The 144179-nt window shown below is 40.8% G+C and overlaps 5 protein-coding genes and 1 pseudogene across 6 annotated transcripts in view; 1 reads left to right on the top strand and 5 right to left on the bottom strand.

The window, feature by feature from the left end:
- Positions 1-24337: 24337 nt before the first annotated feature.
- daam2 (dishevelled associated activator of morphogenesis 2) lies at positions 24338-114489 on the top strand. The gene is made up of 27 exons (XM_059352732.1): positions 24338-24569; positions 40487-40773; positions 53393-53482; positions 68054-68128; positions 72908-73002; positions 80491-80824; positions 81487-81597; positions 82837-82940; positions 83076-83142; positions 83259-83376; positions 83652-83784; positions 86493-86510; positions 87403-87461; positions 87641-87825; positions 88024-88323; positions 89594-89701; positions 91163-91192; positions 93980-94086; positions 96036-96120; positions 96555-96661; positions 98691-98779; positions 101283-101451; positions 102820-102927; positions 103983-104043; positions 104426-104557; positions 109802-109972; positions 110068-114489. Exons 2-27 carry the CDS (start codon positions 40606-40608, stop codon positions 110278-110280), a joined length of 3237 nt encoding a protein of 1078 aa, XP_059208715.1. The 5' UTR covers positions 24338-24569; positions 40487-40605; the 3' UTR covers positions 110281-114489.
- Positions 114490-117900: 3411 nt separating this feature from the next.
- Positions 117901-119525, bottom strand: LOC131987850 (interferon-inducible GTPase 5-like). The gene is made up of 2 exons (XM_059352734.1): positions 118970-119525; positions 117901-118724 (listed from the first exon to the last, which is right to left on the bottom strand). The coding sequence occupies exons 1-2, from the start codon at positions 119523-119525 to the stop codon at positions 118096-118098; spliced, it is 1185 nt and encodes a 394-aa protein (XP_059208717.1). The 3' UTR covers positions 117901-118095.
- A 2102-nt stretch (positions 119526-121627) lies between these two features.
- On the bottom strand, positions 121628-123176 carry LOC131988711 (interferon-inducible GTPase 5-like; annotated as a pseudogene).
- Positions 123177-129730: 6554 nt separating this feature from the next.
- Positions 129731-130765, bottom strand: LOC131988447 (interferon-inducible GTPase 5-like). Its single transcript, XM_059353558.1, has 2 exons — positions 130753-130765; positions 129731-130623 (listed from the first exon to the last, which is right to left on the bottom strand). Exons 1-2 carry the CDS (start codon positions 130763-130765, stop codon positions 129986-129988), a joined length of 651 nt encoding a protein of 216 aa, XP_059209541.1. The 3' UTR covers positions 129731-129985.
- Positions 130766-138783: 8018 nt separating this feature from the next.
- On the bottom strand, positions 138784-142556 carry LOC131988179 (interferon-inducible GTPase 5-like). Its single transcript, XM_059353236.1, has 3 exons — positions 142483-142556; positions 140570-141132; positions 138784-139664 (listed from the first exon to the last, which is right to left on the bottom strand). Exons 2-3 carry the CDS (start codon positions 141123-141125, stop codon positions 139027-139029), a joined length of 1194 nt encoding a protein of 397 aa, XP_059209219.1. The 5' UTR covers positions 141126-141132; positions 142483-142556; the 3' UTR covers positions 138784-139026.
- Positions 142557-142940: 384 nt separating this feature from the next.
- mocs1 (molybdenum cofactor synthesis 1) overlaps positions 142941-144179 on the bottom strand; it is a 13342-nt gene continuing 12103 nt past the window's right edge. For both annotated transcript variants that reach the window (XM_059353232.1, XM_059353234.1), the window contains one exon: positions 142941-144179. This exon is cut by the window's right edge and continues 2947 nt beyond it. The gene's annotated coding sequence lies outside the window, so the exon portion shown is untranslated.

Below are 144179 nucleotides of genomic sequence, written 5' to 3'. Positions count from 1 at the left end.
AAAGGTGAAACATCCAAGGGGTTATAGCTTGCTGTTAATAAAAGTTATTAGAATGAAAGGGAAGACCTTAAGCGTCTCTTTAATATAGGAATGACTATTGTAAAATGTGTCAACGATGAGAAATTTACTGGTGTCCCTTATTTATTGGTCACAAAGGAACCAAGACATTTTGAATCTTTTTTTTAAATGAAATGGGCCTTGAATGTCTGTTCATTAATAGTTTTACTAGTGCTCGTCCTCACCTTCAACACAACACACACACACACACACACACACACACACACACACACACACACACACACAGAACGACAGACAGACAGACAGACAGACAGTGCGGTAGCTTTAAGAGGGGAGGCGTGGTGCTGCTGTTTTGACCGACTTGTCAGTTCCTTCACTCTCCACTATCATTCAGCTGAATGAACAGCCTCGTACAGTCAACTCAGGGCATCGGCTCTCTCTTTCTCACCAACACGACACTGAATTTGGTCATAATTGTGCCGTGACAGCGACAAGGGATTATTATTACCGAGCAGTCATTGTTTCTCCGCAACGAAGCCGGGAGGTAAGTTTACAATTTATCTGAAAAAGCGGTCGGAAAGAGCGGTACCTTGTGATGGTGTTTCTCCCTTCAACAAGCAAATGGAGCCATCGGCTGAGACAGATACATGTGCACGGTGCAGGGGCTGTTGACTGTTAGCTGCAGTGGCTGATTTAGCATTTTAAAATAAGATTGAAACAACACTCACATGGTGTAATATCGCCTGGCTGCTTTTTTTTCTGCTCATCATGCCAATTAAGATCCAGCACCTGATGTGAAGCCATTCAGCCCGCTGGATATTAATATTAAAGGGGAACATGATTAATGGGTTAATATCACCTGCTCTTTATCAAATATAGCACGTTATTGCCCACCATTAGATGCATATTGGTTACTTTATATGCGCATGACAGGCTGCCTCTGCCGATTCGTTTTTACTAGATTTGACGTTTGATGACATCACCATCATTTTCTGTTATTTATTCCGATATGTATTATAATGATGGACTGCATCGAGCCTTCACATGATGCTTAATGCATTTGACCTCGATATTAGGCGGCAGTGCGTTCACTGGGCTACACCGACATGCAGTTCCCGTCCCCGTCCATAGAGGGCGCTACGCCACCTCAGCTGCCCAGTCATACTGCAAAACATGGTTATTCATAACAAGGCATGATCTGTAGGTTTTTCAGATAAAGTGAAAGATTTGGCTGTTTTTTTTCTTTCCTTTTATTGCTAATCTTCAGAAACAGTAAATGTATGGAAATTTTCAAGGGTATGTAATGATATTACCTTTTTAAAAGATAGTTTCTTGTTTGAAAATATGACTTTGAGCAATGTTAGAATACATTTCTGATAATGGGTCTTCTTTCAGTGAGCAACAGTTCCTATTGAGCTAAGTGTGGCAAAAAATCCTTAAATACTAAAGGCTTATAAAGGCTGAAATAGGGTTTCTCTGGGGTATAATGATCTGTATCGATCTGGATCTATATATTTATTCACCATTGTTATCATAGATGCAAAGTGACAGTATTGATATGTATCATCATCGTAGATACACCTTTATTTTGACATTTCCACTCAATAATTTAATTAAAAAGAATACATTTATAAAAAGTAAAATTGTCTAACAATATTTTAGTTGAATCCAATCGAATAGAAATGGTATCGATATGAGAGGATTTTGTGATATCAAAAATATCGTATTGTTCTCCAAAGAATCGATATCATAGGGTACTGTGATGAAACCTCTCCTCATAACTGTCAAAATTTCACAAACGAGTCTGGTTGGTATAGGCTGAGATTCCTCGTCTTTCACGCTCGTTTTTGTTTGATTCCATATAAAAATATACTTCATTTGTAATCGGGGAAAATGAAGGTAAATGGTAAACACTTGGGGAGAATCCATACCTCTTAAAGCCCACACCACTAGTCAATTTATAGGATGGGAAAGCATCAAGAGCTATTTAATCTAACTGAACATCTGGCAGTGATGCAGCATTGGCTCCTCGTGGTCAGTTGTTGAGGCTTTACAAGCACAGCATCATGCTAAGCTCAGAATCATCCCCTCCTCCTCACACACACACACACACACACACACACACACACACACAGCTTTGCCTAAGGAGTACTTAGCATCTGCTACATTCCTCCTACTGGATCACGATCTCGCTGCTTAGGGAGCGTCGAGCAAGCCACAGTGATCATTACCTGTTTGTGCGTTCACAGTTCAGCAAATTAAGAATACAAAATAAAATGTCATGATTATGAGTGAAAGGATTGGAATGGATTATGACATAGAAATTACATTTTAATCATGCTAACCCACTGGGAGTAAGTGGCTTGCAGGATTTGTCCATGTAAGGCTGCTGAAGGAATTTGTGTAACAATGTGTAAAGCACATACTTTACAGGCATCAATAGGCTGCCCACTGAACCCCACAGACTTGTGTTAATGGACATCAGCATTGGATGGATTTAGTGAAAAGCCCTGCACTATAGCCAGCTGTATATCTCTAAGTAGAGCTGCAATCCACTGAGCTTTTAATACACTTTAAGCTTTTTCACAGTTTCAGCTTCAAGCATGTAAAATATATTATATATATATATATATATATATATATGTATATAATAGGAATATTTGTGTATTTACTCTCAGTTCAGACTGGAGCAGCTGTTGCAGCAATTTGGCTGGAGTATTTTTAGGTCCACTGTTTTGATTATAGCACATAATCCTTGTCCAGCTACCTGTGTGTTTTCAGAAGGGAGGGAGGGAAGAAAAATAGGTCTGACATCCAAAAGCAACAAGGCCACTGGGCTGAGGTGTTCTGCCTCTGGCTGTGCCCCTGCTGACTGAGCGGACAGTGTATAACTTTTGTGTGTGTGTGTATATCTGCGGCGGAAGGATGACTTGAAGCCTTGCTTAGCTCAGGGTGGCAGTGTGTGTGTGTGTTACCAGGTAGTGGCCGGCTACACGTGGCTACAGTGGGTGCCCAGTCAAAGCTCCTCTGCCACGGTAAAGGGTGGCCAGCAGGGGAAAGACAGGACCATTGTTCCCAACCAGCCACCGAAGCAAAGGTTGACTCACTTCAACCGGCGGCAGATGTTTTGGTTGGCAATTGCTTTTGCCCGTTGGGGCCGTAAGGTGAGAATCTGGTGTGGCGGGCAGGATGGGGCAGGAGCTGAGGCAGGGCAGAGGCATGTGTGCTGCTTTAGGGTTTTGCTGCTCAAATCTTCTGCATCTTTTTTGCAGCCAGACAGTTCACTGGTTCCATGCACAATTTGTCAGTCAGGCATTGTTTGTGGGCCAAATATGACTTTTAATAAATCAGTATGCAGCAGATACAGATCATCACATCATATAGAAAGCACTGACACTCCCATGTACCGCACTTACAGTTCATCAACAAGCATTCCAAGTCGGTGGCTTAGTCCCAGTCTTACCTCGTAAAACTTGTTCCCTAAAAGTTTGCCAGCAGTTGGCCCTTCTTTTTCTTCCTTGCCCTTAACTCATCACTAACACACTGAGCGACCACAATGCATGTATAAGGCCTCGTGCCAATCACTGCTCCAGCTTCTTTCTGTGCAGTGGACAGGCAGGCAGCATGCTGGCTTACTGTATCTGAGTTTTTGCCGCAGAACGAAGGAGTCTGGGAGTAATTAGCAGTGAGGGTATAATCCTATACCAGACACAGCATTGCGTCCCCCCCCCTTTTCTCCTCCTAAACCTCAGTCACAAGTGGTTATGTCCCCCTTCCACATCTCCTACTTTACTAGCAACTTAATTTATGAGTGCATGCAAAAAAAGTAAAACCAGTTTGTTTCACAGATTTGTTTTCACAGCAGGGGGCAACCACATTTTGCACCGTGAGCGACACTAACATAGCCTGAAAGGAAAGTAGAGAAACGGGCACATCCAATACCTGCACACCAATGTTCAGTGATTGTGAAAGAACTGATCCAAAGTTGATGGTAATCTATTCGGTGCAGTGCCTTTGGTTTTAGTCTGAAGAAGGGGTCTTTCTCTAACACTAACCAAGTGCTATTTGTGCCTTAACCTAACCATTCCTTAACCACGGTTTTGGGAACGGTATTTTTTAAGAAGCTCATTGCCAGTCACTGCAGTCCAGTATGCATTTTCAGACCCGTTTCTATGTGCTGGACCAATGTTGTCAAAACAATGAGCTGTTTTTCATTTGGGATGCCGGATTCAATTCAGACTTGAACAAGTTTGTTTGAGCTTGAAACATCGCTCTACAAATAAAAAAAGTAAGAGGATGACAGATTCTTTAGCTTCTTCAGCCTGATCTCATCTTTTAGAGAACAGGTCCTGGCCACAGGGGCTCAGTGTGCAGGGGTTGCTGATAGGTGGCTGCAACAGGCTCTGGTCTGTTTCTCCCATACAGTAGTGAGGCTGTTATGCTCTGTGAAGAACCTGAGTTGCAGAGGAACTTCAGCATGTCAGGCCTGCCTCAATATGCCAGAGGCCCTTGGCATCAGATCAGCATGGAAGTTATCTGACTGTGAAGCAGTGTTGATATGATCTTAATGTACATTTGCTGGCACCTCACCTCAATAATCTGCATATCTCTCAAGATTTACTTTCTTTTTCTGTTCTTCGCGTCAATCTTTAAGTCTAGTCTTTGTGGTGTGCATATATAAATGTATGCAACTAAAAATCTATTCAACCTAATTGCCTGGAAAAACCAACATCTGTGGTTCATGTGACATACTTCTATGTTGAAGGAGGAAACCTTTTGTCCAATGGGATCTATTAAACAAAACAGTGCAAGACACTTTGCATTCTTCCGCCACCCCTCCTTCTCCCTTTTCCTTTTTCTCAATCTGTCCCCATAGTCTAATTTCCTGTCAGTCTTACCACTCACACCCACTCGCTCAAAACGTTAAAAAAAGAAGTTACGTAATTATGTGGTTAATTAAAATCTCATAAACCCGAGATACTTTATCATAGGATAGACACCTCAAGTTCTGTACTCACAGTTCTGCACAATGTGTCATTGTTAGCAAGGCTTTGTGCTCCTGCGCCGCTGTAGTGTTTTTGGAAACAGTAGCTTGCTGCCTTGACTACCTGATTAGACTTGCATGTTTCCACCACTGGTATAAATTAGAGGCAATTTAAGTCTCGGTTTCACCGTGCATTGTTCTGATTCTATGGAGGGGAGCTTGTGGCCACAGTAAAGGTGGTATTTTGCATTAAGTGTGCATGATGGCTGGATGATTGGTTCTTCAATCATATCAGCGCTATACACACAGGGAGCAGGTGCTCGTGTAAGATTGCCTCTTTAATGTCTTGAGGAATTATTTCCTCATCACTGGGAATGATTTAGTACTGGGGGTAATGGAGGTTGAGAATATCCTAATATGTCTTCACTTCCTGACAGCTCCCTGCCCCCTACCTCCTCCTCCTTGTTCCCAACCATGGTCCCCTTTACCCTCTACCCTCCTTCACCCCAGACAGCTAACTCAATGCAATGGTTGTTTCGGTCCCCTGTCTCCATGTAGTCACAGGCAATTAGCTCCCGTCAAAATACACTGCTGGGCTAAGGGTTGAGATTCGGGCATCCAAACCCCTTGCTCCTGCCCCTTCGCTTGGCTAATATTACCCCGAGCTACCGGGAAAGGGCCAGATAGGTTTTGTCAGTAGATGGAAGGGAAATAAAAAGAGGGGGGGTCCCATTTGGGACCTGTGCGCGTGCTACCTTGCTGAGCACAAAGCAGCTCTTTCACTGGGGATCTGGAGCACATATGGAAGCGTTTATCAAACCTCCAGTGCGTCAGTCCCCCGTATTCTCTCGGCTGCAGGTTCCCCCTCACCTCTGCATCTCACATTTACTTTGCCTCTGAAATCTGCTTGACAGGCTGCACCTGGATATATTCCTTCATCTGCCCTTGCTCCTTGGTAGTCCTCAAAACCTGAATCCACCATTACCCAACCACCTTGAGGTTTACTTGTTTAATTACCCTTAAACTTGATTTCAGTTTCTCAGATGTACTGTTTTGACCTTGTGGTGTGTACACTCCATCCAGTGGACATAACTAACCACTGGCTTTTGAACCACTAATGACCACCTGCACCCATCCACGTAGGATAGACTTGGTCATCATGGTGATGCCTGCATCACATTCCAGTTGATATTACAATCCACTGATATTTTCCCAATGGGGCATTTGGTCATAATTGTAGTTGCTGCTTTTTGAGTAATTTCAGTTAAGCTTATATGACCTTAATTCAAGGTCCTGCATTTGGTAGAGTTTGCCTTCCTTCCCTTGAATGAATTAGTGTCCACACAAAATTACAGGAACACTATTCTAACAGTAACACAATGCCAGCGTGACATCATCTCCAAGGATTGGCCTCTAAACTGCACAGCTGGGTGTAGATAACGGAGCAGCTTGGATGTTTATTTTTTTCCCTTCTGCATTCCAGCTTCTTATTTATAATGGCTATGATATCCAGCTCGGGGGGTTACTTCTATAAAAGGAAGTTTGAAGACTTTTGCCGACCCACTCAAAAGGAGGCTTGCATGCCACATTTTCTCAAGATGTAACCTTTAGATTTCCAGGAGAAGGACATCAATCACAGGGAAAAATAATGGCGAGTTTGGCTTGGGCCAAAGATGGTGGGATGCATGACGGAAGACATGACTGCAAGGAATCAACACACAAAGCTATCAGCTGCCTCAGTAGAGTACTGCGTTTGTATCATCCAGGTGTATCCTCAAATGATTTAAAACCAGACATATGAAGGTTTTCGTGTTCTGCACTAAGGGATTATGAAAATAAGTTTTGTAACATGATCATAACAGAAGCTCTTTGTATCAGAGGTCAAACCTTTGTTTTGTTGAGAATAGACTCTACATATAGTGGTGAAAGGCGACCTTTGACCTGTGACCTGGTCTGACTGCCTTGCTGGCCCGCTAGGAAATAGATTGTGTTTACAAAGGGCTTATCATTATGTGCTTTAGATTCAATTATCTTGACATGTTCGGTTGGGTAGCTAATGGCATTCAAAATCTATCTGGAGTCATGAGGCTTTGTTTTGCCTAACACAACAGTTCATCCAGTTCCTCCTTAACCTGAAAATTTTCCCTGCTTTCAAACTGAGTAGGTTCCCATTGCCAAACTGAGGATAAATCATTTGGTGCAGATTGTCTGCCCTTAAGTTCTTATCTTGCATTGTTTGTTTCCCAACATCAAATCCTCCCTAAATTAGCCTAAACTCCTCAACACTAACAATCCAGATGTCCTCAGTGGCCTGACACCCCATTTAATGCCTAGCAGATGGTATTTGTAGCGGTGGATTGTGCCGAAAACAGATTACCTTAATGAGGTCATTTACCAATGAACTGTGTGGGTTTGGCCAGATCATCTGGTAGAGGCCCATACAATCCCTCTAAAATTTACTTAGGTTACTTACAGGTTAAACATTCCTGAACCAATGTTGAGTCCGTTGAGCATCTTTTGCAGAACAGTGTTTGTATATAGAGTGCATTCACCGTGAGGGGCTTTTTTGACAAGAAATACGGCATAGCATGTACTTCTTTGGGCTATGTTATTGTAACTATCAGATCTTCCTCCTCTTTCCCTCCCTCCCTCTGTCTCCATGGTGGACAAGGGTCCTTTTTGCTGCCCTGTGCAGCTCTGTTTGTGTGTTTGATTGTGGGAAAATCTCTCGACTATCCGTGAGAGTCCCCCGCTCTCTGGACTGGCTTTTCCCTTGGGGTCCACCAGGCTCGGAGAAGCTGAGCCCCACCATTGCAATGAGGCCCCTTCCTCTCCCAGCAACCCCTAGTGGTAGCAGTGGAAGCAGAAGCCCCCTGGCCTGTCTGCTGTTTCCCAAATTACTTGTTTAAGCAGATTGTATGACCCCCCCCTCCTTATAGTCAAGCTCAACAAAACAGTTTATCTTTTCAGAAGGGGTAGATCCTTCAGGCTTTTCAGCACAGCGATAAAGAAGCCTGGCAAAAAGCACTCCCTCCCAATGAATCACTTGAGACAGAGGGCTGAGAGCGAGACGTAGATGTTGATGTGACACAGAGTTTTGAGATTGGGCCAGACTGTGGTGGGTTTACTTTGGCTTCCCTTGCAGAATATGTCCTGGCTCCAAAGCTGGATATTGAACCTGAGATAGGTAAAGTTTATAGCTTTCAGTTTGCAGTTTTGTTAATGAGACTGAATGTTCTGGTTCATGTACAGTATATGTCATTTGACTGGGGGGAATTACCTCATTAAACTACGTCTGTGGCTTTTTATATTTAGATTGTGAATTCCAATTTTCCTTTTAATGCATCCAGTTGCCACTGGCATTGATTTGCTTCCATTTTCACATTGGGATACTGGCACCGTTTCATTTTCACATGTGATTCATTGGATTCCCCCTGAAATACAGGTTTTGTCTAATTCTCATGTACTTCAGGAGTGTCACTGCTAGTTCTCAGACTTTAAATTCCACAAAGACTTGCTTATGTTTGACTCTATAGTGACCTATAAATAAACAGCCTGTAATTCCTTACTAAAGATAAGACAGGCTGTCGGATAACCAAGCCTCCCACCTCCATCCACAATTCAATTAACTGTAATTCACTTTACTTGTGTGACAAATGTGTTTTATTGAAGTGATCTAAGGCTGGTGCATCTTAACAAGATTTACGATATAAATGCATCTCATCCACCCTTCTTTAATTCATCATAATATTCTTAACATAACCTCATATGCAGGGTTTGGAAGCCATACAAGCATAAATTGTTTGACCTGAGGAAGACATAATGGTTTTAAACATACAGTATCAGAAACATCCTCCCCAATGATCTCACTTTGTTTAACACCAAAGACCATTACTAAACACTAAAACATTTTTTAAGCTCAACACCGTCATAATTCTTGCTAAGACTTTCGGATTACTAGATCTGGCTTCTACATCTTCCCATGCATTTCTTTCCAATCATGTAATGACTTTGTGATGCAGTTCAAAGCTCTTAAGTAGAATAGAAAGCTGTGACAGGCACTTTAACTGTTGTACGGGATCTCTCCCAGCCTCTAATGCATCATCTGAGCTCACTGTCATCTTATTGTGTTTGAGCTCTGGGATGGATGGCTGAATGCAGTTGCGGATCCAGGAGCGATTACAAACGGTTCTGTCTTTTTTTTGCTATTGAGTAGCTAAACAGACAAACACCATCTGAACAGTGGACCTGAGCCACAGATCCTTCATTCCCCTGCAAGTTCTTTTTAAAAACTCCTTTTCGCCAAGTGACAAACCGCGTGGTTGGTAACAACTAAAGCATTCAGAAGCTGTATGAATAGGGGTCTGTCTCAGGAGAGGCTTGTTGAAATGGGGCCTTTTGCTTTTATCCCTCCAGAGAGGCAGATTGATCTCGTGCAGGTTTTGTGCTGGCAGTGCACTTCAAATGGACTGTTGAAAGGCAAGGCGTTTATTTGTGCTGTGTGATAAACTGTGTCCTTTTCCCAGATTTAGCATCTGTGGGTGTTCTTCATCATCTGTAAGCACTACTAGGCCATTGCATCTACCCTCCTTCTTCAATGCTAGATACATATACGGACAGAGTTTTCTGTCCGTAGTCTGCCTTCATTATCAACTACCTCTGTATTTGTGTGCGTTTTTCAGAAAGCTTACGGACACGAAATACAGCAGTACCAAGGGTTGCAAAGGGGTGGAAACTGTCCCGGTAAATTTCCAGAAACTTTACATGGGAAGTTAAGCTGGGGAATTTTGGAAATAAACATGACATTTCAACATATTTATTTGTAAGTAGAACATTATCAACTTTTAATTATTTTATGAATGCACAGTGCATGTAGGGGGCGTGGCCTCCGTAGGGGGCGTGGTCTCAGCAGCCCTGCAGTAAGCAGAGTGCTATATGCATGTGATTGAGGAATAGCAGATATTCAAGTGCGCTTGCATGAAATCTGGTTGTTTTAGTAAAGATTATGCTAAAATATATTTTCCTCAACTATACTGAAGTTCCCTGTTAAGGGCCAACCTTCTATTATGTAAATTCCGTGTTTATTCCTGTTAATTCCCATGGAAAGTTTCCAACTTTAAAAATGGCAACCCTTGTAGTAGCACCAGATATTGTGGGGGCACTGTATGGAATAGTTCAAGTGAGACATGACCATACGACACGAGGTAGAAAAGTAAAAAAATGGCGGAATCATTTGCGTTGTCTCTACTTTCGCCACAAGAGGAACATCCTCCTGTGGATCTCGCTCAACATCTATGTACATGGATCCTGTGGGCAGTGAGAGTTACATCGTTTCAAATGGATCTGTTTTTGAGCATAAATCAGGCTTAACTCTCCCACTGAACATGCTGTCGATGCTTTCCTTGTATTCTCAAAAAGCTCCTCTCCTCTGGTCTACCTGATCAATGTAATCAAGGACATTTACTCATGTACTGCACTTAAGTACAAGTTTGAGGTGCTTTTTCTTTACTTGAGCATTTCCATTTTTGTAACTTTATACTTTTACTCCACTATATTTAACTGCCAGATTTAGTAACTAGTATATTCAGGTTAGGATTTAACATGAGTAATGTATTCACATTGTGGCATTGGTGTTTTTACTAATTCTTCTTCCACCACTGAGTATAAACGTTTCCCATTTTGAGCATTAGCGATTTTGTGATATCTTGAATGTGGATCACTTAGGATTTGCAAATCATTTTCTTATGTTTTCAACAGCATCCCAACTTTTTAAAAAAAATGAGGTTGTAAAACACAGGTTCTTATGGGTCTTCTTTCCATTTTTAAAGTTTTGCAGATGGAGCGGAAGCCTGTTAAAACAGTTGAATCCTCCACTGATACACTCCATCACTCGCCTATCACATGTGGACATCAGGTGACCCCCTCAGTGCTGTTTCCTTGGTTACTGGGATACTGATCCCTCCCTCCCCCCTCATCTCTTTCTCCCTCCTTTTTCATCAGCCTCTCGGAGCAGTGTGCTGTTTTTCTTCTCCTTCCACTTGTATAAACCAGGAGCCTATCTGCCATCAGCATTCAGGAAGTGTGGGGGTAAACAAACGACAGGATCCAGCAGGGGAAACTCAAATGACCCAGCCATGTCCTAGCAACCATGGAGAGCGAGCTATTTTTGGTACTTTGGGTATCTACGTGCATTGTGATTATATGGGGTTGTTGATATTTGTTTGTGTCAGGGCAAACTCGTTCGTACACTTGTGTGATAACGTGGGCTCGGAAAAATGAAGCAGGTTTCAGGTTCCTTTCACTTGAAGTATCATCACTGACTGTGCCAGATGGTGTGATGCAAGTTTCCAGTCCTGCCATTGACTAATTAGTCATGTAGAGTGTGTTCACTACCATGCATGCAGTCCTCTTCCATAGTGGTTCTGCAGCTCTCTTCTGACTCCACTAATGTGCTGCTGGCACTGGTTGCTGTGACCATTTTTGCCATCACTGGTGTGCAGTTAAAGGATCAGGGTTTGCTTTTTCTACTGTCAATATGAGAAAAATACAGATCTAGAAAGCTAAAAGCTCTGCAAAAATGTGTGCATGTATGTTGAAAGGTCCATCCTGTCAGCAATGGAGTGATGGAGAGATAACCCATAAGCCATTGTTGCATGTGCCAAACCATCTGACTGTTTGAGCCACACAGGAATTGGCATGCATTAAAGTTACTGGAGGCCTGATATATTTTTCTCCCTGCCTCTGTCTCTATCTGAACGGCTTGGCTGGACTGACCATTTTCATGAAGAATCAGAGCCTGCAATATTTTTTCAGGCACTGATCCATCTAGAAAATGGCTTTTTAAAGTCCACCTCCACTCCCCGTCATCACATTTCCCCCTCTTTACCCCCCTACCTTCACATTGTCCAGCAGCTGCAGGGATAAGCTGTGCCGTGTAGCGTGAGGAGACCCAAAGATTTGTGATCATTGGAGAGGGAGAAAGAGGGGAATTGGGGGAGGTCAGCGATGTGGCACTGAAGCTGCCGGACTGTAACCATGCCCTTGACCACATCTACTGGGATTGACGCTGGTGGTAGGGGGCGGATTAGAGGCATTAGTGCAGACAGATTGGACCCTTGGTGCAGACATTTAGTGCTGCTATATCAACCTATACACACGTCCACTATCCTGCTGTGCTGACAAACAAAATCCCTTTTAATGCACAATTTATTCGCAGAGTGATCAGGCCTATAACAACAGCACATAATTCTGCTTTTATATGCAAGGTATATCAATTTGATTATTATTATTTTTTAATACTGCTGAAAGTAAAGTGGTTTCGGGATACCAAGAGCCAGAGGGGAGTGACATCTTGGCCAGAAGCTGAGCTGTGTTTATCAACTTAAAGGCCTTCTTGATGAAATATTGCTGGAATAATGACTCAAATCCAATTAGTCAATGAGAATTAAATGAGATTTTCCAGTGGACTCCAGTGAGCACATGTGCTCCGGACCTCCTGTTAAGTCTATTTAAAGGCAAAGCACTTTTTGTTTGTAAACAGTGCAGTGCAGGAAAAACATTACATTCCAAGCACAAAGATGAACCCTCTGAACCCAACCAACCCGCCAGATTTAAAAAACATGTTTTCTTTTTAATAAATAATGATCATTTTATTCTACATGTCTCATTTAAAACATTGCCAAAAATCAACTGTTTGGAACTGTAACTAAATCCTGTTTTAAAACATTAAAATTCTGCACTCTTCGATGCAACTGGGAAGCCATGGTTGATTCTGCTGAGAGGAACGGTCATGTGACAAATGTTCACTGAGAACCTGTTCACACTAAGCAGAGAGGAGTGGACAGGACAGTAGAGGTTATAAAGTAGAGGTTGTAAAAATGCAAAAAGTTAAATATTTATAGCATGTGTAGACCCAATTTATTTTTTGCTATATATAAATTCCATTCTTTTAAATTAAATTTAACTTGTTATTGGTGTTTCTGCAAAAAAGACATAATTGAGATCTCATTTCTAGTCATGACTGTGCTGATTACATAGAGCTGCAGGACTTATATTGCAGTGAAATACAAGGCCACAGTGTGTAAAATGTAAAAAGAGCAAAAAACTGCTTGGCGTTCAGAGGGTTAAAAAGGGAGGATATTTAATATGATCCACAGTATCTTATCTGGAAAATCTTGCTTTAAAAAAACAAACTCATTTTCGAGAATTGCTCTTCAAATTCGGGCTTGCTTCTCTTCCCTTCCCCTTCCTCGGATCACCATCACTCTTGTGCTGGGCCCTGATTCGCTGCCAGGTTGCCTTGACGACAGGCCGCAGTACATAAACCCAGGCGATGTTTGGGGAACGCAGCGCCGCGAGGCAGGAAATCTTGTGCATTCTTTATCTCTCACCCCTCGGATGGCGTTCCCGCAGCCCTCATAGGGAGAGGGAGCCACATGAGCAAATGGAAGCCTTATTTTTCTATCCGGTCCTTTTCCACCTTTCAAGCCAGAGATAAACAAAATCTTTGAGGTCTGGACATCCTACGCTTGTTTTGCATGTAACGGAAAGAAAATGAAAGGAAACAAGGGAAGAAGTGGTTTGTGAAGACTGTTAATGTCATGCAACAAACTACACACATCCTCCACTTCCACCACATACATGCACACAATCACACTCACACACACCCTAGCCGTCATTACCTTGCCTTCCTGACATTCCATCCAAGAGCTTGAGGAAGAGGAAAGGGATCTGCTGATCAGAGACCTGCTGGCCTGGCCCATGAAACAGAATGGAGGGAAGAAGCCCTGCTGTGATTCATTTGTCGCGTATATTCGAGCGCACACACAAACTCACTAGGAACACAGTTGACAAAGTATTAAAACAGACGCTGATCATAAATCTGTCTCATGCTTTTGGCTACTGGTCAATGGTGTGCAATACATTTCCCAGACTTATCTTCTCTTCCTTTTTTTTTCTTCTTCATTAGAATCCACTTAAAAGCTTCAAATGTAACGGTAGATCAACTGTCAGTGCTTTTACTGTAGCATATTTTTAGCTGTGGTATGCCACTTTGGACCGACAGTTGCAGACACCTCTCCAGCTTGGCTCGGCTTCCATTTTTTTTAACGGTTTTCTCTGGTAAAACTAGAACAGTAGGCCAAAGCTGAGTAAGCCACATTGGCTCCGATGAGGAACAGTGGCACTTAAAAAGGCTGTTGGCAGTTGAAGAGCATTAAGTTGGTGATGAGCCCTTTTTCTCTGTCCTCTCATCGATCGGCTCCCTTCTTCTTTTCATCCCCATCTCAACAATCAATGCTCATGATTATTGAAATGGCTGGTGAAGTTGTGAAGCAAGGTCACTGAGTTCTAGCTCATATCACGCCCTGCATCAGAGGGCTAACCGTCTGTGTGCACCACAGTGACTGTTGCGGTCATTATAATGCCAATTCTCACTACAGGCCTACTGTCTCGGGAGGAGAAAAAAAAAAGGCAGACTCATTGTTCTGCGAAGGAAACTAAGATGCAGGGAGAGGAAAAGCTGCGGGGGAAAAAATGCTGACCCACATTTTTGTTGCTGCGTGCAATGGGACAACGACTCGAGGCCCAACCTGACCATTTAACTTAAATAGCATGTAATCGGAACAATGTGTGTTGATTGTATGCCGCCAGAGCAGATGTGATTAACCCAGATTTGTACTACGGAGGACAAGGTTGTTTCTTTTGCTTGCTTTTTTTCTGCAGCAGGTTTTCATCCTTTGGAGGCCAGCTAATGGGACTCATGCTCATTGTGCGACAGCTTTTTTATTCACTTATAACCTGCACACATATTTCTGCAGCGCTATGCATTTGTGGAGCATGGCTTAGGAAACATCTGCGCTGCATTAAAATAAATATAGCATGTGTGACAAAGTGATGCCTATAATTTTGGCTTCGATCTCGCTTATTGGATGCTACACATGACCACAGTTATGTCCTCTTTTTTTTTTTTTTTTTTCAAAGAGCAGCCGGGATCAGCTTCAGGCATGAGTGCAAACAATTGAAAGTCCTCATCAGTGTAGCAAAACAAACCAGTGCATGTGTTTGTCAGTTTCCAGCTGATGAACACTGGCTCACCAAGAGTCACAAGAGTCTTGTTTGTTAGCTTGATTCCACAAGCATTGTGTGTGTGTGTGTGTGTGTGTGTTTGTGTACACTTTTAGCAGCAGAAAATGAACAAGCGTGCAGGACTGGCTTGACAGTGTGTGTCATTGAGAAGCCAGATGGATTTCAGGGGCACGTGGTGCTGGATGGGTGTGTGTGTGTGCGTGTGTGTGCCGCTCCAGGAGCCTGCCCTGGGCTCAGCTGGCTTTAATCAACACCATCATTTACTCCTCTTGCGGGTAATCGGCGCACAATGGGCCCCCTCAACAACACTTCCCTCCACCTCTGCTCCCCCAGCACCCCTCCACACAGCGTGGTGCTATATGTATTTACATTGTCTCTCTGGCATACGCAGCAGTGAAAAGATACATATGTGCGCTCTATCGTTCATCCTCTCACACATGCAGTAGCTTAAAGTACAATTTTTAACAGGTTTATTACATCTTGGGTTTATTTCATGGTTTTGGCTAGGGCTGGAAGATATAGACAAAATCTTCTACCCTGATATAGGTTATTTAATATCTCTCTCTATATATCATGTTTTGTGGTAATTCAATAAATAAATGGTCTATATAACATAACCACATGGTAAAGCTTATTTTGCATACTCATGTGAAATAAATACTTGAGAAAAGAAAAAGACTGCAGTCTGCAATTTCTCATTTAATTAAGATTTTTAGTACAAAATGAATAGTTTCAAGTAGAAATATAGAGAAAAATAATATTTCCAGCTATGCATGGACTTTGTTTACGTGTGTGCACACAAATACAGAGTTATCAGATTAGAGGAATAGCTACATTTAACAACACTTATTCCTATAAGCAGAGTTATTGGTTGTAGGCATGCAGGAATTGAACAATAAAGCTGAATGAATGAAGAAAATCCTGCCCACTGCAACTGTGGATGCATATCATCCACATTTTTATTTGAAACAACATTTTGGTTCCAAGTGGATCTTTACAGATTATTCTTCACCATTATTATGCAGAGAGAACCCTGTCCCGAGCTATATGCACTGTTGTATTCTGAGTAATGGAGCTTAAAGGTTGGAGAAGCTTGTGTGGAGTCCAATTTGTTAATCACATTGAACTGAGTGGAAACGTAAAGCATGATGTAAAAACAAATTGGGAAATTTGAGTTAATTTGTCATTTGTGCTTGTTATTAATTTAGACAAGGTAATGATGTATTAGACTCTAAATTGTCCGTGTATGAGAGCGTGATTGTCTGTCTCTATGTCCTGTGATAGTCTGGAGACCTGTCCAGGGTGTACCCAGCCTCTCGCCCAATGTCAGCTGGGATCAGCTCCATTATCCTTAAGGATAATGAATGAATAATGATGTATTACAACATCTATGATTTCACCACAATACGATTCCATAGAAAGACATTAAAAGATCATATTGAATTATCACCCAGCCCTAGTTTTAACCATAATTTCTTCAAAAAATTGCTATGATGTGAAAGCCATCAGTGGCCCAATGACCAAAACTACTCAAATATGATCCGATTTACACTGAGCAGGAATAATCCTGCCATTGTTCTTTAAATGTTCTATCTTCATACAAGCAGCGCAGCACAGTGGCAGTTGTGGTTGATGACACAGACAGGAGATAGACAAATTGAGATTAGGTTCTTGGCTTGGGTATATTTGATATCTTCTTGCAGTCAGAGTTCTGCTTATCAACTAAAGCAGCAGGGTAGTCCTGACCCCGCCCTTAAACTATGCATTTCCAGGACCTTTTGCCTCAGTTTGTTCCCCTCAGCCACTGGAAGAACATGTTGACCCAGGGGACAACAGCAGCATCCATGTGACAATCCACCATAAAGCCACTGGCGACACTGCTGAGTGACTTTTTTAGGGAGCCCCTTCTCAGCTGGGGAGCAGGATGTGGCAGAGGGCTCCTTAAGGGGATAGTAAATCATTATAATAACATGTCTGACCCTTCCCACCATTTAAGAGGCAGCTGGACAGACGATCTCTCTGTGTGGTTGGATGGAACACGAGGCACGTGTGCTTGAGTGATGCTGACGGGTCAAAGGTCGACTGTTATTTGGCAGGTTTTCTACCCACATGTTGCATGACTGGAGGGAAGATCCTTTGAATTTGCTACATTCTGAATCTTATAGATCCACGGATCTAAGGGTTGTGGCTGTGGTGGGATTTTGTGGTTTCATTCATGAAGGTTTCCCCTTCATAATACTTGTTTCCGTCACCATTAAGTCGTGATAGCCACTGGATTAATGTTGGAATGGACAGCGCCACAGAACAGGCTGCTCTGACCTACTGTTGAGATAAACAGGAAGTGTTTGTTATTATTCCGTTATCTCCGGAGAGCTCAGAAGATAGTTCCAGTGCAGTTCAATGCAGCACCCAGTAAAGTCACCATTCTAAGCATTATATCTACAGAGAAAGAGAGGGATTAAGAAAAAAATGGTCAGTGTCGTTTATTTTCAGCAGCGTTGCTCAGAGTAAACTGTGGGTTTAGCCCGGTTGGTAGGACCCATTATGGTCAAGCCAGACCAAAGGGTTTGAGAATAAAATTGGTTGACTATTTATAGGCAATCCACTTCCTTTGGTTTGTGATAAAATCTTAAGAGAGAATAGAATGATTTTTTGTTTTAGTGGCTTCAAAGGTTTGGTCAGTTGTTGCTTTTGCTGTTACAGCGTTATGCAAATGTATAATTACAACTGTTGACTTTGCTTATTTCTGTGCATTATGACGTTAGTTAATCAGCAAAAGTCCCTGGGCACAGTCTGTTTATTTGAACAGCAATTTTGGCAGTGGTGAGCAAAAAATATTCTCCAATCACTGGTGCCCTCAGTCTAAGGTAATGTGACCTTGGATGTTCAGACAGCACCGTCTGTGTCCAATGGTGCCACCGGGTTCAAAGAGTTCCCCACCCATTACAAAAGGTCAAAGGTCAAGAACAAGGGCGTAAGGTCATGGATGCAGACACACACCTGTTCACAGGGGGTCTCCTTTAGCAGAACAGATGACTCCCAGATGTTTTTATGGAGATACTGTGACAGCCATGACCATGTGTGTGTTGCACTGTTTAGATTGGTCTAAACTTATCATTCACGCGTCCCAGACATACTCCACCCTACATGGAAATATGCCATCTTTCTGGGGGATGTAAAAGCCTTGATTTACATTGTTTTGAATCGATTTTAAGAAGGGCCATTCTTACACCTGGAAATGCTCAGATGGAGGACTTAATCTTGGGTTCAGTCTGTGGTCAGCAAAGAAGGAAGTAATTCTGCAAAGTCTCTCCTGAAAACATCGGTACTTTTGAGAGTTTTCTTTGAATGGCGGGATAAGAAATAGCGATAAATTGTAATGTCAGTCGTACAGCTGAAGTTGCACTCTGTGGAGAGAAGTCCCCATATTGCCAATATAATAGGAACTGGAATACATAAACTTTGCTTTTGAATGGAAGCATCTGGAAAAGGAACAAGGCCCTTTGCTTTCATTTTTACCATCAGGGTTTTTTCCCATCACTACTCGCCTCTATTCTGCCATTTACAGGTCACACACCTGGATTCATGGAGGTCAAAATGAACTAAAATAAGTGTTGTAGAAAGTATGGTTTTCATACTTGGCACCCCATGTTTCTTAAACCTGAAATTGTCTACTATCAAGAACAAATGTGCATCACAGCATGCAAAAATGGTTGCACTATAAGATTAAATGATTCTGACATTATTCACAGTCTAATAATGATGGCCTTCATGCCCAAAGATCAAGACATTACATCATGGTTAACATGATGAAGCTGTCATGAGTCAGTCAGCTGAAAGCTGGACCATTGTCCAAACATGACAGCATTTAGCTGGCACATATCCCTGCAGACAGCAGAGGTTCTGTGGGAGCAGGCAGTTGGGTGACCTCTGACCCTGCCCAGTCTGCCTCCTGGACAAAAGAGCCATTCAGATGCCCAGTACTTTTTGCAAAACACCCAAAAAGCACTCTGCTCTCAATACAAATGACTGGTAATCCTGTTGAAATACTTGTTTACTCTCAATTAGGATTGGTAAAATCAGGTGGATTACCACATATTTGTAACATAAAAGAAGAAAGAGTGAACCACATTCTAGCAGTAGAAAGTAAGAGTTTACACAGGAAGGGTGTAAATAATAAAGACAGGAAAGAATGTCATACCATAAGAACACAGTGACTACAATTAGATTTATGGTTTATTGCTTTACTGTCATTAGGCTACTTTTCTGCGGAGGCTTTTGAAAGATGGATAGTATAGTGTTCCCACTATCGTGATTTATAGCTAACATACAATTACACCATGTATAAAAATGTGCCCTCATGTTTATGCTGTCAAGAGTTCAGGCTTTGTGCAGTGGCGGTATTTTTCTCACTGGCAATTTATCTCTGTGCGGGCGTGAAAGAAATGGCTGTGTGCAAAGTGCTGTCACAAGGAATTCCTCGCTTAAACAAAACAAACTTAAATGAGAGCTGCCTGGTCGAAAGAAACCCTAAATAATACATTAAGGAACAACACGTCGTAAAACATGACTGTTTGCCATGTTAGCTCTGGCAGCTGCTGGTTTGGAGGAGGACTCTCGGCCCTTTTCTTCAGTGACAACCGTGGAAAGAGTGCTCCAGATGCCAATATCTGCACTTTGAAACACTTCTTTACAGCCTGTCCTCGAGCCGTTTCTTCGCCCGTTATCGAGTTTGACTGCATATGAGAGGTCTGAAGGGTGGTTTATGGGCTTGGAGGAGACCACCTTGGGTGACCCACTTCTTGTCCAATATTCCATTCACCTTTTGTCCAACTCTCCACCCAGTGCCAAGTTCCATTTTACTGCTCCATGTGACTAAAGTTAGCACTTTGTTATCCCGACTGTGATTGTTCACGCACTGTGGCAGTGACTTTTTGTTTGTCAAAGATTGCTGCCTGGAATGCTCAGTAGCGGAGTCCTCTATCCGCTTAATCAATGGGTCCAGGAGGGTTTAGACAGCAGCTCAGCAGGCTTCACCCGGCTGACCGACAAGTGACTGGCAGGTTGTCTGGAGCAGCGTGTCATTTCACCGCACACAGATCTCACGGAGAGGGAAGCACCCTACCTGAGTTGTCAGTCTCGCTCAACACACTCTGCAGCTAGTTTATCAGTCATGACATTTGCCTTCCAGTGTGATTTACTCTGGGTAAACACCAACCTCACTCGCGTTTAAAGGAATTACCCAGGGGGCAGTGCAAGTTCACTGAAACCAAGTTTGTGGAGGCCACAATCTGCGGTCATCTCCCTGGCACACAGAGTGACAATGTGGAGTCGCAGATGAGCGTGTAACCTCTTATTTTCTTTCTTTCTGCAAAATGCATGCTCTCGAAGACAAGTGAAAACAAACATACCCTGAAAAAGAAAGGGAGAGCAGATGGACCTACAAGCTCATTGCATCCCCACTGTTTTTTGAACAAGGCGTAATGTTTATCACAAGCAAACCAAGCCCACTCCATTTGCGTCAATTAGTCAATGTAGTTTACCAGGCTGTGATGGATGATACAGGGGTAGCTGAAGTGCACTTAGCTAGACTGGAGTCTATTCCTCAGGGTTTCTTCCCTTGCTTTGGGAATGGAGATATTACCCTGGAGAGAAGGCAGAAGTGATGCGAACCTCACGATGATGCTGCACAGAAAGAGGAAGTAAGGAAAGTGGGCACCATGGAGATAAGCTGGATCTGTCTCAGAGCCGGGGTTAATGGATGCGTCCCCAGGGTTTGCTCAGGAATGCACCCAGGCATTACCACCAGCAGCTTGGTGTCATCTGTCTTCTGTCCCTAGAGAAAGATGACAAACGCTTTTATGACTCCCCCCTTTCCTCCACTCTTTGGCATATTAATGGCACCAGTTTGTGTGCGAGACGAGAGCGTAAATGCCACAGTTTCACGAAGAATGGATGGTGGTTAATGCATGCATTTGGATCCTGCTTTAAAGGCTATGTGACACATTTTTCTTTTTTATTAATATGCACTGCTAATGTTATAGCACTGTTGTGTAGCCAACTGTAAACTGCATAATGTTTTCTTTGTGTCATCGGGGCTAAATGTATCAGTCTTTCCCCAAAAGAAGGAACACCTCTACAATAACTGTCAGCTGTACCAAAGGATTAAGGTTGCAAAATTCCAGGAATTTTCAAAGTTGGAAACTCCATGGGAATTGACAGGAATTTATGGGAATAAACTGGAAAAAAAGTAATTTACCTTTAACATTTATATAACAGGACATTTAAATATAGTGATAATTGAGCAGAAGCTTGACTTAAACAACAAGATTTCATGCATATTTGAATATCTGCTATTCCTCAATCACATGCACATAGCACACTGCTTTCTTCAGGACTGCTGAGGTCACGCCCTCTACATGCACAGTGCATTCCTCCATCACATGTTCAATTTACTTAATTTTTGAATGGGTGGGGTCCCACAGGATTTTATAAGACTTTGGGGGAGAGAAATATTTTAAAGTAAAATGCATCAATCTCATGCACTATGAGAGCTAAATGAGAGCAAACACCTCACACATTTTTCACAGATGGGAGAAACCTTATTATAGAATCTTTGTTATCCTTCTGTGACATTTTTAATTGCTGTCAACATGCTTTCCACAAGGACATGGAGCAGCCAGCTAGTGTGGAAAAATAGCTGGCTAGGGGGGTCCATAAAAGCCCAAATTTGGTGGCCTCTCACACATTCTAATGCCACTATTCCATCATATACACTAATCTTAATGATTGCATATTTTAAGAATTATTTTAAAGGAGAATAAGGGTTCTTGTGTATTTTATTTAACACATCTTATTTGCGTGCGTGTAAGTGTGTGAATGCGCACACATGTCTCGGAGGAAGACGGAGAGGTGGTGGGCAGGTTTTAACTCACGGGTGACGGACATTCTGCTGAGCAACAGTAACACAATGCAAAATAACTTTATATAATGAATCGTGTAAAAATACTTACAGTAGCTTGAAATGTGACGCACAGCACATGAGACTCTGGTGGGACAGATTAGAGGCTGTCGGGCTGCCAGAGTCTAGGGTGTTAATGGGAAACCCTGCAACAGTCATGTTTTTGTTGTTCAGTGAAATAATTGATTTTTCAATAAAATAATAAAAAATTGATTGAAGTTTTACTTACAAATAAATCTGTTGAAATATCATGCTTTTTTATTTTTAATATTTTTTTACATTATTATTTATATTGCCCCCTTTACAACACTTTCCCAAAATCTGGGCTCTTTATCTATATGCACATTAGGCTGGAATCGGTCTAGTATTGATCAGAAATCACTAACAGACGAGCCATTGCCTTGCCCAACCTGTAAACAGACAAGCAGTCTGGAGGAAGATAAGGTCACTGAGTATGAAATCAATTCACATTTGACCCTTGTCTTTAAACTGTTGGACAGAAAAGGTAAAAAAAGAAGTGCGGCATCTAGAAATGCCTGAGGATTTCTATTGATCCGTCAGTTTAGAGTCAAGAGGCTGTCAATGATGTCTTAAGGTCTTGCTGATTGATGTGTTGACATTTTTCCAAACACACTGATTTGAGAACAGCTTGTTGGAATCCATAATGGGTTTGTGTGCTATCTCATGCTGGGAATGTAGTGCTTTAAAAGTTGCACTTTCCTTTACGGTCTTTTTTCACTTTGCTGATTTTCTCAGCTGATTGGGACTGGCTTGCGTCAGAGGTGGCATTGCCTACTGACCAATCAGTTCTCTTAAAAAATTAATAATTATATAGAGTCTTGTCAAAGGAACTGGTATTTCTGTGTCAGCTTCCCAAGCCGTATGTTGAAAGACACATCTGAGTGTGCTTATGTCCTGCAGAGTGTCTGCATGTCAAAGCCATTTAATTGTTTTCATACCGATATCATCCTACAGCAGAGATTGAAGACTGAAGCATGAAAGCCTTGCATTTGTTTTACTTATATGATATAAACGTGAGCATCCTTGCCACTTGGAATTACATTTTACAAGCATTTATTTTATTTGCCTTTTGTTTCACAGTAAGTTTAACACCACAGGGGCTTAAAGAATGAGGCTAAAATTGTCATACACTGCATAAAAATACATTGGAAAAAAAACAGTAATTTCACAGAATATACTTGTACCCTAGATGCTCTAATGTATTTAATTTATTTACCACATAGTGACGTTTTGAGGATCAAACTCCTCTTCAGACTTTTTCCCCCCATGTTTTCCTGTCCAGCACCTTTGTCTGGATGTGTGTGCCACTCTTCTTGCATTGATGTATTCCTTTTACCTTCTTCACATTAGTCTGATATTATAGTTTGCTCTTCATTGTAAAATAAAATAGATTTCTCAGAGTTTGCCATCAGCCATATGCTGGAAACACCACACACCACAGTCTTTGGGAATCTTGTGTTTTTTTATGCTATTTGCACACACTGACCTCTTATACAATCACAGTAACATACTTGACCTCCACTGGACAAAACCGTCTGTGGTATGGCCCCCCAGCTGCCCACCCTCCTTCATTACAATTGGCTGAGCTAATGGTGTGAACTCCACTACATCTACACAGCTTTATACAATCAAGCTTCCTGTCTCACCTTCTTCTCAATGAACACTGATTGGATCTCAGGGAAAGCCTTTTCCTGTGCATGTCACAGGGGTAATTCCTAATGGAGAATCCCATATTTGGCATGTCTTTGTGTGTGCGTGTGCTCGTCTGGGCCTGTTCGCTTTTATGCATGTGTTGGTGAATAGAAGACGCGACAGGAAAAGGGGTTTCCTTTGGGCGTTGTGTGTGATATCCCCCCAACCACAATGTGCTTAGTGAGGGAATGCATTGGGTGGAGTTGGGATTGCAGGCGGTGGTGAGAGGAGCAGGCCGCCAAGGGTCATTTCCTTTCATCTCCGCCTCTTCTTCGACCTCACATTGCAGTCGGAGACATATGCACATGCAAACTGTACATAAATGCATTTATATTCACAGAAAATCCATCATCTTCTCGCTGACATCCACATGGGTGCTGTCATGCACTGGAGCTGGAATCCAGAAGAGGAGGGGAAGCGGGGCGAGTGATCTAAAGACAGAGAGCAAGAGAGGGAGAGCGAGCAAGAGAGGGAGGGGGGGAGAGAGAGCGGGGACAATGTCAACAGCTCAGCTCCCAGCACAGTCAGCTGAAATCCAGAGCTCGGCTCAGAAGCTCAGAGAGGGGAAGCAGACACAACGCAGCAGCTTCGGCCGGGAAACATCGTCACACTCATTCCAGCAAAGGCATGGAATTCGGCCACGAAACACAAACTCCAAAGGGCAAAAGGAGAGATTTAAACCCAGAGGCTGAAGGAATGCTTTAAAATTTTCTCGTGACTTTGCTTTGTTGAAAGGGTCTTTATTTTCCATTTCAAGTGACGTGACACAGGGACAATCCATCTCTCAGGGCAGCCCGTCTGAAGCGGGTAAGTAGGAGATACTTGATCTTGATACTGATACCCGTGACCCTTCCTGGTCACTAATAGCTGCACCGTAGTGCTGTTCACTCAGTAGGGGAATGCACACACGACAGGCTACAGATGTTTATGTGTAAACCCAGTTTGTCCATGCACTGCATCCTGCAGCTCAATACATCCAGAAGAAACAGACTACTGCAGCCAATAAAATAAACATTAGTCAGTAGGCTTAGTACAAAGCTGAATGAGAATGAAGCTAGTGGGCAAGAAGGGCTACTAATCCCACTAAGATGATAAAGTTTCCACATTTTTGTGTTGTTGTGATTGGAAGGAAAGGCCATATTTTACAGTACTTCTTTACTACGGTGGCTTTATAGGTCATAAACAGCAGCAAAAACTGGGTTGTGAACTGTGCGTGGTCTTTATGTTTGGACTCTTTCTCCAGTGGTGTTGACAGCACGCCTCGCTTTGCCCCCATGTGTGCTGGTGCATTATATGAGCAAGGTTTTTGGCATATTGGCAGCAGGCTTGAATTCAGTTTGGCTGAGGTTGTTTGGAGTTTGATTTTCTTTGGAAAACATTGATCCATCAAAGATGGATAGGGGGCTAAGGATTATGCAGTGCTGGAGCAGTGAGTTAAATAGATTATCCATGTTTGGTTTGAACCAAAAAGTTGTTTAAAGAATTAGATCAGGAACATGTTTGGCATTCCAAGAATTGAGGGAGGATCGGACAGTGTCATGTAATAGACACAGGACTATTTCGGGTCGTAGACGTGGGCTGATCATACTTGTTCATCAATCACACAGTCAGCCCTTTGGTGTAAGTAGTGGCCTGGCAGCCAGACATTCCATATATGCTGTACATGTCCTCCCAGCAACAACTCAAACCAATATGGAACACGGGGAGCAGACTTCCACTTAGCTCTAAATGCAGCCTGCTTTTGCATGGGATGTTGGTATTTCTTTTTTATAGACTATCCACTATCCACATTTCCCTCAAGGGAAGCTGACACTCCATGGCAGCTCAGACCAACATAAACACACTGCCCTAATCTCTCTGGGTTCCTCATTTGAAGGAATCGTGAAGCCTCCTTTCCCGTGTGGAAGCATTGCCTATCCCAGTTGAGAGGCTGTCATCTTAGCTGTAAATCCTTTGCGTGTGACGAAACCATAGTGATAAAAGTTCATGCATCAGCCCTCCAAATTTCCACCTGTGAAATTGGTTAGGGATGCCTACTTTGGGTTTGCCTGAGTCCAATGGATTTTGGATGGAAAACATTGCATACCTCAGCATTTGTGAACATTTTACTAGAGGCTGGGTTTTTAAAAAGCTGATCTGAGAGATATGAGAAGTCGTAAGTCAAACATTGTTCCTGCAACAATCAAAGTGATTTATTCCTTTTAGTGGCTTGTGTTTAAAGGTTGATGACCCAGAGGCAAAACTCATTTATACAGTCATAAGGCCATGTGTGTTTTTCTTTGATGTCTTTTTGCATTGTGAACAAGATGGTATCCATTTCCACCACATTAAAGGCTTATTCTCCAGTCTGCTGGAAATCCTCCCACACTCACGTGTGCCAGGGGGCAAGCTGAGTGACATCGCTAAAAGATTCAGTGTGTTGGGAGGGCATTAACGAATGCTGGGGGACTCACACGTAGCATACATACACACCCTCTGCTGCCGTCAGCGCTCTCAGGGCTTTTCATATTTTATCGACCATTACGGATGCATGAACTGCTCTCTCAGGATTAGAGGGAGTATGAGGGAGAGTCAGCGGTTGGCCTTTTACCGCTTCAGCCCTGCTGCTGACTGGCAGCTCGTCGGCCTCCTCGTTAGGGAGGGACAGAGAGAAAAAGAGATGAGGGTTTGTAAAGCTGCTTAAAATCAACTATCTGATCTTTTGGGTGGGATTATCATGTTTTATTTACAGTGGAGTGGTTGCAGTGTCTAAGGGACAAAACTCAGGGAGACTTTAGCAGTAACGCTGCTGTTCCTCTTCCTCCCTCACTGGAAGTCCCCACCAGTGTGTGTCCAATGGCACTATTGTATTTGTGCCAGTGACACACTTTCTGGGGCTTATGATGTGTAAGCATATCTCCTCTTTACAGTGCTTCAATTCAGTGCTGTATTACTGCAGGCTATTTTAAAAAATGCTGGTCACTTCAGAGGGCTGTCCCTATATGTGTTGCTATAACTGTTCCAGAAGAGCATTCCAGACATTACCCAGAAGCCCTCTGTCCTCTATGGTGCAGCTGTTGACCTCTCACCCAGGCAAGATTAATAGCTTAACAATGCACAATATAGAGTGCCCCAATCCACTCACTGACATTGATAGACACATAGACACAAACCTGGCTGCACAGGAATAGAAGCCACACAATGGCAAGTTGACAATCATCTCTATTGAGAGCTGCAGCGCTAACCAGTGAATGTAGTCATGTAATTGGTGACTAACTGGAATTCTATGGTTTTGTGAAAGTTCAAAAGTGATCATTTTTACCACCCAGAAGAGCTGGATTCTGCCAGCCCTTGTTAGACCATAATTTACTGTTAACTGCCTAGCGTGTAGAGATGCCTGACAAGCCACCCAGCTGCAGCGATAACCCAATACAAAAGAACATCAACATTAATGCTTGTCCACTTGCCTGGAGGACGTAAACTGATGCCGTTGTCGTGTGAGTAAAAAGAAGTAGCTTTTCTGGGATGTTCCAGCTGAGCTGCATGAATGAGTCAGTCTCACCACCAAGCTTTAAACTGATGAGAAAAATCATACTGGACACTATAAAAATTAACAATATCATAACTGACATACTATGGAAATGGTAAATATCTCTGGACTGCTGAAATACTTACTTTCTTGGCCCAGAAGCTATCCATTGTGTTCCACTGAGCAATACGGTTCAATCGTATCTCAGTCCATAATAGTGCCTTGGGTCCCCTCGTTTGAGTTGCCAATCAGAGGCTGAGTTCTTGACCTGTTGACTTGTCAGAGGCTGAGTTCTTGACTTGTTGACCAATCAAATGTTGAGTTCTTGACCCATTGAACAATCAATTGTTGAGTTCTTGACCCGTTGACCAATCAAATGTTGAGTTCTTGACCCATTGACCAATCAAATGTTGAGTTCTTGACCCGTTGAACAATCAAATGTTGATTTCTTGACCCGTTGAACAATCAAAGGCTGAGTTCTATACTTGTTGACCAATTTAGAGGCTGACATCTAGACCTGTTGACCAATCAGAGGCAGAGTTCTCAACTTGTTGACCAACCACGAGCTGTATTGCTTATTATTCTTTATCATGCAAACAACTTTTTTTCATATAACAATGTTGTTTTTACTTGTAGTATTAATCAATCATACTTATTATTGCCAGTTAATATTTAAACAGTTGTGTGAGAACAGGGTTTTTAATAATCATGTAATCTGAATAAGTGCACTGTAATGATAGAAAGCAGATGAGACTCCTGTTTGACGGACATGGAATCTCTGGGAAGTCCAGCATCCCTTCCCTCTTGAGAGAGGTAAACAGCTCTACATATACAGTATAATAACATATCTTTAGGTGGACTGGGAGCTCGTGACTCTGGCGTTCCTCCCATATGAAATAAGAAAATTATTTGACACGGCAGGGTACCGTTTTGGGGTTTGAGGGAAAGAGATGCCAAGTATTGGATTTCATTCTGAGCCCTGTTAATATGTGGGAATGTTGGGGCCTGTGGAATGTGGCATGGCCGACTTTCTTCTCATTCCCAGTATTAATAGCATAGTTATCCCAGTGATCCGGTCTATTTGATGAGCAGAGATGTGACTCGTGGAGATGTGCCCGTTGGCCAGATGAGAAGTGGGTCAGCAGTGGGTCTGAGCTTCTGAAGCTGGTCCCCCCCTTGATACGACCTTGTTCCTGAGCCAATTTTAACATCTGCATTGTTCGAGTCCCATGCAGCAACTGGTGGACTTTCCTTGTGCAACATGTGGACAACCTTGTGAGTACAGTAACCACTCATAGCCTTGAGAGATGTCCCACAAAAAGAGCTTTTTGTCCCATCAGGCCTCCAAAACGCATGTCTGCAATCTTGGGTTGATTCATTGTAAACTTCAACTAAGTGCTCTGCTTCTGCACAGGTTCTTATTTCAAGGTTTGCTCATGTGACGCGTGTCTGTGGTCCGTGGCTTCTATGAAGGGGTTTAAGATGTTTAGAATAATATGCTTCAAACTGTAGCTGTGCATGGTTGGACACATGGACCCCTCCTATGCTGCATGGAGCTGCTACATTTATTTTGATCAAAGCAAACTTTACAAACTCAATCTAACAACCCTCTGGTACTTCATGTGGCCATTATGAATGTTCCTCATCAGGAAATATCTTTCTTTTTTTATGAATCAAGCCAAATGAAATGGCTATTAATGACATCCCCGGAGGATTGGAAACATCTCCCCCCCCCTCCTATTTTCCAGTGGTTTAGTTGAGGCATTTCCTCTTTATGGGTGAGGTGGGTTACTGTGCATAATGACCCTGTTAAAACCAACAGTGCTTATATGTTTGTTTTGAATAAGGCTAGAAGCCAATAAGACCTCAGAGAATTCTCAAATGTTGGCTGTGAAAGAGAGAGACTTTATGATGTGATGTTGCAAGACTGCCATGTATAGTTAGGGGGTTCTCACGACACAATTAATAGACTGGCAAGAAATAAGACAATATGGACAATTTGAACTGCTTGTCTAGAATTAGTTGGGTTCCCAGTGATGGAATATCAATTGGTAGTAGACACATTTTTCATGAAGGGACGTTCCAGTGCTTCACAAACAAGATCAGTAACCGCTATGCAAACCTGAGGCTACTACATATAATTACACTGTCCTTCTATTGGCTGTCTGACAAGATCTGTTTGTAAACAAAAGAAAATGAAAAATGCCTCGCCGTCCAAATGTGATTGCATTTGCCTCAGAGACAGTCTGGATATATTTAAGCAACAGTAATAACCACAAGCTATTAAAGTAATTAATAATAATTGTGGCTGTGGTCAATTTAAATGGAGGTACTTTGGCTTATTCATTTCTTCCTTATGTTACACACGGTGCTGGTTCTACACTGTGTGACAGTGCCATGGGACTGGCTCAACCACACCTCCTTAACATTGTTCCACCTCTATTGTTAAAGCTTGTTATATACAGTGACGAGAAACATGAGTACGCTTTTGAAACTCTATGTGCTTGAAGTCCATTGTCGCGTTGTTTCAGAAGTATCATTTCACCACGACGTTTCTCCCAGTTCATGTTTTGCCACTGACTCAGACAGTCTTGCTCCAGACTATGTCCTGGAGACACCGTCTGAAGGCACGGCTCCCAGTGCCAACAGCTGAATAGGTCTTCAGCCGTCTCATCCTTACAGCTGCCCCTATCTGATTGCAGGGCAGAGAGGAAGTGATCGAGGGAGGACGTAAGCAAAGGAATGAGGGAGGCATGGAGGAATGGTTAAAAAGAGTGTTTGAGGGGGTGAAGGGAAGGGTGGGTTTCTGATCATCTGATTCTGGGCTGTTTTCCTGGAAGATGCACGTAGGCACAGACTGTCCTTATCAGTAGACACATTAAACCCTTTTAGAGTGTCTGTGCATGGAGCCGAAGCATCAATTTGGTTTTAGAAATGGCAGACATTTGCTTCATATTAGCTTACAGGTAATGACACTGAAATTAATGTTTTATTTTTTTAAAATTCCCTTTAATTTATTTTCCGTGCCAATCAAAGAGGCCAAGGCTGTTTTGGAGAGAGACCATGCTGTCATAGCTAAAAATAACCGCCCCCTTGAATATCAAATACACATGGACTCCAGAGCCAGGGGAGGAAATTTAAAGTTGCACAGACACGCAGAAGAACTATTCCTGCCTGTATAGCCTACCCTGTAAGGCCCCAGCAGAAAGTGTCCAAACCAAATCCTCTGGCCCATTGTCCAGGTCCACATGAGAGAGCCACTCCGTGTACAGACCCTCATGAAAGCGCTGGCCTTCTGTGTGCTTTCAGAATGAGCGCAGGAATGCATCGCATGCAAATGTAGCGTGAAATAATGGCAGGTCCTCCGGTGTCAGCGCTGGTCGTTTTTCAGTCGAGGCTGGAACTCGCTGCTAACCACAGAGACCTGTGTGAAATAGACGGGTGATGTCACATCTCAGGAATGCAAGTCACAGTGTGTGTAGTGTATAGTGCATTTGTTGCGTTTACATCAATTTGATCGTTGATGGATCTTGTCTATTAGTCATGCCAGCTGTTTCAGATCCATTACTATTTCTTTACAGAAATCTTGTAAAGTGACCACCCATGGTGCTAAATCCTGTTAAATTGATGCATAAAATCTCATTAATCTGCGTGATGCATAATAAATGTTGTTTTTATGTGTGTGTGGAGATGCTTGCCTGTACTGTATGTTGCACTAATGTAACTGATTAGCACCGTAGTGTGGCCCCTGACCCTAACAGGCTCCCAAGACCCGGAGCAGCGACTGTGGGTGGGCCGCCGATCCAATGGGGTTCATGGGAGAATGAGTTTTCAGTGTCCCAGGTGATTTGGCTTTTAGCCAGTGGCTGGGGGGGGGGTCGGAGTCGGAGTCGGAAGAATTGAACGGAAGGCCCATTAGTCATTGCAGAGACAGGCAGACAGTAGAAAGGGAGGGCAGGGCATGTTGGAGAGGGCATGTCTAGGGCAACAGCATCCAAAGGGTGGCATGGCTCCAATGTGTCCAATGGCTGGGTTGAATAGCTACTTCATGTCAAATTAATGAGTGTGAATAGTTCACTTCCACATGAAATTTTTACACACCAGTACACAACCATGATTACCCACAAATATGAGGACATGCAGACGTCCCAACACACCAAGGTTACTATAGTTAATGAAAAGTAATGAAACTAAAACTAAGAATTTTAGTAAAATTTTAGTGAAAATGTCCTTCGTTTTCATCTTTGTCAACTTTTCATACATAATCCTTTTTGGTTGATATGAAATTTATTTTTATTTTTAGCTCCGACCAAATAGCTGCTGGTTAGTGAACATGCAGGAACTCCACAAGAGGAGGAAGCATTGGAAAATGTTTATTGAGACTGGGATGTCGATTTGCTTCAAGAAGTTCAGCACTTCACTATAACCAAAGTTCAGAGCACCCGGAGCTGCAAGAGTTAATGACGATGGATAAGGCAAAGGAAATAAAGGCCAAATTTATTTTTGACCTTTCTGAATCTCGCACCCAACAAATACCCCATTACAAAAAAACCCCTAATATAACCTAAACTAAAACTAAGCATTTTCCAAAAAGTAAAAACTAATAAAAACTTTTAGGTGTTTGTTCAAATTAGTATTCCTCCATGTAGGGCTGCCCCATTGAGGGAATTATTGAACTTTAACAGTGGATTTTCATTAACTTTAAATACAATTAGACTGAAAAAACAAAAGGAGCTCACAAACACTAGGGTCAGACAAAGACAAAACAGTTATATATTTGAATCTATAACTGTGTATTTAAACTGAAAGTTAGCACTCTCAACGAGCCTGTTTAATATGTCAATTTTTCACTTTAGTGGATCCGTTACTTGTTATCCACTCTACTGTCACATCTCAAGGTCTCACACTCTTTGAGAGTGCAATGCTGTGGTGTGTAACATTTATGTCGGAGCTGACATGACATAAATAGGCGAATATACCAGACTGTGATCAGGAAATTCAATGATGGTTTTGAATTACATAATGAAAAGTCCTCTATGTCTGAGACCGAGACCTGAGCCAAAAGAGACCAATGTATGTTCTCTGGCGAAAATAATGGATGAACTGCGACTGTGATTCACCAATCATAAATAGGTAATGGACTCCAACAACATGATTTTTATGGACACTTGGTGACAACAGCAGTGTTTTGAGAGCTTTTAGGGACCGAGGAAAAGGCACTTCAGTAAACAAAGAGGTGTACTGACTAAACGAGAGCATTGTTGTAAAACAACATGTGACTCAATAATCACTTTATCTCAATTATCTTGTTGTCACAATGGTTGAAAGCCAAGATCGTAATTTAAAAAAACTTTCCATTTATCGCACAGCTCCTTCATGTGAGCATCCTGTATCAGACCTCAGAAATCTGTTGTGGTTTTATATATATATATATATATATGAGCGAGATATTTTACTCATACATTGTGATTTATTTATCTGCTTCGAGTGCCTGTAACAATATGAGGAAGACAATGATGGATGTTCAAAGGATATATCCATCAAGTTATAATAATTATCTTTATATCAAAGACCATCCTTTTTGTGGCTGGACTTTCTTTGGAGGTAGCCGTTCTTTATATTTCCATAGTGAAATTGCCTTTATGTAATAGTTTTATTGTTACAGGTGGAGTCTGCCTTTGCTGTGCAGGATTTAGTCCCTCAGGCACAAGGGAAACAGCCTTCCATTATGAGCTCTGTATTACTATATTGGAAAACAGTCTGCTTTAATATAACAACGTGCAGTTGAAGTTTATTTTAGGGTGCACACTGCACATTCTTTCAACCAGAGAAGCTGCAGGCATGGTTGCCGCCACCCCGTAGTTAATACATGTGTCATTTGCAGTGGAACTATATAATTAACATGCACTTGCTGTTCTACAGTAACCATCAGTGTCACTGAATCAACCACGACTTAAATCTTGGTGCTAAATCTTTTGACTTCCACTACTGGCTCAGTCAGGTGCATGCTTCCTCTTGCTGGCTGCATGCCAACAGTTTGCCAAAACAATGCCTATCTCTTCATCTGCGCTGCATTTGGTGTCTTGTTCCTGCCTGTGCCAGCGTGGCACTGCTCCCCCATCCCTGCTCCTGGGTGCTTACATAAGCCTGACTGTACAGTACCCTCCTCCGCAGCCAAGCACCCCAGAGGAATGGTCCTCATTTGTGGAACCCAGAAACAATGTGTGTGCTGTAGACTTCCCTCTGATCTTTTATTTAGAGCCTCTTTAAAATAACCCAGCTCTTCCTTCTGTGTCTATGCCGATTTTATCGCTGCTTCTTTCTCTTTCGTCCTTCTTGCTCATTTTTGAAAGTGCATGTCAAGTAGCAGCGCCAGGGTGTGGAGGAGAATGAAGGTGAGCAAGGTGCATTTAAATGCAGGAGCACCACTGCTGTAGTGTGAGGACAAGGGAGGGGAGTGTGCAGAGTAAAAAAGGAAAGGAGACAGAAGGTGAATGATGCAGCTTTTTGGATTTGGTCCAAGTGTTTCTATTCAGGAGGGATGGAAATAACAGGAGCTTAATTCGTATCTGATTTAAAGCAGTGTGTTGTGGGACAGATGTTGGGGAGAGGATGGAAATGATGCAGGCACAGATGTTTGAACGACTCTGCATAGATATACACCTCTTTTTCTGTCTCTCGCCTGCACACACACAATCACACACCAGCAGCAGCAGCAGCAGCCCGTCTCTCCTCACTGCCGCCCCCTCCTCCTCCTCTTCCTCCTCCTCCACTGACCTACTTCTCGGCGCTGGGGATGAGGCGATGAGGTAGTGGGCTGAATGAGAAGTGGCAGCAGTATCTCCCTTTATCCCTGCCTCCCTCCCTCACCTCCTTCATCTCTCTGTCTCTCTCTCTTTCTAGCTCTCTCTCTCTCTCTGCTCGGCTGCTCTCCAGACTCTTCAAACACAGAGCAGCCAGCAGGCTCCTCTCTCTGCTTCAGGGCTCTTGGTGCGTGAGTATGCAAATGCTGCATGTGTGTATGCGCTCACATGTGAATCTCGAGTGGGTGTGTCTGAATTTTGAAACATGTGACTGTACGGCAGTGCACATACGATGCAGTATGGCTGCCGCAGGAGTGTGCACGTCAAAATTATTGTGTTTTCATGCTTTGTTTCAGGCGTGCATGTGCACTGAAATCTAGCCTGTCATGACGAGCATTTAGCAGTGACAAATCTCTACACACACCTTTTCATGCATTTCCAATTTGACACACACAATGCTTTAATTAGCCTGTAGAGATCCACAGGATGTCACTCTGTTAGGCTTCATTTTCCTGCAAATTAGAAAACAACTATCTGTTTCTCAGTGATGTGTGGGGAAATGTAAGGAAGTCTGTGTGTGTCTGATAGTGTAAGCAGTATTCAATGTCACAAGCATCAGATGGAAGGGAATGACAGAAAGAAATGTGAGCAGGAGAAGTGGCACACAAAGAAACACCCGCCCAGTATTTCTGTATTGCATTTTCATTCATCTAGTTATCGAGCTAGATGCCGGATACGGTTGGTGAGAGAAGTTTTTGGTGTTATTCTCTGCATGTGCACGATTTGGAAGCATGATGCATGTCCAGCTATCATTTGCCGAAAGAACGAGCGCAGAGAAGCAAGGAACAGGAGAGTAGAAAATGTGGGGTGAAGCTGGCAAGAGGACATGTAAGAAGGAAAAATGACAGATGTTACTGTCAGAGGGGGGTTGATGGAGGGAAATGTCACTCCATTCACCCTGAAAAGAGAGGAATAATGGGAGATGACAGCGAGTCCGACGGGGGAGGGAGAGAGGGATGAAATGAAAAGCTGGGAGATAAGAGGGGCACATATGGCAGTGGACATGGTCAATTTGGATTGTGTGGTGACTCCACCATACAGACAATGATAAAGGTTACACATGCAGGCTCCAGTGTCCTTATATTTCCCTGCACATACTGTATATACTGTCTGTGTGTATTTGGATTCTTTGGCCTACTTTCCCTGGGCATGGGCTGGAAGACAGCCAACGGGACTGGTGTTGAGTGAGTACTGGCCGCACGTGGGGCTCAGTGGGAGAGTGAAGCTAGAAGCACACATACACACAGAGACACTGGACAGGAGGGTTAGGTTGTGTTTCTGCTGAATGGCTTTAAAACCCCTGTAGAGCGGCCTCTTTTCCATTAAGCCCAGCCAGCTGTCCATAGCAACAATAACTAACTCGCCACCGTAAAGATCTGGCAGCAGCTCATACTTTATCTTATAGTAATAAAACCAATGAGAAGCAGTCCGAGGCAAAGCCTTTTCAAGTGTAAATGTGTGGAAAAAATCTCCATAATTTACCATCCTGAAGTGGGCTTTTACTGTCATCTCACTACTTCCTTTTTCCCACTGGCTCCACACAGTGAATGCTCATCTCTGCCTATACACTACATTCATTTCTGATCTGCACGCCATGCTTAGCCACATCTGGTTTGATACAAGTTAATGAGGCGTCTCTGCAACTTGTTGCGCACAATACCCCATACACATGTGACAGTTGTTTTAAATTATTAGTTTTGTGCCTCTGTTGGGGGAAAAATGAGGATACTGGTTAGGGGAAGGTTTGCACTGAATTTTCAGACTTTGCTGCAGTGTTGGTGTGATGTAAAAACCCTCTAGGATACCACATTATGACACCAAAACCTTGTGGGACACCATAGAAAAATCCATGCCGTGGTTTAATATAAAAAAATTGCAAGAATCACTTATTTTGGCTGCAAGAATTACATATTTTGGAGATTGGATGGAAAGCACTTCTGCTCAGGAACCCTCTATTGTGGCTATAAAGCCAAGGGTCCTCTGAATGCCCTGGTCTGTAGTTTGTATTCATGTGTGATGATGTTAGTCCTCATGGTAGTCATTTCATTGCAGTGAGAGCATTTCTTGAAACTTGACCTCACTGTATAAAATGACCTGCTGTGACCTCTAGGATAATCACAGCCGCATGAAACTTTACAACCACAATATGGGCTCACTGAATCCACAAGAGCGTGTCAGCTTTCCAGTCATACCCAATTTATGCAATACAAAGAGACACAAAGGGGTCCGGCCCCTCCTTCCTCCCCCTAGAATGGCCAGTGCATTGGGCAAGATCTGTTTACTGGGGAAAAATGGACAACTACCCTGGGCTCCAGGCACAATATTAACTTAGGGCTTTTTCACATCAGTCTGAGAACAAACCCTGCAAGAGGGTCACAGGTTCGAATCCTTGTGGCGAGTTTGCATGTTCTCCCCATGTCAGCGTGGGTTCTCTGCGGGTCCTCCAGCTTCCTTCCACAGTCCAAAAACATGCAGCTTTGGTTTAACTGGTGACTCTAAATTGCCCGTAGAAGTGAATGAGAGCGTGAATGGTTGTCTCTCTCTATATGTCTGCTGATAGTCTGATCTGTCCAGTTCATGGCCCCCGTGACCTGAGTTCAGATTAGCGGTTAAGGGTAATGAATGAATGAGTGAGACTGACAACATCACTCTTGTGATCATATGTAAATATTTGGTATGTCCTTTATGTCCAAATTTCAGTATGGCCCTTATGCATGGCCGCCAACTCTTTTCAGATGAAAGAAAGCAGCTCTAGCTCTGAAAGCTGCAGACAGTCTCCAGATTATGTCATACACTCACACATATTGCTGATGTCATTGCACATTCATTGGCGTTCTCTTGCCTGCCCCACACCTACTGACTGCTTACACACAGGCCCAGAGAAGAGGTGGAGCTCCTGCACTGTGTCTGTTAGTCTGTTGAGCATTTATAGGATTAAACTACAATATCATATATTTGATTATATTTCTCACCTTTTCCCCTGTTGGCCTAAAAAAGTTGCTGGTTGCTTTTTCGAATTAAAGTCAAACTAAAAGGCGTTGCTAAATCTAGTGAGAAAGTCACCGAGTTGGCACACTGCCCCTTCCCCTGCCTCCAGCTGGTTATATAAAGAGGGCCATTTCGGGTCTTCCCTTGACCATGTTCTCAGGACAACTACCCTGGTGTTACCCCCCGCCCTATCAGTGCACTTGAATGTAAGAGATGAGGAACAAAATTTACAGTCCCCGTACAGAGAAACAATGCATTCCTATATTCAGCCAAAGCTAACATGAGTGTTTCCAGCAGCCTGAGTCAATCGTGAATCTTCGAGGTTACAGTTCTTTTAGTTACAAATAGGGAAAAACAAAGAGGGAATTTTGTACCAAAAGTATTTAAATGGTGTATGACATTATCCTGACCTCCCCTCATGTTAGCGTTAGCTGAATTTTAAATACATTTTTGAACGCAACAAGCATTTTGGTCTGCAGTCTTTTTCATTTCAGTACCAATATGTACCTATTTCATCAAATGAAGACATACTAACAATTTCTGGGTCCCTGCATGCAACAAGATACATACACTATGCACAGGAAAGGAGCAGGGGATCAATAGGGGTCCACAGGTCGTTTTAGCACTGCAGCCCTGCAGCAGACTAATCCCTCTCTGATGAGGGGTCAGTCAGGGATTGTCACCTCTGCTATCATAACACACATGCTGCTGCAGGATCAAATATACCTCACAAGATGCCACACATGCTATTATTGATAGCCAGCACACTGATGCAATGCCTGTGAAACAGTCCCCATATTTGAAGGTTATTATAAAGAATAATTTAAGATGCAATCCTTGTCAGCCCGGTGATGGCTGCACAGGCATTTCCATTCAACAAGCCAAAGAAAAACTTTGGTTGCTTTTCATTTTAAAAATCGCCTCCGGTTCATTTGTAGCTGTGCAAAGCTCTGCTGCCTCTGCCTTGAGAGGGATGGCAGATTCAAGGAGGCGGAAAAAGCAAATGAGCAAACGACGAAGGGGCAAAATGGAAATGTGGTGTTTTCTCTTTTCATTTTTTCCCCTTTAAGCTCCTGTCGAGGGCCCAGCGCATTCATAAAGAATTTACCATCCGGCTATTTTTAAACACTGCAGTGAGAACTCCTACGCTGAACCAATGTGTGTGTGTGAGAGAGAGAGAGTGATGGCGGAGAGTCGTGCTCAGTCAAGATGTAGTAGATTGTGGAAAGTCATAAACTTTCACTGCCATATTAAACAGATGGTGCAAAGCTCGAAACCATTACTTAATACTTGTTTGGTTATGTACAAATATCAATAAAAGCATAACATTTATGAGAGGCATACTGTAAAATCTGCTTTTGTTGCTCTTGGTTCTGCGCTCTTGATGGCAACTTCATGGATTTTTTAAATTATATTTCACATAAATGGCTCCAGAATTGATTTCTTGGTCAACTATTCCTGATGGATTAGCATGCCCTTGGTATTTGCATAACAGGCTCGAAGTCCATTCATTCACAAATGCAGTAAACTGTTGCATAAAGAAGAGCTTGGGCATCTGTGTGAGCTGCTGTGTGTGCATGCTCACATTGTGTAAGTACGTATTTGGTTGATGGGACTTGATATGGTGTAAAAGAGTGTGTTATTCATACAGTGAAGACCACCCATATCCTATTGGCAGCATTGAGGAAATCCTCCAGAGTGTCTCGGCCTATTCAGCCCCTTTGCTCCTGTTGTAGTGGGTGTCATTCACTACTGTCCACACACACACACACACACACACACACACACACACACACACACACACACAGTGTCCGCTCCATTGAAGGAGTGAGGGCACTGCTGGGGCAGCTCTCGGTGCAAGTCTCCACAAACAACACACACACACACACACACACACACACACACTGCACAGGCACCATTGTACCTCACAGACAAGAGGTTTCTTTGTCAGGGCATAAGAGCAACTGATGTCAAGAGGAGGATATGATTGTGGCCCCTTGCTGACTCCGTGCCCTCTCTCCACCCTGAGACACATGTTCATATGAACACAGTGGAGGGAATAAGGAGCACTGGAAGGAGACTTCCTGGTGGCTTACTTATCAGTGTGTATTCCCGGCAATGTAATGTCATGACAGAGTTGATGGATGTCTTTAGGTGGCAGTTTTTCCTTTGTTTAGTTTTGCTGCTCATGTGTCTTCCTGTATTTATTCCACACAAACTTGTCCTGCTGGAAACATGAATTGCCTCACTTCCTATGCACTACCAATTATATCTTTCCTAGGAAACATTGACCCGATACTGCAGCCACTTGCAAGTTTATTTTTCCTTCTTTGATATCTTCCGTTGCAGATACGCTTGAATTTGAATATAGTCCTTGATAAATGCTTGATTTTCAAAATGTCATGTTCAACATCACACCACACAAGCTAACCTTTCACAAACCTTGTGTAAACGTAAAGTTTTGCATAATATTTACCCATGTAATAAATTAATTTCCAGGTTCGCTGATGTAGGCAAAATGTGCACTTTTTGAGACAACTTTACCTTTATTTTATATTTGCCCATTGTCATCTATATTTTGGAGGGATATGGAAAATTTCATACCCTATGATTGGACAGCCCAACCCTTTTGAACCTCAAGATATTATCTCAAAATTGTAATAACAAAACAGTACACTTTATAAAAAATCTTATGCTTCTGATGGGTAAGTTTCAAATACACAAGATGGAGTTTTCCAAATCATCCAATCAAAGTTAATATGAACAGCAGTGTCAATATACATGGGTATAAATACATTTTGTTAATTTTTTTTTCACAGTTGGAGGTTCCAACTGTGTTTCATGTTCTACAAACTCTTTCAAATATGACCAAAGTAAAATGCAGTTGCAACTATTAAATGCAGCATAATATCAGATTTATCTTCTATATCTCATATAGACCACGTATCAATACTTGTGCAAATTGAATTTAGTTAATAAGTCCGATAATTTTAAAATAAAGAACTTCAAGGAGACTTATGGGCCTTTTAATGATCATTTGATCTGATAAATATTGATGTATGTATATTAAGTGACTCCTGGCTTCCTGTTATTTTTCAAAAGTGGCCCCCGGGCAAAGCAAGTTCAGGAGCCGTGAGATATACTATATGTGAGGTCTGCATGAACTGAAGATAGGCTGAATCTCTGTTGTGCTACATTTTGATTGAAAATAAGATAAATTATTAAGTTGACATGGAAATGTCATGCATTATGACATGAAACATTCTTGTGTAAATGCATTGAATGAGATTGGAAGTACTTCTTAATGACGCTGGGGAAACCAAACATCTCTCTCTAACCTTTTACCTCTCTTCTCTCTCTTCCAGATCATGCCCCCTAGATAGCAGCCTCGTCCTCCTCTCCACTCCCCCTCCCTGCCCCTCGGCCCCTTCCTTCACCTTCCTGGACCAGCACCGTCACTGCCACCTGTGTCACCACAGCCGCCATGCCCCCCAGGAAGAGGACGCGGCCGGGTCTGGGCTTCCTGTGCTGCTTCGGCAGCAGCGAGCCTCCGGAGATCAACCTCAAAGACAGCGTGCCCCTGCAGCTACTGGAGTTCAGCGCTCCCATGCCGCCCGCTGAGGAGCTGCACGCACGTTTCTCCGAACTGGTGGTGAGTAAACATGGAGAGATCTTAATTGCTGAGCAAGTTGGTTGAATGATGCTGGTTGAGAATTTAGCCAGTCAGGCCTGGACTTTGGCCCAAGTCTTAACATAGATGTCTTTGGATTGGGGGCAAGGGAGTGACTTATACATTTCAGGTTTAGATCCATCACCCCTTCAGCTGCATCAATAGTCAGGATCTGTACAAAGTCTTTCTGAAAATATTTTTTGTTTGGAATGTGCTTGAATTTAGATACACTTCTTGAAAAAGTCTTAATTTTCATCATAATTTGTTCTTCTGAATCATTCCTGCCGTCATCTTTGTTTGTCTCCTGACATCTCTGATTTGGAGCAGACCAGAGCTAGATCGACTGATATGAGAAATGAAAAAAATAGCATTGTCTAGAGCTCAGAATTTATTGTTAATCACAGGATGTGGTTCGTGCAAGATTTTGGCAAATCCTTTTGCTCAAGGATCTTCTGTTCTGCCTGTTTTTACAGCTTCTGTCTATGTGTAATGTGGTGAACTTTTAAAAAGCTTTTCAAACCCACCAGCAGCTTCAGGGTTAAATCAAAAGTAAAAATATATGAATTTGGCTAAAAAAAAAAATACTTTGGTACAATCTAAACTCTGGACTTTTCTAATGCTGAGCTGTCCAATTATTTTCCCTTCCCTTCCTTTGCGTGTTGTTCATTAACCCGACCAAACAGGATTAGGGAAAGGAATTGGAAGGGATTGGATCTTATAAAGGATGTCTTGATGGTTGGGTGAGGCCACGCCCAAACCCCATCCACAAATTCAGAGGCTCATCCTTTCCACTACACGCAGCCCACCCCTGTGTGACAGCTCCCATCTCGTGCACAGATCACACTTGTTGGCGGAGGTTGTCTGCTGTGCCGCTGCCAGACTGGCATGGCTGTGTTGGCATGTACCCATGGTGTGGAGAGGGATCAGGGCACAGCTGTCAGAATGAAGAAGTCCGCTCTGGCGTTCAGCTGCCATGCAAGCTGCTCCTGGCTCTGCATGAAGAAAAGAGCTTTGCTGTTTCTCTGTCTCTTTTGTTTGCTCACTTCCTATCTCTTGCTCTGTTTGGGTTGTGTCTGTCTCCATCTCATCGCTTCTGCAATGCTGTCTCAACCAAAGATTTCCTTCGTCCTCTGTCTCCATCTCCCCTCTCTCAACAATTTGTCCAGCAGCATGGCTACAGGACGTCTGACACTTTCAAGTCTGAGTCTCCGGCAGTGCTAAACTTCAGCTGCTGCAGAATATATCACTCCTCTGTCCTCAACTGTCAAAATCAATTCAGGGGATTAAGTGAAATTCCATTTGTGATAGGAAGTGATTCATTATTATCAAGACAGATGTTTTCCCAATGGTAATCCTCTGCTCATTTTTCCAGCTAATTGACCTGATTTGATCCTAAATTTGCTGTCTAGGCTCCTTCATAATCACTGCTAATGCTCCAGCCATTAATCCTCAGTAGCTGCGGTGTATTCATTGGCTTAATTAGAGAAAATTAAAATGTAGGATAGAAGCAATCAAGACATTGATTTCTCAATCCGTATCCTCAGACTGGAATGACCTAATGACCTATGAGATGTGCAATAACTAACTCTTACGTTACAATCACATATAAAGTCTGGTGCAATTCAGTGGTGAAGTTGCAACAATGTTGCATTTTTCATTTGGTTTGGTTTGCCTCCACGCTGAGCTGCACCAAGCACTGCAAAGAAATGTCAAGCTGTTGACGATGTCCTTCGTCTGTTGGACAGAATATATTTTCAGAGCTGCCACCAGCAAGTTGCGGACTCTAATCTATTGTTAGCAGTGTTGTTGTTTTTTAAAACTTTTTTGAGGCATTGATCTAGGGTTGCAGAGGGGTTGGAAATTTTCTGGTAATTTCTGGAATTTTTGGAACTATTAAAAATAAAAAGAACATGACATTTCAACAGATTTACTTATAAGTAGAACTTTATCAAGTTTTGTTGAACAATCAATTCTTTCATTGAGCAACAAAAGCATGAATGTTGATTCCCCCCCCCCGCCCCCACCCCCTCCAAAAATTGAAAAAAAAGAGCTAATTCAAAATGTTAAATGGAAAAAAAAATTAAAAGAGCCCCTCTCCCTGTGATGGAATGCATCAGTAGCCCTGCAGTAAGAAGTGTGCCATGTTATTGAGGTATAGCAGATATTCAGGTGTACTTGCATGAAATATTTTTTTTTTGTCAAGATTATGCTAAAATTATTTAACCAACTATATTTGAGTTCCCTGTGAAGGGTCAACCTTGAATTTAGTAAATTCTTTGTTTATTCCCATAAATTCCTGTTAATTCCCATGGAAAGTTTACAACTTTGAAAATTCCCGGAATTTTGCAACCCTAGTTACAAGCAACTATGTTATGTGATCGTCTGCCCATATTTACATAGGGGCCTTTACTTCATCATTAGAGCATGTCTGTCCATGAGACATTTTTCAAACCTGCTGCCTGGTGTTGATTCTCAAAATTCCACCCAAATTCAACCCAGAATGCACTGTGTTTCGGTTGGCTTCCTTTCTTTTTGTTCGGACTGCGTTCTCACCTGCAGTGAACCAAACTCTGGTGCACCTGAAAGCGAACCTCCATTTTTGAGCAGACTGGAGTTCGGCAACAACCAAACGGATTAGCCAACAAAATAAATTGGTATGGTTATTGCCATATGTGGCCTGCATGAATCAAGTTTTCACATGGAGAAAATTTTTGGTGAAGTGAACAGAGACATGTAGTGCTGGAATCAAATAAAAACATGCCTTTCATATGGGAGCTCTTAGCCAAATTCCAGCAGTTCTCACGACTGAGAGGAGTGAATGACCCACAGCTTAGTTTTGGGGTAAATGTCTGAGCTTGCAGTGAAGCTGACACAGATGCAAGAGCTGAAGAAGAGGCAGAGTAGACAGGTCCACCCCCCGATTTCCAAACCTCTTGACTTGCAGCTTTTGGAACCAAGAGAGAAAGCGGATTTGGCATTTTCTCATTGGATCCGGGCCCTTCCACATGTTGGGAATAGATTATTCTTCAGATGGTTGTTGGATGGCTACATCTGGTAGTGTTAGCCTCTGGTTCATCTTGTCTTTAGAGTTCCAGAATTGAATGTAGCTCTCAATAGTCCAACTCTAATTAAACTGTATTCTTTTGTCTGTTACACTGACACATTTGTCCGGCCGTCAGCACAACAAGACTTCGAGCAGTCGCTCTGTCATGACACAATGCTTCTAACGCCGACATAAAGAGCCAGCGAGCTGTGCTACAGGGGAGGAAATAAAGAAAAATAGAGAATAACATAACGTAGTGTGTTTCCATGGTAACAGTGGACTGGATTATTGTTATGAAAGCCTTTCCTGAGGAGGAGAATGAGACTCAATGGAGCCTCTGGAGTGGGAGCGACAGATCTGGGCCAAACGGAGGAGTAAACCACCTTCACGTGTCTTCACGTCCATAATGGAGTCTTCCACTGTGTCGAGAGACTCAACAGTGCACACTCAGCTTACTCTGATAGTGGGAGAAAAGACTTTAGCTGACTCGTCTCAGAAATATATAAAAAATGATCGGCCTGAAAAAATCCTCAGCTTTTCTATCGTGCCATGACTGTCTTATTGGAATATGAAATGTAATATGTGGTGTGATGTGTGTCCTTTGGACGATCACACGGCTGGTAGTGGACGAAGAATAAAATAAACACATATTACTATGGTGATGAACTGGGTTTCATTGTATGTATTTATATCACACCAGCAAGTTCTGAGGACTGTACAACAAAGCAAGTTCAACAGAGCCAGAGTTTCTTTTCTTTAGCTGGCTCAACAACTACAGCCCCGATTAGAGATTACAGGTGTTATAACGGTTGTTGTCAACCCACTCTGTTCACCTCGGGTTTCTTCTTCATGCTTCATGTGTGCATTGCCATAAAAGGGGGTGTTCGGAGTATAATTTAACTGTACTACTTGAAAAACCGATCACATTCCGCCTACTTCTATGAAGAATATGAAAAGTACTCCAGCAAAAAGCAACACTGTTGCTGCAAGTACAGCAAAAGGGGAATGCTAGCAGGATGTCATAAGTTTGAATTCAGTAGTTATATTTATTTCATCACTTAATGCTTACCATTTTTCTAACATGACAGCTGCACATTTTGCAGCTCTTACACTTTACACGTGATGCAGCAGATTTAAATGTTATATCCAAGAAATACATTTGGTCTGACACTCTCCCTTAATGAAGGATACATGGAAATCACTTTAAACTGAATTTATTGTTTTAATATAGTGTTATTCATCATAAATACCATATAATAAAATATCACGTTTTCTAATTAGTATGCTATTCGCTGTAATACCAGCAGTGTGGAATGGACATCCGCAAATCAGGACCAAGCATAAAAACATAGTCAACAAAGTGGTAACATTGTGGTTTAATGGAATTATATCATATGTAATATGCAAGTAAATGTGATATGATTATTAATATATTATTATTAATGTATGCTACCTTTGATCTCACAGTGCACGAGGCTTTTTTTAAGAGCCAGTGTGGATAAATGTCCAGAAATTGCTACGAACCTAGTCGCTAGTAGCTCAGTGAGGGTGTTAGCATCCTTGCAAATAAAATTGTATTCTTGCTCAAATTTTCTATATCACGCTGTTTCCAAAGGAGGTGATCAATGAAAGAAGTGTTTTGTTGTCAATTTAAAACCAAAACTAGGAACAAAAATTTGGCCTGACCAGGTTAGCTGTGCAGCACAAGTAACGTAGAGATCAAGCCAGGTTAAAAGAGCGACCGTTAGACTCAACATTAATCTTGCTTCCCCGTACAGCCCTCTGCCTAAGCATCAGAAGTGTGCTCAAACGTTTAACCTTTAAGCAACCTCCAACTTCTCTGCTACTTCATGAAAAATGCACGAGCATAGAATAAGTAATGTAGTGAAAGAGATGACTTATTGTCCTTGGTGTGGAGCTGACACAATTTTGCAGAATATGCATGTGTGGCATCAATCTTTGGTCCCCTTGTGCAAACATTCCTTCTCCACAGCCAAATTTGCAACAACTCAAACTGAGAGAAAGTCTGAAGAATAGAAAAACCTGCTTCCAATTCTGCCATAAACCCATAAAATAGCATTGTGTGCCAGTAACAAACTTGACAAACCCATGCAAATGAGCCTGGAAGCAATCGCCACTGATTTGGACACAATGAACAAAGACCACATCAGAGGAACTAATGAATCGCATCAATTACACTACACATTTGCAGCTGGCTGCAGACGTTCCTGATAGCAAAAGTGCCGCACTTCTGGGTTCTGTTTTTTGGATCTATGTGCATTTGAAACGCTTTTGTTTCCACCAGCGTTTCAAGGCTCGCACGCATAGTTGATATGTAGGCCATGTGTGAAGTTTGGCAGCGCTTCAAGAACAATGACAGCTTTATTTTGCTTTGTCAGGGCATTTTCCTGCTAATAGCATTTTAGCATCAAACGTGAAATTGCTCTCATATTTAGTTAATTGAGATTGAGTCCCGCTTGGTCATTTTGGTACTTAGAAACATTTCTCACTCAAAGTGTGAGGTTGTTTGGGGACAACCAGCGTTTATAAGTTTCAGCTGATGGCTATGAACACACAGCCTTCACTGTGGAGAGGTCGGCATATGGTCGCAATGTGTCGACACATCTGCAAGGGCCTGAACCCAACTGTGCAGTGGCACTGAGGCACTGCGGGGTAAAATGTTTAAAAAAGAGAAAAGTAAATACAGAAGACAAAATGCAACAGATCTAGAGGCACTCAAGCTGCTGTAGAATAGAGCTGAAAGAAGTGACTCACTTTAGATTGTAGTTGTAAATAAAATAGACTGACTCAGCATTTCTCTGGCATCTTTCTTTCTGTATAGAGGTTGCAAATGCTCTCCCCAAACTGTCTTCACACATCTAAATAGAGTCATGTGTTGAGACGAGATGGAGCCAATAACGACCAATAACGATATCAATTAGAAGGGGGAAAGTTCATTGATTCAGTCATATGGTGGAATGTAAATGGAACTTTTCAATGTGGATTGTGCACCAATTTTGCACTAATATGAATATGCAAAGGTAAAGTTCATATTCCAGACAAAGCTGGGATGCTTAGTGAAATTGTATAAAAACAAAAATGCATCATAATCCAAATGTATATATTTAGAAAAAACAAAAAAAATCCCAGTTTGAACATGAGATGTCTTGTCTAAGTACTATATTTAATTAAATGTATTTTGTGAAGGATTTATTGTTTTTTTTCAGCGTCCCAATCTTTTTGAAATTAGAAGGCAGCTTTCCTAAACATATTATTTTATTAAAATATTTAAACGTTATAATACATTTTTAATCTTTTATCAACCAATTCTAGAACGAAACACTTCGAAAATACAGAATGACTAAAATAAAAAAAATATCTAAATAAACATTAGTAGTGGATGTTCAGTATTTGTTGATTACTGACTATTTAAATAAATAATAAATAAAATAAATACCTATATGACACCATTTCTAAATCACCCCAAGCATAATTTTCTGCATTATGTTCTGTAGTTGCAGAAGGTTTATAATCATCGATATATATGATAATATCTATATATTGTCCTGGCTGTAGAGGCCATAATGTACATTATACTTCCCAAATTGGTGCAGCTGAATTAGGTCCACTAGGCCAACATCTGGCAAGTACAGTGCTGGCAGACATCAGATTAGTGTGTTCTCTCTGCCCTCTTTTTCTATCTGCTTTGTCTGTCTCTGTCTCTATGTGGGAGCCTCATTCTTTCTTTCCCTGTCTCGTAATTTGGGCCAGTTTTAATCCAACCACTCCGGGCAGCGGTCCAGCTGTCCAGTGTTAGGCATCACATCTGTGCACCACAACCTTTAATAGCGCCCATGTTCCAAACTGGACCCTTTGGAACATAAATCCTGTCCTAACGTTCCCTCCAGTGTGACTTTCGAACCGGGCGCCAATCAAAAAATGCGTTACATAACAGGAGGGAATGGAAATGTTCTCCACCCTTTGAGCCATTGGGAGCAAGTTTCCTCCACAGTGTACGCCCTGGGATGCAACATCTTTCCTTTCTGTTTCCCTCGCTCCTTCCCGTCCATTTGGCTCACTGGCTGTTCTAATGCTTTGCTCCTACCTCTGCTGACTATACTCAGCTAAGTGTCCGGAGCCAGCCCTTATCATGGAAGTGGTCAAGCTTTGTTTGGACGAGGGGAGAGGCAATATAGGCTAGGAACCGCTACTGCCTGACTCATCAAAGAGAGGATACTATGAGTCATCCAAATGCTGCGAAGTGGTGTGTGTGTGTGTGTGTGTGTGTGTGTGTGTGTGTGTGTGTGTGTGTGTGTGTGAGTGTGAGTGTGAGTGTGTGTGTGGTGATTTGTTAATGGACGGCGAAAAACCATTTTCACCATATGTTAAGATAAGAAGTTTCTCTTTGATCCATTTACCACAAGAAAAAGGCAGCTTTTGCCTTGACTAGCTGCACACACACACCCACACACACACTCTCTCTGAAACTCGTTTGGGTCAATAATGGCAGCTACAGCTTCCTGTGGCTTCCCTGGAGGCCTCATATGACTTCCTGCCATCTTGCCTGTCTTTCCTGTGCCTTCCTGTCTCGCCCAGAGACTGCTGCAGGATATATATACAGTGTGTGTGTGTGTGTCAGTGCTACAGCAGACAGGCCCTCTCAGCCCGTACCGTAAGACTTCACATGAGGTAAAGACATTCATGTGCACTCTGGAAATGCCACTTCATAGAGGCACATGCGTGTGAAAGGATGTCATTCTGGGACCACACACATTTCCCGTTTGGGTGGAGACTGACACGTTCTCAATCAGTTGTCACGGTGACACACCCACTCCCACTCCTGTGCCAGTCACTCACACCTACTTACTGGCTGACCTCGCTTTCTTTGCTCTCACATTTCAATGTTAGATTGTCTTGCTTCCGTCTCTATCTCAAATGCAGCCAAACTGTTTTTTTTTTTTTTAACCTCATTTCTGTCTCTGTGCACTTTCAGTGGACATTTAAAGTCTAAATAACAGTAGCAGGTATTCAGGTTTTCCCACACTGCTCTGACTTCACTGCTGTCTATCACTAGGACTCCTCCCTCTCTCTTCCTTTACATGCTTTCCATATGTTGAGGATAAATGCTTCAAATCTCCCACAGACTTGTTGTATCATGAATCCTGTTATGTCATACAAATGAATGAATTTATGTTATCCATATGGGGATATTTTCATCATCATAATCCCTGGGTGGTATTACAGTACATCATGCACTTGCTAACGGGGATCTTTTTACCTCTGAGCTGTGAAGCGTTGGCATTTAGAGGAGTAGAAGAAGCTTATTTTGGGAAGAAAGCTCTCAAGAGTGAGACAGAGAGAAAGATCAGAATGCTAAATGTAGTTGGCATCTATTAGCTTGTTTATGTTGTTTGTTGGCTGGCTAGTGGCTCACACAGCTTTAGTGGTTGTGAAACATGCAGTAATATTTGCTATGATGTGGGGGTGTACATCAATAAAGATCGATAAGAGAACGATCCAACTGCAAGGACGCTTATTGCTGTCTTCAATATACGCTTTTATTTTGACAATGTCCCTGTTTGTTTTTTTCACTCAAGTTTTTTTATTCTGAGAAGTAAACTGAGCACACAGATTATATCTGTGTATAAGGTTATATCTTGGGAATGGCCTGTGTTCATCAGTGAAAGATAATCACAGGCTCTTTAAGTTAAGCCCCCCAAAAAGATTCACTTAAATGCAATGTGGCACTTTATAGCCAACGGAAGGTCCATTTTTATACTTTGTATTAAGAAAAAAATGGCTTGATTCTCATTTTATTATGTGGAAGAGCTCATAAATAAAATGATAAAATCACACACACACACGCATATATATATATATATATATTTTTTTTTTTTTTTATTTTTTTTTTGTATTAATTAATTTTTTTTTAGCTAATATACAGTACTGTGCAAAAGTCTTGGGCAGGTGTGGAAAGACTCTGTTATATAAGAATGCTTTCAAAAATAGAAATGTTAATAGTTCAATTAACAAAATGGAGAGTGAGTGATCAGAAGAAAAATCTAAATCAATATTTGGTGAGACCACCCTTTGCCTTCAAACCAGCATCAATTTTTTTAGCGTTTTTTTTTCTCACACCTGCCATAGACTTTGCACAGTACTGTAAATGTAACGGGCTGTGTTAAATGATATGGTCTCTTATCAATCCCTGGCCCCTGAACCAAACCGAGTCAAAGTCGTACCGCGGCAGCCTTTGTGATATCGGCATATATTGTATCGTCCAATGAATCGATCGAATATCATCTCGTGATGTAACCCACGATTTACACCCCTACCATGACATTACAGTGTGTTTCATATCTCTGTACAGACAATTCCACTCTGTGCTCGAGGTTTCAGCTTTCTTTTAGAGCTGTTGATTGGCTTTTCAAAGAATCTCAGATCTGTAATCTCAAATTTTAGTGAAGTACACAGACATCTCCACCTTTTGTAGAGGAATTTGGAAACGCCTCTCTACTGACAAAATTTGCACAGATACAAGGTGGTATAGTCAAGGACAGACATTTTAGGGGACATAAACATAAAAAACAACATTTTTGAATCGACGGGTACTTTATGTTTTCTCTCTTAGCCCTGTCTTTGTTTACCATATATTCTGTATTATCTCTATTAAACGGGGAAACTGCCAATCATTGGACAAGAGCAGAACAGGATTTTGATTGACAGGGCAGGTCAGTAAAAGCTCACAACACCCTTTTTTAATTTGTAACATTATTCAATCTGCAGTTGTGGAGGAAATATGAAAGAGGTTCATAAGCCTTAGGTGTGTATATTTTCCCCTCTCGGGCAGCAGGTGTAAAAATATTAGTTTTGGTTTATGTGAGTTCTCAACCGGAGCGTGCTGGCAAAACAGGACAGCGGACACATCAAGAGAAGGTTTTACACGGCAAAGTGGAAAGTGGTTCGGGTTTTGTTTTGGAAGATTTTAAAGAGAGACTGGGTGTTACTGTCTTGGGTCATGAGGAGAGGCCATGTGATGCAGATGTAATATTGGGAGTAATATTGTGAAGGCATTTGGGGGGTTGGAAGTGGAAGAAAATGGCGAGATATTGCATAACTGGAAAGAAAAGTCCTCTGGCTGGTGTGACATGGACATTCCTCCACCCACTCCATGTCCTCATCCTCAGTTCCATCGCTCTCTCCTCAGACTGGTACCGCTTCTTCCTGAAAATAACTCAATCAAACATTCAGTGAAATCTCCAGATACATTAGCCCACCCTGCCACTCCTTTCCTGTTTTCCTGTTCTTGCTACTTTGCCATTATCCTATTCATGCACCTTAAATCTTATGTAAAGGCCTTATGTAAGCCTATCAATTTCTAAATGGAATCCTAGAAAAAAACAAACTTCCTCAGCGAGCATACCTGCTCCCTTCAACTGTTGAACCTGCATTTCTCAGACACCTAAATCCTCATTTTCATAGCTGACGTATATCCTGCGCTCATATAACTCTCCTCTGTCTAAGACCTTACTGTACCATGAGAGAGAGAGAGCTCAGCTGCCAGGTTCAGCTCCCATCTGGTTCAAATCCAGGGGTCTCATTCTCACTGATTTCCCCACCAGCTCCATGTATCAGCTCCTCCAAACAGCAGCAGCTTGGACAGCAAGGGCTTTGACCCGGTGACCAGGCGACATGCCAGAGACGAGCTGGCTTCTCAGCCTCGGTTTCTAAGCCTGGGGATGTGGAGAGAGGATCCAACCCAAAGCTGAAATCTGTAAAGACTGAACGATGGAGTGTCAGGGGTTAGATGTTTAGCAGACACATGACGGCTTGTTTTTCACAATCCAGTGTGTGGAGCCACGAGTAACAGCACCGTGTATTTTTTTTTATAGCAGGTAACGTAGACTCTGGATGATGAGCTCTGGCTGTGAGTCACAATTCATCATTGAATTCACGCTGCTGAGATGAAAAAGGCTTTGACCAAAAATTTCTATAGCTCCTTTGTGGTTTCTATCTGTATTAGACCCCCTTGAAGTTCACACCCTTCAGATTTTTCCTCTTTTTTTGCCAAAGCCACAATAATGCTGCTGCTGGTTATCCCATTGAAAAGACTGGGTGAGAGATGATGTCATTCTTCATAGTGTCGGATACTTGGAATGTGGGCCACCTCAGCCTACTCCGTCCAGCTGAATGGATGAAAACAAACCCAGTGAATCTACTGGGCTGGCTTTAAGGGGCCCCACCTCTGGCACTGGTAGCCATCTTCACTTTGGGGGGCCCGGGAGGCCCGGCACTTCTGGCTGACGTCATGGTAGCAAAACCATTATGATGAGATTAGTTTGAGCTTCAGCACAAAGCCCTGGCGCTGTAGCATCTCATCCTCTCCTCTTTTTTTTTTGTGCTTATCCATTTCCAGAACCACACAGCCCCTCTTCTCTTTCTTCCTCTCCTCCCTCCATCTCTCTGCTTCTCCCCTCAACCCAAATGTATCCTTCTCTCTTTTCCAAGACTTTATTTTTCCTCCCTGGCACACAGAGACTCATTTCCTGGTCTCATATGCATTTCAAAAGGTGCAGGAGGCTCCGTGTACCAAACTGAAGAATTGAGCAAAGCAGCAGGGTGAATATTAAAACACTTCTCTGTGGTCTGGAGACCAGTTCTCTGTCAGACAGGGGGAAGGGTGGACAATCAAAAGTCACTGTGTAAACTCAACTCACTCACTGATCTGCAGTCACTGATAAAATGTTTTGCTCTGTATTGTTCCAGGGGTAATAAAACAATGGGGATTGTATCCTGAGGAATGGGTTGGTCATATTCAACCATTCAGTGTCCCAGTTAATGCTTTAAATGGTGTTTGACTCTTGTTTTCATTGTAAGACTTTTTCGTAATGATGGTTCATTCTGCAATTAACTTAATTAAGTATATGTTGTTGCATATTATATGTTGCTATTTTTCTGTGATTGGAAGGAGCACACTTCTGTTCTGCTCAGAAACCCTCTTAGAGTTAATATACCTATGAAAGCCACATATCTTCTGAATGCTCTACGTCTCGTGTTTGTGGTGGCAAAATTTCATGATGCTGTGATTATCTTAGAGGTCACAGCAGGTCTTTTTACAGCAAAGTCGAGTGTAATAAATGTTCCTGTTGCAATAAAATGGGACAATTATTGCTTATTGAATCCAGTCTCAGCTGTCCAATGATACCCAATTTATACAAACTGCATGTGCCCAAAGAACCCAATTTATTCTGATATCTTGAGGTCAGAGGTCAAAGAACCCCTTTGTCAGTTTTTTCCTCTCTAAAATTCACCACAGCATTAATTTCCCTTCTTGACAAAAAAATCATAACATGGTTGGTACCAATGGATTCCTTAGATTTTGTAGTTTCATATGATACTAGTATGTTCACTGAGCCTCTGAGGTCATATGGCGGGACGTTGGAACTCAAAGGGTTTGAGGAAATCTTTCCCATCCTAATGCTTATTCATTTCATGGGTTTGTGTTGTGGTTCTAAAATGAATACTGTGTGAATAAAACATTGGCCCTTGTTGTTTCAGGATGAACTGGACCTGACGGATAAGAACAGGGAGGCCATGTTCGCTCTGCCAGATGAGAAAAAATGGCAGATCTACTGCAGCAAGAAGAAGGTGAGTGGGTCTGTGCTGTGCTTTACTGTACACCAGCTCTAATCTGCGGCTGGCCCTCAGTTGACTGGCTGCCTGAAGCCACAGGTTAGAGCTGAACTGTCAGCAATGAATGTTATTGAAAGGCAGAACTCATTTTGAATCAGTTCAGCCACACAGTCAGCCCCCTTTCCAGCTCCTCATTTCTGCACTGATGTAAACATGTGCACGTATTATTCCTTCTATGTCACAATATTTTCCGTATGTGGAATACTGTACATGCAACATTATGTACATGTAAACAACACAAATGCACTGTTTTAACAGCCTCAATCTCCACTACTCCCTCCCCACGTTGGAGCGAGCAATTTTCTTGCTGTTTAAGAATTGTCAACATACCATGGGAGCACTAGAACATTCTGGTTAGCCCTCTCATTCACCCCTCTCCCCGCGCCAAAACATCCCTCGTTCTCCTCATACCCTTCAGCTTGTCTCTCCACAACAACTCTGCTCTCACTTTGTGGTCAAATATCCAGCAGGAAATGACATTGTGCTCAAAAAAAAAAAGGGGAATTCGGCCCCCCTCTCTCGCTCAATAGCAAATTGAATAAATAGTCATAAACCGTCCCCTGTGTCTCTTTGCTAATTTGTTTTTTGGCTGAGGGTTTTTATGTTGGAAGCGGGACGAGGATCGGGGCCCCTCCTTTTCTCTTTCCATGGCATGCAGGCTCAGCTTAGCTGATATGATAGGCTCTGACAACCTTTTTAAAAAGGAGTAAACACACTCCACTTGGTGTGTGTGTGCATGCGTGTGTATGCACCTGCATGTGTAAAAGTTTGTACTTGTATTCAGGCCAGTATTGAGTTACTTGGAAAAAGAAGAGCAGTGGAATTGTGGTGTGTTTAGAGGGATGTCAAGGCGAGGATGGAAGCTGGAGCACCACACCAGTTTACAATGAAATGCAATATGGGTAAAAATAATACAAGAGGAGGATGTAATCTTTCTTCTAATACATTATGATAACCATCGGGCTTGCTGTGTGCTTTTCCATTTGAATACATTGAATAATATCAAAGGGGATTGAATTGTTGGCAGAATGTGCATTTGCACACGTGAACCCACATAAAAGGCACAAGTTCAATAATACTCCAATATCAGTTATTCAATATCTCACTGAAGCAACCACAGACGTTTATGAGGACCCTTTGTTCTGCAGTAGGAGGCAGTGGAAACCCAATTTGGCACCGGCCCGGGCACATTGGAAGCAAAGTGGTTTGCAGTGCGCGCCTAAGCCGGGTTCAGAGGTAGGATATATTAGTTTGTCGTTGCTGCCCCATCTCTCCAAAGTCAGAAATCATTTCCTCTGTGAGGCTAAAGTGAAAAAAAACAGCCGTGTGTCCAGGCCAGGAAACGGAGAGCAAACCGGGGTAACAGTGCACAGCGGAAAGCCGGAGGAAAAACCAAACAAACCCCTCATTCATGGATAGAGGCGGCGTAATGGAGAATACGAAAAAAAAAACCCACAACAACTGGCGTGCATTATCGGAAAATTACCTGCATGTCTGTGTGTGAATATGCAGGCAGGAAAGCGTGGTCTTCACGTGCACACACCCACACAGACATGCACAAGCATTTATGTAGGAAAAGATGCAGGTTATTCAGACATAACCCACACACACAAAAGTGCCCTGTGTTCCTGAGAATTACAGCATGACAGTGATTCTGAATGGAGAGCGGAGGACGGCAGAATTTCTCTCAGCCGTTCCTGTCAGCGGCAAACACTGGTTCCCTTGTTTCCTCCAGCCAAGCGACGGCTCCAGTTGTTGTGGTTAGATAACTCTTGGAGGGAGCTACTGAGGGCACGACAAGGGGACAAACTAACTTTGTTCACCTGCGGCACAAACCGGCCAACACACCTACCGCAAGCCACTTGAGCTTTTCCAGTTCCACTTCTTCACTGTCCAGTGGAAACCACAAATATAATTATTTTTATGTTTTCACATAACCTGAGGTAGTAAATGTTTGTGGTTACTACTTTTGTGTCTTTATTATGCAATCAAACAGAACACGTTTGAGAATAAAACTTTCCAAATCAGAATAAAAACATTTATTTGCAAGGAAACTATTGACGACAAAATGCATTATTGTGGATCAAAAACTTTTATTTGCAAATCCAAAAATATAACAAATTACATCCACGCTGAATGATGTAAGACACGTCTCTACTAGCCAGTCTCAATCCGAACTTTGCAACATAATTTATTTGTAGCCTCAAGCACAACGTCATGCAGCCTGGTAACATACCTATGATGAGTGAGCGACTAGCTAATTAAGCTAAGCTAGGTGGTTAACACATTACAATATCACCGATTGATCAACAAAAACTCTAAAAGTCAGTGTTACCAAGCTGTCCTTCTGATCAAGTCTGGCCAACAGAGACAAGTCTGACATCTTTCAGCGTAGGTCCAACCTACGAGTTTGAGCTCCACAGCAAGCTGAAGTTATGTATTTGCAAACATAACTTTTTGATCAACCTTTTAATCACAAATTTATTTTACTTGCAATAAAAAACATCTTTTGATAGCAGTGTGGTAGGTTTGCTCTCACATCTATTCTGTTTGATTGACTCAAAATGAACCTTATAAGTACTGAAGAAACAAAATCCACTTATCCACAATTGGTCAAAATTTCCAATACAGACCTTCAATTAGAACTGCAAAGACATGTTTTGTTGATGGCTTCCCTGCATCTTCATCGAAGCGTAGAAAGTGTTAACTCAAAATAAATTAATTTCGAACCACTAGGGGGCAGAGGAACGTGAGCTGACACACCCATTATTCTTATAAAGTTGTTACAGCAAATATGTTTACAAACCATGACCACAGAGTAACGTGTCCAATTGGAGTTGGGTTTTTGGCCACCTGATTAAATTAAGTCCATTATCCACTGCCTTCACACTGGTTTGGTCTCCAGAAGTCCTGAGAAAAACAGCGAGTTATATTGCTTGCTAGTTGTAGACTTTCTTCTCATACAAGTTGCTAATTGTTTCTGTCTACTGTTTGTTGTTATGCAGGTAGCGTGCAGTGGTTTTATTAGGACTTGGTTGGTAAAAGTGCCTGCTCTTGGAAACAGTGTTGATGAGCTGTGAGACAAAATCCTACATTAACTGGTCCTCCTGTGCAAAAAACTATGAGCCTAAAGAGGCTAAAAAAGCTCCACAGAGCTGCAAGAGCTATTCACTGTTAATTTAAAAATACTGATTAAACTTTAACAGTGATTTTCAGAAAATAAGTAGCTTAATGTTCACGAGCTGAGTGAATGAAATGAACAAAAACAGCAACAACTCAAGATCTAAATTAAAAATTATGCAAAAGTAGCTGTTTTTCAGTCCGGAGTGACGTAAGGGAATTAGTGTAAATATGGTCTCTGTGTACCATGACTAACTCGAACATCTTGCCTTCAGGCTTTACATAAGCTAACTGTATCTGCACCTCTGATCTCAGATGCCCAGTCAGCCACAGCCAGCGGTGTGTGTGCATGTGTGTGCATGTGTGTGCATGCATGTGCGTGCGTGATTGTGTGTGGAGATGAAAGGGTGGACTTCATCGTTAACTGGCCTGAGAATGACGGGATGGCTTGTATACAGGTTTAGTGCACAAGAGAAACAGAGATGGCATGAGTAAATGTGTGTATAGCAATTCTGCCTGAGAGTGAGGGTGGTTGCATGTGTGTGTATCCTTGTTTTTCTTCTTTTTTTTTCCAGCATGACTCGCGTCCAGCAGCCTCCAGGTAGAGAACACGATGTTACATCTAATAGCTCCTGATAATCGCTCAGTGCTGGGAGCCAAACAAGGTCTCCTGACTCCCATTAGTAGTGCTGCACTGACACACACACACACTTACACACTGTGTTTTCCACCCATGAACACACAATATGGCCCTTTTATTAGTGTCAAAATACAGACAAAACCTAGCATTGAGCCATTTTCTACTGTCCTAAATTTCCACCCAAAAGAGGATTTCTATAGAGCATCAGCTTTCTAAAATCATCAAACCACGTGTTCTCTTTATCAGATGCTTAACACGCTGATGGTACCGCACGCTACCCTCTCCTAACGTGGCAGCAGCTTATGTCTTCACTTAATATCCACATGCGCTCTATCCCTAAACTAATGTGACCTGAGGCAAATATTTCTGCTCGAGCATGTGCTAAAACGTGTGTGTAATGTTAGCTACCTGTAAGAGGCGGGGAGCGTTACATAATCTTCCAGAATTCAATATCCTGTCCATTTCCTGCCTCGCTAGGTGAGACTTTATATCCCGGCTTCCATAGATAAATATTCCCCGCAGAGAGATTGGCTCTTTGGAATGTTGGACAATCCCCCTCGTTGCGCAGACGGGAATGTATTGTGGGGACAGCTGGAACACAGAGTGCAACAAAAACATTGAATTATATGTACTGAAATGACAGCTAATGTATCCCAGTATCTTGATGCATGCAATAGACAGATTTTAGCTTCATGATTAAGCCGGATAATACTTTGTTTTCCAATTGATCTGCAGCTACTACACCAAATACAAATTCTTATTTCCAGCATGTTTTTTATTTTATTTCTTGTTGTATGCAATATCTGCAAACTGGGCTTTTGTTTTTTCATTTAAATGCAGTCTTTCGCAGTCCCCTCCTTTTATTTATGAAGTGGTCTTTAAATATATAGTAGTCCATTCAATACTGAGCCCCCACGTTACATTCAGGGTCCCCCCGGGCCTCTCTGAGCACATGGGAACAGGAGTGTGAGGCGCCTGACGAGCACTCCCGATTGCCAGAGAAACTGGAGAACACGTGGAAACATGTTAGCATGTCACTGAGAGCCGATGTATAGATTCTGGCCCGTCTGAGACACAGGGAAAGTTGGACTACACTACGAAGGGCCAAATTGTCTGCCAAAGCCATAAGACTGGAAAACATGAAAGATAAAATGTGTTGTTGTCAGATCTATGTTGTACAGATGACAGTAACATGCGTAGGGGTGTATGTATGCAGCAGGGTAGGGCTGCACCATATTGGTAACGAATTACATTTAAAAAAAAAATTCTGCAATATACAGTACTGTGCAAAAGTGTTAGGCAGGTAGGGCTGGGCGATATGGACCAAAAGTATATCATATCCCGATATATTTAGGCTGAACATCGATATACGATATATATCCCGATATTTAAATCGCAAAGTGAGAGCAAATGTTCAGTCAAAGCCAAATATGACATGTCACAAGTAGTTTTATTGAAACTGTTTATTTAAGTGAGCATAAATACTGTACAACAGGAGTACCTTTTTTTTCCTTCTTTTTTTTAAATCAAAGCTCCATAAAGTGCACATTTAGATAAAAAGATATGTTAAAAATAGCCTATGAAATAAAATACGCCAATCTTTTTCTGAAATAAATATATTTATATGAGAAAAGAATAATTATTGAAAGCATTCTTATTTAACATCATTTTTTCACACCTGCCCATGTTGTGATATGATAAACATATGACTTAAATAGAATTAATCTTTTCAGAATTAGTTAGTGAAGTGAATCTGCAAAGAAAAAAATGATAGTAAAGCTGAAAAATTAAGAATGTGAACCATCCTGTTGCATGGACCACATTTAACACAAAAATCACCACGCCAGATGACATTCAGCAGAGGTTTGGGAAAAAATCGATACAGCATAGTATTGCGATATTTTGCAATTATAATATCGATCCATGGCTGTCAAGTACCGATATTTAGCGTACTGACGGCCTGTCAGTATTTTCACCGTTTTTTCCGCAGGCCGTAGTGGGCTCACTTTTAGGAATATACTTGAGATACTGGCATCATATCAAACTAGAAGATCTAAGTAATCTATAGGCACCATATCAGGATATCGTGTCGGGAAGTTGTCGTAATAACGCTGCAAAATTAGGCTTTTTTTTTATGTTCCAAAAAAATTCAGAGCAGTGAAGCTTAACGTTGAGTAAATGCTGCAGTTGATGTCATCCATACATTGATATCAGTTCAGTTTGACTGAATATTTTGTTGGTCAGTTTGTGGGTTTGACTCATTGTGGATAAATAAAAAGACTGAAGTTAGATGAATACACTGAGAATTTTCTCTTATTTGACAAAACAATTCTTGATTGAATTTAATGTTGTGGACACAAAATGCAGTTAAATCGCAATATATTGTATCGCAATACTCACCATATCACAAAATGCTTAAAATCGCAATAATATCGTATCGTGACTCAAGTTTCGGGATAAAAGCGTATCATGGGGCCTCTAATGGTCACTCTCCAGATGTGTGACTATAGACTTATGCGGTAAAAAAAGTGACAGAATTAAATGCACACCTTCAATGTGACCAGTGCACATACACACATGGCAATATCAATGCTTTAAAGATGTATAGCGTGCAGCCTTACAACAGGGTCATGAAGTTAGTAGTGACCTGAAATCAGCACAGCAGCTTGTTTCATGGTGTAATTCCTCTTCACCCTCCTCCCCTGCTCGTCTTGTGAAATTGAGTGAACATTTTAGAGTCAAGCTAACAGCAGAAAGCTCCCATGACACTTCAAAGACTTTTAACTGCGGCCAACTGAGTATTTGGACTTTCTACCTCCCGTCGTTCCTGAAACCTTGACTGGAAATGTATATGCACATAGGTTTCTTACAATCTGTGAGCTCAATCATCATTGTCAGTCAAATCTTTTTAGGAGGTTTGAAATCTTGAAGGCGACTTGTTGCCGGACAGCAGGGGAGCTGAAATATGTAATTTCATCTACTCTTTCAACAGGTGCCTCTGCAAACGCAACAGCCTGCCAAACACAAGGGGAAATATTCTCAAACTCTGGCTTTATTCAATTTTTTGGCTCTTCGGAGAAACAATATACCCCTCAACAGATGGTTGTAACAAGAGGAACACCTTACAGAAATATACCTGATACACTGCTGGGTAGGGTGCATCAAAAAACCCAATTCTTGAATTTTGATATGGCTGGGTGCTAAAAGTGTTCCAATATATGTAGAAACAACACATGCAAAATATTTTCCCAGTACATGATGATTTAGGGGTGCCACCACACATCTGTTTTGGTTGGATAAAGTGGTTAACAGTGCTCAATGGTCGCCATGGAGATCTGAGGTAAACAATACTAGAGCTCAAGAAAACTGAGGTAATCTTTCTGTGTTGGGTATGTATTATTACATATAACCATCATATCTGTAGTTGTGTCTTTGTATACTTATTTATCATAAGTCATTTAAGTCATATTTATAGGTATTTGGTGCTCATTACATCTAGCTAACATTAGCTAGCAACAGTTTGCTAACCACAGTTAGCTATCTATCTACCACAGACCAGTACTCCTATCACATCATCACAGACCAGTACTCCTATCACATGATCACAGACCAGTACTCCTATCACATCATCACAGACCAGTACTCCTATCACATCATCACAGACCAGTACTACCATCACATCACCACAGACCAGTACTCCTATCACATCATCACAGACCAGTACTACCATCACATTACCACAGACCAGTACTACTATCACATGACCACAGACCAGTACTACTATCACATGACCACAGACCAGTACTCCTATCACATTACCACAGACCAGTACTCCTATCACATCATCACAGACCAGTACTACCATCACATCACCACAGACCAGTACTACTATCACATTACCACAGACTAGTACTACTATCACATCACCACAGACCAGTACTACTATCACATGACCACAGACCAGTACTACTATCACATCACCACAGACCAGTACTACTATCACATCACCACAGACCAGTACTACCATCACATCACCACAGACCAGTACTACCATCACATCACCACAGACCAGTACTCCTATCACATCACCACAGACCAGTACTACCATCACATCACCACAGACCAGTACTACTATCACATCACCACAGACCAGTACTACCATCACATCACCACAGACCAGTACTACTATCACATCACCACAGACCAGTACTCCTATCACATTACCACAGACCAGTACTCTTATCACATGATCACAGACCAGTACTCCTATCACATCACCACAGACCAGTACTCCTATCACATTACCACAGACCAGTACTCCTATCACATCACCACAGACCAGTACTACCATCACATCACCACAGACCAGTACTACTATCACATCACCACAGACCAGTACTACCATCACATCACCACAGACCAGTACTACTATCACATCACCACAGACCAGTACTCCTATCACATTACCACAGACCAGTACTCTTATCACATCATCACAGACCAGTACTCCTATCACATCACCACAGACCAGTACTCCTATCACATTACCACAGACCAGTACTCCTATCACATCACCACAGACCAGTACTACCATCACATCACCACAGACCAGTACTACTATCACATCACCACAGACCAGTACTACCATCACATCACCACAGACCAGTACTACTATCACATCACCACAGACCAGTACTCCTATCACATTACCACAGACCAGTACTCCTATCACATCACCACAGACCAGTACTCCTATCACATGATCACAGACCAGTACTCCTATCACATCATCACAGACCAGTACTCCTATCACATTAACACAGACCAGTACTCCTATCACATCACCACAGACCAGTACTCCTATCACATTATCACAGACCAGTACTCCTATCACATCACCACAGACCAGTACTCCTATCACATGATCACAGACCAGTACTCCTATCACATGATCACAGACCAGTACTCCTATCACATGATCACAGACCAGTACTCCTATCACATCACCACAGACCAGTACTCCTATCACATCACCACAGACCAGTACTCCTATCACATCACCACAGACCAGTACTCCTATCACATGATCACAGACCAGTACTCCTATCACATGATCACAGACCAGTACTCCTATCACATGATCACAGACCAGTACTCCTATCACATCACCACAGACCAGTACTCCTATCACATCACCACAGACCAGTACTCCTATCACATCACCACAGACCAGTACTCCTATCACATCACCACAGACCAGTACTCCTATCACATCATAGACTAGAGGCGGCTGTGGCTCAGTTGGTAGTGCAATCGCCCACTGATTGGAATGTTGGTGATTCGATCCCTGACCATGGCAGCCACATGTCAAAGTATCCTTGGGCAAGATACTGAACCCCAAAAGGCCCACGATGCTGCGTTCATCAGTGAATGAACTCCCAATGGTGGCAGGTGGCACTAGTGTGAATGGGTGAATGAATGCGCCATCTGTAGTGCAAAGCACTTTGGATAAAATCTCTATATAAGTGCAGTCCATCCATGTACACTACTACTATCACATGACTATATAGTTCTGCAGGCAGTTGAGCATGACCAACCAACAACAGCCAATTATTGCTATTGCAAATGCAAGCTAATCCCTGAATAGGACGGTTACTCTTGGGTGGCGGGTGGGGAGACATATCTGGGGGGATACGCACTGGCTAGGTTCAGAGGTCAGGTTCCATTTCCTCTCTCTTTCTCCCTGGTGATGTTGTTCAGTGGAGCAGACTCTGGCACAAGTTTAGTTAGTGTCAGCTCTTACCATTAGGCCCTGTTAGTTGCCAATGAGTTAGCCACTAGAGAGGGTGTCTCAGTAACGCCCCTTGTGTTAAGCAATAAAGTCAATTAAACTTTATATGTGTGTCCAACATCCATCACTGCTACACAAAATTCAGGGTAAGGCCATGTGAACATGTCCCATTGACCTCCATTCATTTCATCTATTGGACAAATGAATGGAGAATCTTGAAAGTTGAATTCTGGGAAATGCCCTAGTTGACCAAAGGGCAAACAAACAACTTTTACTTTGATAACCCTATAGAACATGTTACTGTATAAAAGTTCACTGTACTCAACATTTCCAGGTCAACCTTTTGGCAATTAGACCAAAAATTGCACATTTTTTGAAATTTCACCAAAGTTCATGTGTTAGGTGGCACCCCTAAATCTCAATGGAATTCCTCAAAACTTTGCAAAAGCCATTTTTATGTTAAGTGGAACAAAATGCAATGTCAGCCAAATTGATATTTTGAAATTAAAAATTCCCATTCAAATTTGATGCACCCTACTGCTGGGGATTCCTGTCCTCTTTCGCTTGCTGCAACCTGGATTGTAAATCATATTTAATGTCACCAGACGTGAGGAATGCACAGTGTAGTGTAAGTGTGTAATTGCTGTAATGGAACGATGGGGTTGACCTGAAACTGTCGCAGCGGAGCACACGACTTGAATGTGGAGAGAGGACCAGAAGCAGAGGAGCACTAGGTGTATATTTGTTGAATGCTATCATACAAATGTGCAGGCAAACTTTCCCTTGCATGCTGTTTGCACTTTTCATTTATAACAAAAGGCTCCACTCCCTGCAGTCTGGATTCTTATCACGAGGTTTTAATACCAGTCATCAACTGTGATTAACTCCCAAAATGGTTTGATCAAGAAAGCAGCACACATGAACAGACTTACCATCACTTCAGCCTTTAAGAAATCCCATTAAAAGGGTAATTATTCAGGAAGTGTAAGGACGGATATATAGCGAGGACCCCCAAAACAAAGCCTGTGTTGAAATGTGTCCCCAAACAAGCTGGAAATTACAGTATTTACTCCGGCTCGTGAAACTGCCAGAGTAAATGTTGCATTGGACTGGACATGTTTTTGAGGGCGTGTCGGCGGCTGTAAATGTGCCGACGGGCCAGAGAGAGGCAGTTAAGTTGTTAATCTCAGCGTCAGAATCTGTCTGGCATCGCGTCCCGAGCGTGTCAGCAGTATAGTGGAAACGACGGCCAGCTTGAAAACACAAGCTGAGCAGTACAGTGAGTTCTATTGTTTTGTTTTAGCTCTTTAGCTTGAGCTGAAACGCTGGCACAGAGCGCTGTAGATTAGAAACAGTGCAGTGGTCATACCGAAGACTGGAATCCACACTTATGCTCCAACCCAAAATGCTCTGCTTCAGTGTATATGATCCATAAATCAGTGGGTTTGCTGTTTCTGCAGCTCATTGGGTTTCTGAGGGTTTTGTGTCTCAAGACAATCAATACAGTCTTGTCCCAGAATGGAGTTTGTCTGGCTTAATTAACAGAGAAGGTCATTTTCTTGTAACTGTGTGCTGCCACCATGACAATACTGAAGTAATATGGTAGAAATGAAGGGATTAGACAGCATAAAATATTAATTTTCAATATCAAGAAGGAACAAAGAGAGAATGATGAGCCTTTGCTGCAGCATAGATGTCCTTGTAGTACATTAAGTTGTTAAAGTATTTGAGTGAGAGTTATGCAAGCTGTCAGAAAGCTTAGTTTGCCCCTGATAGCTGCAACAAAGTTTAAGCCTTGTTATTATACCATTATCAGACTTTTTTTTTTTTTGAGGGCTTGAATCATCCAGTATCTTTCACTTGAGCCTGATTGAAATGGGATTTTTGAGACAAATACCTATTTTAGAGGGGAAATATTCACTGGTAACTTTTATTTTGTTATATGATTTTTATTTATTTATACAGGCTAAAAAATAATTTTCGACTTATTTTTTCAGTATTTTTTAATATCCTCAAGAATATCGTTATCGCAAAAATACCCTGAAATATCGTGATAATCTTTTAGGGCCATATCGCCCACCCCTAATTATAACAACCAATTCTAGAAATAGTCACTGAGAAAACAAGTTAATAAAATGGCTGAATGAAGAATAACACGAATGGCTAAATAAACATCAGTACTGGACAGGGGAAAAAAAGAATTAAAAAAACTCCTATATAAACATTAGTACTGGATGGAAAAAATGAATGAAAATAAAATAAATAGCTGAATAAACATCAGTACTGGACATAAAAATAAAAATGAATAAATACGCTGATACTGATGTGTGACTGTGATTGGCTTATATCGGCCAATATTAGCCAATCACAGGGTTTAATCTTTCCCTTTCTTTCCGTAGATAGTCATCTTTTCCATCATTATTCATCGTACAACGGGGAAATTTCCAGTATCACAGCAGCAAAGTAAATAGGAAGATAGAGAGGAGCTCCAATAAAAATAACAATAAATAGTAAACAAGAAGTATAAACTAGAAAAATAAGAAAGGTATTAACAATTAATCAAGTAAAAAATATATTAAAAAGCATTAACTATTTACAATTTTAACAAGTAATGAAAAAGAAATATGAAAAGTACAATCAATTTAAACAAAAGGAAAATTACATTTAATGAACATTATATACAAATTACGGCCTGACATTTCAGTTGGTGGATCCAGCTGACTGAATGTTAACTGAATAATAATAAGTGTATCCTAACTCAGACTATCTGCTCCTCTGTGGGGGTGTGAACCTCTAATGACAGGAGTGTTTGTGTTATTGCAGTAGCAGTCAATAAGTAACATACCAAGAGGAATACAAAGTATTTGGAACCCTGCGGTCACTCATGGCCCTGCCTTTACACCACAATTATAGAAAAAAGAGGCATATTTTGAATTCCCTCTTAATTTTTGGATCAAGTAAAATGCTTGACATATGTTGATATTTAAATCCGGCCAAGAATCGCTCTCCTATCGCGCAAAACGATCCAATTTAGCATGAATGTGGCATCCTGTTAGTTTCCAACTCTCGCTGACGTGCACACAGTAACAAGAACAACAACAATGCTGCAGCAGTGCTCTGAGCCCCGGCTAAACAATACCAGATGTGGACAAGGAACATGGTCTCTGTATTCCCCTGTGCCTTGGTTGCTCGTGGCATCACGCTTCCTCGGATTGGCCAGGACAAATTGATCTCAGACAGAGCTATTTGAAAACTATTGTGGAGTGCACTTTGTTCCTCAAGGCAGTTCTATCTCTCTCTCTCTCTCTCTCTCTCTCTCTCTCTCTCTCTCTCTCTCTCTCTCTCTCTCTCTCTCTCTCTCTTCATGCAATAAAAGCTAAGACAAGTGAGATGTTGTGACCCAGTTACTGCAGACTGGAATGCCTGATCCATTTAGTCTTCAGTGGATGTTGAATATGCAGCTGAGCAAAGGTAGAAAGTGGAAGAAAGAAACCAGGAGAGTAGAACTGTCTGAAAATAATGTGCAGAGAGAGAGTGTAGTGCTGACAGTCAGCCTGATTTTGTTCATCACATTTCAGTCAGGTTTTGGACATAATGGATATCACATTGATGATTTTACTAGGTTAAAATGATCGAAATTGGCCTGATGGTGCCTCTAGTGAAAAGGTCAAAGGGTCACCATAAACATAGGATCTATCTTGTGAGGTTTTTTAGCTATCTTGTCATGGAGAAGCCTCAATGAAGGACCACTTTATTTTCCAGGAAAATGCTCCAGGAAATGTGACCATAATCATAAGTACTCATGTGAGTGCTGCAAAGTTACCCACAATGCTCTGTCGGTCTGTCGGTCTCCCCTCACCTTGCACAGCAGTTGGATTCTCGTGACATCACGCCAGAAGCGCTGGATCTCATGTCACGCAAATTCATTTTCTGAGTTCTGTGAGGAGCTACTCGGTGTTTATGGCCACATGTAGAGGTGACTGTTTGTTCATGTTCAAAAAAACAATGCCCGCTTCTAAAGAGCTTAATGCTGTAACAGCATCAGTTATATCTGAACCGGAAAGTATTTCTTCAATAAAAGAAGAGCTGAGAGCAGCCGAGTAGTTTCAGCATGAACGGTGTGTGACAGTGATAGACAGATGGTTGATCCAATCACCTGCTAGATATTTTTTGAAAGTATCTGCCCTTTTCCAAGCAGTTTCTAATGAGGGCTTCTCAACAAACCAGCAACAAACCAGGTTACATTTCCTCTGGTTAGAGAAAGAACCATCATGCTGCCTCGTTAGCCTGCTGCCAGTATTAATTTCATTACATGATGTTCATCAACAAGCCAAGAAGAAGAGAAAGAAGAAGAGGAAGAGGAAGAGGAAGAAGAAGAAGAAGAAGAAGAAATGGAATAAGAATAAGAAGTGGAATAAGAAAAAGGAGAATAGATGACAATGGCGCTATTATGATGCTAACTGCACCAATATAAACATGCAATACCTCTCTCTCTCTCTCTCTCTCTCTCTCTCTCTCTCTCTCTCTCTCTCTCTCTCTCTCTCTCTCTCTCTCTCTCTCTCTCTCTCTCTCTCTCTCTCTCTCTCTCTCTCTCTCTCTCTCCCTCTCTCTCCCTCTCTCTCTCTCTCTCTCACACACACATGCATACACTCTGTTTACACCACTGGCGCCACATAGCGCAGTCCGTCTCTGCTCTTCAGTCCTGACAATTGTGCTACTATAAACTGAGTGGTTAAAGTAAAACGAAATGACGTCTTCTCTCCGAACAACAAACAAAAAAACTCCCCAGAAAACACCTAAACAATGGCAGGCTGAACAAATGGACTGAAAGTCTGGAGCAAGAATGTAAACACATGTTCCAGGGTTGCATCACCATGTTTGTAAAAGTCGTGCAGGTTTCTGTTTCCCTGATTTACTCGCTCTTACCCATGAAGCTGATTTTAAAATGACTCAATGTGTCTTTGTGTCCATGCAGGAACAAGAGGACCCCAACAAGCTGGCCACCAGCTGGCCCGACTACTACATTGACCGCATCAACTCCATGGCTGCTGTAAGTCACACACATCTCCCTCTATTGAAACATCCCAGATACTGCTTCCAAACTTTCATATTACATTATAACTCACTCACTGACTGCTGCTCCTACTGTACGAGGTCACTGTTCACTCAAGCATTCTTTCCTAGACTTCTCTCTCTTGGCTCACTTTTTATCGTCTCCCTGCTGACTGCATGACCCCATTCCTTCGCCGTGACCCCAGCATTCACACACACTGTGATGACAAACAGGCCATTTAGATACTCAGCAGTTCAGTCAGCAGGAGCGTATGTCAAAGACACGGAGCAAAGCCAGGATGACAATATTCATTATTTTCGAGCCAGTATGGCTGCCAGTAAAAACAGCATGATAACATTACAAAAACTGTCTTCTACCATTATCTCAGTATCATTTTAAGCACCACTGCTGGCCTGGGAGTTGTATTATTTGATTGTACAATTGACCACGGACCAGTTTAGGCTGGTGACCTCTGACCCTAATGTGGACAACAAGTTGCCCCCCCGAATGTTTGGAGAGCATAAAACGTGACATTTTAAGAGGGGCTCTTTAAGGATGACATGCAAACATGAAATTTAGAGACTAGCAAGTCATTGGTGGAGACAGTCTCCAGCCTCAGTGGACCTTTCAGCATTCCATTAGGTTTTTTTTATTTCATCCAGCCAAGCAGACCAACACTTAATACATTTACAAGTCTTTCCAGGCCATGGATCAGATAAAGTCTTCAACCATAACTTCAACAGACCACCATAAACACAGGGCCAAAAAGTAATGGCATTTAATATCTGTTTATTGCCATGTTGTTTGTTTTTCTGGCAAACACGCATATAGCAACAAGCCATGTTGCTATTTTTACAGCTGTTTTTGTTTACCGGCTCCACTCAGGGGACCAGAATGAGCTAGTTTTTGAATGGTACCTGAGCTTAGTGTTGAAGTCTGGAGAAACAATTTTACTGTCATACTGCTAAAGGTTCAGACAGCACGCGCACACACGCACACAGACATGCACAGTATTTTAAGTGTAGTCGAGAGAAAGTGCTGATTTGTGAGATGCCAAGAATTTAAAATCCACCAGGGCTGCAGCGGTGCCTCTGTGCTATTAGGTGTCAGACTTATGTTTCAGACTTTCTTTTACTTTTTTACTATATCTACTGCAAAACAACCTGAGTCTGTAAGTCATTTGTAAGTAGTCTGCAGTATATCTCAACAGTTTCATAAAACACATTTGCCAGTGTGATGTCATTTTTGTGTTCACTTGCTTCACACATTTTCTAGAAAGTCAAATAATTGCACTAATACTGGGGGGAAAAAATATTCATATTGTAATCAAAAGGAAATAACATCAACGCCAGAATTGCTTTAAGAAGATTAAAAGTTTATGACTCTATAATAGATGCAATAACTTGTTGAGAAAGGTATTTTACAGTCTACAGTCCCCCTTTTGCATAAGCAATCTCTTGTTCAAACACCACTTTAGCTCAGTCTCCCTTATTCGCCATAACTTGACCAATTTCCTCCCCTTCCTGAATCATTTCTTCACTCCCACTATCAATCTTCTATTTTCTCCTCCACCGTGCCCCAGACAGCCTCTCGACACGAGCATGCTTTAACATTCGGAGGTTTTCTGCTCGTCTGTGACTTCATGTCTTGGCTCCCAGGCGAGCTCACCAGGGGCAGCCCTTCTACAGTAGCTGAGTTACTGGATGAGCTCATTTTCACATTGCCGCCCTGAGAGATTACTGTACAACCAGCATCTTGATGTTCATTCAGAAAACCATGTCAGAGCCCTGAGGTTGTTTGCTGGCTGCAGAATGATAATTCAAGCGTTCACGTGACTCTGGAGCCTTGCTCTATCCAAGATAGCGTGCTGATCTTCAGAGCTCCCGTCTGGACAGGATCTCTGCAGATAAACAGAAAAGGAGATTCAGCACAGAGGCAAGGGGATGGGCCTCTGATATGCCAATGATGTGACTCAAATGACTCAAATCAGCATTACACGCTGCTTTCAAGTCTGACATTAAGAGTTTTTCCTGTAAAGTGATTTCAGTTTTTTTTTGTTTTTTTTTTAACTCTGCAGTTCAATGATTGAAGCTTGTTTTTACTCTTATGCATCTATACAATTGTCCTAAATTGTTACCTTAGTGGACAAAATGTCATAAAACCTGCCATACAAACTTTTTTTTAGGTATTTATTCATTTTTGGAGTAACAACCCTTTAAGTTTGTTTTCAGAATGCAACTTTTGTTTTTTTTATGAAAAAGAAATGAGTATAGTCAAATTTATGATTTGGCCAAATCCTATTTTTGATCAAAAAATTGGAAATCAAATGCTCATTTGATCGATTTTCAATTTTAGAATTATAATTGTGACCTCTAGAAACTAGTACTCACCTGAGTGAAGCCTCAGAAGCCTTGAAGCCTGATTTATTGAGTTTCAATGGGGACATTACTGTTTGTAATGGTCTGAGTTTCGCATGTCTTACTCTACTCCTTTACTTATCATAGAAGCTTGAAGTTTAAACTTCCAAAATAAAAGAAAAACCCTCACACGCTTACCAAATTCAATGCCAAATGCATGAACAAACCATTGTTTGCTGTCCGTCTGTTTTTGTTCACTCACCACTCACTGAACTATGTCTTAGTTTTTGTTGACATTCTATGTTAAAATACCACTTTAAATTTTATCAGTACTTTCGTAAAACTTTAACAAAGTAACAAAGCTTCTGTTTCAGGGAGTTATTTCTAGTTTACAAGCTACATTGCTTAGCTGTGACGTTAACGACATGATTGCTAACAAACTAACTGGCACTTGAACTATAACTCAAACTGTAACTGTTTAAACAAAGCTCCTAATTGTTCCTGTTTCCGATCACATCATTCCAGTCCATTTCAGCTGTTAGTTTCCACCCAGGTAGGAACAATAGGATAATAGCCAGGTTTCAGCTCGCATTTTGTTTCCTTAATTAGGTTTTGTGCCTCAGACTTTGCACGACTGTTAGAATAATGTTGTTAGCCTTCATTCATATTGAACAAATTCTTTTGACTTGGCACATCAGTGACCCACATGGTCCTTATTAAGGTTTTGATGAGCTGCACTCATCACTCACTCAGTTAACGACACGCTGACGGTCAGCTCGAAGGCATAGTTCTGGCTCTGGGGGGCATTTCCCATAATAAGGATTTAGGGAAGTACCTTCAGCTGGTTTACCAACTGCCTATAATCATATCCTTATGTGCATGTTGGCCACAGGTTTGAATGAGCTTACAAATAGCAGATGTAGGAAGGAGCCATTTGGCGAGACTCATTGACACGGTGAACTGGCTCGCAGCACGACCCAATCATCCACTCTCCCCAACACTTGTTGTGTCCAACTTCCCATTGACTATGAGCATATTCGTTTAGAGAAACAGGAGCCAGAGCCTTCACTTCTTGGCACAGAGTCCACGAACCATCTGGACTTGAGGCTAAGTCGACACGATGGATGTTTTGACTGCACTGTTTCTAGATTAAACAGTTTCACACGCTGGACAGACCGGAGCTGTTGTTGGGTAGTCAAACATTAGGGTCAAGCTTCACTTAGCGATGCAGGTACTGTCTGTCCAAAATGTCCCATCTTGCTTTGGAATATTTGCACACAACTGTGACCTGCACGGCTTCTTTTTTTTTAAGGGTTTAAGGACCGGAAAAAAAGGGTCACATTCAAGCTAAAAAAAAATAAATTCAGGCAAATTAATGGGCAGCCACTGTGGCTAGCTTACTCCACTGCTAAACACACACTGTTTGAACCTTAGCACTTGGCAGTGAGCTGCCTTGGATAAAGCCCGGAGAGGCTAAACAGAAGCCCTGTGGCCCTGACTAATGGGAGCACAGCAGCTCTTTGATGTTTCTGAGGAGAGCCTTCAAGTGATGCAGAAATGAATTAACACTACCACTGTGTTTTTTAGTTTTTTAATATCATTTGTTGTAACCTTGATTGGAGCTAATTGACCGCGTGACTTGTTTTGTCATGTTGTGTAACTTCAGCTCTTTAAAAGGAAAACAACATTGGAAGATGGTGCTAATAATGAGACTTTCGGACCAATTGAAACATATTTAAACACATTTATTTTGAAAGAGGAAGTAATATGTCCTGTTGCTGTTTTATGGCTGCCAAATTAAGATAAACATTATGGGGTTGATCCATTAGAAACAATGAGTAAAAGTGAAAAATACTGACGTCTTGTGAGCAGATAGCTTGCCCCATACCACCTGCTTTCAAGCCAAAATTCAGCAACAACACTAAGGGTGTTTCCACTACAGTCCAATACCCAGAATGAGGCGGGTCTCACTCGCTGAAATGCCCCTAATTTCTTAAGGAGCCGCGGGCCGGGTAAGAACAGTCCAGTCTTCAAATTGCTAATAGGCTAACAGTTAGCTCTGTAGCAGTACAGTGTGTATGTGCTGCTGCTACAGGAGGTGTTCACTTAGCGATCTCTGTTTGTTTACAACAAGCACTGGACAGTCTGTGCACAGTAAGCGATGCTGGTTAATTCACAATCTCTATGTTTATGATCAGCGGAGACGCTGTGCATAATTCGCCATGCGGCTTTGTTTATGATCAGCTGCTGACGTTGTGCACGGTCACTAAGCAATTACGGGACAATCGAAAACCATACGTGAGCGGACATTTGAGAGGGCGTGGCCTGAGACTTTCCCGGTGGCCACTCTTCCCCCTAAAGGAAACGCGGCTAATGAGCTATTTTTCTGTCCTCATTTCATTTTTCACGATTCCTGCAGATGCAGACCCTGTTTGCCTTTGATGAGGAGGAAATGGCAATGAGGAACAAGGTGGTGGAAGATCTAAAGACAGCACTCCGGACTCAACCAATGAGGTGAGTAGATCTCTCCGTCCAACTAAACCGTGACCTTTTCCTCTGCTGCAGGCAGCACGGAGCCCAGTTCTCCTTCAAGTCATGCATTACTGCTTTTGGACATGTAGCTGTAATGCCACACATATCAAAACCACTTAATAATGTAACATGAAAAGATTTACTTTCTGAGTTGAATTACAGTTTAAAAAAATGCTTTTTTAATAACCTCCAAGTAAAATACACCCAATGAATAATATTTTAAGAATGACCCTCCCTTCCCCTGACATGCTCATCAGCAGCTGTGAGGCCTCACTCATCACCACAAAGAAACATTCAAGGCCACTGGGCAGCCCACTTATACAAACGTCCTCCCCTCTCCCCATCAGCAGCTCCTTTAAAGCCGTCCATCAGCCTGTGCCACTTGTATGATGCAGTGGTCTGCACCAAAGCGGGTGTTGACTTTTCTCAAGGGGAGCTATGAAGTGACGGACTTAATGTGCAGAGTGACAAAAACCCAGGGCAGCCTAAGTGTCTGGGTCATGTCTGGGTTGTGTGCGTGTGTGTTTGTTGGTCAAGTATGTGTATGTATGGTTGTGTTGGTATGGGTATCCTTACCACTTTAACTTGGAGCAAGACTGGTAAGCAGCTGCTGGAGTCCAAATGCATGGCAGGAAGTTGTTCTGCCAATTAAAAAGTAGCTTGAAATTAGTGCAAGAACTATATATCTGTCGGCTAATATTAACCGGCTGATATTAGCCTGTCATAGATCCATTGTTATCTATCGGTATGGGCATATATGTTGTCCATATGCACTGATATGAAAACTTTTACAGAACATATAATGCAGAGAACAATCCCTGAGTTATATTTACTGTAGATGAGGGGGAAAAATGTGGGATACACTCATTAAATCTGATTTATTACCTAAACCTGCTTTGATGCTTCTGTCACCCACTCCAGATGGGGACTAGTAGCACATGTGCAGTGTAACTGAACTATGGAAACATTCATGGTGAGGAAAGAAAGTCCCAATTAGTAGAATCATGACATTTATGTTGCTATCTGCCATTGCAGTAAAGCATATATACGCAGAGACAGCATATCATAAAACGCTGCCAGATAATTGTGGTGCTGAAAAGTCAGTAAGAAACTGAATTATTTTAATTACACACGCAGACTTTGGGACTATTTTTCTTTAGTTGAGGTGACAGTCTGCAGAAAAACGCTAAAAACATGAGTTATTTCTACTGAATACAACTTATTTCATTTTTGAATTTGGACAGTTCAAACGTTTTACCAATGACTCCCAAAATGAAATATATGATCTATATGTTTTTATTTAAAATTGTAAAATTGTCACAGTTTTAAACATGTTAACCTTGTATCTAACCTGGTAAAGGTTTGGCATTAAAAGTACTTGGTTAGCTTTAGGAAAAAAGACAGCTTTTGTGTAAAACTAAGTACATTTGCTACTAATGTAAGTACCTGATGTAGTTATGTAGGTGACGTAGTTACATACATGACGTGAGAAGTCAAGGGACGAAAAGTTTTTTCCTCAACACAATTGAACCTAACTTCCTTCGCAACAAGACATGGTTGGTACCAGTGGATACCTTCAGTCTATCTTCACTGTTGCCTTAAAACTAAGTAACAACAAACTTAAATATGGGTTGTATAAACTGCCTGCACACACAACCATTACAGGGCTTTTTAGTTTTGTTGAGGCTGGTCTCTGAACTACCTAGTTTCAGTTGCACTGTTGCAGGTGTTCTGCCACTCTTTTGTTTCTCTATTACTCATTAACTCCTCGCATTATATTCAAGTGTACTTTATTAACCTCATCAGAAGTGGCTGCAATGACTCAATTAACACTGTTCACTATTGCACCTGCACCCATGCTGTTCACAGAGTGAGTTATTGCCCATTACCTCACAGATGTTTTATGTACTTTAGCAGTGACGCGGGGAGCAGGTGTGTCCCACAGAATATGGGTGTTCAGGGAAAAGTCTGGGCTGTGTCTTAATGTCCCACAAAGTCTCGCCTTTGTGACAAATGGGACAAAAAAAGACCACTTTCTGCTTGTTGTCTGGGGGAACTGTTTGGTTTACCGTGGCCTTGATGTGTGTAATGTATGTCTTTATGGCAGCATTTTGTGAGACATGGTTTTCTGTCCATAGCCGGCTTTGATTCATGCCTGCCTTTGGGTGACTGCCTGAAATGGCCTCCCTCCCCCCCTCCCTCCCTCTGGCATTTCAGAGAGGCAGCTGGGTCTGGTTGTGAAGAGGTGCCCTTGTGCCCTCAGCCCGCTCTGCAGGGCCACAGGACACAAACACATGGTGGGCATGCGGGGTGCCAGGCAGAGCGCACAAAAGCAGCACATTGTCAGCAAGCTACCCACTGTTGTCACTTTCCCTCACAGGCTGATTATATGCCTTGAAAACAGTGAGGTGACGTGTTTGGGTCATATGTTCTGTATCGTAAATGGAATGTGTTATTAACACCGGGAAAACAGTTATTTAAAGGTGTATAGCCTGAGCCCTTATACTCAAATTTTTTTTATTTTTCTATAATTCTGTGATATTAGCCTGTGTTATGGGCATGAGATATTGCTTGACTATATGAAACATAGCTTCCCACAGTAAAAGGAGACGGGAGGCAGGTATATTTTTGCTGTGAGTGATGCTGTTGACATTGTTTTAATAGTTATAATCGTTAAACCCATTTAATGGCCCAGATGTTATTTTAAATATAAATGTGATTAATTATAAAGAGCCATAAAACTGAGACATTTTGAAATTGGCTGACTTTCTCTCATGTGAATTTATCTAATTTTCTCCGCTCACAGTTATTGCTTTGTTTACCAGCTGTCAACTGGAGCTTGGGCCATCACACTGAGGTGGTGTGCTTATAAAACTGGATCTCATATGGGGGCCAGTATGCAAATACAAACTGTTGCAGCCATGTAGGCAAATCTAATCTGCAGTCTAGAGTGTAGTTCAGTTTAACTTCCAGATATTTAAGTATTTACACTCTCTTGTACTATTTAACTGCAACAGTGATCTCTGTACACTGATGTTTATGTCCAAACTGTGTGTGCATTCCTGTATTTTAAATGGCGACGCTCCACAATCATTGTCATTTCCGTGAAGAAATGACTGTAGGATGACAGGAAATGAAGCCTTCCTGGAGGTCACTGAGGCCATTCTGGCCCAGAATGCACTGCAGTCCCAGGCTCATGTCAGTTAAACATCGCAATGTTCCCCAAGACGGCTCTTAGGACATTGTTTCTGCAAATCTCTTCCAGCAAGAATATTGACTCGAGTCGGCTGCAGCCGTTCCCCCCGCTCCTGTGTCAATAGCCCTTTGGACGATTTGCTACCACCACATGCAACTATTATCCTTCAAAACATTTTGCCGCCAGATCTCTCAAAGGTTCCGCTTAACAGAGAGTGAACTTTATATCTGTTTTTGCATATTACCAAATGGATTAGTATCACACCTTTAAAGAGTTTTGGATGGAGCGATGTTTTTGCTGCTCTCCCAGCGCAAATTTCACACCCCTTGCTACTTAGGAGGGAATTGGAAATAAATGAGGTTGGTAGATAGAGGTAGGTTTAAAGAGACTGAGCCTGCGGGTGAGGTGATTGGAATAGTAATAATAATAATAAACAGATGAGTTGCATTCTGCCCAGTGACTGAGGGGCAGGGCCAAAACAAGAAATCTAAAGGTACATGGCATGTACTGCAGCCTGTATGCCACTGCATCATGTTTTCTTACTTTTAGGCCATCCAAGAACGCACTTCATCAAAGGTACATCATCTGAACGCACATGCATATCGGCCGATGCCGATAAAGTGAAAAAACGCAAATATCGGCCCGATATGTCGGACGGCTGATATATCGTTCTACCTCTATCCTCTTCCCAACAAGTCAATATATAATACAACTATCTTCACTTTAGCCTTAAAACGAGCCCACTACAGCCCACTAAAGAAAGTGCTGGCCGGGCCAGCCCCAGGCTGTCAGATTACCAAGGGGTTAACAATAAACCAAGTCCATAAGAGCCATTCCCTCCATGCTATGATATACTATATACACTACAGATCTGCACCCTGGCTGGTGCTTTTATTGCAATCTTATGTGTGTGTATGTGTGTCAGTTTTATGTGCACTGCCATTTTTTCAGCCCTTATTTTACCACATTTATATGCCGGGCATCACATCAAGTCAGATTTATTTTGAGTGAGAGCCGTGGTGTTATCATATAACTTATCTTCCTGCAGACACCACGATCAAATAGTTTAAAGCATCACCTCTGAAGAACCTCCTGGGCCCTTGTCCACACTCTGGCCCTTTTATAGGAGAGAAACATGTGTGCATGTGTGTGTCCCCGTGCCTTGGGGTAGGTGAGTGGCTGTTTGAAGGAGACGTTAAGTGTGTGCGAATGTGGCGATTAAATGAAGGGGGCGGAAGAGAGGCAGGGAGCACATGACTGTTGAGTGTGTGTATGTGTAGCGTTTAGATAAGTTTGTATGGTTAGGCTTTGGGGCAGGAATGAACTCTTAACCGACTGTCTGCCACGCAGGGGTCGCCCACAGTTTATAAAGGCAGAATGTTGTTCCTGAGCAGCTAAAACCTCAAAAAGTCCACTTGGTTGGAATGAATTTCTGAATGTAAATTTGAACATCTGGATTAGTTTTCCTGCAGATTTAGAATAGTGTCTGGCTAAGGGATTTTACGCTTTTTATGATGCTGCTAACGGACACTGACAATCATTTGATAATGCTTTTTTTAAAAATTAGGTATCTTATTTATTCCAATGTGTGGCTAACCTAATGTTACCTTTGACCTTCCTTGGCCTCGACTCAACACACACTGTCACTTTTGTTTAGTCTCGTCCCATTCCAAGTTATATTCCTCCCTTTCTTTTGTCTGTCTGAAGAACTTAATGTGTGTGTGTGGCTGGCTCGGCTTCAGTATTGTTCAGCTCTGCCTGAGCTCATATTGTATGCAGCAGTTGTCGAGCTCTCGCCGTCTTGAACGTAACCCCAGCGGCTTTTCAAGTATGCAGCGGTTCTTCCAAAAACAAAAAAGGCTTGCACGCCACTCGGCTGAGCGTGAATGTCAGCGGCTCCAAAGTCAGAGGAGATGGGATCCATTGATTCAAGCGCTCACTGGAGAAAAAAAAAGATGAAGGGGAGAGGGAGAGGCAATAGTTGGATGTCAGCTTAGTAGAAGTTACAGTGGATTAGTCACTGTTGAATGTCCTTTTTTTGTGCCTTGCATGTATGTGAAATTCTTGCATGTATGCTCCTACTTCCGGTTCTGGTGCATATATGCTTTTTATATGCGTGCAGGCTGTAGGCAAAGCAGCAGAGCGAAGCTTTGAATCCCGTCCTCCCTTTTGAACCCACACTCCAACAACAACATCTCTCACCCTCTGCTTTCCATACATTAATCACAAAGATGTTCAGCTTAATTTCTCTTCCAGTATGAAACCTCTCTGTCTCTGAGGTGGCCCCGCAGTTCACAGACAGGCGTACGACTATCGCTGCTGGCCAAAGACTTGTCACTGATACAAGATGTGTTGTTGGATCAGCTCTGCCTTGCTCCACTTCCAGTGTCTGTGTTACATCTGTATCAAGTCATATCTATTGGATCAGATTTATTTTTCGCCACCTCGGTGTTGAGTAGAGGCCGAGACTGCAGCGTCTGTGCCGAAACAAGAAGCATATTGTCTGCCTAAAGGTTGTGTGCGTGTTCTCCATGACTTCAATGCATTGTCAAGGGAGGTTGGCTGCATGCATGCATGTTGTATGACCTGCTTGATCTCACCCAGAGGCTGCTCGAGATCAGAGGATTATATGTCTTTGAGAGATTTACTGGTCATGCCAGGTAAAGTCTGTGCGTGTGTGTGTGTGTGTGTGACTGCTAATGTATGCATCTGCTGGAAATCTGGGTTTGATTGCGTGTATAAGATAATAATTGGATGATTTACATTTTTGCGTTGTGTTTTTTCCATGCTTGTTTGAGCCAAGACGGCAGTGGGAGGGGATGGAACTTCTGACATCAAAACAATGTATCTGTTACAATGAGTCGCAATAAATCTTAACTCTCAGACCCTCTCCCCCTTTCCTCACTGTCCTTTTCACTTTCTGACTCCATCCCTCTTTTCTCTTGCTCCGTTCGTCTTTGTCTCCTCTCCCTCTGCCTCTTTCATTCCTGATACAAGCCCTTATTTGTTCCAAATAATTTATGAGGCTTATCAGGAATCTTATAGTGGGAAGGTCATTTACAATTCAGCCCACAGTATGCTTACTAGATGTGATATGCCTCAATGTTTACATGTCCTGCTTGTCATTCAATAGGCCTGCTTCTCTCCCGGAGAGGTTAATGACCTGCTGCTTTCTAATTAGTTCCACTAATGAGGGTTTTCAGGAGGAGGCTGGATAAACTTGGCTTTGGGACAGTGTGAAATTACACTCATGAATATACTTTTCTTGTTTGGTAGCAGTTGGAAGGGCCACTCCACTCATTTTACATATAAAGGTCTTTGAAGGTCATCGAGTACAAACTCAGCATGTGAAACCGGTGTTTGGCATCATTTTAAACTGGTGAGAATATTTGTACGCCAACCCAAACCAAACAAAAAGATGTTATAAGTTACAGAACGGGAAATGTAGGATGCAGTGTTTCTGTCCATTGGGAACTGGAAGGTTGCCACTTCAAGTGCAGACCAAGTACCAAGGGTGGACTCGTAGCTGGAGAGGTTCTAGTTCACCTCCTGGGCACTGTCGAGGTGCCCTTGACCAAAGGCATTAACTGTTCAGGGCATCTGACCCTGGGTCAGCCCAGAATCGCCCCTTGGGGATTTTTATAAAGCATGTCTTCTTAACAGGGACTAAAAGTCAGGATGTTAACTTGTTTTTTATCATTTATTGTGTTTCAGCAACTTTATGCAACACAAAATCACTGGAGTACCTCTGCAACTTATTAATTTATAGGCAGAAAATGAATCTATGTAATCAGATTGATCAGTTCTTTGTTGTTGTAAAGTTTTGGTTTTGGATTGTTGGTCGGGCAAAAACAAGTTAATCAAAGTGGGCGAACAAAATTAATCATCTGAAAATGAGCAACAGTATCCGATCATAAAAACAATTATTTATGGGTTCCTTAAGCAATTTAACAATTTAAATTGAGTTGATTACTGAAATGAATGTTATATTTCAGATTTTTTACAGATATTTTGGGCTGTTTATGACTTTATTCAAGAGAATAGAAGACAGATGTTGAATGGTCCCTGGTCAGATGTGAACGGGAAATGCTGTTCATGGTTGGCCACCACGGCACTGCAGCATATATTTTTATACATGCATAACAATCTTTTGTAAAAACAAAATTCCCTAATAACATTTCAAGATGCTTAAAGGTGAAATTTGTCTTGTATATTATGTCTTATTCTTTACTTTACTCTGAATCTGTACTCCTTTTCCTCCTCACCTCCTCCAGGTTCGTCACACGCTTCATCGAGCTCGACGGCCTCACCTGCCTTCTCAACTTCCTGCGCAGCATGGACTACGAGACGTCGGAGAGCCGCGTCCACACCTCCGTCATCGGCTGCATCAAGGCCCTGATGAACAACTCCCAGGGCCGCGCGCACGTCCTGGCACACCCACAGAGCATCAACACCATCTCACAGAGCCTGCGGACAGAGAACATCAAGACCAAGGTGGCGGTGCTGGAGATTCTTGGGGCCGTGTGCCTGGTGCCCGACGGACACAAGAAGGTGCTGCAGGCCATGGCGCACTACCAGAAATTTGCTGCTGAGAGGACTCGCTTTCAGGTGAGGAAGTGGACATACATCCTCCATCTTTATGTATAGTCTATGATACTTACTGTTGGGAGCCTTTGGGCAGACAGAGATTATGGGAAAGTGCAGACAAAACATTTCAAAGTAATGCCCACATAAATCAAGCTGTGGTCATTTTGATAAGTTGGAGACTCGTGCTGCAGCACCTCAGACGGTTGGCCTCAGGTTAAGTCAACACTCTGGCCAAATTAAAGCCAGGTGAGGACATCCAGAGTTATGGAGGTCAGGGTCTGTGTAGTGCTGTAGTGACTAGCAGGACTGAGTCAACACGCCACATCTCACACGTCCCTTGGGGTGCGTGCTAAATCTTGCCTCCTCAGGCTGAGCTAACACGAGGAGCTGAGTGATTCAGTACTTCAGAGGCCTTTTTAATGTTGAGTTATGATTAAGCTGCAAAATCATGTCGGGGGTCAGTGTCAGAGGGAACAAAGGGTGTGAAAAGTGAGACTTGTGGCCCTGCGTCACCTTATTCTAGTCTATGTTGTGTTAGAACAACTCAGTTATGATAAATCAGAATTTCAGTGTCATGTTCCTCTGATCCCCTCCCGGTTGCTATCTGATTAGTTCTGGGCTGAAGTATATTTTAGATCAAACATACTTGCTGACTAACTCTCCCATCTGTCCTGACCTTGCAGACGCTGCTGAATGAGCTGGACAAGAGTACAGGCCGCTACAGAGACGAGGTCAACTTAAAGACTGCCATCATGTCCTTCATCAATGCTGTGCTCAACGCTGGAGCTGGGGAGGTGAGCGCACCCAAATGCCTTTTAGATTGCACACGATGGAAAATGAGAAAAACTGTGTCACTGAGTAGAAAAAGATGTCAACAAATATATGTGAGGGGGGGGAAGTCATGGGAAATGTGCAATTTCATATGCTGCATATTTTAACTAGTGAGGCTTATCTGGTAGAGTTTGAATTTAAAAAATGTGGAATACTTTACCCAAATCTGTTTGCAATTCATAGGTGTTTGACAAATTATGGGTTCAATATTTTTGCAAAATAAACTAATGGAGTAATGTAAGAAGAAGAGTTGTCTATCCAAGTCTTCAATCCAAACCTAATATGTGAATAACACCTGCAGGGAATTTTTTGACAAAAATGTCCACTTGGACTCAAGGATGAACTGGTTTTGGAGGTCAAAGGTCACTGCGACCTCACATCCTTCCCATTCTTGTGAACGTGATACCACAAGAGCCCCTTGATATAATTTTCTTTAAATTGGGCACACATCTCCATCTGGACTCAAGGATGAACTGATTGAGATTTTTAAGATCAAAGGTCACTGTCACTTCACTTCCATCCCATTCTTGTGAACAGCAATATCTCAGACACGCTTGAAGAAAATTGCTTTAAATTTGACACAAACATCTACTTTGACTCAAGGACGAACCAGTTACATTTTGGAGGCCAAGGGTCAAGGTCACTGTGGGCTCACAAAAAATAATTTTCAACTTCACTGTGACCCCATAATGTTCCCCAAAAACACTTTTGTGGCGATGTTCCAACTACCTCTGCCCACCTTAAACACTGCGGTGATTGTATAGATCTTCTGAGCTGCTGGGTTGTACATTTACATTTACATTTAGTCATTTAGCAGACGCTTTTATCCAAAGAGACTTACAGGAAGAGTAAAAGCAAACAATCAAGGTAGAGATGTGCTAGAATGCACATTTTTTTCTTCTTTGCAAAAATATCCATATTTGAAGCATTGTCTACTGTAATGGCTACATATAGGTCTCGGCAGACATGGATGTGACCTGCAACTTGGCTGAAGCATGCAACTGCAGGATGGTTATTCTAGTTTGGAAAATCCTTGGTTAGTCTCAAACCAAAATGTTGTTGGGAATGATAAGTTTAGATATCCGGGTTAGATATGTAATTACAGCTGTCCCCATTTGAGGCATCTGATGTCCCATTATCACCATGTTTATGCTCATAGCAATGTTGCCATCTTCTCTTATTGTTTGTTATTTTATTTCTAGGACAACCTAGAGTTCCGCCTCCACCTAAGGTACGAGTTCCTCATGTTGGGCATACAACCGGTCATTGACAAGCTCCGAGAGCACGAGAACGCCACTCTGGATAGGTGAGAGTGAGATCTAATGAGCACTTTATTAAAAAATCTATTTCACCCTTGTGTTTTGTGGAGATTGAGTCCTTATTGTTTGGTCCGAAGGTGCAGTAATACTTTAATCTCAGACTGTTATTTCTCCCTGCCCAGGCATTTGGACTTCTTTGAGATGGTGCGGAATGAGGATGACTCTGAATTGGCCAAAAGATTTGATATGGTGAGTAACTTACAATTATCTTACTTGCTTTGGCTGTATGGCAGAAATAATCCAAAGTCAAGCCGAGCAATTTTCAGATTTGACAGTAATTCAGGACTGGTTCTTTTCTTTGACAGACCCATGTAGATACTAAGAGTGCTGGTGCCATGTTTGAGCTGATCAAAAAGAAGCTGAGCCACTCAGACGCCTACTCCAACCTGATCTCCATCCTCCAGCACTGTCTGCAGATGCCCTGTGAGTAGCTACATATCAGGAGCTTTTGTTGCCTTATTGTTTCAGCTCAAATTTGTGAATGGGGACAAGCCAAGTATGCACAACATCTTAAATATTAAATCAAATCTGCATCCAGGCATTCTCTTTTTATCTATAGGCCTGGGAAAAACTTAACAATATCGCAGGCATTACCAGATTAATCATACCTGGAGTGTTGGCCAACTTTTCATGTTGAACTGATACCATGGGGTTCATTTGGGATTACTTTACTATGTCTGTCTGGACTCCACACACAGATAAACGTGGTGGTCTGCAACACTGGCAGCTCTTAGACCGGATCCTCCAGCAGATAGTCCTACAAGACGAAAAGGGAGAGGACCCCGACATTGCCCCTCTGGACAACTTCAGTGTTAAGAACATCATTCGCATGTAAGTAGAATTTCATAATCCACAATCAAAGCCTAAGACCTTATAAAAGAAGTGGACATAGCCACCGTTTCGAAGCCTCGAGTGTAGTATTCGCCCATCTGCCAACTTGGTTTTTCAGAATTGAACATCTAACCACATGAAGGTGGAGCTTGGTGGAGTTACCGCCAAGTTACCAGGGCAAGGCAAGTTTATTTATATAGCACATTACAGCAACCAAGCAATTCAAAGTTGTTCACACAAGACACAGCAAGCATCATGACAAAGGGCAGAAAACCAAAAAAAGCCCAAAACAAACTAAATTAAAACATAATCGAACAAATAAAAAATAATAAAACTAACCATACCATAAGTATACTATACCAAATTAACCCTCATAGCCATTTTCCTACACACAGTACCAGAGATACATATTGTTACACTTCTATCCAGGTTGACAAGTGATGTGGTAGCAACTCGTCAATCACAATGAAGCCCCGCCCTAAAGCAAACTGCGCTTTATCTTCTGTTTTTCTAAAAAAAAAAAAAAACAACAACCTAGTGATTGAGACCATAAACTCATGAGATGAGGTAATAAATTAAGTGAGAAGTGAATGGACTTCTTTATAGTCTCGCTTTTTTTTGCAGCCTGTGGAGTCGCCCCCTGCTGGCCATTAGAAAGAATGCAGGTTTAAAGGCACTTCCTACATTTCCTTTTTTGCCTTCACATGAATTTATTAAGATATCAGGAATAATGCATCAACATATTGGACTCTGTATCATATATTTATTTACAATGACAGGATATTACTGTACGTTGTGATTCAGGTCCAATGTTGCACAGTAATTTCCAACAGAATCAGAGTGTTACTGTAAGAGCACTATATTTCCATTGAGTGCTCCATTCATTTTTAAAAGCTTTACTTTATTCTCCGAAGCTGTAAACATGCTGTCATTTCTGGAAAATCCTTGTAGTTAATGCATCCAATCAGCAACTCTTCGAACTAACATTAAAGAGACGTCTGATATCAACATAATGCCATTTTATATGAATGTTTGAAGCATCGCTAGAAGGCAGGCGCCCCAAACAACATTTACAGTAAACCAGTATTCATTTGTACGATAAGATCTGTTTCACGACTCTTGGCCGTGCTTTGTTTTTATTTTGGAGCTATTGTGCCCTTGGTAGGAGTGGAGAATGTGATTGCACAGGAAGGTGAGGTGAAGTGAAGCTGGCAGCAGGGGGTCGTGGGTAAAATCGGAGGAAGCCACGCTCCAAGCATGAATTGGCATGAAAGCGGAAGCTGGAGATCAAAAGGAAATTGCTCTAATCGCATTAAGCGGGCAGGCCGGCCAAATCAACCATGTTTAGGTGCGGCGAAGCAGTCATTTGGCTTCAAGCAGGAGACAACAGGGGAAAATAATCATTTTAAGGGAAGGAAAAACCAAGCATTACGACTTGGAAGTAGATGTTTTCTGTGTGTCATCATAGGCACGGTTTGAATTGTCACTCAGAGATTCGCTTCTAAATGATCATCGACATTTGCTGGCTTTTGTGGTCTTGGTTTTACTGAATTTTTAAACCAATTTGTAGTAATGTTCAGGAGCCAAAGACCACGTTTTTGTGAGTAAAGGTAGTGTGAAAAGATGGCATTCAGAGCTTCATCCACACAAAACATGTGGTGTGTGTTCCTCCAGTTAACTCCACTTTCTCTTTCAGACTGTCATGCTTTTCTTTCACCATCTTTCTTCCACTCTCCACTCTTTTTGTTGTTTTAAAAGCGAGCTTCAGATCAGTGATGAATGTGTTTAGTCTCAGCGGTGAAAGCACCATAAAACATGTAGCGGGGTAAACCTTGGCCCCTGCTCGCTCCGACTTTGTTCACTAATTCCGCCACTACTGTTTGTGCAATCAGCTCACTTGAGCGTAATTCTTTCCAGTAGCCTACAGAAAGCAAACTTGGACGCGGCATCTAAGCCCGGACGTCCATTGCTGTCCACTGCAAATCCATCACAGTGGTCAAAACCTATCCCTCGCTTTACATTACTGCCAAAGTCTTGTTGTGTTTCCATAAACTCTCTTAGAGTAAATTATGCCTGGAAAGATTTGCATAAACTGATATTTCCTCATTGTTTTGGCTGCACGCCTGACGCTGTGACGGTTAAAACGTCTCGGGCCGCAGCCGCTCGGAGAGAAAGAGGGGGATGTTAAAACAACTGTTAAAACAACTGGGACACAAAGTCATTCATCATCTGTGGTCACAATGACGACTCACACGTGTGTCTGACCCAAAATTAACACTCTTGTACAAATCACATGTTTCCACAGCTATGTAAAGGTATTTATTTGACCAGTGAACAATAAAGCGATTGTGTCTTTTTGTTTTAATGAGTTGGATCCGTGCAGCATCGCTTAAGCTGTAATTAAAGCCGTACTGACTTTGTAATCAAGTTCAGACAGTCCTGTTCACTAACACAAGCATTTAGAAGGCCTAAATCTGATTAATGACCAATTTGCTTTCAAATTGCCTTGTGGATTTCCTTCGTGTGAATTGATTACAAGCATTTAAGTGTGAATCATTACCACAGTGAAGTTACTTTATCCTTGTTGGCAGTCGTGTCTCAGCTCCTTCCCTATTCAGCAGTTCCTTCTCTCATACTGTTTCTTTTTCAGTGTTTGTTTTATACTCTGTGCTCAGTGACTGAAACATGTCTGTTCTCTCTACTCTCAGCCAAGGCTTCCAGCAAAGGTTTCAAATCTTTCTTCAGCTAAATTATTCCCCAAACACTCCATTTTATCTTTTAATTTCTCTGTCAATCAGTTTTAACACGTTACCTTCTGTTTAACCTATACCCATGTGTTTATCAGGACCATTTCTCACATTCGCTGATCTTTACATCAAAACATCAGTATTACTTTGTTTAACCTCAAGCTGGACCAAGTGCAATATTTGATTTGTTTTCTGAATATAGTGGATTTTAGCGCAGCAGGATTTATTTTAGCACTAATGTTGTGTTATATGCAGCTTAAATGAGCAATCTGCATTAACCAAGTCAATGCTGGTTATGAATCTGGATGCTTCTCATAAAAAGGGTGTTAAAGCTGGGGTAGACTTTTTTTTTTACATTGGGTAAAAATCCCCAAATAGACTTTCAATATACTGAAATATAAGCAGTCTGAGATAAAACCAGACTTCTGCACCTCCCTCTTGCTTTATAGGAGCCTTTGACCAATCACAGGTCTTTTAAAAGAGAGCGGGTGTTCCTATTGGCTGTTTACAAATGCAGGTGCACGTCCCATCAAATGATGACTTGATTCAATGGCGGAAAATTCCTGCAGAAAAAGTTGCTATTCTAGCATTGGCTTCTACTGTTTCCACTGTAAAGCAACCCAAATAGGGAAGATGGATGCAATAGAATGGCTTTTTTTCTTTCTTTTTCTGGAAATTTTTAGAAAACTGTCTACCCCAGCTATTTTAATTCATTGTCAGTGATCAGTGCATTTCCAATCCAATTCTTTAATTTCCTCAAAATGTTTTGCCTTGACTTGGTTGGTCCTACATGCAAGCATTTTGTGCAAAGATGTTTATCTGTCTGCTCTTGTTCCTGTACTTACTGTATGATTGTCTTCCTGCTCCACAGGTTGGTCAATGAGAATGAGGTGAAACAGTGGCGAGACCAGGCAGAGAAGTTTAGGAAAGGTAAGTCTTGTTCCACACACTGCACTCTGCAGGCCGAAAGAGAAAATGCATGATGCATTTATATGTTTTACAAAATTTGCCTATAAATCACTCTCTGCTTTTCTACATGTACCTCTTCCTGTTTGCATTTTATTTTCTACATCATGCGATCACATTTCTGCCTTATTGTGTCCTTTCAGATCATTTAGAGCTGCTAGGTAAATTAGAGAGGAAGGAGCGAGAGTGTGACACCAAAACCCAGGAAAAGGAGGATATGATGAAGACTTTGAACAAGATGAAGGACAAACTCCAGCGAGAGGGCGTGGAGCTGCGCTCAGCCAGGGAACAAGTTCTGGATCTGTCGTCACGCATCAATGACATATCTGTGAGCAGTGCTGCTTTTTACACTTACAACATTCTGTATGAGTCAGTGATGCTCTGTGGTCCTGAAATCTTCCTTTATTCTATTAATGGACAATTTTTTTATATTTTTTTCACTTTTTTACAGCTGGAAAAAAATGACTGGAATGTAATTTTATTCAAAACATAATAACTTTAACTTTTATTTCCTCCCCTCAAACAGGGCGTCAGTGTACCATTCCCTCCTCCTCCTCCTCCTCCTGGCGGCCCCGCGGCTCCACCTCCACCACCTATGATGGGTGGCTTTCCTCCACCTCCTCCTCCACTACCATTCAGTTGCCCGCCTCCTCCCCCACCGCCTCCCCCACCTGGAGCACCGCCTCCTCCACCAGGAGCCCCTCCCATTTTCGGAGCCCCGCCTCCTATTCCCTCTTCATTCAACTCAGTGGGCACCATGCGCTCCAAGTCCATCCCTCAGCCTTCTCATCCCCTGAAGTCCTTCAACTGGGTCAAACTGGGAGAGGTGAGAGAAGAATGACTACATCTGCATCCACAAGTTGAAGAGATAAAAATAAAAATTATTTTGTCACCAACCATGTTCATGAAAGCCATTGTTTAAAATCATACATTACAAAATGCCATTAAATTAGGGTTATTTGAGTTTTTATCAGAGTATTATGGCCTTACTCATGATGATGTCCATACCAAGAACGATAACTATAAATATAACTTTTGTGACATCATTTTAAAAAAATCGTTTTAAGTCAAGTGGATGTTGGAGTCGACACCACAGCTAAAGCTGTGATTCCTAAAAAGTTGGGATGCTGTGTAAAACGTACATGAAAACAGAAGACATCAAATTCAAGTGTATATTTACACTCAACGGTCACTTTAATATGTACATCTGTGCAATTGCAAATATCTAATCAGCTAATCACATGCCAGCCACTTAATGCATTTACACATGTAGACATGTTGAAGACGAGCTGCTGAAGGTCAAAGCGGGCATCAGAATGAGGAAGAAAGGTGATTTAAGTGACTTTGAACGTGGCATCGTTGTTGGTCTGAGTATTTCACATACTGCTGACCTCCAACTATTTCTAGGGTTTACAGAAAATGGTCCAAAATATAAAATAAATATCCAGTGAGTCAACATGCCTTGTTGATGCCAGAGGTCAGAGGAGAATGGGCAGACTGGTTGGAAATGATAGAAAGGTAACAGTAACTCAAAACCACTCAGTACAAACAAGGTATGCAGAAGACCATCTCTGAACGTGTCCAATTAGTTACACCTTGCTGGCTAAGTGGCTTGTGAGTGTATATATGAACATGAAATATATTGTCTTTGTACAGTTTTCAATTGATGATATGTCACAAAGGATTAGAAAATTGTTAACTGAAATTACATTTTAGACAACATCTTAATTTTTTCTGAATTGGAACGAGGACAACAACAACAGTGGTGAACCATAAACCCTTTCAGAGTGATTTAAAGAACAATAGACACATTGACAACCAATCAAAATACATCTGAATTTAGAGGGCATCACGGTCAAACTCCAACACAGCTGGAGCACCGCATTACAGAACGATATTGTTCATCAGTGTGGATGTGTTATAGTTAATATTATAGTTATCACAGCCCTTCATTCTGCAGTAAACAGCTATGGTACTAGCTATGGTACAGCTGGCACAACCAATTAAAAGCATCTGTTCAACCCTGATTTTAAGAATTGAGCAAGTAACTCAGTTTTTTAATATTGATACCTTATGTTCCTCTACCTGCTTTTCAGAATGTGATCAACGGCACCATCTGGAACGACATCGATGACCTGAAAGCTTTCAAGATTCTTGACCTCAAGGACATAGAGAAGATGTTTTCAGCCTATCAGAGACAACAGGTTTGGATTTGTTGACAGATAGGATGCAGAACTCCGGACTGCACTTTTATGAGTTGCAGTTCAGCGTCTGTATGTTGAATTGAATTTTGAATGTTGAATGTTTGCCTTGATTCTATACTGTGGCTGTATAAGTGAGAGTGTTTGTGTGTGTAAGAGGACTCTTGAGATAGCCAAGAGTCCAGCTCCAGGCTAACATAAGCAGCTGTTCACTGCTGAAGGCCTTCTTGTATAAAAAAAAAAAGAAAAAAGCGCCACTGTGCTCAAGCTTGCCCAAGTATCTGCAGAGCATTAGTGTGAGAACTGGGAACTGACTTGGTCTTCACGGGCTCATGGATCAGGGCAACACACGAGGAGTCACGATGCAGGAAACTTTTGATTCAAGCAAACACTAGAATAAAGAAGCAATTGACTAAAACATGTTGAAGCGGGGACTAAGTAATGGGATAATTGCAGCATGCTTGGCTTTGGGGTGATACCATACAGTACGTAGCAATTACTTCCCTCCATCCTACAAACTAATTACACACCACTTGTCATGTGATAATATTTTGTGCATAAATTGATATATTTTACTGTGTCAAATGGCTTTAAGTGGATTGTCAATGTGCCCTAATGAGTTTCTAGTAATTAGAGTTTAAATCAAGGTCTTTAAGGCCTAATAGAAGAGCAGCACTTCTAAAGTCTCTATAGAGACATTACCATCGTCCAATTCCTTTACAAGGTATTTTACTGCCATGCTTAAAAGCCCTCTGACAGCTAAAAGCACAACTTCTCTTTTCAGGCTTTTATTAAAGAGTAATGGGTCATTCGAGGCTGTTGCTGACAGTGATTTACTGTGTGTATTTATTTATTCAGAGCAGGTTTTTATTGGCACAGGCCAACGGTTAAATGGCGATCTGTATGGATATAGCCACATAAAAAGCCAAGGTCTTTACTGGCTTTGACAACTCTGGTTCCATTTGGCAAGAGTAAGATTCAAGTCAACTGGACAATATTGCGGTGTGTTTATACATGGCATAATTGCTTTTTATTTAGCTTGTCATTGGTCTTTCTTTCAAAATGGACTTTTATTTACCTTTCCCCTCTGTGGCATTAGTTACCACAGTCATTTTTCATGTTCTTGTTTTTCCATGTCAAGACAGATGTAGATGCAATCAAAAGAATACATTATAGCAATCATGACCTCTTACAGAATACAGAAACCAAAATAAAATACACGCTTTTTCACACACCTATGTGCAGATATTTCAATTTAGTTTCAGTATAAATTCCATGAGCCCCTGATGACGCAGACAGTAGATTATTATTGTTTTTTCTCCTAGAAGGCTTCCCAGCTTCAGCTTGTAGTGTGCGTAGTTGTAGTTCTTTGCTCTAGTCGCCACTTTTTTCTGCTTGAAGTGCTAATCTTTGCATGTGTTTTCAATTTTTTTTGTCTCTCTGCACTCTCCGAATGGCTGACAGGACCTGCTCACTAACCAATCCTTCAAACAGGTGAGTTAAAGGTCTTGCAGCATCTTTATCTCATGGTTACCTACCTCCACTGCTCTATCATCTTCTCCTCTGCCATGCAGCAGACAGCCAAAGAGGCCAGTTTCTTGTGTAATAAATGCGTTATTGTGTGACTTGTTGTGACATGTTTGGAAAGTATGAGCCTTTATCTTGCATAAATGATTATAAAAGCTGCTCTGATCAATATTTTTATATTAATAATTGGTCATATGGCTTTGTTTATTCTCCCTGCTAGCATAAAATCACTCTAAAAATCCAACTGTACAGTTTCTGCTCAGCATTAAACTGCAAACAAAGACAAAGTCAGTGACCAGCTGCTGAGCAGAGTGGATCATTTAGCAGCCAAAGAGCCAGAGGTTTCCCTGAGGAGGTGCTAGAGGCCAAAAGCTAAAAGGAGAGTGAATACTGGACTCACATCCATCATGTCAACAGGAACATGACTCCAAATGAATGCTGATGTTGCTATGTCAGCCCTGGCTTCTAAAAAATTACATTCCCATGCAGCGAAACTGCGTTCTCAATTATGTTTCGAGGGAAACGTGTTTTCTCCCAGATTACGTTGTTTTTTATGTGTCACAAATATGTTCCTAATCAAAACCTGCAAGTTCACATAGGGAAGAGGTTTGGGTGGATGGATGGGTCAAAAAATGCAGGAGATGCTATTTGTGTCCTAAACTTATGTAACTTATAGACGTTGAATTAGGTAACAAATAAACCTATTTTACCCGAACCACAACCTTTTCCTAAACCTTGCCTAGTTCTGTTGTGTAATTTACAACTAGAGGTCACAGCAGGTCATTCAGTACAGCGAGGTGAAGAGTCAGCTTTCCAGTCATGACCAATTTATGCAATTCCTAAATAACTTTTCATGGACCCCAGTATGCAGGAATATTCAAATGAGAAAAACTGTGCATGATTGCTGCCCTCATTGGACATGTCTTTAAAGAGGAGACTTATGGGACCCTGTTATCATTCAGATGTCATGGGGTCAGAGGTCAACAAACCACTTTGAACATGGCCATGTCAGTTTTTCCCTCACTAACATGTAATCTAATTTTGGAACGTTATTTACTCATTTTTACCAATGGATTCATTTTCTGTTCAAGGTATTTGTAGTTTCATTAGATGTCAGTATCTTTGTAGCATTTAAACTGAGCCCACTACAGACTCTGAAGTAACAAAAAACGTAAACAAAGGGCAGGGAGGCCATATGAACACTAAGGAGTTATTACTGCCATCATGATCCAGAAGAAAATATGTTTCCCTTGAAACATAATTAAGAATACAGTTTTAGTTGTATAATGAGAACATCATTTTTAGGAGACAGGATTGGCTATAAGTGTAAATGGATGACATGTAATATATTTTCTTTAAAAGGCAATAATATATCAATGTTGACTTTCCAGCCTTTTGTGTTGCCCTCAAGAAGTGAAAAAAACGTTACTATAGGTTTCAAGACATTACTTTTACCACTTTAGGAAATAGCAGTGTAGAGAATATAGTTTGGTTTCAGAAATTAAGTATAGGAATAATCTTTTTCATCCTTTCCTTATCTTCATTATCGTTTCTCTTTTTATCCTAGTTATTATGTGGATTGCCATTTTTATCGTTAGCATCTGCCATTCCCTTAATAGTCATAATTCATCATCATGAACAAAGCAGGAAAAGCCTGAATGAAATAGAGCCACTTGCATGTTAAACCTTCACAACCGTGTTGCCTTGCACAAGAGAAAAAACCCAGTTCTGACCACATTTCGATCACGCCACTTAATAACTGTTCTGAAAGATGAAGGGGATGGTCTCTGGTTACACTGGGTTGAGTGCACATGCTATACACAAGTTGGCAAAATTGCCTGTAGCGCGTGGGCAGAGAGGGCTTTGGCAGGCCCAGTGAATGGGAGTTGTCCCCCTAACCCGGTGCCAACCTCAGTCTGTTGCCAGGCATCGTGGGTCAACGCAGGCATGGAAAAACGACACTTACTTTACAAGCCACATCTGTTTTACATACGTCATAGCCAGCGACCTCAAAAAGGACGTTTTCTGGCAAGCAGGAAACCGACTCGGACCATAAATAGAATGTGTTCAACATGCAGCCCCGACCAGTTTTCTCAGACATGTACTCTTTCTCCTCGTGGAATTTTAATACTACATTTGTGTGAAGCTTACAAAAATATCTGAACCAAGTTTTGAACAGTGTTTCCTGTTCCTCTGAGAGTTTTATAGGCCTGCCTGCATTGTGTTTGCAGTGGTGACTCACCAAATAAAATCTACTCTCACAGGACCTGCTTTATATTTTTTCTTGCACCGGCATGAATATCTCAATTTTTGTTTTTTTTCCCACAGCTCTTTTTGATATGTCTTCATACATCTTCTGCGGCTCAGTCCAGGGTTTATCATTTTTAATGAGACGTGCATTATAGCATCTGAGCACTGATGCTTTCACAGTCGGTGACTGCAAAAGCAGGTCAGGGAACTTGACCTGAGGCCAGCTAAAGTATTTGGCTGGAGTGCAACCTTTTAGTCTGCTCAATAGTGTCAGTGATCAAAGTCCAACTCTTTTTTTGAGTATTTTTTTAAATGTCTGCTCCAAGTTAACGCATTATTAAATGCTTAGGAGTCATGTCATCTCTCAACTAGATAAAGATGTCAAACAGATGTGAGGAGGAGGCGTTTCATTGGGCAGGCTTTGCATTTTATATGAGCATGCACTGTTATGAATGGAGCTGTGTTTCAAAGTTAATGTGGATTTCTGTCTTTATCTTTCTGCAGAAAGAGACGGGCTCTATGGATGACATATACGTCAGCACACGGAAGGTCAAAGAGCTGTCAGTCATCGATGGTAGACGTGCACAGAACTGTGTCATCCTTCTTTCAAAGTACGTTTCCCGGCCAGAATTACACACAGCTAGTTATTATCTGTTAATTGAATTATTATTATTCTGTGGAGATGCCCTGAGTACTGGCTGATGTGAAATAAGTGACACTGCAGCCTTTGGGTCAGTTCTTAGAGCCGTAACTCAGGCAGGTGCTCCTTAAGTCTGCTGCAGGAAATGTGTTTTTAATGGTCACCCAAGGACATCTGTCAGTGTGATTGAATTACCATCCGTGGTAAGAGCAAACTGAGTCACATGACAGACAGAAAGCATTGTTCCAACAAGGTTTTTTTCTATTTTTAAACAATCCAGTCACAGCATTATGTCATAAGAAATACATTAAAGTGGACAGGTTATGCTCATTTTGACATTAATTCTTGTATTTTTGGTTTCTTCAAGAACATGTTTACATGATTAATTAATCAAAAGCACAATTTTTTCCCTCATACTGTCTGTCTGAATATACCTGTTTTCACTCTCTGTCTGAAAAGCTCAGTTTTGCGATTGGTTAGTGTTTCTGGTTCTTTTGAATCTGTGATTTTTAACATCTCTGCACCATCTTTGAAGCTGGGGAATGACTGCAATAGCACTGTAAAAGTACCTTCTACCTATAGTACCAGTCAGTTTTCTACATTGTAGATTAATAATAAAGACAAACATTACAAGACTTACATTGTAAGAAAAAATATAATAAAAAATAAAGAAAACCATTGAATAAGAAGGTGTTTCCAAACTTTTAACTGGCACTTTAAATATAGTGTATGTAGTTGTGACATCACAACGTTAAGGCACAATTTCTGAAAACGGGCTGTGTGCATTCTCTGTGGGTTAAATGTTTTAATACTTCAACAGTATTAAATAGCACCAAGACCCTCTTGGTAATTAAAAAAACATTTCTCACTTTTATGGGAACATTGGACCTTTAAGACATATGCAAGTGCTTTACAATTTGGGATCACCCAGAAAATGTCTGTGTTGTTTTCCATGAAAACAAACTTAAAAGTTATCGAAAATATAGTAAAGACATTGACAAGGGTAGAAATAATAATTTTAGCTGTACAAATCTCCAACTTTACCTCTAGATCCTCAACTAGCCTGAGGAAGGATCATTTTGTTGCTTTTCAAATCGGCACAAAACAGTTTTCAGCTGTGCTAACATAATGCTCAGGTGTTTTAATGATCAATGAGCCTTTCAACGCTATAAACGTGGATTAACACAAAGTGCCACTGGAACACAGGAGTGATGGTTGCTGACAATATATAATAAATATGTCATAAGAAAATCAGCCGTTTCCAGCATTAATAGTCATTTATCACATTAACAATGTCTGGACTGTATATCTGATCAATTTCATTTAAGTTCAAGTTATTTTAATTTTTAAAAATGTGCTTTTCTTTCAAAAATAAGGACATTTCTAAGTGACCCCAAACTTTTGAGCAGAAGTGTATGAAATATGGCCGCTCCTTTGACTTTAACTATAAACGAACAGGAATCAATCGTCATCATTTAAAATCCACCCAACAATATGGTTACCATTTGTGTGTCTTCTAACAGCAATGATCCAAAGCTCTTTAGAGAATTTGAACCCAACCCCCCTTTAGAGATCAATAAACAGGCTTTCTCTGTCTGACAACACTGCTGCATGGTCCCTGAACTCACTCTCGTGTCAATAGCAAATGACCCAAGGGTACGAACCAGACCCGAATGGGGTCAGTAGTTGGTCAATAAGGCTTAGATGCACAGACTAACAATGCTGTTATTGATCACAGCCCAGCACACTTAACACTGATCAGATGCACTGCAAACAGCTGGCAGTGCTCCCGGGGTTGACACTGGTCCAGACCAGGATTCAGTCTACTCACAGTTCTCAGTATTGTGTCGTAATGTGTCAAATTAGATTTCAGGAGTGTAATTAAAGAAACTTTCAGTGAACAATTTTCTTCCTTTGCAGGTTAAAAATGAGCAACGAAGAGATCAGGAGGGCGATCTTAGAGATGGATGAGAGGGAAGAGCTAGCCAAAGATATGCTGGAGCAGGTGAGGCTGATTAATGACCACATATGTTGTTTATATGAGACGGCAGAGCTCATCAAGTCTTTTATGACCATTTGAACAGACAAAAACAATGTGTATGGATTTGATTGATGGGGGAAAGAAAATTGATATTCTATTGTTTCTTCAAAGAGGTTTGGTGTGCTGTGGCTAATCAGCACTTGGCTCAGACAAAGAGATCTGACAGAGTCAGTTATTTCCAACTAATAAGCAGAAATAAAATCCCCTGAGATGTTCAAGAAGGCTGGATCTTTTCAGTTAATTTAAATATGAAATTATGTATTGATGAAGTTTAAGAGTGACGAGCAACTACTAGAGCTAAAGTGACAAAGCGAATCAACATTAAAAGAAAGCTAATACCTGGAAAAAGTTAAATATGCAGTAGCATTTGGATAAACATTGTCCCTGTGTCTCTGCAGCTGCTGAAGTTTGTCCCGGAGAAAAGTGACATTGATCTTTTGGAGGAGCACAAACATGAGCTGGAGCGGATGGCCCGGGCTGATCGCTTCCTCTTTGAAATGAGCAGGTACATTAAACAACATATTAGCTTTCTGATTTCTGCTGCTATCTACTATATATTTCAATGGAGCAAAATCATCTGCAAGTTAGGAAACCTTGAGGTGATCCCTTTTCTGAGTCTGAAGCTTTATGCTCTTTTTTTATGATACACATTTTAGATCTGGGTCATTTTTGCTGGATGAAGGATTTTAATCATTAGTTATCAAAGACACAAGCTGAGCAAATGTAAGCATCAGTTTAATTCCAGCCCTTCTCCCGGCATCCCAGATTGCATTGGGGAAACACCTCTTTTAAACATGATACTGCTTTAGTCAGTGTTTTTACCACTTGAAATCATCAGGTCCATTTGTCTTACAAAGGAGGCGACCATGGCGAATACTTCAGCTTCTGCTAAAAGCTTCCTGAACGTCTGGATCTTAAGCTATAAAAGAAACGAGTTGAGCAAATGTTAGCAGCTCTGCTGGCAGCTCCTCTGCCGACGTGCAAAACAGCGTCTGAGAAACACTGATATTTACGTTAAAATGGATTTTATTCAACATTTTTTGGGTAAGATGATAAAACACAGTGGAGCTACAGTGTATCAGGAAATAAGCAGAGAGTTTTAGGTCTTTTCCTAAGAGTCATTATTTGATTTTGAATGGAGCCGATATGTTTCCCCTGTGGAATTGAAAACATTTATTTGAAGATCAGAATTTTAATTTTGGTTTCAAAATGAATAACGTACCATTAATTAAGTAAGTGAGCAGGTAGATTTCTGGCTTCTGAAAAGTCTAAAAGATTTCAAAACCAATTTTTTTTCTGGTCCTCCCAAACACTGAACTCTGAAGGGATTCTAACCGGCAGCACCTCGTCAAACCCCGACCTAACTCTCGGTCCTCCTCCGAGACATTCACTCACTTACACACACGCACTGAATATACTGAGCTGCCCTCCTACCTGTCTGTATCAGTCCCCTCCCCACATGATCGCTCCGGTAGGGTGGCCATTCGTCCGGCTATTAAATGCTCTGTCCGAGAGGGCATTTGTCCTCCTTGTTAGTTAAAGGATAAAAAAATCCTCTTTTTGGCCATATTGCGTCTTTCGGTGTCATAAAGTCTCCAGACGAGCCATCTGAATCAGGTATATATTAGGGCGTGGTATTTAAATGACGCTTGTTTCGAGCCACCACATTTATCAACAGCTGATCATTCTCACGCTGTGATTGGTGAGATACGAACATTTGATAAATCACACGTGAACCCTGTCGTAAGACGAAATATACGCTCAGATCTGCTCTTGTTTCTATGCTCGTTTGATAAATGAGGGTTGTTGTCTCCGTTATAGAACAGAAGTGACTGGCAGTCCATGGCCAGCATTTCGAATGGAATAATTCCAAAGTGAACAACATGCAGATTTTGTGCAGAATCAAGACATCAGCCAGTCAAACCACAAATAGACTCTAAAATATTGCAAAGCACGATGTCCATTCAAAAAGAAGGAGCTTTTGAAGCAGCGTGGGGAGGCTGGGATCAAGAACAAGCCTCAAACTTCAGGGTGATTCATCATTTAGCTGTGAAAAGAAGTCATGGCTGCCCTTTGCGGGCTCCCATCACATCAGAGAGTTTTAAATCAGTGCCTTTCTCTGCATTCCATCCTCTCTCAGAATCTGCACTATTTGTTCAAGATAATTAAACCTTTTCATTTCCTTCTGTGAAATATTACCCTGTCCAGTTTCTTTCCTTTTGACCGCATCTTCTTTGGTCGCAGGAATACATCTGGGATTTAGTTATTACCTTTTTTTTTTGCCATTTAATCTCCCTCGTCCTTCTTTGAAATCCTCACTCCCTCTCTCAGTGAACTTCTGGGCAAGTTTAACATACACATTTGTCAACTCTCCAGCATGATGGGAGCCCAGTAGATGAAAAAAGGCCTGTGAAAAGTGAGAGAGGGAGTTTTGTACGATTGGGTGACTTCTAGCTTTGAACTTCCACTCCCCTGGACCTGAATGTAACTCACCTCCCTTTTCTCCTCCTCCTACTTCTTTCATCCTCCATCAGAATTGACCACTACCAGCAGAGACTGCAGGCTCTGTTCTTTAAGAAGAAGTTTGCAGAGCGTCTAGCTGAAACCAAACCTAAAGTTGAAGGTAAGGACACCTTATTTTTCTTATTGTCAACAAATAAACGACCCTAACCCTCATGACACGTGCTGTCTGCCAAAACCATATACAGTATCATATCCCTCTGTGCCACAGAGCTCCACTGAGCCCCCCCCCGCCGAAAAAAAAGAAAGGTCCCAATCAAAATGTTAAATGAAAAAAGTAAAGAGCCCCTCTCCCTCCAACATGTAAATGTTGAGTTGAACATGTGATGGATGAATGCACAGCGGTTGTAGGGGCCTCACTAGGGGGCGTAGCCTCTGCAGCCCTGCAGTAAGTAGTGTGATGTCTGCATTTGATTGAGGAATAGCAGATATTTAAGTATACTTGCATGAAATCTGGTTGTTTTAGTCATGATTAAGTTCCCTATTAAAGGCCAACCTTCAATTGTGTAAACTAGTGCAGTGCCTGTAGGAAGTATGAATTCGTTAGCATGTTAATCGTGAGATAGCACATTACGCAGTATGCTGCACTAAAAACATTAACATGAACCCAATTATCTGATATACTATATTGCATGTAAGTATCTCATATCAAATGATTATGGGCATTACGCTGAGCAACATGAATGTCAACCCTGAATTACATAGCAATGCAACATAAGAAGTGAAGAAATCTAGATCTCTGCTTAGCATGCTAATCGCGAATAACAGAATTTGCACATTACATGCAGACCACTACAACGTCTGCAACTCCATAAAACACTTCCTTTTCATAAGGTACTCACACCATCCAGCACATACCCATTGAACATTGATATTCGCTGGAAATTATTTGAATCTTATTGGAAAATCAAACCTTATAGCGCACTTTAAAACTCTGAAAGATAGGAAGGCTAAATGGACTTACAGATGAGATGAGTCAGGCGTGTAAATCCAGAGCGAATTGGGTTACTGACCAGGTGTAGGCCTATCACACAATGGGGCAGAGCTCCCCTAAAAGGTGTCCAATCGGAAACAGTGCAATGCTGCAACACGTCCTACTTAAATAATGATATTTAGAAAAATGAATTCAAAAATCTTCAAAATCGAGGATGCACACCTTCGTGCCATGCGCAAGCCACATACGAAATATTTGGTCAGTCTGACTAACGGTCACCGAGATATGCCCTAGACACACATCTACACACACGCACACAAACACACACACACACACACACACACACTTCTTTTAGATAGATTCCTGTTAATTCCCATGGAAAGTTTACAACTTTGAAAATTCACAGAATTTCACTACCCTACTTGTGACATTCCTTCTTTGTGTTAAGTGTGCACACGTATGTGCGTGGTGAGAGCGAGCGACCGGCTCTATATTGGCTTACTGTAGTTTTTCCCTTTGAGTCAGCTTCCAGGTTACCAAGGAGGCTGTTTTGGAAAGCTGGCCCACGTTGAGAGGGGAGGAGAGCCTCTCTCATAAACACCGCAGCTCACTTCAAAGACTCAGCAGCTGATGGGGTCCATAGATTTGTGTGTCTGTGTATGTGTGCACGTGTGTGTATATGAGGGTGTGAGCTTTCATAGTGTCGGCTTAAGCCAGAGCTACTTGAAAGTCTCTTCTCTGCTGGCCTGATGAGAACATCACATTATTGGTGCCAACAGTGTTTTATATGCAGTGAGTGCTGCCTGACAGTTTAGCTCTGTGTGTGCTGTAGGTTGTTCATCAGACAGTCGATCCATTCTAGTTGGATAAAACGTTTCTTTCTGACATACATTACTGGAAATATAATGCAAGCTGAGGAGTAATCCTGTGAGTAAGAATCTTTGTTGTTGGATCCAGACCACACTGTTCATCGATGCCCGCATTCAAGTCCTTATCCTCTTTTATTTTTCATGTTACTTTGTCATGTATTCTAGATGAGACCATATTTCCTTGGACCACCCAACATGTTCAATAGAAGTATTTCATAAGACCGTGCAGTGAGCCACGGCCAGGCCTTTCTGCATCCAGCAGAACACTGTCAGCAGAGCCAGAAGAATGATTCCCATGCTGCATCACAGCAGAGAGAACTGTAACAATAACAATATGGATTTTGTTAATGATTTTCACATTCACACTGAGGTTTCCTCTGTGTGGAGAGAGGGAACCACCTGCACTCTGCCAGACAAGTCTGTTCTCCAGGGGGAAAGGAGTGGACAGCACGGGGTTGTGTTTGGAATATTCCCTTCCCCCTGCTGTTTTATGGATGGATGGAGAGATTTGATGGGTTTCCCCACTGAGCTGCCCAGTTGTTGTGGGGAATATTGATCAATCATCATGAAGGATGTTAAACATGAAGGAAAGGATGAGAACCTTTGGGCCACGTATGGTTGAGACTTTGGTTTGCATGTGTGCACGAGGCGGCTGAGTAGAAAAACAGAATGGAAGGGAATGCAAAAGGGCCAGTTTGTTATATAATAGAAAAGGTTAAGTGATGCACTAAGCAAAGTGCACACATATCAATCACCAACTATATGATCTCTCCAGCTGCTTCTCTCTCTCCGTTTTCCTCCAGCCCTCCTGAATGCATCCAGGGAGGTGGTGCGGAGCAAGAGGCTGACTCAGATCCTGGAGGTGGTGCTGGCCTTCGGCAACTTCATGAACAAGGGCCAGAGAGGCAACGCCTACGGCTTCAAGGTCTCCAGCCTCAACAAGATCGCTGACACAAAGTCCAGCATAGACAGGTGGGACAGGGGGCTGTGGTTAGCCTGCTCAGTTTTTCTGACATCTGTTCAGTATCAAAGTTAATGCAATTGGTTGTTTTTCTTTCCATACATGTTTAAGGTGAACAGGGACTGCTAATAGCTAATACAGTATGATTTTCCAGGAATTCAAACGATCAAAATGCAAAAAAATAGGACTTCTATGCTGCAATTTTACATTTCCTGTTTGTACCTCCAAAAGCATGAGGGAAACTGTAGTCCATAGCAACGTTATAATAGCTTTGAATTTTTCATTAGTTTTAGTTTTAATTTCTTTGTGAATTTTTGTTTTCAAATTCAGTTAGTTATAATTAGTTTTTAGAGTGAGTTTGCTAGTTTTTATTAGTTTTTATCTTTTTGAAAATGCTTAGTTTAGTCTTTTTGTAATGGGGTATTTGTTGGGTGCGAGATTCAAAAAGGACACAATAAATTTTGCCTTTATTTTCTTTGCCTTATCCATCTTAGCCCCAATAAGATTAGTCACCCTTGCAGCTCTGGATGTTGTGAACTTTGGTTATAGTGAACTGCTGAACTTTATGAAGGCAATCGACTCACATAGTCGTGTAGACATCCCAGTCTCAATAAACAAATTTACCAATGCTTCCTCCCATTTGCGGTGTTCCTGCATGTTCACTAACCAGCAGCTATTTGGTCGGAGCTAAATAAATAGACTTCATATCGACCAAAAAGGCTTATGTATGAAAAAAGTTGACGAATACGAAAACGAAGGACATTTTCACTATCATTTTAGTTTGTTTTTACTTAGATTTGTAACCTCACAATATAGTTTCAGTTAGTTATCAATTCAAGTTTTCGTTAACTATAATAGACTTGGTCCTCAGTGACAAAATCGTTACAGTGGAATAGCAGCACATTCATGACAGCACTTATATCCCTTCATTCTTCTCAATCAATTCATAAACAGATATGGATATATGCATAGTTATGAGTTATGATTTTTTTAGACCTATCAGAAAGAACCTAAACAATATGAAAATGCACAATGCTTCTTTAGATTTGGTCAGACGGTCCTCAGGCATGTCCCCACCCTATAGCAGCCACAGTTTTGAATCCAGGACGCTAAAATCTGACCTGAAATTTTCACTTCTTTGGAATTTTTGTAGTTTATATCATTCACCAACATGCCAAAAAACCTTTGGTACAAAAAACAACACTATATGGCTTGGTTTAGTGACTAAAGCAGAATAAAGCAATAATGAAGTGTTGAAAATGAGCAAAAACAGCTTAAGATTCAAAGGGTTAAACCTGTAATAAGCACCTCTACAAGAAGAAATATTTCCTAGATAACGTTTGTTAATAAACCATTCGTCCTCACTTGTGATTCTACAGGAGCATCACCATGTTGCACTACCTGATCATGATCATTGAGAAGAACTACAACGACACGCTGCACATCCAGGACGACCTCAGCAGTGTACCGGAGGCTGCCAAAGTCAAGTGAGTGCACAATGATTTACTGTGGAGACGCTTGCAGGGAAAAGACATTTGCACCATAGATATGTACCTTTATTACAAGAGAGAGGAGCACAGTATTGGAGTGAATTCTCAATAAAAAGTAATTATACTATGCATTCTGTAGAAAAAAATATGAGATGAGAACTTTTTTGTCATTGAACAGAGTAACAAGTACTAGGACAACGAAATGACCATCAACCTGTCCATACATATACGTAAACATACATAAAATATGACAAAGGGGTGGACAGGACAGGAAAACAGGAATGGAAGAAATACAGCATAACAAGAGGATAGGGGAGCAAACATAAGCACATACTCAATTTTACAACATGAAAAACTTGTGACTTGCAATAGGGGAGGGGCGTGGGGGAATGGAGGTAGCCAGCACAGGCAAGCAGCCATCCGGTCCTGCAGCCATGGCGGCGCTGGTCACAGACCCGCTTGTCATACTGGGGGCACAAAGCAGCGAAGGCGTGGGATGGGGGGTAGTAGGGGGGTGATTGCATATCTGCATATGTGGCCGTGTGTATGTGGAAGTTCATGTGCGTAAGCCTGTTGAGTCGTCTCGCCAGCATCACAATCAGTCAGTGCCTCAGTTCGCAGGAATGTCATAGCGATAACACAGCAGGTTGCCATGGAGACAGCCTTGGTCAGGTTCCGGTAGCAGGTGTCTGTGGGAGGTCAGGGTGGGAAGCAAGAGCGTCTCACTGCAGTGTCCTTCCAGGGGAGTATTTACTCCAGTAACTGCCTCGAGGCCAGATCTGGTTGAGGGGGGGCCGAAAGCAGATAAGACTGGAATTGTTGGGCTTAGGGCAGGTGGCCGCATTCAACTTACACGGCTACCCCTTTTCCATTCTGGTCTCCGAATCGTATCATTTGCCTCTGCAAAGCCGTCAGCTTCTCCAAGATGTTATAATTAATTTATTTTCTAATTTCTTCTTTAATTTTGGCCTTTTTACTTGCTGAAAATATAAATAAGGATACAAGACACAAACAATAACAGACGATTGTCTCCATTTTTCCTCTTTAACTAGTTTGTCGGAGTTGGAAAAAGAGGTGCACAGCATCAGAAGTGGACTGAAGGCTCTGGAGGCGGTGAGTTGTTTTGCGTTTGTGTCACGTTCACTCCCATTGGTTCTTCTCCTGTCTGTAATTATGTTTTGGAGCAGAGCAGAGATGGACTGCAGGGTGAGGTGTTTAAATGCTGGTAATGTTCCACACTGACATACATGGAAGAGCAAATTTTACATTTGCAGCCACACACAGACACAAGGGCTTATATGCATGCACACATGAAGGCGCCTGAAATCATCGCCATTGATCAGATGCTCTTCCCTTGAGTAAAAGAATCATTCATCACTTCCCCTGTCTCTCTTTTCCTCCTTTTTCTCTAAGTAGTTGAAAAACACAAGAATCTCATGACATAACCACATTTGGTTTTGAAAATCACATCTCTTGTCTGTTTTTTCCCCTCCAGGAGCTGCACTACCAGCAGAGCAGGACGAGGGAACGTGGGGACAAGTTTGTGGCTGTGATCGGTGACTTCATCACTGTAGCTGGCTTCAGCTTCTCTGAACTGGAGGACCAGCTGAGTGAAGCCAAGGACAAGGTAGCTAACTGTACAGTGAATGGTGGATGTGAGAAAAGATCATTCTGTGAGTCCATATGTCCACGTGGGTGGCTTTAATGGACCCTGCGCTCGTAGTCCTCGCTGCCAAAACCTTCATGTTAGACAGACAGAAGAGGAGGTAGGAGGAAAGAGACAAAACACTGAAGGGAGAAGCTATGATACCTCTGTGCATCCCCCTCTTAGTCCTGTATGATGACTTCAGCAGCGCAGGGGAAACCCAGCATTGAAAGATGACCCTGGAGTCCCCCCTCGTCTTTCTTTGTGTTGTCTCTTTGAGTTAGTGTATAAATCCATAGTCTCCTTCCTCGTACACCTGGGACAAATGGCCTTTTGAACCCTATTGGCTCATGTATTGATGTATGGTTGGAAGTATGTAAGCTGAAGATATCAGTGGGACTGTGGGAATCCCATAGAAACCCAGCATTGAAAAGATTAATGTGAACATGTTATTTAATTTACAGGCCTTTGGCACTCCGTTGCACATTTAGCATCCTAACACTGACACATTGGAAGCTTTTAAATCTTGCAAACTGCATTTAATAGCTACAGATATTACATTCTGCTTTATTATGTGGCTTGAAATGATGATGCAGAATGCCCTAAATTGCTTAAATTCCCCAAAGGAGGAACGGATTTCGAGAGAGACCGTGAAAAAGACAGGAGGAAGGGCCCTTGTGTTTTCACGTAGCACCTCCCCTCTACTTAATTATTTGTTCAAGGAGGAGGTCGGTGAAAAATTGGAGGGAAAACGGGTCAGCTGGGACGTCATGGGAAAAGAACGGGAGGAGCAGGGCACCGGTTACTGCTGTAAAACAAAAGAACCTGTGTTCACTGGCCCAGACTCGAACACACTTTTCCTAAACTTTCCAACTGTGTGTCTAAGTGTGGTGTGTGTGTGTGTGTGTGTGTGTGTGTGTGTGTGTGTGTGTGTGTGTGTGTGTGTGTGTGTGTGTGTGTGTGTGTGTGTGTGTGTGTGTGTGTGTGTGTGTGTGTGTGTGTGTGTGTGTGTGTGTGTGTGTGTGTGTGTGTGTGTGTGTGTGTGTGTGTGTGTGTGTGTGTGTGTGTGTGTGTGTGTGTGTGTGGTTGGTAAGTGGGGAGTCTGACGCATTAACTCAGTGCTTGTCTAAGGCTCTCTGATGCTCCGCTGGGTTTCCATTGGAATACAAATATGGACGTGTGGGTGTACATGCGGCGTTTCGGTCTTAAGAAGGTAGAGCAGAATGACTAAACAGAGCAGGAAGTCCAGTGAGGATCATAAAGCTCTATGGCAACAGATGTGTGTGTGTGTGTGTGTGCGCGAGAGAGAGAGCAACACACACACACACACACAAACCCTCACCAGACACTACTACATATATTACAAAGGATTACAGTTGTCCAAGGTCATGCAGGTTATTGGGACAGAGGTTTCCAGAGGAGGGATTTTTCTCTTATCCAGGGAGATTGGTTGAGTTTATCCTTAACAACTCATCCACACACCCACACATCAACATGTTCACACACAATACAAGATTCAAGAACAAACGTGTGATTTTCAAACAGAAGAAAAGATCAGCCTCAAGATATTCCATTGCCACATATAGTACCAGTCAAAGGTTTGGACACACCGTCTCAGTCGATGGGGTCTGTTTCTGAGCTATATAAAAGAGTTGAGAACTTTAATCCTTTTATACAGGTGCATCTAGCTGGTGCTCTGCAGACTTCCCTGCAGTTTAAACTATATTTAGTTCATGTTTTATTTCTTGCTCACATTATGCTCAGTACATGGTCAGGTGTGTGCACCACTGATTGCCCCTGATTTGGACCAGGTGTGTGAGGCCTGTATGTTGTTGGGTTACAGTGCTTTGTGTTGACTCATTGTCTCACCATCTCGTCTTCCATTTTGTGTCTTCTAGTGTGTAGGTTGTTTGCCCTGGGTCGTTATTAAACCCAGCTCCCCCGAGTCCACAACTATGGTCCATATCTCACCATCCTACCATCTTTAGATTTTCCTTGAGTACATTTCATAGCAAGTTCACACACAGAGCAGTCACAATATCTTTGTATAACTGGCAGGATTTAAGCAGTGGTTGAGGAGAAGGTGCCAAGCAAGACCAAATCCATGATGTGTTAACCAGAGCCCGTCTGAAGCAGCCTGTAAAAAAAATCTGTGGATTTTTAACAACTTTGAATCAAAGTGCTCAACAATAACTTGAATTAACTTCAATGATTAACTCATATAGATACAAATTTGAACACAAACACCAGTAGCTGCTTCAGGGCTCAGACTTAAGGCTACAGTGAAAGGGAAGGGGGATAAATGACCCTACAGAGTTTGGCTAGATTTCTGCAAGTCATGCCCATTTTCACAGGTGTCCTCAGACCTCAAGATTTCTGAATGAAAATGTGTTTCTTTTGGTAAATGTCAAATGTTTTTAATACCAAATCACAGCATGGAATTATCTATGGTGTTCCTCAGGGTTTTGGTGTCTTAGTATGGTATTTTCGATGGATTTTTGACCATTTTTCTCAATTCTAGAGTGGTGAAAAACAAGTTAGCACAGAAATCTATGTAAACAAATTAAATAAACACAAAAATGCTGCAGCAACCTATGAAATATAATATAACATGGCCTTCTTATGCTTTGAACAGTCTTTACACCAAGTGTAAAGACATAATTTGAGCGCAAAAGTGTGTTTGTGTGTTTGTGTGTGTGTGTGTGTGTGTCTGTGTGTGTGTGTGTTTACTCATTTAGCACAGACCCGAGGGGATGAGAGGAAACAGATTTGACCAGACACATAATTACAGGAGGGAGAGGGATGATGGTGGTGGGGGTTACCATGGTGACCAGCCATAATGACAGGATGATTTTTTTCATCCTCAGAAAAAAGAAAACCCCAACTCCTTCATATCACAACCCTAGAACCCCATACAGTGTACTCCCCTCTCGTAAACTCCAATGATCAGATGTTTTTTTTGTCACTTTACTCATCATGACATGCCGTTATAGTAGAAGAGAGTCCAACAATATGAACTGCTGCTTTTCAACTGTTTTGTTTTGAGTCAGCACAGTTCTTGCATAGTTACAATCTTTCAGTGTGCAAATCCGCTGAAGCAAAAGTTACTATGAACAAAATTACTTTCAATGCTGCTGTTTTGCCACTTTATTTACTGTACATTTTACTTACATAAATGTTTAATAAAATAGTTTCAAGTCTACTTTAATACAGCATGTTGTTCATTTTGTAAATCATTGTCCCATTTAAAGTAAAGTAGACAGTATGATTGACAGGTAACTACCACAGTGTGCTGTGTGTTTACACTTAATGGGAGTTAACTGGAACATTTTGTTGGTTTAAAAATGAACTTGTTCAGTGTTCAGTTGGACTTAAAGACATATTAAGGAGTAGGTTTTAATTTAGAAAAAACATTCTCCCTTGCTAACCAAGCTAGCTAGCTAGCACTAGTGTTAGCTGATGACATAGCTTCATTATGGCTCCCAATCTGTTTTGTGCATGTACCATTAGCAAAAAATGGTCATAAACCAAGACGGTGAAGGCCAAAATGCTGAATTCGAGGCTCGAGGCAAAGCAGCAGTCCATAAACCAGTAGGAGACGACAGGCTGACTATGTCCACTATTTTTTTTTTACCGTCTGTGGTTGAGCTCGACGGTGGAACATTTAGGAGCTAATGAGGGCAAGACTTTAGACCTGAAGCCCTTTTAGAAATACTGAGTAAGGTTGGGTTATTAACAATTGCAGAAAAGTTGAGATATTGTCTAAGACGTAGATAAAGCAAGAATGCAGTAATTTTCTAATCCCTTTAAACACATGTTCAATTAAATACTATCCAAAGACATATTATCACTTCAAACTGATCAACTAGCTTTTTCTAAATGAGCAATCTGAATTCCTGAAGATATATATTCTGTTTTCGTTAACAGAAACATGTAAAATCAGGATTAATCATTTTGCACTTTAAAAATAAGTAAAAAATGACCTTCTCCTCTAGCTACACATGTAGACACTGAGTTGATGTGGACTTTAGAAACGACTAACTCTATACACATATATACACTCTATACAATAATATTACACTTCAAGTATCACATTGTTTTTAAAGAAATCGTCTGCCATGCCGTGCTTTCTGCGGTATACGCAGTCCAAAGCTCTGTGTGTGGGAATGTAGAGTAGCTTTGGCTGCAGGCATCGTCTTGGCACAGAGCACTGGACAGCTTGGACTGAACAGGGTGGACATACGGTGGTCAATGTAGAGAGAGTACAGCTTGTGTGTGTGTGTCTGTGTGTGTGTGTGTGTGTGTGTGTGTGTCTGTCTGTCTGTGTCTGTGTGTTCTTGCAGTTCTCTTGAATATTAAGCATGCATGCAGCAAAGAAATTTAAGGAAAGGCACACATATGCAGGCTCTGTTCTTTCTGTCAGAAATCTTGCCATGATTTTTGACAGTGCATTTAAGTTTGAGGCAGTTAGGCTTTAGTCTTGGCTAGTGTTCTCAGGTAGAAAAAACTTCTCCTCACGACTGCACTAACCTGCTGCTAAACTAAAACTCAGAGTGACCTTGAGAGAGCTATTCATGCCTTCATCACATCTCAACTGGACTACTGTAACGATATCTCTACACCAGCATGGATCAATTGCAGCTTCGCCGCCTGCAGTTGGCCTAAAACTCACCCGCCCGACTCCTCACCTGCACTAAAAAACGTGATCACATTGCATCGCTCCACTGGCTCCCCATCTGTCACCGCATTGACTATAAACTTCTACTAACTGTTTTCAAATCCCTCCGTGGTCTGGCCCCTAATTACCTGTCTGACCTTCTGCACCACCACACCCCTCCAGAGCAACAGCTGACCAACTGCTGTTGGAGATGCCCAGGTCCAGATTGAAAACAAGGGGCGACAGGGCTTTTTCAGTAGCGGCCCCCAGACTCTGGAACTGCCTCCCCCTCCACATAAATGTTTTTAAGTCACACTTAAATTCTCACCTCTTTTCTCTTGCCTTCGATTAAAGTTTTCCTCCGGCAAGTGCTACGGAATGGTGTCCCCTAGTAATCCCTCAGTGCCTTTGAAATTGTCCCTTCTTCTTTTGATTTGTTTTAGGAAATGTCTTTTAACCCTTTTTGTTTCTTTCACCTTTGTCAATCCTGTATTTTATTGCACTTTATGTGAAGTAAATGCGCTATAGAAATAAATTTGACTTGACTTGACATGTTCATCTCTCTGCAGTTTACCAAATCTCTGAAGCACTTTGGGGAGGACGAAGGGAGGATGCAGCCCGATGAGTTCTTCGGGATCTTCGACACCTTCTTACAGTCGTTCAGCGAAGCACGGCAGGACCTGGAGAACATGCAGCGACGTAAAGATGAGGAGGAGCGGAGGGCACGAATGGAGGCCATGGTAAGACAAACATTGAGAGAATCAGCCTGAGAAAGCAATTGTACTCTCTTATGTTTCTGTCTTCGCCCCCCTAACGTCCTGTCTCCTTTTTCCAGCTCAAGGAGCAGAGGGAGCGGGAACGGCGGGCAAAGAAGAGCGGGGCCTCAGAGGAGGTCGGCGGGGAGTTTGACGACCTGGTGTCGGCGCTGCGCTCCGGCGAGGTCTTCGACAAGGACCTGAACAAATTCAAACGCAACCGCAAACGCTCCGTCAACCAGCTGGTGGAGGGCGGGGGCCGCGAACGCGCTGTCACCAAGGTCAACTACTAGATCGAGGGAAAAAGGAAGGAAAAATAAAAACACTAGACACTTAAATTCTGCCGTGGTGTAGATCTCTTAACACCTTTAGTCCAGGTCCTCGAGAAGTGACCATTGACATTGGAGAGGATGTAAATAACGGCTGGACTGGACATGTAGCGACATGTATGGACAGCCACGCTGTTTTGAAGGATTCAACATCCTCCTCTGATTGGTCTTGTAAAGCTATTCCCAACCCGTTTGTCCTGGGCGTTGTACGATCTCTTGATCTTGGGGATCTCCAGATGGACGGACAGACCACTGTGACACATTATCCCATATCTTTTGACCATATCCTCTTAACACTGTGCTCAAGCTTCCAGCTCTCAACACCACCATTTTTAACTGCTCTTTTTTCCTCACAAACCCTCCCCTCTGTAAGTCCCTTGGTGCTGGAGCAGTCCTTTCTTTTTACTGTCTCTCAAGCCAGTCACACTGTACATAGACTCGAGGCCAAGAGAACCGATTGGAATAAGGACTTCCGGGAGATTCGATTCAAACTGAAAAAGAAGGTGGGAAGGGGGAACTAAGCCATAAACTCCACAGTCATGGTTGCTTCAAGTGTCCCCCCATAAGAAAAGAGACTTTTCAGACACGGAACATGGAGGGATATTCATAAACTTCCTTTACTGGGGAGATGGGTGTGTCAGCAAATCCCAGAATGCTTTTCAGGCTCCTGAAAGAGCGAGGAAGGATATCGCCACGTCCCATCAGCCTTCTCCAGCACACAGCTTTCCCAGGGAGGACGCACGTACGCCCCGAGCTGCAGGTTCAGAGGATACAACTAGTCTCAAGGAAATAAACAGCTTGATCCACTTTATACACACGATGACTGTGCCACAAGGGTCAGGCCTCACCTCCACTCCTCAATGGTTTCGACATTGTTCTGGCATTAACCCGTGCCAAAGCAAAGAGAAAGCAAAATGTAAATGTATTAATACAAAACATACTGCAATTAGGCGTTGATATATATTTATATTTAGATGCAGACAAGCTAATTGCAAAGATGTAGAGGGTTTTTTTATGTTTTCATGGCATTTTGGGGTTTTGTACACGCAATGCATTATTTGTTGGTGTTGCAAGTTCACATTGCTGTTGAAGTGAATTTCTATACATTTTGCGCTTTATGTAAAAAAAAGAAAGAAAAAAAGTAATTGCTTGTCCTTTTCACACCTGTATGTCTTGTTTGCACTGTAGCTTTTCTGACCAACTTTACACTCCACAAACTAATCCACAAAGTCCTCTCTGTACTTAAATCACCTTTATCTATAACAGAGATAATAGAGGAATGCCATATAGGATGGGTTTACAGTGCTCTAAAGCTCTAAAGGCTGCAGACTGTGTGGACTCAAAGTGGCGGCCATAAGGATGCTGTACAGCAGTTCTCATTGAGCCTTTAACGATCTCATCCATAGTGTCTGTAGGACCTGTTCCACTGGTGCTTAAACTCGTGGTCTCAAAGAGAGAACTGGTGCTTGATTACCAAGATTCAGGCTCATCATACAGCATTTTTGTGTTGTTTTTTTTTCAGTTGGCATTGCGATATCAGACCACACCATGTGACGAGTCTGTTATTGCAAAGTCAGGGTACAACAAAGCACTTACCGGATGTCGTAATTAAAATATAGTGGGACACTAACAGCCTCAGAGAGCATCATAGGAAAGGATCTTTACCTCCAGCTTCTCTCACACGTTTCAGACATGACTAAAGCCTGTTAGTACAGGAGACTGGTTGCCAAACAAGAGTCAGATCCACATACTGAAGCCAATCATTTTTTCTTTACATTTTTTAAAATATTCACTTTAGTATATTTTTTATTTATATATGCATTTCTAAAACCTTAGCAGTAGACATGACAAAGGCTGCAATATAATGTATTGGCTCGCCTCAGAACAACATTTAGACATACAGCACGGTGGAGGGTAGCTTGCTACGGGAAGTTGACCCATAGAGAGGGCTCTGATCCTGGCTCGTGGAGGGCGCCACTCCTGGTCACTTCTTGGAGAGATTAGGATGCATTTTGGGACATCAAATGAAAGTGTAGATCCAAAAAAATCAAGAATCATATGCCACATGTGAACATACACCTTCATGTAAGCAGATAGAGGACAACATGCACGTACAGTCTATATGAAATACCCTGATAATCATCCATTGTGTTCTTATCATACCTATTTAAGTCATTCCATCTGCATGCATGGTGTCTGCAGTACAGTATAGAGCCATATGTGAGCTGATTGTCGGAAAATCACTTTTTTACTCACTTTTCAGAGTAAAAAACGGACAAATCCTGATAAATCATGCATGCATATTTCAGCACACACCCTTATTATGTTGAGTAGCTTCAGCTTATTAGTGATATGAGTGTAGTGCTCATTCACAGTTACAGTTAAACACCAAGGACTCATATTGCAGTTCCTTTCTCCACATTAAAGCAGAAATATTTTATATTTCTATACTTGACTCAACTAGCACTTGGTGTGTTAGCTGTGTTGCAAAACACAAGACACTTCCAACGTCAGATTATTGAATGGATCCATCACTTAACACTCACTGCTGTGTGTAATTACATTACTCCAGTAATAACAGCTGTCCCAGTTTGTCCTTCATTCTGCCAACTTTTCTGTTCTGTTTAACTTTCACCTTAAAGTGCCTCTGACCCTTTTCTCACACATATATCATTCCTATTCGCTTTCCATACAATGCACTGTATTTGCTAGTGAAATGCAGCTGACAGTTAGGTTCAGTTGGGTGTAATCTGGTGGCTTTAGATGCACTTTTGTGTTCCATTTGGCATCACAAGCAGTTAAAAGCAGCTCTCCAAACACGATGCAGCTCCAGGCAAAAAAACAACAACTACCCAATATCATCAACATGTGATCAGAGAAAACTCCTTTCAGCCTTTAATTTCTCCATAGTCGTCACAGAGCGTCTCATCCTACCAGGGGTTTCGTCCTTTAATTCCCCCTCAATCTGAAGCAGAGAGAAGATGTGAGGCTACAAACACGGTGTGAGTGCAGAGAGGAGCCCCGTGTCCCACACTTTAGAGATTAACCTGTAAGCCAAAATCGGTTCAAACTTTCAGAAACTGCAAAATCAGAAAAGTTCTATATCCTACGGGGAAAAAATGACGTATGATTGCATATTCTTTAACCAGCATCTCATGTATATTTGAGCTATTTGATTTCCTAACCTATGCTCCTTCAAGTTAATCAGAGTTAGTATATCAGACTTCGGCAGACCCTTTAAACTTTTAATCCAGAGCTTCTATTCTAGTGCAGACTATTTACAGAGGGGTATTGCAACATTGTCAGTATTATTACAAGTTTATGTTGTTCCATGTTTAGATGTTTATTTGGCCATTGACTGGCTGAATTTTGGAGTGTACAGATGGAAATCAGAGGAATGAAATTAGTAGCTTGTTCAATGCACTTTTATAATGGGACATTTCCATTTGCAGCGCCGTTACGAGGGCCGAGAACCCTCTAGAAACAAGAAGGGTGCAACGAAAGAGTGGTGCAACAAAACATGGTGTATAGAAGAGAGAGAGAAAGGGGGCAAGTGAGGTTGGGACTCCGGCTGGGCCGCTGGAAACACATTCTGTTAGGGGGCAGAGATGGGATTTGTGGGGACACAGATAAGAAGAGGGGACACTCGTACCTAACGAGTGTTTGCAGACCTCGTCTGTCTGTTGTCTGCTTTGGTGTGTAAAAGAAAAAAAGGAATGTTTTCTGACACCACCACATTTCTGTCAAATCATGCACTTGACTTGGCGTCGACCTGCATGCCTGAAGAAGGGTGCACAAAGTGTGACGTGTTGACTTTAATAGAATATTGCTTGCTATATGGAACACACCTGTTACACATGACAATTTGTACTGCCTGAGAAAAGTTGCACCCAGTTTTAGAGGTTGTATAATTGTGAGGAGTCAGTATTTTTATGGTTGGAAAAAAAAGTATCCTCCACCGAAAGATGTACAGTTGGAAAAAAAAAAAAGGATTTTGTACACCATTCTTGATGTTTGAGATAAGATTAAAAAAGATGAATACATTAAGGAATGTTCCATTTTCCTGTAAATTGTACCTCTATTTATTTGCCTTATTTAGTTTGCTATATTTTGTATGTACACACAGCATTACAACAAAATGTTATATTAAAAATATGAATATGAATAAATAAACTGTGGTCCGTGTATGATGGATAGTTTTGAGACTTGTATAAGAATGAGAATCTTTTTTTTTTTTTTCATTTCTATAATTTTATTTTTGTTTTGTATTTTTTTCTCACCCTGTGTCTTTTGTAGGGTTACAATAAACTTTTGTCCCTTACAGCTGATTCTGTTCTTTTCTTCAGAAGCTTTTATTGAGAACAATGTTTGTCTCATTGGTGTATAGATACAGAAGGACTTGATTGGTGCATTTCTCACATCACTATTAACATTTGCACAACAGTTAATACATTTCTCAAAACAATTAGTACAAACTGCAAAACCTAGTTGATAACATGCAAAAGTGTGTCACTTGCTCAAAAGGGATAGCTCATTCCTCAAAAGCAAGTATTCATGTTAATGAAAGTGTCAGTGTCATCAAGATGAAAAGTCCTGACACCATGTTTATGAACAAGATAGTCAAATGTCTCTGTCATGTTTTCATTATTACATTGCTCTGTAAATGTTTACCAATGCAAAAAAGTCAGATCTTGGTGACATTACCTGAAAATGCTCCAGACAGCACTGTATAGTATTTACACAGCCATTTGAAAACTACAGTAAAGTTACACATTACTGTATTTAGTGAGGTAACTGAGTACAACACACTGAATATGTATGTTTTACATTTTTATTGCATATGCTCTTTGTAATTCTAATTTGTTCACAGCATTGTGCAAAAGAAAAAAACAAACAAACATAAACTCCCTTTGGGTAGAGTTGTGCAAAACTGTAAACAATATTGCAGTACATAACGAACTGAACATACAACATACATAGTACTGTAAATCATTCATGCACATCCAGACGTTCCTCTCTGTCTGGCCACATAGTTTCATCTACATTACAGTGAATATTATCTCTTGCAATGCAGCGAGGAAAGTATCTCCTCAAGTGGCGAATCCACCCTCTGCAGTGAAAGCTGAGGTTCACTTGCGAGAAATTATTCAATCTAGGAGACATTTTCAGGAAAAAAAAAAGATTTAGAAAAAATATATAACATTTGTTTGACAAATTTTGACAACTAGTTCAACATTTTTGTATGTAATGACTCAAGCATGTGGAATGACTATTCAGCATTCACAAGTATAGTTAATTTTGACTGACATGACATAAGCAATGTTAATGTTGTAAAACAGCAGAGAGTTGTATGAAAGCACCTGATGACTGTCCAAAAGCATTTGTAATTTGTTGTAAGGAATGAGAAACTGCTATGACGTGCATAAAATGACTAAATGTTGTGGAGGTTGAACTAACTTGTGCAAATGTTAATATTGATGTGAGAAATGCACCAAAGCGACTGAGAAAAACTGTAAAATATGTTGTCTATTCATCAATTATTCATCTGTAATTTCCAAGAAAAGTATTTTACAACAAATTTGATAATAGAGTAATGTTTTAAGTCACTCTTTAAGAAAAAAAGCCAAACATTCTGCTGTTTTTTTTATACACCAAATGCTTAACAGCTTAACCCTTAATAGGGCACTCATTGAAGTACTTGCAAATTCTAAATTTCAACCCTAGAGAATATTGGAGGATATTACTTACTGGCAGAATGTGGACTGTGGAGTGTGTAAAAAAACATCCGGGGGAGGGGGGTAATATTTTGAGAAAAAAGTTTACGAGATTAAAGTGGCAAATCTACGAGAAAAAAATGCGCAGATTTATGAGATTTAAAGTGAATCTGGGAGAAAAAAGTAGCTTTTTTTCCACTTTTTTCTCGTAAATCTGTGACTTTTTTCGTGCAGATTTGCCACTTTAAATCTCTTGAATCTGCGACTTTTTTTCTTGTAGATTTGCCACTTTAATCAAATAAATTTGCAACTTTTTTCTCGAAATATTACCCCTGTGACGTAACCAGATCTTTGCTGATTAGCTGGAGGAAATCCATGTGGTTCTACGACCTCACAGAGATACACGGGGACCTCATTTTGATATCCACTGAAGTTACCAAATATAGTTTTTCGCCTGATAAAGGGTTAATAACAACAATAACAAAAAAGATTAATAGATTCATTAAATAATAATTAAGTTTTACTCTATGATCTAGATTTGCACAGTGGACATGCAAACAATTATTGGACTGTTCTAAGACAATGGATAGTCTGACAGGTGTCATCCATGTGATTTTTGTTACACATTGAAAATCATAGTGAGGACTGTTAACTTGGTTTTATTGCATTATCAGTAGCAAGAAACCCCAGACTGACAGCAGTTTTACAGCACTTTATAGTTTCATTTTACTGTGTGTCAAAGAGAGTATCATTCTAATAAAACTAGTTAACTATTAACATGAAGAATGTGGAGGTTTAGTACCAGCGTGTATATGAATGCATTGCTATTATCACTATTATATGCCACTCATGTAACAGTGATGTGAAAACTATTGACGAACATTTCAATCAATATCTATATCAGTCCCTTTGACTGACGTTGTGTTGTAGTTTCTCATAGTGACCACTGGGTGGCAGTGAACATTTGAAAAAGACAATGGGATTTTTCAGTTTGTCTTTCACTTGTCTAATCATCATCATTGCTAATCAGTGTAAATAAAGAGGAAAAACATGTACATTTTAGAAATCTTTCAAAAGCTTGTTTTAAACCAAAAGTGTTATTGCTATCTATTTGTAATAATAAACAGAATTCACCTTTTAGAAATTAATCAAGCATAACATTCAACCACTAAAACTATTTTTTTTCTGTTCAGGAAGGAAGGAAATAACTAACTAATTTGACATCTTAATCAAGAAATAATAATGTGCTTTTCTATTTTTATAGTTTCTTTGTATAACAGTACATTTGAAAAAAAGGTTAACAAAAATAATAATTATATTTTAGCATTAAAAATGTTTATTTAATTACTAATGCCGTTAATTTAGGACAGCAGTATGTATATACACAATACATTTTGGACATGGGTAATAATAGCTGATTAATAGCATATGGCTAAAAGAATAAAAATAATAAAGCACTGAATAAAAGAGGAAAGGCAATTACCATGATGTTGTTGATTTGACTTATTTTTTTGTAATGTATATATAGTATAATTATGTTTGGCTGTATGTGAAGGTATGTATCTATATCCTCCCATGTATATGTTTTGTTATTGCTGTGTTTTTTTTCCATAAAGTGTGGATCTTTTGTTCATGTATTTTTTTTCTCCTCAAGAAATTATTTTATGTCCTGAAAATTAACTCTTAACACGTTTTTTTTCTTTTTCTTTTTTTTTTTTAACTTTCTACCATAGGAGCTGCCTTAGTATTTATTTTTTTACTTTTGATTTCTGGCACTTCTGTTTCTCATTATAAAGATATAATGACAGCATATGTCCACTAGATGGTAGTGAAGAGAAAGGGATGTGAAGTGGAGAACTCATAAATTTCAAAATCACATTTATTTGATCACTCAAAATCCCAGATTGAAATACAGTGTTTAGAAAGCTAACATCACATTTTGGAAAAGTGAAATCCATAACTACATGCAATACTTTTACTACGGTAATATTACAGTGTAGTCAGAAATCATCCAGAAGCTCATTTGCATGCTGCCCTTTTTTAAAGTGCCACATTTCAATTCACCTCATAACATCAAACCCAGAGCCTTTTCAAACACCTTCTGTGCGTCCTCAGCAAGCATGTTGAGGGAAGTATTGAGAAATTTGTAGGTGAAGGCAAAAGAGAGGGCCAATTCTGGGATTCCAAATAATGGAATATATCTCAACCCTTCCTCTGCTATCATTATTGCAATATTATTCGGAGAAGAGCACAGTTCCCTGATGATCAGATCTGTGCTTATTTCATTTAAGCTTAGTGGTGATGTCATCACTGCTCTGAGATCATCCAAAGGCACATCTGCACTACGAGCAAGATTCTGCAGTGACACACTATCAAGACCAAAAGTAACTTGATACTTTGAAATGTTATCAACCAGCATGGTCAAATCAGCAGCACAAGAGAGCCCAGGGATGGGTACAGACGCAATGAGTGAAGATAAAGTGGCCGTGTACTTTATAGTTGCTTGTAAAGCCTCTTTCTTCTTGCTGATGACCTCCAGGCTGATGTTGGGAATGGCCAACAGCAAAATAGTCTTCTTGTGTGTACGAAGTTCTCTCTCTAGGGTCTGCTGTAGAAGAGGGAAGTCATAGAGGTGGAGATCAAAGCTGGACACCAGGAAGACTTGTGGAGACTCAACACCTTGTTTTACAAGACCTGAGTGACAAAGAGAACAGAGGAGTTTATATCAGATGATGAAATCAAAATAAAATGAGAAAACAACTCTTAAGCTTTCTTATGTCAAGATACATTTCCCAACAATCCTCTCCTGCCCTTCATCTCAACCTGTGCTGCGCATGTGTAAACTTCTGGCTCTTGGCCCTTTAAAATGAAGCAGTATCTTTTATATGTGCCTTAATGTTTCAGGCATTTATGATTTCTCCCTGTAACCTTAAACTTACCTTGAATGCAGTTGTCCCTGATCTTTTGAAGAGTTCTTTCTCTGTTGAACTCCCTCTGACTTCTTTTTTCATTACGTAAGTTATCGTCAATCTTCGAGCGAACAAAGTAGAACTTTTTCTTCATCTTCTGAATCTCCAGAGCGAGCTTCACATCATTTTCTGTGAAGCGATCAGATGAGACGATGATGAAGAAGTCAAACCTTTCAAATCCAACATGCTGCAGATATTTGTCTGCTGGAAAGTTGGTGGTGCCAATACCAGGAAGATCCCACAGTATGACGCTGGGAATTTTAGGATTTGGGTATGGTGTAACCTCCATGGTGGTTTCTACACAGCCAGTGGGAGCAGCTCCATCATCTCTGTTGTCTACGCCTCTAAAGGCATTAACAAAGGTGGATTTACCAGAACCAGAGTCTCCTGTGATGCCGATATTTAGTTGAATACTATCCTGCCTATCAAAATACTCCTGGATCTTTGCAACTGCTGAGGCAGATCCTTCAGACGCCAGAGCTTCTCTAATTTCTTTGATTTGTTCATCATCAAATGGGTCATCCATAGCTCACCTTGAGAAAGAAAACAATTTCACTATTTTGATTCAGGGGTACTGCAGGATGAGCTTACACAAATAGTAATAAAAATAGCAAAAGAAGCAAGGTTCAGAAACAGCATTTAAATACATGTTTTCAAAAACAAACAAACTTGTGTGTCTGCACTGTAAGGTAAGGTGTGATCTGCAGTTTGCAAAATATATTTAATTGGCAGCAAAACACTAAAATGTGCAAAACTGAAGTCAGTAACATTTTCAAGCTTGTTACATTATACTGTGCTACATGTAAAATAATGGAAAGTGTGTTGCACATCCATAAAACACTGACTGAATAAAGCAGATACTCACTGAAGGCGTCTTCCTTCCTGATCAGACCGCAGCAGAGACCTTTTAATTCCTGATTTACAAATTTGGATTCAAATGTCCACAGATGATTTGTAGATTCTTCAACTCTTTTATGGACACTGATGCTTTAACATCCCGCTGTGACAGACAGGGAGCCTAAGCCGTGGATTGTTCTCTTTATTTCCTCATACCAATGCTTCACCGGTACATATAATGGAGTTGACCTTTAGCAAAGGGAGGCGTGTTTCAATTTACAATCCATGTTTTCACTCCTCACTATCTGTGCTTGGCATTATCTGTAGATCAGAGAAATTAGCCTGTCAGCACTGGTCAGCATTAAAAACTGTTTATTGTCAGTCAAATGATAACATAAAATCATAAGGTGTGATGATATTTCAATTGTTAAATGGTGATGTAGTTTCTATTTGTAGAAGCTTGTTTTAGTTTGTTTACTAAATACAGACTCAGCAGGCTGTGTAAGATTTTGTTAATATATACTGGATTCAGTCTGGTCTCCTGAAATACAATGAGCAAAGTGACTTTGATGACAATATGAATTCCCACTACTGCAGGCAAGTGAGAGGAAACTGTTTGCTGAGGATATGTGGACACTAATTCACCATCTAGTCTTAGTGGTAATTATCTGATCAAGAGATGTTCTCTGGCACTATATTTAGCTCACTGTTCTCTCTCTGTTTCCTGGTCAACAAACTTGTTTGTATTGTTTTATTCTTTTACTGCCAACTGAAGAGCAAACAGCTCCTGCATGACCTGCATACCTGTACACTTTGGACTGCTGCACCCATCACATATTTATAGGTGCACCTCTTATGTACCACTGACGAAAACAGGCCACACCAATGCACACCTACTAACTTATTCTTTAAGCCCTTAGCATTCCTGCAAATTAACCTTAAAATGCTTTAAAAAAACATATGAAAGACATAGGCCTACCAAAGTAAATTGAAAGCTGTTCTTTGATAGTTTGGAGAAAATATGTGGTTATGGTCACATTTGAAAGGTATTCCCAAGGAGTCAGAATAATTGTAACTGTTTTTGAGTGATGAAATTTGAAAGTTTGAAACACACTGAAAAATATGTTGGTTTTTTTTTTTATTGTACGCCTTTATATCTTTGGCATGCAGATCATTACAGCTTGGACTTGTGGACTAAAAAACACAAAATGTATAAAATATTACCTTCTCCCAGTTCAAATTAGATGAATATATCTCAAAAATGACTATTTTACACAGGTTTTATAATTATCATAATAAAAATGATTAGATTATGTAATTATTGAGACTCCAGTAGCATCCTTGGCAGCCATGGCGACATTCATTCCCATAAATGATGAACCCTTCAACCAGTCATCATTCTGGGCTCTAACGAAAGGTGACATTTTGTTTATTTATTTACTAATGCTGTTAATTTAGGACAGCAGTATGTATATACACATTACATTACTTTTGATTTCTGGCACTCCTGTCTCTCATTATAAAGATATATTGACAGCATATGTCCACTAGATGGTAGTGAAGAGAAAAGGATGTGAAATGGAGAACTCACAAATTTCAAAATCACTTTTATTTGATCACTCAAAAGCCCAGATTGAAATACAGTGTTATGAAAGCTAACATCACATTTTGGTAAAGTGAAATCCATGACTACATGCAGTACTTTTATTACGGTAATATTACAGTGTAGTCAGAAATCATCCAGAAGCTCATTTGCATGCTGCCCAGAATTTTTTTTAAAGTGCCACATTTCAATTCACCTCATGACATCAAACCCAGAGCCTTTTCAAACACCTTCTGTGCGTCCTCAGCAAGCATGTTGATGGAAGTATTGAGAACTTTGTAGGTGAAGGCAAAAGAGAGGGCCAATTCTGCTGGGATTCCAAATAATGGAATATATCTCAACCCTTCCTCTGCTATCATTATTGCAATATCAGTCAGAGAAGAGCACAGTTCCCTCAAAATCAGATCTGTGCTTATTTCATTTAAGCTTAGTGGTGATGTCATCACTTCTCTGAGATCATCCAAAGGCACATTTGCACTACGAGCAAGATTCTGCAGTGACACACTATCAAGACCAAAAGTAACTTGGTACTTTGAAATGTTATCAACCAGCATGGTCAAATCAGCAGCACAAGAGAGCCCAGGGATGGGTACAGACGCAATGAGTGAAGATAAAGTGGCCGTGTACTTTATAGTTGCTTGTAAAGCCTCTTTCTTCTTGCTGATGACCTCCAGGCTGATGTTGGGAATGGCAAACAGCAGAACATCCCTCTTGTGTGCAGGAAGTTCTCCCCCTAGGGTCTGCTGTAGAAGAGGAAAGTCATACAGGAGGAGATCAAAGCTGGACACCAGGAAGACTTGTGGAGACTCAACACCTTGTTTTACAAGACCTGAGTGACAAAGAGAACAGAGGAGTTTGTATCAGATGATGAAATCAAAATAAAATGAGAAAACAACTCTTTAGCTTTCTTATGTCAAAATACATTCCCCAACAACCCTCTCCTGCCCTTCATCTCAACCTGTGCTGCCCATGTGTAAACTTCTGGCTCTTGGCCCTTTAAAATGAAGCAGTATCTTTTATATGTGCCTTAATGTTTCAGGCATTGGTGATTTCTCCCTGTAACCTTAAACTTACCTTGAATGTAGTTGTCCCTGATCTTTTGAAGAGTTCTTTCTCTGTTGAACTCCCTCTGACTTCTTTTTTCATTACGTAAGTTATCGTCAATCTTCGAGCAAACAAAGTAGAACTTTTTCCCCATCTTCTGAATCTCCAGAGCGAGCTTCACATCATTTTCTCTGAAGCGATCAGATGAGACGATGATGAAGAAGTCAAACCTTTCAAATCCAACATGCTGCAGATATTTGTCTGCTGGAAAGTTGGTGGTGCCAATACCAGGAAGATCCCACAGTATGACATTGGGATAGTTAGGATGGGGTATGGTTTAACCTCCACGGTGGTTTCTACAAAGCCAGTGGGAGCAGCTCCATCATCTCTGTTGTCTACGCCTCTAAAGGCATTAACAAAGGTGGATTTACCAGAACCAGACTCTCCTGTGATGCCAATATTTAGTTGAATACTATCCTGCCTATCAAAATACTCCTGGATCTTTGCAACTGCTGAGGCAGATCCTTCAGACGCCAGAGCTTCTCTAATTTCTTTGATTTGTTCATCTTCACATGGGTCATCCATAGCTCACCTTGAGAAAGAAAACAATTTCACTATTTTGATTCAGGGGTACTGCAGGATGAGCTTACACAAATAGTAATAAAAATAGCAAAAGAAGCAAGGTTCAGAAACAGCATTTAAATACATATTTTCAAAAACAAACAAACTTGTGTGTCTGCACTGTAAGGTAAGTTGTGGTCCGCAGTTTGCAAAATATATTTAATTGGCAGCAAAACACTAAAATGTGCAAAACTGAAGTCAGTAACATTTTTCAAGCTTGTTACATTATACTGTGCTACATGTAAAATAATGGAAAGTGTGTTACACATCCATAAAACACTGACTGAATAAAGCAGATACTCACTGAAGGCGTCTTCCTTCCTGATCAGACCGCAGCAGAGACCTTTTAATTCCTGATTTACAAATTTGGGTTCAAATGTCCACAGATGATTTGTAGATTCTTCAACTTTTTTATGGACACTGATGCTTTAACATCCCGCTGTGACAGACAGGGAGCCTAAGCCGTGGATTGTTCTCTTTATTTCCTCATACCAGTGCCGGTACATGTAATGGAGCTGACCTTTAACAAAGGGAGGCGTGTTTCAATTTACAGTCCATGTTTTCACTCCTCACTGTCTGTGCTCGGCATTATCTGTAGATCAGAGAAATTAGCCTGTCAGCACTGGTCAGCATTAAAAACTATTGTCAGTCAAATGATAACATAAAATCATATGTTAATAAAAAAGGTGTGATGATATTTCAATTGTTAAATGGTGATGTAGTTTCTATTTGTAGAAGCTTGTTTTAGTTTGTTTACTAAATACAGACTCAGCAGGCTGTGTAAGATTTTGTTAATATATTCTGGATTCAGTCTGGTCTCCTGAAACAGAATGAACAAAGTACAACTGACTTGCAAATACGTACAAACATGAGGAAAAGTGAAGATTTTTCTTTCTTATCACAAGAGAATAATGTGCCTAACTTACCAACACATTCCCTGTGTGACTTTGATGACAATATGAAGTCCCACTACTGCAGGCAAGTGAGAGGAAAGTGTTTGCTGATGATATGGGGACACTAATTCACCATCTAGTCTTAGTGGTAATTATCTGATCAAGAGATGTTCTCTGACTTACAGTCTCCTGGCACTATATTTAGCTCACTGTTCTCTTTCTGTTTCCTGGTTAACAAACTTGTTTGTATTGTTTGATGTTTATTTTACTGCCAACTGAAGAGCAAACCACTTCTGCATGGCCTGCATACCTGTACAGTTTGTACTGCTGCACCCATCACATATTTATAGGTGCACCTCTTATGTACCACTGACGAAAACAGGCCACACCAATGCACACCTACTAACTTATTCTTTAACCCCTTAGCAATTCTGCAAATTAACCTTAAATGCTTTAAAAACATATGAAAGACATAGGCCTACCAAAGTAAATTGAAAGCTGTTCTTTGATAGTTTGGAGAAAATATGTGGTTATGGTCACATTTGAAAGGTAACACTGGAGTTTATTCCCAAGGAGTCAGACTAATTGTAAATGTTATTGAGTAATGAAATTTGAAAGTTTGAAACACACTGAAAAATATGTTGTTGTTTTTTTATTGTACGGCTTTATATCTTTGGCATACAGATCATTACAGCTTGGACTTATGAACTAAAAAACACAAAATGTATAAAATATTACCTTCTCCCAGTTCAAATTAGATGAATTTATCTCAAAGAATGACTATTTTACACAGGTTTTATAATTATCATAATAAAAATGATTATGATTATGTATTTATTGAGACTCCAATAGCATCCTTGGTAGCCATTCATTTCCATAAATGATGAACCCTTCAACCTACAGTCATCATTCTGGGCTCTAACGAAAGGTGACATTTTGAGGAATCTTATCACATATCCAAATTAACTGACAGCATTACTGACAAAGAGAAAAAAACCCAACACATTTTTGTGCACGTTTTGCACTTTGAAACTAAACTTAGCTCATAAATGCTCGAAAAGTTCAACTTCCTTGTTAGCGATTTAAATCCCACCCCTTAAAGTCGTATATCGTTGTATTGGCTGTACGAAACGCCAGTCATCTGACCAAAGGTAGGCGGGTGCTTTTCCTCAAACTGGGCCCTTATTGGCTATTGTAGGTTATGGATTGGACATAGAAGTTCCTATTAGGTCAAATGAGGTGTCAATCAGAAGGTCAAAGTTCGGCAGCCATTTTAAGTCACTGTGCCAGTAATATTTACATGCAATTTTGAGATTTGGATTTTTTTTTTGAAAAGGCGAAACAACAGTCTGTGGGTAATTATGAAAATATAAATGTATTTTGGACCAAAAAGTGACCGTTTTTGATCGAATATTATTGATTACTGGATTACTATAAGTTAAGTTGCGTCATTCCTGTAATTAGTATTGTTGAAATGTGGTTTTAATCAATAGAATCACAAGAATTTTGCCTTTTCAATGATTTCAACGTTTTACATAACGTTAGTTAACTAGCATAACTGTGTAATAAAACATCCATTAGCGTTCCTATGTGCCGCCCGCTTACATGTTTTAAGATGCTGAATGATAATTTGTCATCATGTACTTATGAACCCTGTAAATGTACACATATCAAAAATAAATATCTATCCAGAGAGATGAGATCAGGGAAAACACTGAGAGCGGCTGAAAAGAGCACACATTTACTTTCAGTGTCTCATATTATAGTTGCTATAAACATTGGTCTTGTAATGGAAGCACTAGCGAACCACCTACGAAATGGCTTTTCAATATCATACGAGGTCAGTTTAGCCATAGACTGTATATAAACAATGGACGTAGTCACCGTGACGTCACCCATTAGTTTGTGGACTGCCCGTTGGAAGCCTCAAGTTCAGCGTTACACTCGGCACCATCTTGCGTCGCCATCTTGTTTCCGATACGCGGAGCAGACCATATTTGGACTGTGGAGGAGTGCGAGGGATCTGATGACACTGACTACACGCCTCTCTACCGGCAACCCGACTGAGAGAAGCCGCTGCTAATTCATGTTAGCATTAACTGGAGCATTAACTGGGATGTTAATGTTTTGGCTAGCAAAAAACAAAAACAAAATGTATGTTACTTACCTCAGAAAACTGAGCAGCGACTCCTTGGAGTGTCTGTTAGTCCAACCAAATGCTGAACAAGACATTTTTACTGAACAAAACGTTCAAATAAACTGTCATTAAGTGAAAATACAGTGAAAGGGTCAAAGTTATGAGACCAAATCGGTGAACGTCCTCTTTTCTATCTATATAACGTTATATATAACTTTATTGACTCGTTGTCGTGGATACGCATTGCTCTGCTTCTCTCCTGATGACGGCTCACCTTGTCAGTGACCTGTCAATCAAAGCTAGCCACGCCCAAAATCATACGATTCTCTATCTTCTATTTTCTTCTAAATGGGGCCATTATTAGAACTATTGACATCAGATTGTCTTGAAGATGATTTTTTACTAGCGATTGAGACCATAGTGTTGTCCTGAAAAAAGTTTCTGAGGTAATAAATCAAGTGAGAAGTTTTCAAATTTTGCACTGAAATGAACGGGCAGATTTTTTCTGCAGCCAAATTTAGCACCCCCTGCTGGAATTTTCGGTGGATTGCAGGCTTAAGGCACTTCCTGGTTGGCCTCCATGCTCAGACACGGAGATTGCCGCCTGAGTTTAGCCCAATCCCAGTTATTATAATAATATATAATATAATGATGACGTAATGACAGCATATATCCACTAGATGGCAGAGAACAAACAGAGAACTGTGTTTCATTTAATCAAAATGACTAATTTCAGCTAATTTCAATCAACATTTTATTTGATGACTCAAAAGCCTTATTTCAGATAAATGATATAAGTAACATATGGAAAAACATATTGTGGAATTATGAGAAACGCTATCAGCATCAGTACTAAAATGTATATGGTGATACAATAGTGATAAGACTATAAAGACATGCAGGTAAATGGTTGTCTGTCTGTCTTTATGTGTCCGAACTGATCCGCCTTAATCATGTAAATCAATGTTTGAACCCAGAGACTCTGTAACTGCACATTTCTTAACGTTAATTAACGTTGTAATAAAATGATGTTAAAAAGAGAACTTGGACGTCTCCTGCTCATCATTCCCCATCAAACGATCTGCGCAGAGAATTGGTAAGAGGATTTACTATTGGAGTCAGATCATTTAATTTTAAGGTTTCCTCAATCCATTTCTCAACAGGTTAATGAATGAATTAATAATTACTATGTGTGTTAATCCTGTATTTCCTTCTTTCTCACTGTGACCACTTAACAGCAGTGAACACTCATCACAATCATCTACAGGAGACAAGACATGATACATACCAATACTATACTAGTGTACAATTAAGTATGCTAGAAAAGGTTTTAGTATGTCCTGTAGAGGACACAGGTATGCCACAAGTGTGCATTTGGATATATGAAAATAATTTAATTAATTTGTTCCAGCATTTTCTTAATTTCAGCCCTCGAAATGGAGGTTCTCTTTGTTCCCCCCAAACAAAGAGAACCAACCCCCATCATAAACCACACCACCACTTCCCCAACTCCAGGTGTGGATCTGCATAGGTGTAAAAGCCTCATTGGCTGGTGATACACAGAACCTGTTTCTCGGGGAAACACCCCCAGTTTAAGTCTCCTCCAGACCCTCCAACCCCTGCTCTTCTCTCCAGCTGGACTGCCGGGAGGCAGGCTGTCTCTCCTCTCCTGCAGCCTCCAAAGGAACAGACCCTGCTCCAAAGGAGCAGAACAGAAACCAAGCCATTGGGCCTGTGCTGAGATTCATGTTGCTGATAATTACTAATGAATTACAATTAGAAGTTACTTCTGTCAAAGGCTGATTTACTTTCTTTCCAATAACTGCAATATAAAAGCACTTCGTTACTCAGGAAAGTGTTGCCTTACCTTTCTCTTTATTTTTGTTGATGTTTGAGTTCTCTTATGCGGACACATTATTTTAGTGTTGAAGTGTGGGACTGTAAAATTATATCTACATTTGCTCCATTATTACTATGATGAAAGTAAGTATTGGAACAACAAATCACATTTTTTTTTAAACTTTTCATAGAGATATTTATCATAACCTTAACATGCCTTCAAACCAAGCACCAGTACACTGTTTTGGCAGTTTAAAATATATAAAAAAAAAGTTTATGAGACACTTAACGCTAATTTCTTATTTAAAAGTGTGATTTATCCTTTGTAACATAAACAGAAATTTAAATAATTTGAACCACATTCACATTTTCTTCAATAATGGTGGATAATATAAAAGTATTTTTAGCAACACAAGGAAATAATCTAAACAGTTATCCTAAAATCTAAACAGTTATCCTAAAATAGTTTAAGAATATAGTTTTACCTCTTCTCTGACCATTTAGCAACTGAATAAATCATTAATGGTGGATAAACTTATATAATTAACAATGCTGCAACATAAACACACTCAGGTTTTTTCAGCTTGACTAATAGAAACTAAATACAGTCATAGTTTAACAAAAGTGACCTTAAGCCACCTCTGGCCATTTAGCAGAAGAAATACACTGAGGAAATCGAACATTGAAGAAGTGCTTTCAGCTTCATAAAGAAAACTACAGAAAGATACCTTGAGATGTGTCTCAGTAAGGCAGCAGGTTTGGATCTGCATAGCTTGACACATTTACACAATCATTAATGTGTTAACACATCCTCCAAGTCAAACGTCAAAGTTTTGTTCTTGCATAACAGACTAACTTCCTCTGTTGTGGTTTTATTCAACAACACATGGTGTGAATAAGAGAGAGAGAGAGAGAGAGAGAGGGCACGTGAGGTCACGACTCCAGCGTGGCGACTGTAAACACATTCTGTTAGGGGGCAGAGATGGGATTTGTGGGGACACACACGAAAAGGGGACGCTCGTACCTAATGGGTGTTTTCAGATCTCGCTTGTATGTCATCTGCTTTGGTGTGTAAAAGAGAAAAATAGGGGGAATTTTTTCTGACACCACCACGTTTCTGTCAAATCATGCACTTGATTTGATGTGTGATGTGTTGACTTAGATATAGAATATCTATAGAATATTCCTTGCTATATGGAACACATCTTTTACACATGACAATTTGTACTGCCTGAGTAAAGATGCACCCAGTTTTAGAGGTTGGATAATTTTGAGTATTTTTGAGGTATGGTGGTTTCTACACAGCCAGTAAGAGTGGCTCCATCATCCCTGTTGTCTATGGCGAGAGAGTGGAAGATCATTAAGTTCAGTGGAACAGACAGTTCTGCAGAGTCATATAACTGACGCCATGATATTATTAAATTACGAACTAGTCATGGCACACTGCCAAATGTGTCTTTTGAAAATGTACGTACAACTGAATATTTATTAAATATCTATTGGGATTCTTTCCTTCTTGTTTTTTTCATTTTAATTTCTGCTTCTCCTCACTAAAGACCACCTCCTGGTTCACTACTCTTTAGGGACCTTGCCTGAGCACTTTGTCTACTGTTTTTCTCGCTCATGAGGCTCTCATTATAACAATGTAATGACATTATATGTCAACTAGATGGTAGTGAAGGGACAGGGATGAGACATGAAGAACTCACTGAGGACAATAAGATTACAAGCAATGACAAAATCACAAACTTCAGCTCATTTCATTGAAGTTTTTATTTGTTCACCCAAAAGCCTTTATTTAATTCAGACAAAACGCATTATTTAGACACTCATCACATTTCCTGATTTGCTCAAAGTGTTTGGTGAAATGTATAACTAGATTATAAAACTTTGATGTGAATGCAGTAACGTTAACTACTGTAATATTACAATGTAGTCAGAAATCATCCAGAAGCTCATTTACATGCTATCCAAGAAATTTAAAGTGACACATTGTCATTTAACATATGACATCACACTGCTGTGTTCAAACCCAGAGCCTTTGTGAACACCTTCTGTGCGTCCTCATTAAGCATGTCAAGGGAAGTACTGAGAACTTTGTAGGTGAAGGCAAAAGAGAGGGTCATTGCTGCTGGGATTCCAATGAATGGAATAAATCTGAACCCTTCCTCTGCTGCCAATAATGCAGCATCAGTCAGAGAAAAACACAATACCTTCACAATCAGATCTGTGCTTATTTTATTTAAACTCAGTGGTGATGTAATCACTGCTCTGAGATCATCCAAAGGCACTTTTGTATGATGAGCAAGTTTCTTCAGTGACTCAGTTTCAAGACCAAAAGTAACTTGGTACTTTGTGATGTTAACAACCAGCATGGCAGAATCAACAGCACAAGAGAGCCCAGGGACTGGTACAGCTGCTGCAAGTGCAGATGCAGCGGCGTAGTACTTTATTTTAGCTTTTAAAGCCTTTTTCTTCTTGCTGATGACCTCCAGGCTGATGTTGGGTATGGTCAACAGCAGAGCATCCCTCTTATGTGCAGGAAGTTCTCTCTCTAGGGTCTGCTCTAACAGAGGGAAGTCATAGAGGTGGAGATCAAAGCTGGACACCAGGAAGACTTGTGGAGACTCAACACCTTGTTTTACAAGACCTGAGTGACAAAGAGAACAGAGGAGTTTATATCAGATGATGAAATCAAAATAAAATGAGAAAACAACTCTTTAGCTTTCTTATGTCAAGATACATTTCCCTGCAACCCTCTCCTGCCCTTCATCTCAACCTGTGCTGCCCATGTGTAAAATGTGTAAACTTCTGGCTCTTGGCCCTTTAAAATTAAGCTTTTGTATGTGCCTTTTTGTTTTGGGCATTTATGATTTCTCCCTGTAACCTTAAACTTACCTTGAATACAGTTGAATTAAAAAAAAATAAAAAAAAATAAAAATTAAAAAATGTTTTAAAAGTTAACAAATAATTCTTACCGTATGAAGAACTTGAAACGTTGCTGCTCAAGAGGAAAAGTTTCCTTCTGTTTCTGGGCTGTTCTACTTTTACAGTTGTACAGAGTTCAGCCCCTTAGATGCTCAATAAAGTGACCAATGAAAAGGTCTTGCTGTGATGATGGAGACCAATCAGTATTGCTCACATATCCTGATCCACATTTTCAGTGAAAGCACATGGTTTATAAGAAATTCAGAGAGGGTGGGTGTTTGTTTCAGAGCTCAAACCTGTGACGTATGTGCAGGCACTCATTTATTTAACCCCCTCTTGTTGTCATGAGCCTGTTTGTCATTAGTGTCTCGTGCTTTCCCTCAGGTGGAATCAGTGAGGCTGATTGAGGAAAGGTTATAGGGAGGAGGAGGTGACCTCTTCTGGCTCTCTCACTTCACCTTGCAGCAGCATGTAGTTAGTGATCTAGCCTTTTGTTTGGTTTTAGCTCTTCCTCTGTTTTCTGGTGGCTCGTTTTTCTGCATTTTATTTCTATTTCTTGTTTAACTGGGTTCTGGTTCTGGGTTAGAAGAGATTCACATTGAGCAATCTTTTTAAAAAGCAATCATTTTACAATTACTGTCCTTAAGAATAAGTTCTTAATTCTTATTATTTATTTATTTAACACAGTGGGACACATTGTGTGTTTGTACAGACAGTAACCACTGTGTGGAATCACAATACTCAGTTTTCAGATGCAGTGTACAAAGTTGGGACATCATAGGAGAAAAGATCAGGGAAAATAAATGCTAAACACCTCCAGCAATTCACAGTTTGCATTTACTTTAGTTTAGAAAACGAGATGTACAATGAAGAGAGCTGGGTGCAGTGAATCAACTATTAGTTATGATATAAAGATGGCAACATTCAGTTCTCCATAGACAGTCAGTGAGATTTGCTGATCTACAGTGCAGAGTAGAGACTGACAGAGTTACTGTGACATGCAATATCAATCAATCAATCAATCAATCAATCAATACTTTATTTTGGACACAGGGGCAGGTCCATATAACAGTAAAGTAAAAACATAAAAATAAAATAAACAAAACAGAACAAAAAGGACAGAGAGACAGACAGATATTAAACATAAAATATTTACATATAGGCTGAAACGCCAGTGCTTCCAAAGCCTTGAGGTGAGCCTGACCGTACTCATGGCAGGATTTGCCAGCACATAAATTATGCTATTTGGTGACTAAGAAAGTCTACACATGAAGCTGAACATGAGGTTCCTGAGTACAGCAGGACATGTGGACACACCAACACTCACAAACATTTGGCTAGCACTGCTCACTCTTGGCACATTAAGCAGCATCCTCAAGCCATCATTATATGCCACCTTGAGTCTCTGGATACTGCTACTTTTGTAGTGTCGCCACAAGTGGGCAGTATACATTGGGGTGCAGAAAGTTTTAAAAAGCGTGATCTTCACATACAACGAGCACATACAGAATTTCCATTTCAACATGTTGGCCTGTGCATACATCATACGGCATTGTCTTTGAATGTCCCTATCATCAGACAGGTCATCAGTCAAATGATGTCCTAAGTATTTGACCTCTTCACACGTTTTAAGGACAGTGCCTGAGAGAGAGAAGACAGGAAATGGCAATTTATTGTCTTCCTTGCTTCTGACTATCATAATATTGCTCTTTTTACCATTGTATTTAATGTCAAAGTCAGAGCCATATTGCGAACATACTCTGAGTAACTGCTGGAGGCCAGCACTATATGGACACAGAATAACTAGATCATATGCATACATCAGATGGTTTACAATGGTGTCAGCAACAATACATCCTGTTCTGCAGCTGGTTGGATAGCTCGTCCATGTAAATATTAAAAAGGAGCAGATGTAGAATAACCCCATTTCACATACATTGACTGATATGAATACCAAAAAAACAGGATTCTTATAAGAGATATGGGAGCCCCTCTATTTTGCAACTTATAAAATTATTTCCCATGGTTCACCCGATCAAAGGCCTTAGAGGTGTGATGAGTAGGGCTCTCCCCTTCCTCTTGCCAGTGCAGCCACACCCCTTAATCAGCCTAACCGATAACAGGTGAGTGCTAATCACCTCACAGTCCCTTTAAATGTAGCTGCAAGCAGCCTGCAGCAGGCTGGCCTTGCTCTCTCTACCCGACCGTCCTGGTGGGGCAATATTGTCCCGGTAAGGTGCGCACTGTCATGGGTATGAAGAAGTATGTTTTTAGCACAGACTTTTTTTATTCATGTAGATTGTTGCAGGAAGGATCAGAGCTATATGTGGACGCAGTGGCTGCTCTCCTCCCCTCCTTGCGCTGTGTAGCACGTAGTGCATTTGTATTCCAGATCACATGCAGACAGTAACCTGTAACTCTCAGGTGAAATGGTCATTTGTTATATTTTTTTTTACCATGGTTTTGTTTCAGATACTCCTCCTCCTTTTAACCTTTGTTACCTTTTACATTCACATTTGAGTTGTGTGCCATCATGTTTAATGTAACTACTTACCTCTCATGGCAGGACTGAGATAATGATGATGGTGATTGCTGCATGACCTAATTGCTGTAAGACAATTGCCAAGGTAATGCAATACCTTCAATAGCAATTTTGTGGCTTATTTTGTTAATATGGTTTATTTTTGCCCTATTAGGAGTTCTACCTACTGCTGTTTTTGTCCCTACTTAATTTACTTTGTATATTTGGGTTATTTTGCTTTATTATACTACCTGTGAGTGATTTTTATATAGTTGTTGGTGCCAGTACAGGTGGGCTGCCATATTTCTGTAGGCGGTGGGTCACATGGTGGAGGTCTTCCTTTTTGTCTGCTTCTCCCCTGCCTGTGTTTTGCATGTATAATTTACTGCATTTTGCATGATTATTTTGATTTTTCTGTGAAATTTATTGCGTGTCTTTTGTGTTGCAGTGCGTTTGACTTCCCTTTGTCCCGGCCTGGTGGTGGTGGTTCCCTCTTCCCCTCACTCACTCCCTCCTGCAGACTTCCCTGACACCCCCTCCCTTGTACTCGTAGCCATTTTAGCCTGTCACTGTTGCTCATTTTAAGTATTGTGTGCATTATTTTATATTTAAATAAAATCTCATATTTGTCTATACCTGGAGACGCACGTCTCTGCTCCTCCTTTATTAAGAACCTAGATGGTAAGTGTGTATTTCCCTGGGTGAAACTCCCAGGGTGGCATTGTCACATCCAGTGTCAGGGGCTTATAGTTGCCCCGGTCACAGAGGCATCAATAAAGCTCATAAAAATTGTGGAATTATGTCTGTTATACAAATCTAAGATCTCTTTAAGAGAAAAAATGCACGCATCTGTGCCATGTTTAGGTTTACAACCAAACTGGTTATCGGAAGTCAGGATAAACTGTTCCAGCCTATTCAATATAGTCCGCTCCCAAACCTTGGATAAGATGCTGGCCAGGGCTATGGGCCGGTAGTTATCCGAACTGTTGATTTTTTTTTTTTTTTTTTTTTTTTTCCCCCAGATTTGTCTTTAATGATGGGCATTAATAGAACAGATAAAATGGAATCTGGTAAAATACCATGAACTAAAAACCCTGTAAAACATATGGCAATGAGGGGAGAGTTTTCTGCTCGCAAGTTTTAGACGCTCCGCAGATATCTTATCCATACCACATGCTTTATTGTCTTTTAACAATACTGGAAAACATATTCTGGTGTGGTCACACAGGAGTTATGTGTATATGCTAGGGAGAAGATAAGGGGCCTAGTCTAGCAATCAACTTTAAAAGATTCACTAATCAAACATTTAAAAAGCATAAAAGGTCTTTTAAAAACTCCATATAGGACTCCATGTGAATCAAGGAATATTATAAGAAGTGGTGCTAAAGGCTAAAGAGTTATGTTAAGTTCTGAAAAATCCAGCAGATTCTGCCTTTAAGATCTTTGGATAGCCTGTTACGCAGATATGAGATCTTTCTGCGGCTCAAAGGACGCACGTGCGTCAGTAAATGTCATGGAAACAGAATGACCGTCAAGTCATGTATGCCTATATAAAGGCCAGCAGACCTGTCATTTGTCACTTTGCACCTGGACCTGGACATGAGCTGAAAACCTCCTGACCCAAACTGTGGAAAGCGAACTTTTGGAAACCTGTAAAAAGCGGACCTTGTTGAAAAAACAAAGCTACTGCTTCACCCAACCGTTGTGTATAACCCGAGGAGCCTGAAGTCTTCAGTGGACCACCGGTCGCTGAAGGCCACCTGCTGGCCGGGCCTACCACCCAGGTGGACGCTAACCCTGCAGGTAAGTCAACTTTTAATTAAATATTAATTCGGTTTCATTTTAAATTGTTTCTGTTTTAGTTATGATATAATTAGTGATTACTTATTTTTTTAAAGCTTTATTCATCTAAAAAATGTGTAAATTGGTGAAATTAAAGCCGACTACGTCATGAACCCTGATGGAAAAACACAAATTGTGGGGTAAAAACTTTCATTCGACAATTTCTCTGTGGGAAATGATTATTTCTTGGGGGGAAAATGATACATTCACTGCATGCACTGTCATGTCCTCATGAGTTATGCAGAGAACTGGAATAACACTTATTCTATTTCTATGGTCTGGAAATAGGGCGCTGTGGTTATTTTGGAGACACTGTTATTGTGCATGGTTTAGCTACGGTTTACTCTGCGTAATGGTGCATGTGGTGCAATAGACAATACATACATTTAGACAGCATTTAGTTGTTGATACCACTAAATCCTTACTGTTTTAAAGATTTGTTAATATGAGAATCAAATGTCTAAAATTTTGCATTTGAATTTTGATAAGTTTTTTCAGCATACTCTGAATATTTATTTGTCTCTAATGGCATTTATTAATCTCTGGCATTGTTTTATTTATTTTCATCCCTTATTTTTTCTATTTGTAATTTATAATAAAAAAAATGTAAAAAATTTATATTTTTTGTGTTTTTTATCAGCCCTATATTGTGTTGTGTACTTGTTTGTGTCTGACCTGATATTTAATTTAAAAAGAAAACGCAGCATATTGCAAACCATGGAGATTTTTGTCAACATAAAGTTACAATACAATGGGTTGGTCCTAAAAGTGCATTCCCCGAGTGCTCCTTAAAAAGTGAATTCTGTTAATTGATGGACTGAGTCATTCATTTTTTCTGAGGTCTGTATCTGGTCGTTGCAATTTCAATTGTGATGGTTTATGTACCCCCCTCCCCATTTTGTTATTGTCGTTGCTGCCATTTATGTCTATAGAAAGCCTCTGAAGGGGACCTGAACCTTCTTCTTGTCCAATAATTAAGATTGTGTGCCTAATGATTTGATTTAACACACGTCTATATTCTCAATAATGCTTAGTTTTCAAACACAAAATTGACATTTTTAAGATTTTTTTCCCCAAGTGACAAAGAAGAGCAAATAATGGTTATCATTAAGACTCACATGCATGAAGATCAATCAATTCTGATGCCCTCATCTGTTCAAAATAACAGAAGAACTGCACATTACCTGATACTGCTGTTAAAGGGGAAGCTCCCTCTGTGTTAGCAACATGTGTAGTGCTGTCGTCATATTACAGTATTCTACATTTCTTATTTATAACTTTAACTTTTATTGCGTCTTATGCAGTCTAAAGTTAATGTGACAAGAAATCTTTAGAAGTCAAATTCTCAGGTGCTCATTTTTCCCCCTCAGGTGGTGTTAATTACATCACACTTACCATCCTGCATCTGCATTTAATTGGGGAAAAAAAAATAGATTAATAAAGTTTTGAGAAGATACACTTTATCTGTCAAGAATAAATCAAATTGTCACAATCATATCATGGAAAGAGGTTAAAAAAATATATATATATTTTATTACAACTCTATGGTCGTTCATGTATATGATGAATATTACAATGTTTTCAAAAAGAGTTTTAGGTTCTGTTGTTTCTGAAGCTGTTTGTATCAGCTGTAAAGGCACATCATGTTCCTCACAATATACAATTAAATTTGATTTTATTTCTTTATCCTCTACAGAGAAAAGGAGACTCAATTGAAGCAGTTATGGTAAAAAAAAAAAAGAGCAGATCATGCTCCTTCTCTAGTGGAAGGTAAGTTACTTATGAAGAGAGTAAACTGAGTGACCAAAAGAATATAATCACCTGTACAATGTAATGAATTTTTTGTGGCGATATGAGATTATTATGTACTGAGTCTGGATGGTCTGTTTTATTCATGTCACTTACACATTTGAAGGAAAAATAGTATGATAATTTCAGCTGTGCACTGATTCCCTTAATGAAGTCTGAATTATCCGCAATTTGAGTTCACAGTTGAAAAAACAAATTGAATTTCTGTTTGTCACCAGAGATGCTGATGATGCTCCCCCCACTAAGACCTCTGCAGAAAAACGGATAAGGAGGTGCCATAATAAATGTCATGTGGCTCCAGCTACAGCCAACCAGGAGACATCCTCCAACTGGTTGGTCCACAACTACAATGACATTTTTTGTTAATTCAAAACCACAAAAAATGGCACTCACGAGTCCTTAGCAGCCACACTCTGAGCTTTTAGAGCATCTGCGTTATGTTTATTAACCATTTGTGTGTCCGTGTCCCTCTTTTTTTTTCTGTAGTACTAAACAAATCCAGCAGGACTGGCTTGGGTGAGAAAATCTGTACAAAAACACAGACACAAGAGACGGAGCAGTTGTTTTTATTCTATAATATATTCTACAAATTCCCATAAAAAGCACAATTTAACTAAAATTAACTGCAGCCAACGATGTTTAATAATCTAGTGATTAACATCAACATTAGAATGGTATGTTAACTAAAGAGAGAGTGAAAGAAAAAGAAAAGATGGAAAACATATTCTGGTGTGGTCACACAGGAGTTATGTTTATATGCTACCAAATAGTTTTGCCTATTTTATTTTGGAGGAAACTTTCTCCAGCTGACTAAATGTTAGATTACTAGTGATAATAATTGTATACAGTTGTATTCAGGAACATTTCGTACAAAACATGCAGTTTGAAGTGCTCTCATTAAAAAAGTTAAAACAGGAAACAAATAAAATAGAGGTAAAGATAAGGGGCCGAGTCTAGCAATCATTTTAAAAGATTCACTAATCAAAAAAAGACATTTAAAAGCATAAAAGGTCTCTTAAAAACTGCATATAGGACTCCATGTGAAGTAAGGAATATTATTAGAAGTGCTGCTAGAAAAAGGCTAAGTTAAAGAGTTATGTTTTTAACAGCTATTAAAACTGTCACAGTTGGATAACAATGAACATTCTATATCAAGATTGAATAGAATAAATAAACCTAGGGCAAACACTGCAGCTTTTCATCCCCAAAGTGCAGAGAATGGAGGAACATTTGTTTAAGTTCAGAGTCGGTCAGAGTCATGAACTGTGATGCCATGATAGTAATAAAATGATGAACTAGATGTGGAACACTGCTAAATGTGTCTTTTGAAAATGTACGTACACTTGAATATTTATTAAATATCTATTGGGATTCTTTCCTTCTTCAACAATGGATAGGACTGAACTGACACATCTTACTGACTTACTGACCTTTTGTTACCAGAGGAGGTGCCCTTGTGTTTTTTTCTCTTTTAATTTCTGCTTCTCACTAAAGACCACCTCCTGGTTCACTACTCTTCAGGGACCTTGCCTGAGCACTTTGTCTGCTGTTTTTCTTGCTCATGAGGCTCTCATTATAACAATGTAATGGCAGCATATGTCCACTAGATGGTAGGGAAGGGACAGGGATGAGACATGAAGAACTCACCGAGGACAATAAGATTACAAGCAATGACAAAATCACAAACTTCAGCTCATTTCATTTACATTTTTATTTGATCACCCAAAAGCCTTTATTTAATTCAGACAAAAATCATTATTTAGACACTCATCATCACATTTCCAGATCTGCTCAAAGTGTTTGGTGAAATGTATAACTAGATTATAAAACTTTGATGTGAATGCAGTAACGTTAACTACTGTAATATTACAATGTAGTCAGAAATCATCCAGAAGCTCATTTACATGCTATCCAAGAAATTTAAAGTGACACATTGTCATTTAACATATGACATCACACTGCTGTGTTCAAACCCAGAGCCTTTGTAAACACATTCTGTGCGTCCTCAGCAAGCATGTCAAGGGAAGTACTGAGAGCTTTGTAGGTGAAGGCAGAAGAGAGGGCCGATGCTATTGGGATTCCAATGAATGGAACAAATCTGAACCCTTCCTCTGCTGCCATTATAGCAAGATCAGCCACAGAAAAACACAGCACCTTAAAAATCAAGTCTACGGTTATTTTTTTTGCACTTAGTGGTGACGTCATCACTGCTCTGAGATCCGCCAAAGGCACTTTTGTACGACAAGCAAGATTCTGCAGTGACTCAGTATTAAGACCAAAAGAAACTTGGTACCCTGCAATGGCAGTAGCCAGCATGGTCAAATCAGCAGCACAAGAGAGCCCAGGGACTGGTACAGTTGCTGCAAGTGCAGATGCAGAGGCTAAGTACTTTATTTTATCTTGTAAAGCCTCTTTCTTCTTGCTGATGACCTCCAGGCTGATGTTGGGCATGGCCAACAGCAGAACATCCCTCTTATGTGCAGGAAGTTCTCTCTCTAGGGTCTGCTGTAGAAGAGGGAAGTCATGGAGGTGGAGATCAAAGCTGGACACCAGGAAGACTTGTGGAGACTCAACACCTTGTTTTACAAGACCTGAGTGTCAAAGAGAACAGAGGAGTTTATATCAGATGATGAAATCAAAATAAAATGAGAAAACAACTCTTTAGCTTTCTTATGTCAAAATGCATTTCCCTGCAACCCTCTCCTGCCCTTCATCTCAACCTGTGCTGCCCATGTGTAAACTTCTGGCTCTTGGCCCTTTAAAATGAAGCAGTATCTTTTATATGTGCTGTAAAGAGCAGTGTGTTTCTCTATAATTTGTTAATTTTGCATTTGTGAGAACTGCACACATTTATACATGTTTAGTTTATTGCAACATATATTTTCCCGTTTGACATATAAAAAAAAAAAAAAACGCAGAAGCGACTTTATTTTAAATTGTACTTTTATTTTGAAATGAGAAAATGCGGAAGTGAGCCAGCGTGCACCGCAGCCAGGCAGTCTGCTAGCTCCGTGAGTTGGAAGAAAACGTTGTCCATCTTTAAAACTTTTATAAGGAAAATGATGTCCATATTGTACCTGCCTGAAAGTTAGCACCTCAGTGAGAGAGCGACATCAAGGTATGAATGTGCAGTTTCTTTTGTTGTTTATTATTTTCGTTGTAAGTAGATGATATCTTATTTTTTATATGGCTTGATGTACGGTTTTGGGGTGATTTTGTTTGCATGTTATGTTAATATGATGGAGGTAAATGCTGAAGGCGGGCTGTTTGGAGCTGATTTATTGTTTGTTTTGTTTGTTTTGGTAAGGATATTATTGTTAGGTATAGGTACATTGAATTAATATTTATTGTATGTTCCAGCTCTTACGGTGTGGATTGGAATTTTATAAATTCATGAAACATCAGTAAAGGAGCCAGACCATCTTCTTCCTGGGGATGCTACATGTGCCTTAATGTTTCAGGAATTTATGATTTCTCCCTGTAACCTTAAACTTACCTTGAATGCAGTTGTCCCTGATCTCTTGAAGAGTTCTTTCTGCGTTGAACTCCCTCTGACTTCTTTCTGCATCATGTAAATTATGGTCGATCTTGGAGCGAACAAAGTAGAACTTTTTCTTCATCTTCTGAATCTCCAGAGCGAGCTTCACATCATTTTCTCTGAAGCGATCAGCTGAGATGATGATGAAGAAGTCAAACCTTTCAAATCCAACATGCTGCAGGTATTCGTCTGCTGGAAAGTTGGTGGTGCCAATACCAGGAAGATCCCACAGTATGACGTTGGGATAGTTAGGATGGGGGTATGATGTAGCCTCCATGGTGGTTTCTACACAGCCAGTGGGAGCAGCTCCATCATCTCTGTTGTCTACGCCTCTAAAGGCATTAACAAAGGTGGATTTACCAGAACCAGACTCTCCTGTGATGCCGATATTTAGTGGAATATTATTCTGCTCATCCAAACACTCCTGGATCTTTGCAGCCGCTGCGGCAGGTCCTTCAGATGCCATAATTGCTCTAATATCTTTGATTTGTTCATCTTCAAATGGATTATCCATAGCTCTCCTTGAGAAATAAAGATAAAGAGAGAAATCGTTTCACTATTTTTGATTTAGGGGAATTGCAGGATAAACTTACATGAATAATAATTAAAATAACAAAGGAAGCAGGGTTTGGAAACTGCATTTAAATATGTATTTTCCAAAACAGAAAAATGTTTTCTTTTTACTTGAGGTTCTTGGAAAACAAGAACAGAGTTAGTTCTGGCCAGGACATTTCATACTTCAAGAGAAACTCAATTGCAGAACTTCTTAGAACTCCTCATAGGACCCTCCCACTGCAGCACATGTCGAATTAAAATTTCTGACCAATCACACAATAGTTGTCGGACACCACACCAGAGAAAAGTTCTGCCCAGGTGATGTTTCAAGAACAGAGAAATATGCTCTCTCTTGGAGGAACACAATGATGTCATTCTGTTCTTGCAGCCCTCCGAGAGAGAACACATTTCTCTGGTCTTGGGAAGTATTTATTAGCCTTCAAGATTGTTTATTTCCTCATATGGAGGCTTCACTTGTACTGTTGTAGAAAATCTTTAAAGGAAAGCAACTGACGACCAGGTAGATTCGAATAGCAGCCTTGTGCAGGATTTATTTGGTAAGTATCAAAAACCAATGATCCAAAAGTCAGAACAACACTGAGCTTTTTTTTTATCTTGCAGGTTCGTGCATCAATGTTTCTGTGTAACTAAGGTTTAATGTCCTGTTATTTCCTGTTATGTTTCCTGTTCTTGAATCAGAGCTGCTCTGATCTTAATCAAGCAGAAGTTTCAGGTAAAGAGACTGACTGTTGGTCAGATTTCTGTGTGTTTGTCAAAACATGTTTGATGCATATTTAAACTGCTATATGTCAGATATTTTAATACATCTTCAAATTAATTCCATGACAGTACCTCTAAGGGAGATGACCTTTTAACAAAACACATGTTTGTGCCTGTCAGCACTGGTCAGCATTAATTTATTTCTGGTATCAATAAGCAAAGATAAAAGAGGTCATTTAACTCCCTTAAATAGTGATTGTAACCTCAATATACAATTATGTAAGACTGTGTAAAGTGTGTTACATTGGACTAAGCTGCAGTGATGGAAACAGAATTTTTTTTTCATCTTTATCTTTAAGGGAAATAACTTTGTGTGCAATTTTTGTGGTCGGCTGTAACAAAGAAATTTCCCCGCTGTGGGATTAATAAAGTTGAATCTAATCTAAAAGTTTCTACCGAAAATTAATCAGATGTAACTTTAGAAGTCATGAACAGGAAAGTGTAATGCACAATACTATGCATTTTGCATCTTTAAATATGTCTTATAACCATAAGTAAGTAAATATTTAAAAAAAAAGTTAACAAATAATTCTTACTGTATGAAGAACTTGAAACGTTGCTGCTCAAGAGGAAAAGTTTCCTTCTGTTTCTGGGCTGTTCTACTTTTACAGTTGTACAGAGTTCAGCCCCTTAGACGCTCAAAAGTGACCAATGAAAAGGTCTTGCTGTGATGATGGAGACCAATCAGCGTCACTCACATATCCTGACCCACATTTTCAGTGAAAGCACATAGTTTCTAACAAATGCAGAGAGGGTAGGTGTTTGTTTCAAAGTTCAAACCTGTGACATATGTGCAGGCACTCATTAACAGGTTTATAGCTGGTAAAGAGCTTTTATCAGCCACATGACATTTCAGTGACCCATGTAATGTGAACATGTGCCCCTTAATAGAAACATGAAAAACAGCATAATGGGTAGGTGCTGCTATTGTAGCCCAATATTGAAGAAAACATTGAGAAAACAATGGACGACACAATGAGTCCTCGAAACACAGCCAGGATTTAATGAAAAGATAATAATTGACAAGGTACAAACAATATTTTGTTCAGAATACAGAGTCCTTCCTATTAGTTGTTTTTTATACTGAAAAACATTTGGTGTATTTCACTCATGTGAGGTCTATCTCATGCTCTTTAATTTCCAGAATTTGTCCTCAAATGATACTTGGTATTTCAGGATAACTCCCGAATCAGAGTCAACAACTTCTCTCAACCCACAGGCATTTCCGGTCAGGATGTGCCAGATGGGCCGGGCTGTTAAACTCAGAGACACTGAGTCTCTGTGTCTTTTTCTGTTGCATGTTTAATACTTCTATAATGAAATGTAATAGTTTACTGTTACGTACAGTCAATAAAGTCAAACATCTTCTAATAGTTATGAGCAAAACTTCTTCTTGATTAACTATCATGAGATAAACACTAAACATGTCCTGTTTGTGAGCTGTGATGCCCCCTGGTGTGTAAACCGTGAAAATCCTGCTTAGGCTGTGACACACAACCACTGAACATGACAACCAAAAGTTGTAATTATTGTTACCTGTAGGATATAACACAAGTCAAATTCCAGCAATGAATAGTATTACAGACACATGTTAACTGGTTATACAGTAATGTTCCATAAACGTAAACACAAAGAAATATGTGTGCGTGTATATATTATTATAACTTTTTAATTATTATTTATTTATTTATCTTTGTGCATGAGAGAGAGAAAGAAAGAAAGTTAGAAACAAAGATTTTGTGTGGTGCATTCCAGTTCCTTTAAGGTGTCCCACAATGCCTCAGTCCATATTCCTGGATAATATTGATATCATAAACATTCCATTAACGTTACTGGACAGTCCACTTGCCCTGTTTACAGCTTGTCATTCACCTCTCTTGTTAGATTTTGTAATTTCTCCATAGCCCTAGAAAAGGTTCCATCAGGTGCTCTTAAATGTGCAACGATGTTTTCCAAATCTTGTGCATACTCCCCCTTTTCAGCTAATAACCATTCTTACACCTGTCTGTTCGGCCATTATGCTGGTTGCATGTAGCTGCTCACCAGTCGCCTTTAGGATTTCAATTGTGTCGTTGATGAATCTCTGTTGGTTATAATAAACATAATCTATCCAGTAAACCCCCCTCTTGTTGTCATGAGCCTGTCAGTCATTAGTGTCTTGTGCTTTCCCTCAGGTGGAATCAGTGAGGCTGATTGAGGAAAGGTTATAAAGAGGAGGAGGTGACCTCTTCTC

The sequence above is a fragment of the Centropristis striata genome, chromosome 16, assembly GCF_030273125.1.
Source record: "Centropristis striata isolate RG_2023a ecotype Rhode Island chromosome 16, C.striata_1.0, whole genome shotgun sequence".
NCBI lineage: Eukaryota > Metazoa > Chordata > Actinopteri > Perciformes > Serranidae > Centropristis > Centropristis striata.
This window is presented reverse-complemented; position numbering and strand designations above follow the sequence as displayed.

Bases quoted from the DNA above. Each gene is read 5' to 3' on its own strand.
- daam2 (XM_059352732.1), top strand. From the start codon at position 40,606: ATGCCCCCCAGGAAGAGGACGCGGCCGGGTCTGGGCTTCCTGTGCTGC. The intron at 87,826-88,023 runs GTGAGCAGTGCT...CCCCTCAAACAG, and splicing joins CACGCATCAATGACATATCT to GGCGTCAGTGTACCATTCCC. The intron at 88,324-89,593 runs GTGAGAGAAGAA...CCTGCTTTTCAG, and splicing joins ACTGGGTCAAACTGGGAGAG to AATGTGATCAACGGCACCAT.
- LOC131987850 (XM_059352734.1), bottom strand. From the start codon at position 119,525: ATGGATGACCCATTTGATGATGAACAAATCAAAGAAATTAGAGAAGCT. The intron at 118,725-118,969 runs GTAAGTTTAAGG...TTTGTCACTCAG, and splicing joins CAGGGACAACTGCATTCAAG to GTCTTGTAAAACAAGGTGTT.
- LOC131988179 (XM_059353236.1), bottom strand. From the start codon at position 141,125: ATGGATAATCCATTTGAAGATGAACAAATCAAAGATATTAGAGCAATT. The intron at 139,665-140,569 runs GTAAGTTTAAGG...TTTGACACTCAG, and splicing joins CAGGGACAACTGCATTCAAG to GTCTTGTAAAACAAGGTGTT.